Consider the following 144,179-nt stretch of genomic DNA (forward strand, 5'->3'; position numbering starts at 1 on the left):
GTGCTTATCAAAGAGATATATACAAACTGTATGCAAAGATAGAAAATGCAACGATCTCACTATAGGTCCCAGTGGTGTCCTATTAAATTGGTCCAGGTTGGATGATCCCTTGTGTGAGATAGAGATATGAGGGGGGTGCCATCACAGGGAAGCCACACATTTCCCCACGGTATCCTCCCTGGGATCAAATATATAGGTGGCTTGATGTACACCCGACGCGTTTCATCTATGAATCTTCTGGGGAGATAGACACCAAATGGGGATAAACGTCAACCGTGATGGTTGAAATGTACAGTACCCACAGCAAAGTGTTGGGAAAAGTGTCTGACATAAAATATGGCACCAGTGTCTGTTTAAATGACATTCTGGCTGTTGGAAAAATGTAATTTCCATTCGTGACTTATTGGAGCACATGGTTTGAAAGCATGCATCACTTCCGGCGTGCCGCTTGCTGGAGCGCACAGATGAGATGCAAAAGTCATCAAAATGCAGATTGCGCATAAGGAGAAAAACAGACTGTGTGTGAAGTGCACAGATGACCAGCACATGTCAATCCCGGTGCCTGCGAGGAGCACTCCATAAAATGGTGTCTTGCGAGGAGCACTCCATAAAATGGTGTCTAAGAGTGTCCATGTATGCAGAGGGGGTCGTATCTGCATGATAAATGCATCAAAATGAGCCAAAAATCCCCATGCAAATAAAAAGACAAAGGGGACACAGAGGTTACTCCAACCCTCCCAGAATATTAGAAATAATTATTCCAACAGCGTTTAGCTACAAAGCGGGGGCAGAATGAGAAATAATAAATATGGCATTGGAGGCAAAGAATGGAAATTGGCGTCACACAAAGTCTTCAAAGGAAGATAAGCAGAAAGGAAATTGTGTGAAAAATAAAACAAAAGAACGGATGGCCACAGTGGGAGATGGTTGGGGAGGGGAGGACATAACAGGGATTGTTTGCTATAAATTACTATTCCACCCTTATTACTGCTAATGCTGTATGTCACCTGTCTGTGGGGGTTGGCACCATAAAATAGCTATGTGGCTCCCCCACTCTATGTTGACTCTCCCTGGGAGACCATGAACGTCCCTGGTAAGTAGAAAGCAACCACAGGAGAGGGTCTCATTAACACCAAGGGGTGCTTATGTCATGAGATGAAAAGTCCATTTGGTCTCGCACTGTAGATAGCTGTTGGTCCCATTTTCCTACCCACTTAAGAGTATTCATTTTATCAATCCCCATAAAACTCGAACGTGCGATAATGCCACTGTGAAGAATCTTCATGTGTCTTGCCAGGGGTGTATCTTTTTTGCTGTTGATGACCCTAAGGTGTTCCCCAATCCTCCTTCTCAATTCACAAGTTTTCTTCCCAATATATTCCAGACCACAATGACATGTGACCTTGAATATAACTCCTTTGGTGAGACAATTGATGAAAGAACAGATTTGATATTCTTTGTTGCTAGTTTAGGCAGTGAAGTAACCCCCGTACCTAGAGTCAGGTCTAAAGGGTAATGTTGGAGTCTCAATCTGACGTATTTCGGGAGCTAGTGGCTTCCTTCCTCAGGTTCTCTTGGTACGGGGGTGATGTCACTACCTAAATGAGCAGTGGTGTTCACCACGTAGGTCAACCGGCAGTGATTCTTGTATGCTTGCCACCTGCCGGGGCAGCGTTCATTCATATCCCTGGATTTCACATACTGTGCTTTTCATCTTGGACCAACATGAAGCATGTTAGTGGATAGTATCCTCTAACCTTACACCCACTTCAATACATCCTCAGCTGCTCAGATATCCCACATACAGACCGCTTTCTCCATCCGCAGTGTGGCTTCGCTGACCTCCACCGCCTGTCCTCTCCCAAGTCTGACGGCTCCTGCTTGCATGCCGACACACGAGACACGCTTGTCTGAGCCACGTGTATCCTGGCTGCATGCGCTGATGGCTGGTTCAGTTGCCCACTTGAACCAGCAGCACAGTCAGATAGCTATCATCGTACCCTGCTTTCCCTAGTAGTCATCACCATGCGGCTCTCCTAACAGCCTGTGCACCCAGCTTTCCTAACACTGATCGTTATCCAACTTCTTTCTACAAGCAACGCACCATGCCAGGAACCACTCACAGCATCTAAGGTAATACTTGTATTACAATCAATTGCTTGGCACAATTTATGCATTAATGTTTATAGTATTGGTACATATGATACTGGATCATTGATAAGACTCACTGGGGTATTGTAGGGACTTTCGCTTATTATCCAAGTGATTTATGTAAAAAATATTTGTTTGCATTCACACTGTATTCCTGAATTTAGTAAGTACACCCCCTTACAGTGTCCACGCACTTCATATTACACCGGACTCTTGGTAATACTATTGGAACACTTCTGCCATAACTGATATTTTCTCCATAGCAGCATATTTTGTGGAGTCACTCATTTCCACATTTCCGGTGATATTAATTGTACCTTCTCACAGCGTGGCTCCAGGAGCAACATTTTCTTGTATGCTGGCCCCTGGGAAAACTTCTATGTGAGGACATACGTTCTTTCTTCTTGCGGTCTTGTTTTTACCACCAATGGTACAGTTATTGGCTTCTGAGTGCTGTTTTGAGCTTTTACCAACTTTACTTTTTTTAGTAATGGAGTAATGATAGAGTGTTTGAAGGAGGAGGGGAAGATACCAGAGGAGAGGGAACAATTGAAGATTTCAGTTAGGTGAGTTGTGATGACTGGAAAGAAAGACTGAAGTTGGTGTGAGGGAATGGGGTCAGAAGTGCATGTAGTAGGATGAGAAGAAGGGAGAAGCCTGGAAACGTCTTATTCTGTAACGGGGTCAAATGTGGATAGTGAGCAGGAGGAGATGTGGGGAGGGATGGGAGTCATGGCATATGTTTTGTGAATTCCGTTCTGGAGCTCCCTCCTGTGGTTGCTAATGGTATTTTTGTGAGTTCTGCCCTTGGGCTCCCTCTGGTGGTTTCGAGTGGAACTGCTGCTCGTTTAGGTAGCTGTGGCAGCTGCCTTCACTAATCGCCTTGCCTGGGTTTGTTATTTAAACCTGCTCTGGGCTTTAGTTCATGCCAGCTGTCAATGTTCTTGGTTGGATTTGGTTCTCTCCTTGGATTTCTCATATGGCCTGTCCTTGTCAGCAAAATATATGTTTTTGCTAGTTTTTGTTTGTCCATTTGCTTGGACTCTATTGCTCTGCAAATATGTCTCTTTTTGTCCAGCTTGTCACTATGTCATATTCAGGCTAGCTGGAAGCTCTGGGAAAGCAGATTTGCCCCTCCACACCATGAGTCGGTGTGGAGTTCATTTTTGTAAACTCTGCGTGGATTTTGTAGTTTTTAATACTGACCGCACAGTATCCTTTTCTCTCTGTCTATCAAGTTTAGTATTGGCCTCCTTTGCTGAAATCTGATTTCATTTCTGTGTACGTCATTTCCCTCTTCATTCACAGTCAATATTTGTGGGGGGCTGTCTTTCCTTTTGGGGTTTTCTCTGAGGCAAGATAGCTTTCTATTTCCTTCTTTAGGGGTAGTTAGTTCTTAGGCTGTGAAGAGGTTTCTAGGGAGAGTCAGGAACATCCCACGGCTATTACTAGTGTTGTTGTTAGGATTAGGGACTGCAGTCAGTAGAGATACCACCTTCTCAGAGCTCGTCCCATGTTGCGTTTTAGCCACCAGGTCATATCAGTGTGGCCTCTTAACCACCAGGTCATAACACATATGGTGGCTGGGAGCTGATTTCCAGACGAATATTTTCTCTGTAAAGTGGGAGGCCAGGTCATCAGCACAAATGTCTGTGATAGGGGCTTGTGCAGTTGAGCTGTTCTTATTTTTTGTCTCATTGTATGCCTTCCTCAATATTCCTTTGGGATATACCCTCTCAAGGAAACATTTGCTGAGATCCTTAGCCTGCTGTTTCAAATCTGTATCCAAAGAGCTGTTGCACGGACACTAAAATATTGGCCCTTTGGGATTTCTTTCCTTAAAGCTGTAGAGAGATGGCTATCCCAGCGTAACAGGGCATTAGAGGAGGTAGGCTTTCTAGAAATTTTTGTTTGTTGGGTACCTTCAGATGTTTTCCATATGGAGATATCAAAAAATGAAATTCAGAATGATGACATTCAGATGTAAATGACAATCCCAGGGAGTTATAGCTTAGCTTTTTAGTTACAAAATTCAAAAAACTTTGTGACCACATAATAATTCTGTGGGTGTCCTCAATGCAATTCTCATAAAAACCACAGTCTCCTGACACTAGCCCAGGAGAAAATTAGCATATGGTGGCGCATAGAGGCTGCTCATGGCTGTGCCCCTGAGCTGGTTGTAACAGGAACCATTAAAGGGAAAGACATTTTTGGTGAGACAGAATTCTTGTAGCATCATGAGAAACTCATTGTGTCCAGTACACTGTCGGCCCCTACTCTGTAGAAAATACTTCACTGTCTCCAGATCGTTTGAATGTATGATGGAAAAATACAATGCCTCAACATCAATGCTCCCTAGTTTTATGTCTGGTTCCAGGGTGATTCCTTCCAGTTTTCTCAATAGATTGATAGAGGAATAGGAATTGAAAGTTTGAATGGTTTCAAAAACTCATTGAGATAGATATCCACATTGTGGCAAAGACTGCCCACTCCTGAGACAATTGGTCTTCCTTTCAATTGTGATATCCCTTTATGAATTTCATGAAAGTGACGCATGCGTTCCAACCGTGCGCTCCAATTAGTCACTCTCCGGAAGTGCATTTCTCATAGAGCCAGAATGTAATTGAAACAGATGCCAGTGCCACAGTTTATACCAGCCATTTTTCCTAACACTTTGCTGTGAGAACTGTACATTTCAGCCATCACAACTGACACGTTATTCCCCTTCCGGTCTCTGTCTCCCTTGAAGATTCATAGATGAAATGCTTCGGGAGTACAGCGGGGCACCTATATATTTGATCCCTGGGAGAATAATGTGGGGAAATGTGCGCCTTCCCTGGGTTGGCGCACCCCCCCATCGCTATCCCACACAAGGGATCATCCAAGCTGGACCAATTTAATAGAACACTACCGGGACCTATGGTGAGATCATGTCATTTTCTAATTTTGCATACAGTTTGTATATATCACCTCAACAGGCACCTCATTGGACATGAGGATTCATTAACTAGTTAGGTGATAACTATGAGTTTTTTTGTATGTATTTTTTAGTACTTCTAACCCTGCTGAATCTGAATTTGCACTCAGTATAGGTCTGCTCTCCTTGGACTATGACAACATTCTGTCTGACTCGTGTGGACGTGCTAGGTGTTACGGTTGGTGAGGTGATGCGTATATCATGTGGAAAAATGCTATATCAAAACTGAAACCAATATACTCTAACTAAATGTAGGTAAATTAGAAGAATATCATCAGAGGGGGACATCTAATAAATGTTCAGAAATAAGTGCTAGAGGCCAAAGTCTTGAATGGGGAAAGTTGAGAGTGAGAGCAATTATTGCAAACCTCTAGCACTAAAATACAAATACAATATGTATCTCTAGAGATGGAGGTATAGATGCACTTCCAGGCTAAGAGCTTTGTGTATTGCTTCTACAATAATACCTGTGAGAATAAGTGTAGTGACTTCATGATTAATCTCTTCAGTGGCAAAAAAATAATATGTGAAGTCATCAGTTACTCTACTTGACTCAGACTATCTAATGGACTTTCTTCCTCTTTGTACTTTGTGTAATGTATTATTTTTGTAATTTGAGAAGTAGAATTGCAAATTTGTATATTTAGCTAAATGTAAAATAATATGAGACGATAATAAGACGTGTTATTTGCACCAATATCTACATTATTTTCATGTGTTTTTTAGGTTTTTTCCAATGCAATAATTTATTCCTTAAAGTTATTAAGCCATCAATTAGTTACAGCATGCGGGGAATAGATTAATCCATAATGGGGACTCTGTTTAGTATCAGTCAACAGTTTCCAGTCTCTTTCCAGAGTTTATTTTGTGCTATCAGAATTAATTGAGTTCAAAGTTTCCATTAATACCATATGGGCATTTTTCTCAAATGAAATAGACAATTAAAATAGAACACTTTGTAGTAAAATGTTGACAGCAAATATATTTTATCCTATGTGTAATTTTTTCTTTCTCAAAGCAGAATGCCAAATGCAGACTGAGCCTGGCATGCCAATTTCAGTAAATCCAACATAAACATACACTGTGACATATAATCTTTATGAAAGTTTGTTTAGTCAAAAATGAAAGTTTATAAATGTAAACTCGGTGGAGCAGAAATGTTTTATATTATGTAACTGCTTTCTAATATTGGAAGGAATCAAATGTCCTCAATTAAATATCTCCTTAATTTGCACTGGCAGTAGTTTTTGGGTCTATATTACTCAGTAGCCAGCTTTATCCCTTACAGTATTGGCCATTATTTTCTATGCATAAAATTTGGAAAATTTAAAGCTGATTGTAATAACATTCTAGAAACCCAACCCTTAGTTTGCTAATGATCTAGAACAGTGGTCCCAAAGAAATAACAAAGCAGTACAGTACTTTAAAACTTCCAAATCTGGGTTGTACTTAGTGCCAAGCAGATTTTATATCTAGATGTCAATATTTTCTTTATCAAATATATAATCTCTGGTCCCAGCAGTTGCCAGCAGGTTCCCACTGTGTAAAACACTCACCGCCCTCTGTGTATTGAAAGTGCTTACCTTCTGCCCTATTATCGCTGTGATCGTACTGACCAGAAGAATAAAGCTGCCTTACCAGTTTTACCACACACGGAAAGGCATAAAAAACAAAAACAAAGTAATTCCTGAATTGCTGGTTTTTGTTCATTCTGTCTCCCAAAAATTAGAATAGAAGCGATCAAAAAATGTCATGTGTCTAAAAATGGTACAAATAAAAACGTCAGCTCATCCAGCAAAAAACAAGCCTCCACATAACTCTGTTGGCTGAAATATGAAAAAATTATAGCTCTCAAAATATGGTGATGCAAAAACTAGTTTTCGCAAAAAAAGCATCTTTTAGTGTGTGACAGCTGCCAAATATAAAAACCCAATATAAATCTGGTGTCACTGTAATCGCACTGACTTGAAGAATAAAGTCACCTAATCACTTCTACCGCATGAGAAACGGCGTAAACAAAATAAAACCAATTCTTCACATGCTTTTGATTTTTTCTTTCTTCCTCTCAAAGATCGCAGTAAGGTTCAGCGCACATTTATCCTGCCAAAAGAAATTCAGCAGATTCTCCACTCCCAAATCCAAATTCCCCCCTTCCTTCTGAGCCCCAGTGTGCCTAAACCACATTTAGCGCCCACATGTTTGGCATTTCTGTAGTGATGAGAGCCCACCTAACTTACGGGTGCGTGTCTCCAGAAGCATGAGCTGGGCATAATGTACTGGTGACTACAGCGTACTGGTCACTACAACGGCAGTTTACAATTTTCACTCAGCAACATCCACTGCTGTTAGTTTCTGGAAAACTTCCATGGAGTCAAAATCGTCTCTACATCTGTAGATAAATTCCCAAAGGGTTATAATTACCAAAATGAGGTCACTTGAGGGGAGATTCTGCTTTTCTAGCACTTAGGGGCTCTTTATATGGAATCCGTAAACTTGTCTAGGAAAATCTGTGCTCCAGGAGGCAAGTAGCGCTCTGTCCCTCCCGAATCACTCCGTATGGCAAAGCAGTACTGTACATCTACATATGGGGTATTTCCACATTCAGCAGAAATTGTGGGACAAATATTAGAGCCATTTTTACCAATATCCCATTGTGAAAATATAAAACTTGGGGCTAGCACACAATCTTTGTGGTAAAATGTAAATTATATTTTCTTCGCTGCCCAGTAGTATAAAAGTTTGTGATACACCTGTAGTGTCAACATAATCACTGCACCCCTAGACAAATTCATTGAGAGGTTTAATTGGTAAAACAGAGTTATTTATGGGGTGTCTGCTGTTCTGGCACCTCAGGGGCTCTGCCAATGTAACATGGCACCCTCACACAAGTGAAGCAAAATCTGCACTGTAATATGGCGCTACTTTCCTTCTGAGCTTTGCACTGTGCCTCAAAAGTAGTTTTCGACCAGATATGAGGTATCAGTGAACTCAGGAGAAATTGCACAACACACTTTGGGGTCCATATTCTCCTGTTACCCTTGTGAAAATACAAAATTTATAGCTAAAAAAGATTTTTGTGGGAATAATGTGATTTTTTTAATTTTCATGGCTTAACGTTATAAACTTCTCTGACATACCTAGGGGTTCAAGGTGCTCAATACACATCTAGATAAGGTCCCAAAGGGCTCTAGTTTCCAAAATGGTGTCATTTTGGGGGGCTTCAACTGTCTAGGCACATCAGGGGCTCTTCAGACTCGAAATTTTGAATTTAAAAAGTCAAATAGCACTCCTTCCCTTCCAAGCCCTCCCATGCGCCCAAACATTATATTATTCCCACATATGTGGAATCAGCGTACTCAGGAGAAATTGCACAACACATTGTACTGAGCAAATTCTCCTGTTACCTTAATGAAAATGCAAAACATGGAGTAAAAAATATTTTTCTAGGAAAACTGTGATTTTTTTATTTCCACGGCTCTATGTTATAAACTTCTGTGAAGCACCTGTGGGTTCAAGGTGCTCAATACACAACTATAGAAATCACTAAGGGGTCTACTTTCCAAAATGGTGTCACTTGTTGGGGGTTTCCACTGTTTAGGTGTATCAGGAACTCTCCAGAAATGACATGGCAGCCGCTAATTATGCCAACAAATTTTACATTCAAAAAGTGAAATGGCGCTCCTTCCCTTCTGAGCCTTTCCATGTGCCCAAACAGTAGATTTGCCCCACATATGGGATATCCGCATGCTCAGGAGAAATTGCAAAACAAAATATGTTGTCCATTTTCTCCTGTTACCCTTGCAAAAGTAAAAAAATAGGTCTAAAGGAAAATTTTTGTGAAAGAAAAGTGAATGTGTATTTTTTCTTTCCACATTCCAAAAATTCCTGTAAAGCACCTGAAGGGTTAATAAACTTCTTGAATGTTGTTTTGAGTACCTTGAGGTGTGCAGTTCTTAGAATGGTGTCACTTTTGGGTATTTTGTGTCATATAGGCCCCTCAAAGTCACTTCAAATGTGAGGTGGTCCCTAAAAAAATGCTTTTGCAAATTGTGTTGTAAAAATTAGAAATCGCTGGTCAACTTTTAACCCTTATAACTTGCTAGCAAAAAACAGTTTCCAAATTGTGCTGATGTAAAGGAGATATGTGCGAAATGGTATTTATTAACTATTTTGTGCGATATGAGTCTCTGATTTAAGGGCATAAAAATAAAAATTTTGAAAATTGCTACATTTTCAAAATTCTCACCAAGTTTCTGTTTTTTTAACAAAAAAAAGCAAGTCGTATCAAAGAAATTTTACCACTATCATGAAGTACAATATGTCATGAGAAAATAGTCTCAGAATCACCGGGATCCGTTGAAGCATTCCAGAGTTATTACCTACAAAGTGACAGTGGTCAGAATTGTAAAAATTGACCTTGTCAGGAAGGTGAAAACAGGCTTCGGGGTGAAGGGGTTAAAGCGGATGGAAATTTTTTTTCTTACAATATATAGTTTTTTATGTAGGTTTGGTAAAAAAATTATGTTCCTAGCACATCTATTAAATTAAAGATAAAGGGGATAATTCATTAAGACGACACTTATTGACGTAGGCACATGCAGAGATGTACATTTCTGGAGTAAATTACGCCACTAAAGTAGCATCACTTTTCATGAATTTGATGGGAACGTGTGGTCACGTGATATACGCTTGGCTAGACAACCATAAATATGATATTGCCAAATAAATGCTATACCAAGGAGTATGTCACCTGAATATACTGCTCTTTGTAAAGGCAACATATTCTCCTATTCTCCATTCTCCTATTAGCCTAAATGCCATATTGGCTAATCGGAGCAAGGATTTTGGGGGGACTCGTAGCTATGAATCCAATGAATTCATAATAGAAGCACTTTTCCTGTCCCCAGCTTCTGTGACTGACAGGCTGGATTGTTATCATATGCATAGACTCCTGTCAGTCACAGTAGATAGGTGTTGGGAAAGTCTACAATATTTTTGTGACATTTGGGCTGATAGATTAGTTGACTAGCCCTGAAATATACTGCCATTATTCTGTTGCATGAAAAGATCTAAAACAGATAGGGCATGCTAAAAACTCCATGCATCTACACTTTCAGCATAGTCACTGATAATCTTGGTCTCCTGAGCCTCTAAAAAAATCTATGACATACAAAACAGAGGTCCATACAACAATACCCCAAATAGATATATATTATACTTCTGCTTAACTTGTCTCCCTTTCTCCCATTACACTAGAGTAACACAGCGACATTTATCTTATGACAGCAATTCTCAGATAAGTCAAAAACATTTCTGCAACTTTCTGTTTCGAAATTATTTTAGAGCCTGATTTTGCTGTAAAATAAAGCAGCCAAGTTGCGACAGGTGACAAGAGGAATGTGACTTGTATTGAAGACTATGGCAAGTGAGTTGCTTACAACAGGCAATCCCACTGATTTGGAAATATTTGTGACATGTTAAGGGGGCTACACAGTGACGTGTGTTGTGCGACACTGAAATCACATTGTTGCACTATAACATTGCATTTAATGATTTCCTATTGTGTCCCATTGTGACCTGTAACATCCTGCAACTGAGATACAGAGTCACAAATATTTCCAAATAACCTGGATTTTCTGTTACAAGTTTCAAACGACTCATTTGCCACAGGCTTCAATGTTGCATGTTGCTTGCATCTTGTCAAATCTTGGCTGTTTTAATTTACAAAAATAACTGAAAAGTGAAAAATGTGTGCCAGGACAGAATATAATGATCCAAGTTACCGAAGAATTAATAAACTTTATTGAAAAATGAAAAGCCTTAAACAGTGAAATGCAAGAAGTTCCAGCATTACAGACAAAGACTAAAATTGAGCCCCGATGAAGCAATAGTGAAACACTTGTTGGGTGTTTGGTGGGTGAGGCCCCTCCACTATTGAATCTTTATAACTATTACTATTACTAAACTATTACTAAATATTTATTTATTTTACTTTTCTTATAGAGTGCTATCATATTCCACAGCGCTTTAAATACATTATCATCGCTGTCCCCATTGGAGTTCACAATCTACATTCCCTATTGGTATGTCTTTGTAGTGTGGGAGGAAGGCAGAGAACCCAGAGGAAACCCACACAAACACAGGGAAAATACACAAACTTCTTGCAGATGTTGTCCTTGGTGGGATATGAACCCAGGACCCCAGTGCTGCAATGCTAACCACTGAGCCACTGTGCCGCCCATATATAAATACTATATATAGTATACTACTAAACACTATATAACATAGAATTATGTGATCTATGCTTTTTACTTTGGAGTTTCTACTGTTGCTTACCCATCAATTTTAGCCTGTGTCTGTATTGATGGAATTACTTGCATTATACTGTTTTCAAGGTTTTTTGTGTTTCAAAAAGTTTATTCATTCTTGGGTATTTTGTTTCATTATATTTTGTCCTGACACATATATTTCTCTTTTCTATAATTTGTACTACATTAGTGCCTTGTGGAGACATATTTACATATTACTTTCTAAGATTACAAATTACCGTTTCTCTCATTTTACTTTAGAGCAAAATCAGAGCTGTAAAATAATACACCATAGCAAGTCGCAGACAAGTAGCATAGATGCTTTTATTACGCGACTTTTATTAGAATTGCTGTCATGCGACAAATGTCACCATGTAGTCGGAACAAATGCTGAAACTATCATTACGTATCTGTTAAATGTATCCTACCCTGCTTGTTTGTAGTTTCCAACAATATTCTTTTTATTTGGGGGGGATTGTTTAACAATTTCTGGGAAGGGGATTATAGTTATAGTCAATAAGGTGATTAATGAAACATAATAGAGTGATCTAAAACTTGTTCTATTAATCATGTAAATAAGAAGATATATATATATATATATATATATATATATATATATATATATATATACACAGTGCCTACAAGTAGTATTCAACCCCCTGCAGATTTAGCAGGTTTAATAAGATGCAAATAAGTTAGAGCCTTCAAACTTCAAACAAGAGCAGGATTTATTAACAGATGCATAAATCTTACAAACCAAAAAGTTTTGTTGCTCAGTTAAATTTTTATAAATTTTAAACATAAAAGTGTGGGTCAATTATTATTCAACCCCTAGGTTTAATATTTTGTGGAATAACCTTTGTTTGCAATTACAGCTAATAATCGTCTTTTATAAGACCTGATCAGGCCGGCACAGGTCTCTGGAGTTATCTTGGCCCACTCCTCCATGCAGATCTTCTCCAAGTTATCTAGGTTCTTTGGGTGTCTCATGTGGACTTTAATCTTGAGCTCCTTCCACAAGTTTTCAATTGGGTTAAGGTCAGGAGACTGACTAGGCCACTGCAACACCTTGATTTTTTGCCTCTTGAACCAGGCCTTGGTTTTCTTGGCTGTGTGCTTTGGGTTGTTGTCTTGTTGGAAGATGAAATGACGACCCATCTTAAGATCCTGGATGGAGGAGCGGAGGTTCTTGGCCAAAATCTCCAGGTAGGCCGTGCTATCCATCTTCCCATGGATGCGGACGAGATGGCCAGGCCCCTTGGCTGAGAAACAGCCCCACAGCATGATGCTGCCACCACCATGCTTGACTGTAGGGATGGTATTCTTGGGGTCGTATGCAGTGCCATCCAGTCTCCAAACGTCACGTGTGTGGTTGGCACCAAAGATCTCGATCTTGGTCTCATCAGACCAGAGAACCTTGAACCAGTCAGTCTCAGAGTCCTCCAAGTGATCATGAGCAAACTGTAGACGAGCCTTGACATGACGCTTTGAAAGTAAAGGTACCTTACGGGCTCATCTGGAACGGAGACCATTGCGGTGGAGTATGTTACTTATGGTATTGACTGAAACCAATGTCCCCACTGCAATGAGATCTTCCCGGAGCTCCTTCCTTGTTGTCCTTGGTTAGCCTTGACTCTTCGGACAAGCCTGGCCTCGGCACGGGAGGAAACTTTCAAAGGCTGTCCAGGCCGTGGAAGGCTAACAGTAGTTCCATAAGCCTTCCACTTCCGGATGATGCTCCCAACAGTGGAGACAGGTAGGCCCAACTCCTTGGAAAGGGTTTTGTACCCCTTGCCAGCCTTGTGACCCTCCATGATCTTGTCTCTGATGGCCTTGGAATGCTCCTTTGTCTTTCCCATGTTGACCATGTATGAGTGCTGTTCACAAGTTTGGGGAGGGTCTTAAATAGTCAGAAAAGGCTGGAAAAAGAGATAATTAATCCAAACATGTGAAGCTCATTGTTCTTTGTGCCTGAACTACTTCTTAATACTTTAGGGGAACCAAACAGAATTCTGGTGGGTTGAGGGGTTGAATAATAAATGACCCTCTGAAAAGACTTTTCACAATTTAAAAAAAAAATAAACAAAGAAATAACATTCTTTTTTGCTGCAGTGCATTTCACACTCCCAGGCTGATCTACAGTCCAAATGTCACAATGCCAAGTTAATTCCAAATGTGTAAACCTGCTAAATCTGCAGGGGGTTGAATACTACTTGTAGGCACTGTATATATATATATATATATACTAATACTAGATGGTAGCCCAATTCTAACGCATTGGGTATTCTAGAATATGTATGTAGTTTATTTATGAAGATTTTAAAATAATACATTGAATACACAGGATTCGGCCAACTGCGACGAATTAGCGAAGCGTGGTTAAAATCCCACGCCAATTTGTGGCCGGACTGCGCCTATCGCTGATTGTTCGTAGTTCAGCCATGTAGTATATAGCACAGCCACGTAGTATATAACAGCCCACGTAGTATATAGCACAGCCACGTAGTACATAGCACAGCCACGTAGTATATTGCACAGCCACGTAGTATACAGCACAGCCACGTAGTATATAGCACAGCCCACAGAGTATATAGCACAGCCCACAGAGTATATAGCACAGCCACGTAGTATATAACACAGCCCACGGAGAATATATAGCACAGCCCATGGAGTGTATAACAGCCCACATAGCATATAACACAGCCACGTAGTTTATAACAGCCCACATAGCATATAACACAGCTCACTTAGTATATAACAGCCCACGCACACAGTGTATAACACAGCCCACAAAGTGTATAACACAGCCCACGTAGTGTATAACAGCCCACGTAGTGTATAGTACAGCCCATGTAGTATATAACAGCCCATGTAGTGTATAACACAGCCCACTTAGTATATAGCACAGCCCACATAGTATATAGCACAGCCCATGTAGTATATAACAGTCCATGTAGTGTATAACACAGCCACGTAGTATATAGCACAGCCCACGTAGTATATAGCACAGCCACGTAGTGTATTGCAGAGCCACATAGTATATTGCACAGCCACATAGTATATTGAACACCCACATAGTATATTGCACAGCCCACGGAGTATATAGCACAGCCCACATAGTATAAAGCACAGCCACATAGTATATTGCACAGCCACATTGTATATTGCACAGCACATGTAGTATATTGCACAGCCCACATAGTATATAGCACAGACCACATAGTATATAGCACAGCCACGTAGTACATTTCACAGCCCACGTAGTACATTGCACAGCCCACATAGTATATTGCACAGCCCATGTAGTATACAGCAATGTGGGCATCATATCCCTGTTAAAAAAATAATTAAAATAAAAAATAATGATATACTCACCTTCCGTTGGCCCCCGGATCCAGGCGAAGTGTTTACCGATGCTCCTCACGCGCTTCGGTCCCAAGAGTGCATTGCGGTCTCGCGAGATGATGATGTAGCGGTCTCGCGAGACCGCTACATCATCATCTCGCGAGATCTCAATGCATGGAGCGGTCATCGGGGCGTCGTGAGGAGCTGGAATGGCCTGTTCTGGATCCGATAGGCTGACGGACGGTGAGTATATAACTATTTTTTATTTTTTTTATTATTTTTAACATTAGATCTTGTCACTATTGATGCTGCATAGGCAGCATCAATAGTAAAAAGTTGGTCACACAGGGTTAATAGCAGCGTTAACAGAGTGTGTTACAGCGCGGCATAACGCGGTCCATTAACGCTGCCATTAACCCTGTGTGAGTGCTGACTGGAGGGGAGTATGGAGCGGGCACCGGGCACTGACTGCGGGGAGTAAGGAGCGGCCATTTTGCCACTGGACTGTGCCCATCGCTGATTGGTCGTGGCTGTTTTGCCGCGACCAATCAGTGACTTGGGATTTCCGTGACAGACAGACAGAAGGACAGACAGAAAGACGGAAGTGACCCTTAGACAATTATATAGTGGATAGCTTGTTTGTAGTTTCCAGAAAGATTTTTAACTGTGACAGTTGGACACGGAATTGGTAAATTATGAAGCATTAAGAATTGCTAGATTTACGATTTTTATAAAAAACGGCAAATCAGCTGAAGTGCAGAAAAATCATGGATTGGTCAATGTATTGATTCATATCAGTATTTTTAAATACTGAAATAAAAAAAAATCCTGGTATAATATAACTAATGAGTGGCATTTATACCCAGTGGTGTAGAGTTGGAGAATGCACCAGCATGACCTCATCCTCGGAGCACCTGTCCGGTGAGTGGAGTTCCTGGAGTTCCTGTAGCAGAACATGTGGAGCTGGAGTTCGTAGCAGACAACGTAAATGTCTTAGGTAACATTAATATATTTGCATTATTCATCTCTTCACTTATTGCAATGTTTTATATATGTATATATATATATATATATATATATATATATATATATATATATATATATATATATATATATATAATCCCTGGATTCCTATATCTTTTTATATACAAATAGTAAATTTTTTCTCTTGTAGTCAAAGCACTGAAGGTCAGCAATGCAACGATCCAAAAATACAATATAAAATATGTGAGAATCCACGTTGTCCTCCTGGAGTGCCTGATTTCAGAAATTGGCAGTGTCAGACCTTTAGCTTCCGTTCTTCCTACCTCAAGCAAAAGCACCGCTGGCATGCTGTCATTAATGAAGGTACTTGTAGAAAATGTTAGTCTGAAAATCATACTTGGAAATGGTTCTAAAATGCTTTACATTTCTTTAATCCAGTTATATTAGATGTTTATAGGGGCCAGATAATTATAGCTAAATAACTGTATATTTTATTCCTTTCTGCACAAACAATGGCTGCACATTATAGGTCGATGGAATTTTGCAACATGTTACCCACATGCTGAAGTGAAAATCCACAGCTTAAATTGACATGTCAGTTGACACAATTGACCTCTTGAAGCTCATCAAGAGAATGCAAAGAGTGTGCAAAGCAGTCATCAATGCAAAAACTGGCTACTTTGAAGAACCTAGAATATAAAGACATAATTTCAGTTGTTTCACACTTTTTGGTAAATACATTGGACACACCTTCTCATTTAAAGATTTTTCTGTATTTTCATGACTATGAAAATTGTACATTCACACTGAAGGCATCAAAACTATGAATTAACACATGTGGAATTATATACTTAACAAAAAAGTGTGAAACAACTGAAAATATGTCTTATGTTCTAAGTTCTTCAAAGTAGCCACCTTTTGCTTTGATGACTGCTTTGCATACTCTTGGCATTCTCTTCATGAGCTTCAAGAGGTAGTCACCGGAAATGGTTTTCACTTCACAGGTGTGCCCTGTCAGGTTTAATAAGTGGGATTTCTTGCCTCATAAATGGGGTTGGGACCATCAGTTGTGTTGTACAGAAGTCTGGTGGATACACATCTGATAGTCCTACTGAATAGACTGTTAGAATTTGTATTATGGCAAGAAAAAAGCAGCTAAGTAAAGAAAAACGAGTGGCCATCATTACTTTAAGAAATGAAGGTCAGTCAGTCCAAAAATTGGGAAAACTTTGAAAGTGTCCCCAGGTGCAGTTGCAAAAACCATCAAGTGCTACAAAGAAACTGGCTCACATGAGGACCACCCCAGGAAAGGAAGACCAAGAGTCACCTCTGCTTCTGAGGATAAGTTTATCCGAGTCACCAGCTTCAGAAATCACAGGTTAACAGCAGCTCAGATTAGAGACCAGGTCAATGCCACACAGAGTTCTAGCAGCAGACACATCTCTACAACAACTGTTAAGAGGAGACTTTGTGCAGTAGGCCTTCATGGTAAAATAGCTGCTAGGAAACCACTGCTAAGGACAGGCAACAAGCAGAAGAGACTTGTTTGGGCTAAAGAACACAAGGAATGGACATTAGACCAGTGTAAATCTGTGCTTTAGTTTGATGAGTCCAAATTTGAGATCTTTGGTTCCAACCACCGTGTCTTTGTGCGATGCAGAAAAGGTGAACGGATGGACTCTACATGCCTGGTTCCCACCGTGAAGCATGGAGGAGGAGGTGTGATGATGTGGGTGTGCTTTGCTGGTGACACTGTTGGGGATTTATTCAAAATTGAAGGCATACTGAACCAGCAAGTCTACAACAGCATCTTGCAGTGGCATGCTATTCCATCCGGTTTGCGTTTAGTTGGACCATCATTTATTTTTCAACAGGACAATGACCCCAAACACACCTCCACGCTGTGTAAGGGCTATTTGACCAAGAAGGAGAGTGATGGGGTGCTACGCCAGATGACCTGGCCTCCACAGCCACCAGACCTGAACCCAATCGAGATGGTTTGGGGTGAGCTGGACCGCAGAGTGAAGGCAAAAGGGCCAACAAGTGCTAAGCATCTTTGGGAACTCCTTCAAGATTGTTGGAAGACCATTTCCGGTGACTACCTCTTGAAGCTCATCAAGAGAATGCCAAGAGTGTGCAAAGCAGTCATCAAAGCAAAAGGTGGCTACTTTGAAGAACCTAGAATATAAGACATATTTTCAGTTGTTTCACATTTTTTTGTTAAGTATATAATTCTACATGTGTTAATTCATAGTTGTGATGCCTTCAGTGTTAATTTATAATTTTTATAGTCATGAAACTACAGAAAAATCTTTAAATGAGAAGGTGTGTCCAAACTTTTGGTCTGTACTGTATATAATTCCACATGTGTTAATTCATAGTTTTGATGCCTTCAGTGTGAACGAACAATTTTCATAGTCATGAAAATAGAGAAAAATCTTTAAATGAGAAGGTTTGTCCAAACTTTTGGTCTGTACTGTATATGTCACAAAAAGTAATCTGTTTAGCCAAAAATATACATATATTAGAGCCATTAACCAACCACATGCATATATCCACTAATAGGAATTTGGTTACTGAGGACCCAGACATTCCGAACATTGTCAGGTTAGTCCACAAAATATTAAGCACCAGTTGCAAAAAGTGGACATGTTCGCCAATGCTGCAACTTATTTATTTTTCCCCATTTCTCTGACATACAGTGGGTAAGGAAAGTAATCAGACCCCTTTAAATTTTTCACTCTTTGTTTCATTGCAGCCATTTGGTAAATTCAAAAAAGTTCATTTTTTTTCTCATTAATGTACACTCTGCACCCCATCTTGACTGAGAAAAACAGAAATGTAGTAATTTTTGCAAATTTATTAAAAAAGAAAAACTGAAATATCACATGGTCATAAGTAATCAGACCCTTTGCTCAGACACTCATATTTAAGTCACATGCTGTCCATTTCCTTGTGATCCTCCTTTAGATGGTTCTATTCCTTCATTGCAGTCCAGCTGTGTTTAATTAAACTGATAGGACTTGATTTGGAAAGACACACCTGTCTATAAGACCTGCAATGAAACAAAGAGTGAACAATTTAAAGGGTTCTGAATACTTTCCATACCCACTGTAAGCTACCATCGTTAATTCATGATTTCATTCATTTTTATAAATTGATTTTTATCATGCATCCTTTTATCAATACTTTTTTTAAATTCTGGAAATTCAAATTTGTGAAAATAGATACAGTCAACATGATCTGAGCTAATCTATCTATTACCAAGAAGTGTTAGGTGAAGCTCTTAGGCCGGCGTCACACTTGCGAGTGTGATGCGAGAAACTCGAGCGAGTCTCTCACATCAATACCCGGTGCTGCCGCTGGCACTCGGGATCGGAGTGTGTGGCTGCATAGAAATACATGCAGCCGCTCGCTCCCATCCCGAGTGCCGGTGGCAGCATCGGATATTGATGATTTTTTTCATGCAGTGTATTTTTGCTGTACAAAAAAATGCACCATCTTAAAGGGAACCTGTCACCCCCCTAGGCGTTTGTAACTAAAAGAGTCATCTTGTGCAGCACTAATGCTGCATTCTGACAAGGTGGCTCTTTTAGTTATTGTTCGCTGCACTGCGGAAACAATCACTTTTGAATTTGGTCCCTCATACCTGTGAAATCGCCAGGGAGGCAGGTCTTTCCCCCCTGATCCAAACACCTCCCTGCCGTCACTCTCCGAGAAGGGCGCCGCCTCCTCGGCGTTATTCAGTTGTCCAGGCGCCTGCGCAGTCATATTCTGCCTTGGGCATGCGCAGTTTGCGCTGCCAGACAACTGACATCACTTGATGTGTTGTTTACTGCGCCTGCATGCACCCGTGGCATCAGAGATGCTTTATGGGTAACCATAGTAATCCACTGCAGACTAGCAGACATGGAGCTGCCATAAGGGATCAAAGCAAGGCCTGGAGCTGGAGCCAGGACAGATGAGTAAGAAAAAGAGTTATTAACTTGACCATTTTTAATTCACTTCTCAAAAATAAGGAATTTCGCAAACCAGATTTCACCTTTAAAATTTTATACAAACCATTAAACACCAGAGCTAAACGTTACAGCTCTGCTTGCTATAAAATTGTGCAGAATTAGCATACATACCTATGCAAACACATAGAATAAAATCTCATTTTAAAAAATGAACAGTTATACTGTTGATCCCTTCTGCTCTCCCACTAAATAGCTTGTAAGTGTTTACTACCTCTGTCTGGTAATTTAGTGCCATCTATTAAAACATTTCCATGTATCAAGCAAAATTCCCTTTACATGATATTAAGCAGACCTAGATGAATTACTGGGAGTAATAAACTAAGTAATGGAGCATAGTAGAGATTTTCAGCTCAGCAGTCTGGTTCAGACTGTTTGCCTATCTGTGTAATGAATGGTACATGTTGTATTTACCCAGATCTGACTGATTAAAGAAAAGAAAATCATCTGGAAAATGTGCAACACAAGTTGAAATTACATCCATGTGCATTATCGCCATTTACCATTGTAAAGACAATAGTAGTTACAAAGTCTCCAGTATTTTAGTAGCACTTATTCAATTTGCTAAACCCTTTATGAGCTTAATAGCACAGAGGTCTTTTATTCATCTTACTATACAGTTTTTGTATCTATGAAAATAGTTATAAAGGAACTTGCAATTAAAATAGAGATTTTGTATTGTGTAAGACAGTTTTATACTGTTAAACAAAAAAATCTAAATTGTGGCCCACGTACATAGGGATGCTCAGTGTATGGGCCTCGACTAAGTAAAATATAGATGCTGATTTATAAAGACTGGCATAGCACATGCTTGCAGTACACCAGTCTTGATGGAGTAGAAGAGTCACTAAATTAATTAAGAGGTGTAAAACTCTGTCACTTATGACCATGCCTGCCCTGCCTTGGCACCTTAATACCTCCCCAATGCCACCCATTTTGCTGGAGCTGATCCAAAGTGGTGAGAAAATGCCAAAAGTCGCAGTTGCGACTTTTCAAAGTTTTTACACCTCTTTTGTGTTAATGAATCTTGAACCTTGCACTCTACCAAGCCCCCTCATCAAGACCATCATGTCACAATGAAAGGGGCCTTTTATGGAGCAATGAAGCTCTTACTAGTTGCATAATCAGTTATGCAATGATTTTGTGTCTCAGTATAAAGATAATGGCACACAGAGGTATAGGATGGGCACATAGCGAATCATATAGGCATCCATAACAAGCAGAACTTGTACATTTATTCCCTAATGATTACTCTAAATCAATATTGGGCTCTATCAAAAAGTCCTTAATGTGCAGTTAATTTTAGTCTATGGTCTCCTCTACACATCTTTATACATTTTTTTATTGTTGTACATAGTCCACATAGGATGCTAAACGCACATACTTTACATGATTTCAAACTTTTTTTTAATGAAAAACATAGTTAAATCAATGAAAAGCTACACAGAATGCATACATACGGAAGGCATATGTTTCATAACTGTGCTGGATAAAATGATTACAGCGATGACCAATATAAAGTCATGGATGAAAGTGTTGGCACACTTTGAATTTTTCCAGTAAATGAAGTATTTCTCCCAGAAAATTATTGCACTTACACAAGTTTTGTTATACACATGCTTATTTCCTTTGTGTGTTTTGGAACAATAAAGGCAGAAACAAAGGTAAATTGGACATAATTTTACACAAACCCCAAAAATGGTCCTGACAAAATTTCTCTCAACTTAGTATTTGGTTGCACACCCTTTGGAATAAATAACTGCAATCAATCACTTCCTAAAACCATCAAGAATCTTCTTACACCTCTCAACTGAAATTTTGGACCACTCTTATTTTGCAAATTGCTCAATGTCTCTCATAGTTGAAGAGTGCCTTCTCTCAACAGCAATTTAAGATGTTTCCACAGGTGTTCAATTGGATTTAGATGTGAACTCTTTGCTGGCCACTTCATAACTGTCCAGCTCTTTGTTTCCATCCATTTTTGGGTGCTTCATGAACTATGCTTGAGGTCATTCTCCAGCTGGAAGACTCATAACCTAGGATCCAAACCCAGCTTTCTGACAATGGGCACTACACTGTGATCCAAAATCTTTTGGTAATCTTCAGATTTTATGATGCCTTGCACACCGTCAAGACACCCAGTGCCAGAGGCCGCAAAACAACCTCAAAACATCTTTGAAGTTCCACCATATTAGACTGTAGAAACTGTACTCTTTACTTTGTAGGTCTCATTCTGTCTTCAGTACAAAATAGAATGATGTGATTTACCAAAAATCTCTATCTTTGTCTCATTTGTAGACAAGATGCTTTCACATATGGTTTTTGGCTTACTCACATGCATTTTGGCAAACTGCAGTGTCTGTGTCAGTAGCGGGTTCTTCCTGGATCTCCTGCCATAGCATTTAATTTAATTCAAATACCAATGAATAATTTCCACTGACACTGATGCACCCTGAGCCTAGAGTACAGCTTGAATTTGTTTGGAACTTGATTGGAGCTGCTTATCCATTTTTCCAGACTATCCTGCATTGCAACCTTTCATCAATTTTTCTCTGCCGTTCACATCCTGCAATGCCATGGGTTGCAAATGTTTTGATTATGTTACACACCGTGGACAAAGAAATATCGAGATCTCTGGAGATGGACTTGTAACCTTGAGATTGTTGTTATTCTTCAACAATTTTGGTTCTCAAGTCCTCTGACAATTCTCTTCTCCTCTTACTGTTCTTCATGCTTAGTGTGGCGCACACCGACACACAATGCAGATATTGAGTCAACTTTTCCCTTTTTAGCTGGTTTCAGGTGTGATTTTCATATTGCCTACACATGTTACATGCCACAGGTGAGTTTGAACGACCATCACATGCCTGAAACCAAGTTGTTTACCTACAATTTTGGAAAGGTGCCAACAATTTGTCTGGCCCATTTTGAGAGCTTTGTGTGAAATTATTTCCAATTTGCCTTTTTTTTTCTCAGTTTTTTTTGTGTTGTTGCAATACGTACAAAGGAAATGGACATGTGTATAACAAAATATTTGCAAATGGAATAACATACTGAGAAAAATATTTCATTTTCAGGAACAATATCAAGGGTGCCAACACTTTTGGCCATGAATATATAGTCTATTTATGTTTAACTAATTAAAGAAAAAAAAGAAAAAACTGCAGCTGGAAAAAAAGTATTCAGATTTAGGCTAGTGCTACCTATCAGTCATTACATGGTTGTAGAACGCATTATGGCAACATCTCCACGTATCTCATAGCAGCACCCGCACACAAGTTGTACCAATAAATAACAAATGTCCATAAAAAATCAATTGACTAATGAACAATAGGTCTGGTAAATGGTCTAGGCTTATTAGGTTCAGGCATAATAGCCTAAGGCAGGGCATGAAAGATCAGGTGGTACAGAAAAATATTGAAAACATGAGTGTCTCAAAGAAAAAAATATTTTAAATAAAAACACAATGCAATAGGGCGTTACCTTGAGACATGGTATAAGCAGGATTTGGGGGTGCAGAGGAGGCACACAAGAGCCTCGACGCATGTTTCACCGCCTTTGCTTCGTCAGGAGGCATGGTTAGTTAAAAAGGCAGGTTATATTTATATACCACAGGGTGGACCCCTAGAGAATCAGCATGCAATCCAGCATAGTACCCCTCCTCTGTGCTGGGGCGGGCCGGCGCGTGCCTTGAATGAGGGGAAGGAGGCCTTGCGTCATCACCTCCCATCACCACGGAAACGCTCTGGCCCGCGACGACACAGTGGCGGTGCAGTGTATGCGTGGAGCACATCTGCGCAGAGATTGTTGTTCCCCTTTGTCAGGACGGGCCAGCGTGCTCCATGGACGATGGGGAGGAAGACAACATCCTCTCCCCCATTAACACGGGCAGGTCCATGATGACACAGAGGAGATACGGCGAATGCGTGGAACAAATCAATATGGAGGCAATCATTTAAACCATCATTCAAGGATAATCATTCTGTTCTCTGTCATATAGAAGGCAGATGTGTGTAAAAATATAAGTACAATATTATGATGGATATAGAAACCCCTAAGCAGCAGGAAACATCACATAAAATATATGATGCCAACTGCTGCCACAGGGGTAAGCTGATTATGTGCTGTACAAGGTGGTACAGAATTAGTCACCCTAAGGCCTCTTTTACACTTGCATCGTGTGACGTAAGTCACAATCCGTCGTTTTGGGAAAAAAACGGATCCTGCAAATGTGCCCGCTGGATGCGTTTTTCCCCATTGACTTGTATTGCCTACGGATCACGACGTATGGCCACACGTCGTGTCCGTCGTGCGCTGGATGCATCGGTATTTGGCGGACCGTCTTGGCGAAAAAACATTCAAGTGAATGTTTTCTACCATTTTCTACCGCGAATGCGTGGCCGAAACTCTGCCCCCTCCTCCCCGGACTTTAGACTGGGCAGTGGATGCGTTGAAAAACTGCATCCGCTGCCCTGTTCGTGCATAAATTTCACAACGTGCGTTGGTACATCGGCCCGATGCATAGCGTCGGACCCGTACAGACACTAGTGTGAAAGTAGCCTAAGGCCTCCTTCACACTTCCGTCTTTCTTTTTCCTTCACAATCCATCTTTTGTGAAAAAAGCAGATCCAGCAAATGTTTTTTTCTCATAGACTTGTATTAGACTTGTATTAGCAAAATTGCTGTATGTCGGGCGGAGACAACTCACAGAGAAAAGTTTTTTCTGTGCGTCGGAAAATCACACAGCGATGGATCCTGCGCTGTCCGTAGTTGGCTATAATGGAAGCCTATGGGCGCAGGATCCGTCGCTGACTGTGAAAAGCAGAAATCCAGTGACAGATGCCGTCTTTTCAAACTGAGCATACGCTGAAGAATTTCCCATCAGGGAAATTCTCTCTTGCTCTCTCTCTCTTTTTACTATTGATGCTGCCTAGGCAGCATCAATAGTAAAAAGATATAATGTTAAAAATAATAAAAAAAATAAAAAATCGTGATATTCTTACATTCCGGAGTTCCCTGCAGCCTTCCCGTGGTCCCCCCGATGCTCATGATGCTGCCGGAAGCTCCGGTTCCCAGTGATGCATAGAGAAATCACCCGATGACGTAGCGGTATCTTTGTGTGGAAACTTCCTGAAGAAGAAGCCGTGTGCTTCGAAACGCGTTGAATAAACCACCTGAACACCTTACAACTATATCTGGATTCAGTATTTGTCACAGCAGCGCAGATTTTATCCACATTCATCTATTATAACGAGACCGCTACGTAATCACAGGTCTTTGTCTCGCTATGCATCACTGGGAACGGAGCATCGCAAGCATCGGCAAGGCTGCGGGGGCTGCGCGGGATGCTGGAAGGTAAGAATATCACGATTTTTTATTTTTTTATATTATTTTTATCATGGGTTGTGTTGTGTATGCATTTTTGCAGCAAAAAACCGAGGTGAAGACGCATACACAACGTGGGCACATAGCCTTCTAGGATGCACTGGAACCATCAAAATAACGGCTCCAGTGCATCTGTTTTTTACAATCAGCACAGGATCCGTCTTTTCAACATTTTGATGGATTGTGACTGATTGTAAAAAAACGGAAATGTGAAAGACGCTTAATGTGGGAGAGAAAAGGTACATATCACCTAGCATTCAATAATGCATTTACAGTAAAAGCATACCGTGTAAGCTTTCAAAAAGTCTAGAAAGCTATTTATGAACATATGAGAGACAAATTTATGATGATACTTGGTAAATGCCCTAAGTCAGGGTAAGATTATAAACAGCAGTCAAACATAATAAAAGATTAAAGTCATGGATAGCCAATAAAGAGTACTAAGATTTGCCGTATAGGACAATTTAGATATCCACAGAGATCCTGTTTGATGTGAGAAAACTTGATGTCCACTGTAAAAAAAGGGGGCACAACGAGACGAGACAATTTGACAGAAGTTGGTGTGAGCACACAAAGTGAAATGTGGAATAATGAAAAAAGTTATTAGTGAAGAACAATTAAAAACATATTAATCCCATACCCAATAAAAGAAAGCCAATTAAAGAAAAGAATTGAAACTGATGGCCTCATTGAGACCCCTTGGTGTTAACATATCCAAAGTGACCATCCAGTGTTCCAGGTTCCTTTTTGTAATAACTTTTGTTTAAGATTACCACTACGGATACCCTATAACAATAGGTTCTCCTTAAAAATGGTTGACATAAAATATCATTCACAATGTTGTTAGTGTGTAATAATCAGTCCATCCTGGGGATTTTATCTAACAGCTTTGAAGACCTTAACATTTAGAACATCTACAGTTTATGGCAAACTAATTGTTTTCCATTTTCAGCTTTAAGGTGGAAAGCATTAACATGTGAGCTACAGTACCTTTGACTGAACAAAGAGCATATTCGGCGCTGGGATTCTCCTGCTGCACAGGGTAGATCCCAAGCCTTGTCTGCATCTGCGGTCTCCCATTCAGCTTCGGCTGCTGCGGGTGCTGCTGAGCATAGACGTCGGCCCAGCATCTTGCTCAGGCTTGTGCTGTTCGCTGGTTACTACTGGCTCTTCAGCCAACTCTATGGTAACCAGCGGTAGGCAGCGACGAACGGACTCTTTGGAGGCTAAGTCCAGAAATCACCCTACTGAGCATGTGCGTGACGTGGCAGTGTCTCATTGGTGGTTGGTCGTCAGCTGCTCTGGTGATGTGGCTGCTCCAGATTGGTCTGCGAGCAAGGTCCTGTCTGACTGGACATGAGCAGAACATAGAAAAGGGTCTCAGAGGCAATAGCGGGCCCGCTAGTATCATTCTTGTTACAAGTATGTATGGGACATTGCACCAGTGTGGTCTTTACCAGCCTGTGTTCAGGGTCGGCGGTAAGCCGTTAGAATTCCGGTTCTCCAGAGAGGAGATTGTCTGTGTGAATTCAGGGCTGGCGTCTAACCATTAGAATTCCGGCACCTCCGGAGAGTAGTTGGTTGAGTGCATTGCGGATTGTGTGGCCACTGTTTGCTTTTTACCCCATCAGTGGGGTACATCCCCATGTGAGGTCAACAGGGGTCGTATCTAGCGCCATACCTCTTTTGTTTCTGTGTCCGTCATTGTTCACACTAGAAGCAGTTTAACATCCCTGTACGGTGGACTCCGGGTTGTGATTGCACTTTGCTATTAAATTTATTCAGTGCAATCCGCCAACCCTAACAGAGCATTTGAAAGAAACATTAAATTTAGTGTTTGCTACATTTCCCTTTTACTATCCAAACTGCCCTTTTAAAGCTAAAATCAGATAGATGCCCATACATGTCCTTCAGTAAATAAGTGTAAGCCCCATAAAATAACAATTATATTTTATTTCCCCAAGTGGTAACATTTATCTGCTTTTTATCCTGGAAATGTATGAATGTTTTACAACTGAGTGTTAACATCCCCTTTGTCAATGGCATATATTCATTACATAGTCTGGCACTGTCATCGTTGATTGGCCAGTTTTACAGTGCTTGGGGGCCTATTCCATCAACAAGCGGAATGGTAACACTCAATTGTCAATTTATTCATTGACATTGACATCAACATAATGAAGAAATGGCACAAAACAGAATTTAAGTGAAAAAAATGTTACAGCATAGCTACTCAGCTTGGAATGCAAATATTTACTAAAGCAGACTTGTCAGAAAAAAAGATATTCTTTTTAAAGGGAACCTGCCAACGGTTGTTTCCTACCTTATCTTAGGTAGGAAAAGAGACCCTGATTCCAATGATGTATCACTTAGATTACTGGGTGAAGTAAATCAGAGTTTTTAGATTTAGCATGCAGCAGAGCTGAGAAAGCTTTCCCTACCCATGCCAGGCATTCTATGCACATTCTCTATAGACAGTGGACTGGTTATCAGAGGAGGAGGTGGAGTTGGATGAGTGCCCACATGCCAGATAGTCATATCAATGATAATTAACGGGTGAAAAAACCTTTAGTGTAAATAAACAGTAACACACAGCCTGACATGTGACACATCATTGAATTCAATATTTTAACTCCTACCTCATGCTGTCCTCAGATTACATAATGAAGACCTGCTGACAGATTTCTCTTAAAGGGGATCTGCCAGTGAGATCAAACCCCACGTTACATATTTGGGCATGCAGGTCTTAGAAACATAAATCCATTAACACATCTAAATCTTTTATCTGTTGCTGTGTTTCAGAGGAATTATCATTTGTATTCATATGCAAATTATGCATTAAGTGCTCTGGCTGTAACAGAGCACTTGCCAAGCTTCTGCCTCCTGAAGTTGTTTCCCTGCCTAGCTTCATTGATAGCTCACTGTCTTTGTGACACCAGGTGAATCAGGTAGTGAGTTATCAATCAAGCTAAAAAGGCTGGTTGTGGGCTGGGAAGCAAACTCTGGAGGCAAAAGCTTGTTAAGTACTCTGTCATGCCCAGAGCATTAAATGCCCCGTTTGCATATGCATTAACCCCTTTCCGACATTTCGCATAATAGTATGCCCAAGTCGGACTGCCTCCCTTTAATGTGGGCTCCGGCAGTGAGCCCACATCTTTCCCAGAGCATGTCAGCTGTTTTGAACAGTAAAACTCATCTCGCAAAAAACAAGACCTCACATGGCCATGTTGACAGAAAAATAAAAAAAGTTATGGCTCTGGGAAGTAGGTGGTCAAAAACCGAAAACACAAAAATGAAAATACCTTCAGTCATGAAGGGGTTAAAATGCAAATTTTTCACTAATTCAGTAATTGATTGAAAATATAAAGATGTTGATGGATTTACTTTTTAAAATGCCCTTATGTACAGGTATATACCGTATATACTCGAGTATAAGCCGAGATTTTCAGCCCATTTTTGGGGCTGAAAGTCCCCCTCTCGGCTTATACTCGAGTCATACCCAAAGGTCGGCAGGGGAGGGGGAGCGGGGGCTGTCTAATTATACTCACCTGCTCCTGGCACGGTCCCTGCAGGTCCCTGGCTCCCCGGTGCTGCCTCTTCTTCCTGTACTGAGCGGTCACATGGTACCGCTCATTACAGTAATGAATATGCTGCTCCACCTCCCATAGGGGTGGAGCCGCATATTCATTACTGTAATGAGCAGTACCATGTGACCGCTCACTACAGGAAGAAGCTGCGGCGCCGGGGAATCAGTGACTGCACAGTGCCAGGAGCAGGTGAGTATAACGGGGAGGGGAGCGCTGCGCTGCATGATATTCACCTTTCCTCATTCCAGCGCTGCTCTGTCTTCAGCGTCTTCTGCAGTGACGCTCAGGTCAGAGGGCGCGGTGACGTGGTTAGTGCGTGCCCTCTGCCTGAACGTCAGTGCAGAAGACGCTGAAGATGGAGCGGCGCTGGAATGAAGTCAGGTGAATATTGAAAGTGCCAGGGGCCTGAGCGACGGAGAGGTGAGTATGTGTTTTTTTTATCACAGCAACAGCAAATGGGGCAGGTGTCTGTATGGAGCATCTTATGGGGCCATAACGTTTGTGCAGCACTATATGGGGCAAGTGTCTGTATGGGGCCATAATCAATGTTTGTGCAGCACTTTATGGGGCAAATATCTTTATGGAACATCTTTTGGGGCCATAATTAACATTTGTGCAGCATTATATGGGGCAAATGTCTGTATGGAGCATCTTATGGGGCCATAACGTTTGTGCAGCACTATATGGGTCAAATATCTTTAGGGAGCATCTTATGGGGCCATAATTAACGTTTGTGGAGCATTATATGGGGCAAGTGTCTGTATGGAACATCGTATGGGGCCATAATAAAGGTTTGTGCAGCACTATATGGGGCAAATATCTTTATGGAGCATCTTATGAGGCCATGATCAACATTTGTGCAGCATTATATTGGGTAAATGTGTCTATGGAGCATCTTATGGGGCCATTATTAACCTTTATGCAGGATTATATGGGGCATATTTTAATATGGAGCATCTTATGGGCCATCATAAACTTTATGGAGCATTATATGGGGCTCCTGATTCAATATGGATATTCAAAAACACTTAACCTAGTGATGTCTCAATTAATTTAACTTTTATTGGTATCTATTTTTACTTTTGACATTTACCCGTAGCTGCTTCATTTCCCACCCTAGGCTTATACTCGAGTCATTAAGTTTTCCCAGGTTTTTGTGGCAAAATTAGGGGGTCGGCTTATACTCGAGTATATACAGTATATATATATATATATATATATATATATATATATATATATATATATATATATATACACTCACCGGCCACTTTATTAGGTACACCATGCTAGTAACGGGTTGGACCCCCTTTTGCCTTCAGAACTGCCTCAATTCTTCGTGGCATAGATTCAACAAGGTGCTGGAAGCATTCCTCAGAGATTTTGGTCCATATTGACATGATGGCATCACACAGTTGCCGCAGATTTGTCGGCTGCACATCCCAAAGATGCTCCATACAAGGCAGGATGGATCCATGCTTTCATGTTGTTTACGCCAAATTCTGACCCTACCATCCGAATGTCGCAGAAGAAATCGAGACTCATCAGACCAAGCAACGTTTTTCCAATCTTCTACTGTCCAATTTCGATGAGCTTGTACAAATTGTAGCCTCAGTTTCCTGTTCTTAGCTGAAAGGAGTGGTACCCGGTGTGGTCTTCTGCTGCTGTAGCCCATCTGCCTCAAAGTTCGACGCACTGTGCGTTCAGAGATGCTCTTAGGCCTACCTTGGTTGTAACGGGTGGCGATTTGAGTCACTGTTGCCTTTCTATCAGCTCGAACCAGTCTGCCCATTCTCCTCTGACCTCTGGCATCAACAAGGCATTTCCGCCCACAGAACTGCCGCTCACTGGATTTTTTTTCTTTTTCGGACCATTCTCTGTAAACCCTAGAGATGGTTGTGCGTGAAAATCCCAGTAGATCAGCAGTTTCTGAAATACTCAGACCAGCCCTTCTGGCACCAACAACCATGCCACGTTCAAAGGCACTCAAATCACCTTTCTTCCCCATACTGATGCTCGGTTTGAACTGCAGGAGATTGTCTTGACCATGTCTACATGCCTAAATGCACTGAGTTGCCGCCATGTGATTGGCTGATTAGAAATTAAGTGTTAACAAGAAGTTGGACAGGTGTACCTAATAAAGTGGCCAGTGAGTGTATATATATATATATATATATATATATATATATATATACACATATATATATATTTCCTGCTGACAGATTCCCTTTATGGTTAAACCGTAAACATGAGGTCTGATACACCAACATTTCATTCTGCAGGAAGTGCAGAACAGTATGACATACAGATTGCAAGAAAATATTCATTACATCTCATTCTGAATTTAGGTGGTCCAGTGGGTTTTCCTAATTAATTGAATGACAATGATCAGCATGCACACTGATATGAGGTAACCTACCAATCACTAACTTCAAAATCCAGAATGAGCAGAGATATTAAGGAATAAAATTAAGCTATGAAACATCTTTTTCCACAAAGCTACAAGTGCTTCTCACAAAATTTGAATATCATCAAAAAGTTAATTTATTTCAGTTCTTCAATAGAAAAAGTGAAACTCATATATTATATAGAGTCATTACAGAGTGATCTATTTCAAGTGTTTATTTCTGTTAATGTTGATTATGGCTTACATCCAATGAAAACCCAAAAGTCATTATCTCAGCAAATTAGAATAATTTAAAAAAACACTGCAGAGGCTTCCTAAGTGTTTAAAAAGGTCCCTTACTCTGTTTTAGTAGGTTCCACAATAATGGGGAAGACTGCTGACTTGACAATGTCCAGAAGGCAGTCATTGACACACTCCACAAGGAGGGTAAGCCACAAAAGGTCATTGCTAAAGAAGCTGGCTGTTCACAGAGTGCTGTATCCAAGCATGTTAATGGAAAGTTGAGTGGAAGAAAAAAGTGTGGTAGAAAAAGATGCACAAGCAACCGGGATAACCGCGGCCTTGAAAGGATTGTTAAGTAAAGGCCATTCCAAAATTTGGGTGAGATTCACAAGGAGTGGACTGCTGCTGGAGTCATTTCTTCAAGAGCCACAACACATAGACGTATCCAGGACATGGGCTACAAGTGTCACATTCCTTGTGTCAAGCCACTCATGACCATCAGACAACGCCAGAAGCATCTTTCTGTGGTCAAGGAGAAAAAAAACTGGACTGTTGCTTAGTGGTCCAAGATGTTGTTTTCAGACAAAAGTAAATTTTGCATTCATTTGGAAATCAAGGTCCCAGAGTCCGGAGGAAGAGTGGAGACAGAGGCCACAATCCAATCTGCTTGAGGTCTAGTGTGAAGTTTCCACAATCAGTGATGGTTTGGGGAGCCATGTTATCTGCTGGTGTAGGTCCTCTGTGTTTTTTCAAGACCAAAGTAAGCACAGCCGTCTACCAGGAAATTTTAGAACACTTCATGCCTCCCTCTGCCGACAAGCTTTTTGGAGATGGAAATTTCATTCTCCAGCAGGACTTGGCACCTGTCCACACTGCCAAAAGTACCAGTACCTGGATTAAAAACAACAGTATCACTGTGCTTGATTGGCCAGCAAACTTGCCTGACCTTAACCCCATAGAAAATCTATGAGGTATTGTCAATTAGAAGATGAAAGACACCAGACCCAACAACGCAGATGAGTTACCAAAGCAACCTGGGCTTCCATAGCACCTCAGCAGTGCCACAGGCTGATCGCTCCCATGCCACACCGCATTGATGCAGTAATTGATGCAAAAGGAGCCCCAACCATGTATTGAGTGGATTTATTGAACATACATTTCAGTAGGCCAACATTTCGGAATCATTTTTCAAGCTGGTGTTATAAAGTATTATAATTTACTGGCTGTGCTCATAATTATCAACATTAACAGAAATAAACACTTGAAATAGATCACTGTGTTCGTAATGACTCTATATAATATATGAGTTTCACTTTCTGTACTGAAGAACTGAAATATATTAACTTTTTGATTATATTCTAATTTTGTGAGAAGCACCTGTAAGCCTATTCATCTTCTCCTTCATGATATGTTATAATTTCCAAGCTGGTAGCCTTTCAGTGTCATTTTAGTAGATCACATTTTGCTAAGATGTACGGCTCATCATATTTGCATGTAATTACATTATCTCTTTCTTATTTTAGAAAAACCTTGTGCACTTTTCTGCTCTGCCCTTGGAAAGGACCAGCCTGTTCTAGTTGCAGAAAAAGCCCTTGACGGCACACCGTGTGGACCTGATAGCTTGGACATGTGCTCAAATGGTAGATGCCAGGTAAATTAAGTATAAAATGGTAGTGATTATTCTGTAAACAGTGTGCTTTAGTCTCATCTACTTTTTTAAGCCGGGATCATATATTCTCTCTGCAAGAGAATCAGATCTATTATGTTAACGACACTCAGCTCAAACTCTGCTCTGAGTTTGAGCCAAGTGTCAGTTTACTGTGATCTGATTTTCTTGCACGATAGATTCGCAGCACAGGTGCACAGAAGATGGAGAACTTAATTTCTCCATCTTCTCTATTGTCTGTGTCCGCATAAATCGGACTGTACTCGGATGACATCCGAGTGCAGTCTGATGTTTTACTTGCACCCATAGAGTTTTTGAGTGCATGTGATCTGAATTGTGGAGCCACTCGCATTATGCTGCGATTTTTGTCTCATGCCGAGTTGGTCTAAGAAAATAATAGCAGTTCTACACTGCACTATAGTATAATATTGGTCCAAGTGCTATCGGATAAAACACCAGATAGCACTCTGAAAAATACAGCTCTTAAAGTTAATCTAAATTAGTAATTTATCTTAAAGGGGTTGTCCACTATTAGCACAATCACTTCTTGATCTGAAGATTTTGCACCGATAAAACAAAAAAGCTTATAGTGACCTCACCTGCCGGTGCCATTCCAGCGGTGTCGTCACTTGCGTTCCTAGTGCTCTTACATATAATTAACCTATGTGGGATGCCACCGCAGCAGCCCCAACGCACGTTTCGCCTTGGCACCCCGTGCACATGTGATAATCAGATACTGTAGGTTTATATTTTGTTACATTTTGAACTATCAACTTACTCTATCTCATATTGATAAATCCACCTGTGTGTCTTCAAAGCAGTACATACAGAGCATTGCAGGCATAGAGAGGAATGTTCTCACCATGAGAGCTCATCCACATGTGTGTATGAAAATGTTACTCATATAGGAGTGTGCAACATTGAATGTGTTTTTATTTTAGTTTGTTCCATTTTGGTTTCTGTACTTGTTTTTCCTCCATAATATTTTTTGAGTTGTCAATTTCTTTATTTGTATTTTTTTCATTTTTTTTAAGTTTTGTCCTTAAATACACATTACAATAAATTTTACAAATACACTCGTGAACTAAATCACAATTTTAATGTGTGCTTTTTAATTCAGTCTATTGACATCTATAGTCTAACATTGGCCAAGTTTACCATACAAAGTAAAATCTCTCAATAATACTATCAGTCCAGCTCAGGTCACTTCTCAGGAGACAGTGCTGGCAATGCATTATTCTATCTCTGCTTCTCCATAATAATAATAATAAAAATAATCATTTTTATATAGCACTATCATATTCGCCAGCACTTTACAGTTTGCACACATTATCATAATAAAAAGGTCAATATTATATATATATTTATAACAAATTGTTACCAAAGTGCACATTAACACCCTATCTGCTCAGTAATTGATCTATTAGTCACACATATTGAAGTATGAATTTAGCCCTTCATACACACTCAAATTATAGTGAATATTTCATATTGCCGGCTTGTATACATCATATAAAGTAAAGATTTAGTAAAATGTTGTGTTTTTTTCTTCTTTGTCCAAAAGAAAGTTGGCTGTGATGGAGTGTTGGGTTCCTTATCTAGGGAAGATCACTGTGGTGTTTGCAATGGAAACGGCAAATCATGCAAGGTTATTAAAGGGGACTTCAATCACACAAAAGGAGCAGGTAATGATTTTATTTTACTGTCATAATGTAAAAGCATTATTATTATTATTATTATTATGATTGATGTGTGACATGCAGAATACTGTGGTGTAACAAACTAGAAGCTTCCTAAATTTAAAACATCACATTATCATTTTATTTATGGAAAAGATTTACATATATAATAAATGGATTTCGGTTTTGGCTTTTATCCTAAGTCGTGTGGCAAGGCTCATTGGAGACTTGCTATTGACTTTTAGGATTGCTACTCCCAATAGGTGGCACTAAAATTCTAGTCCTCTCCTCCCTGACAAGACAATTTGCATATTTTCCAGAGGAGCATTGCATCTTAAAAGTCTCCTCACCTCGGCATGCTTGACAGGTCACTCTCCGCAAGAAGAAACGTTACCTCTTGGATACATATATAATTGCCATTAGTCTTTAGTAGCAGCATTTCTTGTAATGTTAAAAGGCATTTTTTATTTTGAAAAACCACCATTAGTGTATGTGCACTCGACATATTTTACACATATTTATGTGTATGTGTGTATATATGTATACACATGTATATAACAGCCTGCAGTCTTTTTGAGGGATTTACAACTGTTGAACTGAACTAGGAAAACTAATTAATGCAGGTGTTGTTTTTTAGAATTTGTTTTCAAATGTTAAACACTGTTCTTCCCCCTCTGGTTAAAATGCCATAGCTAAGAATGGTATGTTGGTAGGTAGGTTCATACATGGAAAAGAAGATGCACTGTATGTACTACTGTGGTGCATAATATTTTTAATTTGGAATGTTAATGCAGCATGGTGGCTCAGTGAATAGTACTGCAGCCTTGCAGCGCTGGGGTCCTGGGTTCAAATCCTACCAAGGACAACATCTGCAATGAGTTTGTATGTTCTCCCCGTGTTTGTGTGGGTTTCCACCCACATTCCAAAGACATACTGATAGGGATTCTAGATTGTGAGCCCCATCGGAGACAGCGGTGATAATGTGTGCAAACTGTAAAGCGCTGCGGAATATGTTAGCGCTATATAAAAATGAAGATTATTATTATGTTAAACTTATTTTTTCTTTATTGTTTAATACCTCCTTCTGGGAGCCCTTATAAAGCAGCAGAAACACAAGCACTTTTGGTACCAATTATCCCGGCAGTAGTAGTAACAAGAGCATGTCACAAATGACAGAAGTCCCAATGAAATATATATCACATCACTCTTCTATGTCACACGAGGATGATGTTACCTGTTGTGAATTTGGATTCTGGGCTCCCCCGGTGGCTACTGGTGGAATTGAACTTGTGTCATCATCTTCCCTGTTCACCTGTTCTCATCAGATCTGGGTGTCGCTATATAACCTGGCTTCTCTGTTAGTTGCTTGCCGGTCAACAATGTTATCAGAAGCCTCTCTGTGCTTGTTCCTGCTCCCAGACATCTACTAGATAAGTTGGACTTTCGTCCTTGTTTGTTTTTGTTTTTTGGTTCCAGTTCACAGCTGCAGTTTCGTTACTGTGTCTGGAAAGCTCTTGTTGATCAGGAATTGCCACTCTGGTATTATGAGTTAATGCCAGAGTCCTAAAGTAATTTCTGGATGGTGTTTTGTTAGGGTTTTCTACTGACCATGAAAGTGTGCTTTCTGTCTTCTGCTATCTAGAAAGCGGACCTCAAATTTGCTAAAACTATTTTCCTGCTGCGTTTGTTATTTCATCTAAAATCACCGCCAATATATGTGGGGGGCCTCTGTCTCCTTTTTGGGCATTTCTCTAGAGGTGAGTCAGGTCTTATATTTCCCTCTGCTAGCATTATTTAGTTCTCCGGCCGGCGCTGGGCATATAGGGATAAAAAGTAGGACATGCTACCTGGCTACTTCTAGTTGTGCGGTAGGTTTAGTTCATGGTCAGTACAGTTACCATCTTCCAAGAGCTTGTTCCTATATAGGCTTATGCTAGTTCTCTGGCCATGGAGATCATGACAGTTTGACCGGCCAATAAAGGGTTAAAATCCTTGGCTGAGAAAGGAGAGAAATAAGAAGTCTGCTGAGAGTTTTTTTTTTTTTTTTTTTTTGTGCTCTTAATTGGATCACTTGCCAGTCTGTCTATGCTGCAGTCTTTCTTTTTTTTTCTCTCTCCTTCTAATCTTTGAATGGCTCTGTGTTCACCTGTCTATAATGGATCTTCAGAGTGTAACTGCAGGTTTGAATAATCTCGCCACGAAAGTACAAAGTTTGCAAGATTTTGTTGTTCATGCTCCGGTATCAGAGCCGAGAATTCCTTTGCCGGAATTCTTCTCAGGGAATAGATCTGGCTTTCAGAATTTTAGAAATAATTGCAAGTTATTTTTGTCCCTGAAATCTCGTTCTGCTGGAGACCCTGCACAGCAGGTTGGGATTGTGATTTCCTTGCTCCGCGGCGACCCTCAAGACTGGGCTTTTTCATTGGCACCAGGGGATCCTGCGTTGCGCAATGTGGATGCGTTTTTTCTGGCCTTGGGGTTGCTCTATGAGGAACCTCATTTGGAACTTCAGGCAGAAAAAACTTTGATGTCCCTATCGCAGGGGCAAGATGAAGCTGAAATTTACTGCCAAAGATTCCGTAAATGGTCTGTGCTTACTCAGTGGAATGAGTGTGCCTTGGCGGCTACTTTCAGAGAGGGTCTCTCTGATGCCATTAAGGATGTTATGGTGGGGTTCCCTGTGCCTGCGGGTCTGAATGAGTCCATGACAATGGCCATTCAGATCGATAGGCGTCTGCGGGAGCGCAAACCAGTGCACCATCTGGCGGTGTCCACTGAGAAGACGCCAGAAAGCATGCAGTGTGATAGAATTCTGTCCAGAAGCGAGCGGCAGAATTTTAGACGGAAAAATGGGTTGTGTTTCTATTGTGGGGATTCTACTCATGTTATATCAGCATGCTCTAAGCGTACTAAAAAGCTTGATAAATCCGTTTCCATTGGCACTTTACAGTCTAAATTTATTTTGTCTGTGACCCTGATTTGCTCTTTGTCATCTATTACCACGGACGCCTATATCGACTCTGGCGCCGCTTTGAGTCTTATGGATTGGTCCTTTGCCAATCGTTGTGGGTATGATTTAGAGCCTTTGGAGACTCTTATTCCTCTGAAGGGGATTGACTCCACCCCATTGGCTAATAATAAACCACAATACTGGACACAAGTAACTATGCGTATTAATCCGGATCACCAGGAGACTATTCGTTTTCTGGTGCTGTATAATCTACATGATGATTTGGTGCTAGGATTGCCATGGCTGCAGTCTCACAACCCAGTCCTTGACTGGAGAGCTATGTCTGTGTTGAGCTGGGGATGTAGGGGGACTCATGGGGACGTACCTTTGGTTTCTATTTCATCATCTATTCCCTCTGAAATCCCTGAGTTCCTGTCTGATTATCGTGACGTCTTTGAAGAACCCAAGCTGGGTTCACTACCTCCGCACCGTGAGTGCGATTGTGCTATAGATTTAATTCCGGGTAGTAAATACCCAAAGGGTCGTTTATTTAATCTGTCTGTGCCTGAACATGCTGCTATGCGAGAATATATAAAGGAGTCCTTGGAAAAGGGACATATTCGTCCATCGTCATCTCCCTTAGGAGCCGGTTTTTTCTTTGTGTCAAAAAAAGACGGCTCTTTGAGACCATGTATTGATTATCGGCTTTTGAATAAAATCACGGTTAAATATCAATACCCATTGCCGTTGCTGACTGATTTGTTTGCTCGCATAAAGGGGGCCAAGTGGTTCTCTAAGATTGATCTCCGTGGGGCGTATAATTTGGTGCGGATCAGGCAGGGGGATGAGTGGAAAACCGCATTTAATACGCCCGAGGGCCACTTTGAGTATTTGGTGATGCCTTTTGGTCTTTCTAATGCCCCTTCAGTCTTCCAGTCCTTTATGCATGATATTTTCCGCGATTTTTTGGATAAATTTATGATAGTGTATCTGGATGATATTCTGATTTTTTCGGATGACTGGGACTCTCATGTCCAGCAAGTTAAGAGGGTTTTTCAGGTTTTGCGGTCTAATTCTCTGTGTGTCAAGGGTTCTAAGTGCGTATTTGGGGTTCAGAGAATTTCCTTTTTGGGATATATTTTTTCTCCCTCTTCCATTGAGATGGATCCTGTCAAGGTTCAAGCTATTTGTGATTGGACGCAGCCCTCTTCTCTTAAAAGTCTTCAGAAATTTTTGGGCTTTGCCAACTTTTATCGTCGATTTATTTCTGGTTTTTCGGATGTCGTTAAGCCATTGACCGATTTGACTAGACAGGGTGCTGATGTTGCTAATTGGTCCCCTGATGCTGTGGAGGCCTTTCAGGAGCTTAAGCGCCGTTTTTCTTCTGCCCCTGTGTTGCGTCAGCCTGATGTGGCTCTTCCTTTTCAGGTTGAGGTCGACGCTTCTGAGATCGGAGCTGGGGCAGTGTTGTCGCAGAAAAGTTCTGACTGCTCCGTGATGAGGCCTTGTGCCTTCTTTTCCCGTAAATTTTCGCCCGCTGAGCGGAATTATGATGTTGGGAATCGGGAGCTTTTGGCCATGAAGTGGGCGTTTGAGGAGTGGCGCCATTGGCTTGAGGGGGCCAGACATCAGGTGGTGGTATTGACTGACCACAAAAATTTGATTTATCTTGAGACCGCCAGGCGCCTGAATCCTAGACAGGCGCGCTGGTCATTATTTTTTTCTCGGTTTAATTTTGTGGTGTCATACCTACCGGGTTCTAAGAATGTTAAGGCGGATGCCCTTTCTAGGAGTTTTGAGCCTGATTCACCCGGCAACTCTGAGCCCACAGGTATCCTTAAGGATGGAGTTATTTTGTCAGCCGTTTCTCCAGACCTACGGCGGGCCTTGCAGGAGTTTCAGGCGGATAGACCGGATCGTTGTCCGCCTGATAGGCTGTTTGTTCCTGATGATTGGACCAGTAGAGTCATCTCTGAGGTGCATTCTTCTGCATTGGCAGGTCATCCTGGAATTTTTGGTACCAGGGATTTGGTGGCAAGATCCTTCTGGTGGCCTTCCCTGTCACGAGATGTGCGAGGCTTTGTGCAGTCTTGTGACGTTTGTGCTCGGGCCAAGCCTTGTTGTTCTCGGGCTAGTGGATTATTGTTGCCCTTGCCTATTCCTAAGAGGCCTTGGACGCACATCTCGATGGATTTTATTTCAGATCTGCCTGTTTCCCAGAAGATGTCTGTCATCTGGGTGGTGTGTGACCGTTTTTCTAAGATGGTCCATTTGGTTCCCCTGCCCAAATTGCCTTCTTCTTCCGAGTTGGTTCCCCTGTTTTTTCAAAATGTTGTTCGTTTGCATGGTATTCCTGAGAATATCGTTTCTGACAGAGGAGCCCAATTTGTGTCTAGATTTTGGCGGGCATTCTGTGCTAGGATGGGCATAGATTTGTCTTTTTCGTCTGCTTTTCACCCTCAGACTAATGGCCAGACCGAGCGGACTAATCAGACCCTGGAGACATATCTGAGGTGTTTTGTGTCTGCTGACCAGGATGATTGGGTTGCTTTTTTGCCATTGGCGGAGTTCGCCCTCAATAATCGGGCCAGCTCTGCCACCTTGGTGTCCCCGTTTTTCTGTAATTCGGGGTTCCATCCTCGATTTTCCTCCGGTCAGGTGGAATCCTCGGATTGTCCTGGAGTGGATGCGGTGGTGGAGAGATTGCATCATATCTGGGGGCAGGTGATGGACAATTTGAAGTTGTCCCAGGAGAAGACTCAGCTTTTTGCCAACCGTCACCGTCGTGTTGGTCCTCGGCTTTGTGTTGGAGATTTGGTGTGGTTGTCTTCTCATTTTGTCCCTATGAGGGTCTCATCTCCTAAGTTTAAGCCTCGGTTCATCGGTCCGTATAAAATATTGGAGATTCTTAACCCTGTTTCCTTCCGTTTAGACCTCCCTGCATCCTTTTCTATTCATAACGTTTTTCATCGGTCGTTATTGCGCAGGTATGAGGCACCGGTTGTGCCTTCCGTTGAGCCTCCTGCTCCGGTGTTGGTTGAGGGTGAGTTGGAGTACGTTGTGGAGAAAATCCTAGACTCCCGTGTTTCCAGACGGAGACTCCAGTATCTGGTCAAGTGGAAGGGATACGGCCAGGAGGATAATTCTTGGGTCACTGCATCTGATGTTCATGCCTCCGATCTGGTTCGTGCCTTTCATAGGGCCCATCCTGATCGCCCTGGTGGTTCTGGTGAGGGTTCGGTGCCCCCTCCTTGAGGGGGGGGTACTGTTGTGAATTTGGATTCTGGGCTCCCCCGGTGGCTACTGGTGGAATTGAACTTGTGTCATCATCTTCCCTGTTCACCTGTTCTCATCAGATCTGGGTGTCGCTATATAACCTGGCTTCTCTGTTAGTTGCTTGCCGGTCAACAATGTTATCAGAAGCCTCTCTGTGCTTGTTCCTGCTCCCAGACATCTACTAGATAAGTTGGACTTTCGTCCTTGTTTGTTTTTGTTTTTTGGTTCCAGTTCACAGCTGCAGTTTCGTTACTGTGTCTGGAAAGCTCTTGTTGATCAGGAATTGCCACTCTGGTATTATGAGTTAATGCCAGAGTCCTAAAGTAATTTCTGGATGGTGTTTTGTTAGGGTTTTCTACTGACCATGAAAGTGTGCTTTCTGTCTTCTGCTATCTAGAAAGCGGACCTCAAATTTGCTAAAACTATTTTCCTGCTGCGTTTGTTATTTCATCTAAAATCACCGCCAATATATGTGGGGGGCCTCTGTCTCCTTTTTGGGCATTTCTCTAGAGGTGAGTCAGGTCTTATATTTCCCTCTGCTAGCATTATTTAGTTCTCCGGCCGGCGCTGGGCATATAGGGATAAAAAGTAGGACATGCTACCTGGCTACTTCTAGTTGTGCGGTAGGTTTAGTTCATGGTCAGTACAGTTACCATCTTCCAAGAGCTTGTTCCTATATAGGCTTATGCTAGTTCTCTGGCCATGGAGATCATGACAGTTACCTCTGAAAACAGCACTGTCAGCTTGAGTAAGTTTTTGCTCATTTCACCTCCTCCACCAGATTTAATGTTTTACATAGTGGAGTTTCAGTTCCATCAATGTCACCTGTCTTTGTTCTACCACTTAGTAGCTAAATCCTCAACACTCAAAAAGCTAAGGAAGCAAGTGCGCTAGAACAACTTCTTCCAATTGATTTATTGGAAGATATGAACAGTCAGTCTTTGTACTCAGATGACAGGGGCATAAGAGATTGAGGAGACAATTAAAAACCTATTGGTGTTGTTGGCTCCATCAACCATTGTAGTCGTTGGGGCAATCACAATGGTAGTGGCACTCTGGGTCAGGGCAAATGTAGAGGTAGGAAACAGGCCTGGTGACAGGGAGCTTAGGACATTTACCACACTGAGACATCTGTGAGCTGACTCCTAGATAATGCTGCTCATGATGTGAACCAAAGAATCAGGAGGTAATATCATTAAAAGGGGAAGGTAGTTGACATGGCATTAAAGGATGGAGTCCATGTCCTGCCAAAAAATCTGAGCAAATTTATTCTTCTTCTGTGATCAGCTGAGGAGCAATTGATGTTGCAACTAATATTAGTAAAGATTGCTAAACAGTGTCTGAAAGGTCTGTTGACAGTTTTGGTGGCAGTGAATCCTATTTGTAGGCATCTCAGGTATGGGAATGTATTTCTATGTTGTCGGAGGACCATTCTACCGCAATGTGCAGGCACTGCTATTGGAAAATAGGCCAATGGCATGATGGCACACATTGACTAGGAAATCCTTTTTCCCATTAGCACATGAACAGGCATTATCTACTTATATGAAGAAAGCAAACTGACCAGCAAGCATCAAGCTTAATGATTGTCTTTCTGGCAGCCAGTCCAAATCCACAAGTAATGCCTAGTCATTGTCATCACCACCATTATGATTCTCATCTACTGATTTCCATACTCTTCATGTTCTCCTCTTTTGCATTGTCTGCTGTGCACCATTGACAGGGTCCTCTCTCCTCTTGTAACTATCGGTGACTCATTTTGTTCAAGATTATTGTACTTGGTTTTTTTCATGTATACCCCTTTTCACATGTAAAGCACTATGGAATAAATGGCGCCATAATAAATAATATTAATAATAATAATAATAATAATAATAAATAAAAAGCATGTTCAGTCAAGTTTGATGAATCGTACAATCCACTTACCCATAGCCATGTATGTTAACATCGCCTACAGTAGACATTACTAAGGCTGTGATTGTGTAAAAGAGCTTGAAAGGAGTCCGAAATAGTCCTAGGAGAGTTCAGACTGTTACATTTGTCTTTGCCAGGTAATTATAGGCTTTGCAGTATTATGATTTGTAGCAAATCGAATCACTGCAAATCAAATTTTGGGGGAAAATTTGTCAAACCTGGCGAACTTAAAGTGAAAAGATTTGATCATCTCTAATTAGCAGCATTTATTATGAACTGTAATGTGATCAACATTATAATTACTGCACCAGCTTAAAGGAAAATCATAAACACTGTAACAAAATATTATTTTTCCTGTCAAGTAATTTATGGACAGTTGGAAAATCCTGTTCCTAATCTTCTCACAAAGTATTCCCCTGACTCACAGACCCCATAGTATGCTGATGTCCCCGATCTCGAGTGGGCCCCACCGTTTGTCCAGTGCCTTCGAGACTTGTCCGAATGCATCAGGTGGTGGCTCTGGCCCTAGGGTGTGGGGTCACTCATATCTTGACAAATTTACTACAATTTTCACTATAAAGTCAAATAAATTATTGTGCATAGATTTGATTTTCTGGTGCATGCAAAGCAAGCTAGGCATCCAATGTATTCTTACATCTTACTCCAACATGTAGAAGATAAGTGATCTTAATAAATTCCATCCAGTACTGGATTGGTTAAAAAATATTTTCCATGTCATCCATAACCCTTATCATCACAACCCTTTTTACTACTATGAAGGCCAATCCTAGGGGAAATGTAGAATTACATGACAGACATTTGAGATAACTGCAGTAAATCTTTTGAACCTCGAATTCACTAACTTTGTTGAATTTTTCCAGTTAGTTTCAGAGCAACTGGTACGCACTTTAATTGCCCTGAAAAGACTAGTATGGCATGCTGAGATCTCTGAAGACTGTATTCAACTCATTTCAAGTTCTTTAACACAAACACAGCCTTAGTAATGAAAGTGACCTTAAAATATGTGGTTATTGGTGAATGGATGGTAACTGTTCTTCACTGCTGTGCAGTCACATGCTTTTTGTAGTATTTATTAGCTGTTTTATGGCTTTCTATTCCTATGTGTATGGCTAAACAGTGAGCTCTGGAATCATCTCTATCCAGATTAATCACAAAATAGCTGCTGCATTCCCTGCCTCTACTTTTAACAGGCTATGATGGTCCCCCGTAATTGTCTGTGCTGCACCATGTGATGCCACAAGGCATTCTTGGATAGCTCTCGCCACCATACCCAGGGTAATGTGAGTGCTCTTAGTCTGATGCAATCTGCTCCAATGTGTAAAATGGGGAAACTATTTTAGGCAATTCACAAAAATCAAATCACAAATTGGTCATATTGCCATGTTGGATAAAAAAATAAATAAATAACACAAATTTGATTTGCAACGAAACAATTTGCTCATCTCTGCTACTCATTTAATGCATTTAAAACCAGTTTGCCTGATTTCAGGCATTGTTTTTATTGAAAAAAAAATTTTTGTAGCATTTTCTAAAGAGTTTTCAACAACATTTTCTTAACATGAAAATATCGTGGCAATATTAAACTTAATATTAAAATATAAAATGCCCTAGATACAATGTATTTTGGTGGCATAACCAATCCTACAATCAAGCGGAATCAAATGCCAAATATATAGAAAACTTTACATACTTTATTGAACATATACAATACAATTCACATTAAAAGATACAGTTTTTTGTACTTGTATTTCCTATATTTTAATGCGAATTGTACTGTAAACAGCTCTGGCAAAAATTAAGAGACCACTGCAAAAATGTTCAGTTTGTCTGATTTTTCTCTTTATAAGTATATTTTTGAGTAAAATGTAAATTGTTCTTTTATTCTATAAATTTATGACAACATGTCTCCGAATTTCCAAGCAATACATTTTGTATTTTATTTCTGACAAAGAAAAATGGTCAAAATTAAAAAAAAACCAATGCTTTCAGACCTCAAATAATGCAAACAAAGCAAGTTCATAATCATTTAGAAACAATAATACTAATGTTTTAACTCAGGAAGAGTTCAGAAATCAATATTTTGTGGAATAACCATGATTTTTAATCACAGCTTTCATGCGTCTTGGCATGCTTTCCACCAGTCTCTCACACTGCTCCTGGTGCTAAAATGTAAGCAGTTCTTCTTTGTTTGATGGCTTGTGACTATCCATCATCCTCTTGATTACATTCCAAAGGTTTACAATGGGGTTCAGGTCTGGAGATTGGGCTGCCCATGACAGGGTTTTGATGTGGTACTGTTAGGGTTTGCGGAACGCACCGAATATATTGATTGATGTGATTGGTGCGTTCGCAACCCGGGATCCACCGTGCAGGAAATATCCTGCCGCTAAGTAAATGGTGGCACAATATGGCGGTATTAACCAGCTCTGTTAGCTTCACAGAGCGGCCGAGAAAGCAAAGCTCTGTGCCCTGTTATCTCTCACAGAGACGCAGGCTAACTACCCAGAAGAGAGCAGTCAGTGGTCATGCATGCACACTACACTCCTCGCCGGAGGTGCCAGCATTCTAGGGGCTTATTTCAGCCGGGTCCCTGAATACTCTCATACACATTCTCCTCGCCGGAGGTGCCAGCATTCTAGGGGCTTATTTCAGCCAGGTCCCTGAACACATTCACGCATATGACCACAGTGGCGCAAAGCATGTAACTTTAGAAGATACTAGCGCATGGCCGTGCAGCCATGCGAGCCTTAAATAGCTGCAGCACGTACAGGACCTTAAAAAAGAGGACCAATGAGAGACTGCTACTGAGTCTGTGTACCTACAGGACCTTCCAAGAAAGACCAATAGACTTGGCTGCAGTACCTGAACATGTGACCCTTGATCTCCACTGAGAGATCTTACCCTGGGCATGCTCAGTGTGTGCAAAGCGGGACCTAGTCCCAGAAAAGCCTGTTCGCCGTAGATCAGTGCAGGGTACAATAGCAGAGCCTGGAGAGGCAGCAAAAACCCTTTGCACTGAATCAGACTCAGTGAGACGCTGGGACCGATGTCTCCGCTGAGCAGGCTCCACTGCGGCCTATGGAGAATGGGAGACCGCAGCAGACACGGATCGAGATTCCCCCTGTGCAGCAGAGGAAACCCGACTTCTAACAGGTGGTCTCTTAATTTTTGCCAGAGCTTATGTTCAATAAAGTACGTAAAATTTTCTATATATTTGGCATTTGCTTCCGCTTGATTGTAGGATTGGTTATGATGACATTGGAAATGCCATTAATCTAGCCCCAGTAATTGTATTTTGGTGGCATGTTTGAGGTCAGTGGCTCTGGGTAAGGTGCTCCATCTGGAATTACTTCCACAGGTTTCAGTACAGGAATTAAAAAATGCCAGGAAAACTATATTTTCAAGATGCCAATAAATAAAAAATACCAAAAAATATATTTGCAAAAAATGCTGAAAAATGCATGGGTAAAGGAGGCTATAGAGAAATCTGTCTACTTAGTTACTCAGGAGCACAGGTGTTTTGCATTAGAACCTCAATAAGCATGGACTCTGCATTGAAGCACTGATGAAATATGTAGCCCACCTAATACATTTTCTGCCTTATAGGCTGAGCATATTGTTTGTATTTTTTCAACAATATGTCAGATCTTGTTCTGAAGCTTGTGCTGTAAAGTACTAAAATGTTTTATCCTTTGTTTTAAGGTTTATTTTACTGAGCTATTTTTATACACCGAGATTGAGACATTCTTTTTTCTTTTATGTAATTTAGTCTACCTAAATATTTCCATTATGTAACAGACTCTCTAAGTAATGTGAAACTTGAACACTTGATGTTCTACCCTTTACATGCCAAAGATGCTTGGCAAAGACATGACATATTCAGTAAAAAAAAAAAATCACGACTTTTAATTAAAAAAATATAACTTGAGATAATATATTTATTTACTTATTCATTTATACACTCCTCAACTTTGAAATTGCAACATTAAGAGTGAAAATTCGCAGAAGGATGAAAATCATAGACACATTAATAATATGCAAATGATGAAAAATTGGAAACAAAATTTTGAAACATCTCATTTTATTTAGTTTTGAGTAAGGGCACCACTCCCAGAAATGCACGCACCTACACAACTCTGCATGCTATTAATTAAGTTATTATTGGTTGTCTGCTGAGAAATGTTCCACCAAGCTGAATGCACTTGGCTGTGCAAATTATCAAGATTCGATGCTGGCAGCTGCCTTTAAATTTTGCAACCAGTGGTGTCCCAGAGGTGCTCAACGGGAGACAATTACACAAGTCTGGAGGAGCTGGAGTTTATGGTAGCACGGTCAGCCCAAGCTGCAAATAGTAGTATAAGCAACATGCAGGCTGGCATTTTTTCCTGTGAAGATCTCATCATGGTATTGCCCATCTGGTCTCCAAATCAATTATATCATCACATCCAAAACAAAAGCAGGACTTATCATTGAAGAGGATAAATCTCCTTTCCAGCCTCGACTGCAGTCTTGCTCTGCATCATTATAGCATTTGACAGCAGTGGCATTAGGTCAATGGAACACCTGTAGGTGGACCTCTGGCTCGTAGCTGAATATCATATAAACATCTTCTGCTGGTTTTTATAGACACTAGAACCAATAATCAGAAAAGTGCATTGCAGAAATAGTAAGACTAAATAAAATATAACTCTTACTGAATATAAATAAAAAAACAGGTATATATGTTTCAACACAATAGACACAAAAAAGCATGTGTTTGTGGGTGAACCAATAGGGAAAAGCCCCCAAAAAGTGTTCAAAGAGTAATCCTATTACATCATACAGTAGGGGAAATAAGTATTTGATCCCTTGCTGATTTTGTAAGTTTACCCACTGACAAATATATCAACGTCTATAATTTTACGGGTAGGTTAATTTCAACATTAAGAGATAGAATATCAAAAATAAAATCCAGAAAATCACATTGTATAAGTTACCATATATACTCGAGTATAAGCCCACCCGAGTATAAGCCGAGACCCCTAATTTTGCCACAAAAAACTGGGAAGACTTAATGACTCGATTATAAGCCTAGGGTGGAAAATGGAGCAGCTACCAGTAAATGTCAAAAATAAAAATAGATACCAATAAAAGTAAAATTAATAATCAGTAGGTTAAATGTTTTTTAATATCCATATTGAATAAGGAGCCCCATATAATGCTCCATACAGTTCATGATGGGCTCCATATAATTCTCCATACAAAATATGCCCCATATAATGCTCCATACAGTTTATGATGGGCCCCATAAGATGCTCCATATTAAAATATGCCCCATATAATGCTGCACAAATGTTGATTATGACCCCATAAGATGCTCCATAGAGACATTTGCCCCATACAATGCTGCACAAATGCTGATTATGGCCCCATAAGATGCTCCATAGAAATATTTGCCCCATATATTACTGCACATGGCCCCATAAGATGCTCCATAGAGATATTTGCCCCCATATAATGCTGCACATGGCCCCATAAGATGCTCCATAGAGATATTTGCCCCATATAATGCTGCACATGACCCCATATGATGCTCCATAGAGATATTTGCCCCATATGCTGTTGCTGCGATTTAAAAAAAATGACATACTCGTCTCTCGTCGCTCAGGCCCCCAGCACTTGCTATATTCACCTCTCCTCCGTTCCACCGCCGAGCATCGCTGCATCTTCCCCGTCCTCCGCACTGACGCTCAGGCAGAGGGCGGTGCACACTAATCGCATCATCGCGCCCTCTGACCTGAGCGTCAGTGCGGAGGACGCAAAAGACACAGCGGCGCCGACGGGGGAACGAGGAACAGGTGAATATATCACACTGCCCCCCCGCCATACTCACCTGCTCCCGGCGCGGTCCCTGGACATCACTGGTTCTCTGGGTGCCAACAGCTTCTTCCTGTATTGAGCGGTCACATGGTACCGCTCATTACAGTAATGAATATGCGGCTCCACCCCTATGGGAGTGGAGTCGGGTCCATATTCATTACTGTAATGAGCGTACCATGTGACCGCTCAATACAGGAAGAAGCTGTCAGCGCCCGAGGAACGAGGGACGTCCAGAGACTGCACCAGGAGCAGATGAGTATTATTATACAGCTCCCCCTCCCCTGCAGACCCCTGGGAATGACTCGAGTATAAGCTGAGAAGGGCAATTTCAGCCTAAAAAAAGGGCTGAAATTCTCGGCTTATACTCGAGTATATACGGTATATAAATGTATCTGTATTTTGCAGTGAGAAATAAGTATTTGATCCCTCTGCCAAACAAAACTTGGTGGCAAAACAAACAATGCATCAGACATTTTTGTAGTTGATGCTGAGGTTTGTGCACATGTCAGGAAGAATTTTGGTCCACTCCTCTTTGCAGATCATCTCTAAATCATTAAGATTTTGTGGATGTCACTTGGCAACTTGAAGCTTCAACTCCCTCCATAAGTTTTCTATGGGATTAAGGTATGGAGACTGGCTAGGCCACTCCATAACCTTAATGTGCTTGCTTTTATGCCTCTCCTTTCTTGCCTTGGCTGTATGTTTTGGGTCATTGTCTTGCTGGAAGACCCAGCCACAACCCATTTTTAATGTCCTGGTAGAGGGAAGGAGGTTGTCACTCAGGATTTTATGGTATATGGTTCCATCCATTCTCCCATTGATGCGGTGAAGTAGTCCTATGCTCTTAGCAGAGAAACACCCCCAAAACATAATGTTGCCACCTCCATGCTTGACAGTGGGGATGGTGTTCTTTGGATCATAGGCAGAAGATCTCTTCCTCCAAACACGGCAAGTTGAATTAATGCCAAAGACCTAAATTTTTTTCTCATCTGACCACAGCACCTTCTCCCAATCACTCATAGAATCATCCAGGTGTTCATTAGCAAACTTCAGACGGGCCTACTCATGTGCCTTCTTGAGCAGGGGGACCTTGCGGGCACTGCAGGATTTTAAACCTTCACGGCGTAATGTGTTACCAATGGTTTTCTTGGTGACTGTGGTCCCAGCTGTCTTGAGATCATTAACAAGTTCCCACCATGTAGTTTTAGGGTGATCTCTCACCTTTCTCATGATCAAGGATACCCCACGAGGTGAGATTTTGCATGGTGCCCCAGATCGATGTCGATTGACAGTCATTTTGTATTTTCTTCCATTTTCTTACTATTGCACTAACAGTTGTCTCCTCACCCAGCATCTTACTTATGGTTTTGTAGCCCATTTCAGCTTTGTGCAGGTCTATCTTGTCTGAGATCCTTATAAAACTCTTTGGTCTAGCCCATGTTGTAGAGGTTAGAGTCTGACTGATTAATTGAGTCAGTGGAAAGGAGTCTTTTATAAAGGTGACTATGTAAGACAGCTGTCATTAATGCAGGTAACGAGTTGATTAGGAGTGTCTAACTGGTCTGTAGGAGCCAGAACTCTTAATGGTTGTTAGGGGATCAAATACTTATTTCTCACTGCAAAATGCAAAAAAATTATATCATTTATACAATGTGATTGTTTGGATTTGATTTTTGATATTCTATCTCTCAATGTTAAAATTATAGACTGCTCATGTCTTTGTCAGTGGGCAAATTTACAAACTCAGCGAGGGATAAAATTTTCCCCCACTGTACATTGCAATGATTAATAAATGATATGTTCATAATAAAAACACAATGGCATACCAGATAAAAAAGTAAGTAGTTCTCTGTTGATAAAATAAAATGGTATGTATACTACAGTAGCCAAAATATGGAAGCCTACCCACCAAACACACTTGACATGCGTTTCATTCCCTGACAAAACATTTGTGAAATGAGCATTGGGTGTGTCTGGTGGGCGAGTGTGTAGGTGTGTGTATTTATTGGAGTAGCTCTCTTACTCAATGCTGAATAAATTGGGATGTTTTCAAAATTTTGTTTTCAGTTTTTCAAATATCATTAACTTGTCTGTGATTTCCATAATTCTATGACTTTTCCTTTTTGGTGTTGAAACTTCAATGCTGAGGAGTGAGAAGTTTATATATACTGGATAAACAATATAAAATACATAATAATTATGAATATAGTATGAGTAAATCTATCTGTTCTCCTGTAATGTTCAGGTTATGTGGAAGCACTGGTGATACCAGCAGGAGCGAGAAGAATTAAAGTGGTAGAGGAAACTCCAGCACACAGTTATCTAGGTAAGAAAACTATATCCATGGCAAATGCATTCACACTTATTCCTGATCACTGATTGTGTAACCATGTCTTCGAACAGTCAATTTGCTAGTTCGTTGTCTAATTGGATTGTTTACGCGGGACACTAAATCTTCATTATCGGCAGCACAACTCGTTGTGTAAACAGAGGATGTGATGATGATAGTATACTTGCTGTTTGGATACAAATTAGAGATGAACGAATTTATTCGCTGGACTAAAACAAAATGGTGATTATCTGCCATTTTCCTTGATTCTTTTTAGGGACAGGGTTAAAAAAAATTATACTCATCAAGTCCATTGCTGGTTCGTTCCATCCTTCCATCTGTTATCTTCTCTTCTGTCTTCAATCTTCCGTGCCTCCAGCACTGAGAAAGCCTTAAGCAGTGTCAAGACGTTAGAGCTGCCCCTTGATGGCATGATGGCATGAGTAGTCTACTTAACACCGAAGGTGCCAAACATTGAAGACAGAAGAGGTAAATACGGAACTAGAGTGAGCAAGGCAGAGCAAAAGGCAGGGAGCTGCAGCACCCAAACAAGTGAGGGACAAAGTGAGTATACTGGGGGGGAATTAAGTGTTTTTTTTCTCCTCCATTTACTATGCTTTGGTGTCTGAAGAGAACTCAGAACATAACAAGTGTTTTTTTTACCAACAATTCAATTTGAATTGAAGAAATTTGATGCAATCAAATTTCCCTGCTGATTTGAGCAAATTTGGCAAATTCAAATTTTGGCAGATGGACTAATTTCTAGTTCAAAATAGTAATGTTAACAATCATCCTGTCCTTCTATGGTTTGTGTGATTCATACATAAGTAGCTTAAAAAGAGCACTGATTGACATGGATATAGTCCATGAAAGCTCATTTATGGGCAGAAATCTGCCCATGGAAATGTACTGAATGTTGACACATTTTTGCAACACGCCCCACTTTTCAGTTTTTGAATTTCCACAAAAATGTAAATTAACCAATAAATTTCATTCAACTTCACAATTGTGTTCCACTTGTTGTTGATACTTAACCAAAAATGTACATTTGGTATCTTTATGTTTGAAGCATGATATGTGGGAAAAGGTTGAAAAGATCCAGGGGGCCAAATACTTTTGCAATGCACTGTATATGGTAGTGATATCACCATACTGATCATTAACCAAAACTACTGTACCAAGACTACCAAGATATTACCACTATACATTGAACATTTAATGGTAGACATCAGTGACTTACTGTTGATGCTCTCACTGATAATCAATCTTACATCAGTCAACCACTTATTTCATCCCTCACTAGTTTCTGTAGATTGTAATTTAGACATCTTTGGCTTACTGATTTTTCCAGCACCCTCCTCACATTCCCCATATTTATGCAAAAACATATTGTGCTACAACAAGTGCCCTAAACAGTAATAATGCCGCCTATCAATAACAAAATGACCCTCCTTTTGTGCTCTACAGAGCAGCAGTGCCCAAGACAGTATTAATTTTCCTGTTACCTACTTATAGGAATAATGTCCTCTGTGCCTCCTCATAATAATAATACTGTCCCCCGTGCCTTCTTCTATAATTTGCTCCTGTATTGTTCCTCTTGTTAATAATTACCCCTATTGTACTTCTTTTCAATAATGACCCCCATTGTCTCCCCTTTTAATAATTATCCCAGTGTGCCCCCTTTTGATAATGACCCCCCCAGTGTGCCTCTATGGTAATGACACCCCTCATGCGCCTCCTTTTGATCTTAGTGATTGCCTGCCACTGAACTGATAAATATGAGCCAAATGTATGCATAAAAGAAAGACATCAGACCCAGGGTCAGATGTGCACTCATCTCTCGGCAGGAAAAAATAGTTAAGAAACCTTGGCTACATAATGACTTAATGCAAATATTATATATATTTTAACCCCTTTCTGACCTCGGACGGGATAGTACGTCCGAGGTCAGATCCCCTGCTTTGACGTGGGCTCCAGGGGTGAGCCCACATCAAAGCTGCAACATGTCAGCTGTTTTGAACAGCTGACATGTGCGCACAATATCGGCGAGTGGATTCGCGATTCACCCACTGCTATTAACTAGTTAAATGCCACTGTCAAACGCTGACAGCGGCATTTAACTACCGCTTCCGGCCTTGCGGCCGGAAATGCGCTCATCACCGACCCCGTCACATGATCGGGGGTCAGCCATGCGTCGGCATAGTAAACAGAAGTCTCCTTGAGACCTCTATGGTAACTGATGCCGGCTTGCTGTGAGCGCTACCCTGTGGTCGGCGCTCATAGCAACCCTGTAATTAAGCTACATAGGAGCGATTTGATGATCACTGCTATGTAGCAGAGCCGATCAGGCTATGCCAGATTCTAGCCTCCCATGAAGGCTATTGAAGCATGGCAAAAGTAAAAAAAATGGGTTTTTTTAACTCAAGTAAATTTTTATTAAGAATATCAGCACAATTTACATTTTATATTCATGTTTTCAATACAAACTTTCCCCCCTAACCAAACCCCATCATTCCCAACTTTTCCCACCCCCGCCCAAGAAGACAGCCCATCTCTCCCAATATCACCACCCACAATAATACTGAATGGATATCATACCATGTAGGACCGCAGACCTCTTAGTTTGTTCTTGCCAAGTCAGGCCTTAGACTCTCCCATCCCACATGTCTACCTATCCCAAAGAAATGAAATAAATAAAAGAATATAAAAGTTTAAATCACCTCCCTTTCGCCCCATTCAAAATAAAACAATAAAAATAAAATCAAATATACACATATTTGGTATTGCCGCGTTCAAAATAGCCCGATCTATCAATAAAAAAAAGGTTAACCTGATCGCTAAACGTTGTAGCGAGAAAAAAATTAGAAACGCCAAAATTACGAGTTTTTTTGGTCGCCACGACATTGCATTAAAATGCAATAACGGGCGATCAAAAGAACGTATCTGCACCAAAATGGTATCAATAAAAACGTCAGCTCGGCACGCAAAAAATAAGCCCTCAACCGACCCCAGATCACAAAAAATGGAGACGCTACGGTTATCGGAAAATGGCGCCATTTTTTTTTTGCAAAGTTTGGAATTTTTTTCACCACTTAAATAAAAAATAACCTAGACATATTTGGTGTCTATGAACTCGTAATGACCTGGAGAATCATAGTGGCCAGTCAGTTTTAGCATTTAGTAAACCTAGCAAAAAAGCCAAACAAAAAAACATGCATGGGATTGCACTTTTTTTAGAATTTCACGGCATTTGCATTTTTTTCCCATGTTCTCGTACACGTCATGGTAAAACCAATGATGTCGTTCAAAAGTACAACTCTTCCCACAAAAATAGGCCCTCACTTGGCCATATTGATGGAAAAATAAAAAAGTTATGACTCTGGGAAGGAGGGGAGCGAAAAACGAACACGGAAAAATGGAAAATCCCAAGGTCATGAAGGGGTTAAGTAAACCAAAATTTTAATTTTTATAAAAAAAATTGGAAATTTCAGTGTAATTTTTGAAGGTAGCAAAAACTGCCAAAATTAGATGGAAGAGGGACTCAGATGCACCCTGTATTAGACATAAAGAAGGGCCTCATACACATTCTGTTCAAATTGTCATGTCATGTAGTGGTTCTCCCAGACTCATTAAAGCTATGCACTACGTAAAAAACCTGCCAAAAATTAAAAACAGGATCATCCATACACCCTTGAAGGCACCAACTGTTGTGCTTCATTCAAATAATGTGAACAAAGAGTAGTTGTGATACTTCTACACTCATAAAAGCTCTGCACACAGTGCAAAGCCTACCGATAATTACAAGCACGATCATCTATACAACATTGAAGGCACCAACTGTACAGCCTCATTCAAATATTGTGAACAAAGTGTAGTTGTGGTACTCCTACGCTCATAAAAGCTCTGCATACAGTGCAAAGCCTGCCAAAAATTACAAGCAGGGTCATGAATACACTCTTCAAGGCACCAACTGGAGTGCCTCATTCAAATATTGTGACTAAAGGTACACTACACTCATAAAGGTTCTGCACACAGTGCAAGGCCAAAAAAAAATTATAAGAATCATCATCCATACACCTTTGAAGGCAACAACTGGAGGGCATTATTCAAATACTGAAGAGAAAAAACACTTATGTGCTGCTGTCATCTGGTGGTGTGGAAAAGTAGGGGCTAATCGGAGCTTTGCTTATTTTTTATCAGAGTGAGCCTGTCAGCATTTTTTGTTGACAAGCAAAAGTGCCTATATGTTATAACCCCCTCACCGGCAGCACTAAAACCCACTCAGACAAGATGCTAGCAGTAGAGCAGCATAACACCTCCAAAGCATAGAGGGATAGCTCATGTCAGGTGTCCAGCTTTAAGACCCAATAGTTGAAGGTTGCAGAGGAATTAGGTAGTGTGATGGTTCTGTCAGCCAGGTATTTCTTGAAGATCTTTAAAAACCAATTCATCAGGGAATTTAAGCTGGGAGGGTGTAATGAAATTGACTGAGGCGTTTGACAGTGTACCCCTGCCTCTGCTCTACCTGGCTGGCATTTGTCTCCCTTTGGTTCTTTTCCCTGGTTGGGCAAGGAAGCTTGCCCCCTGCCACTAGCGTCACATGATGGGAATTTTTTCAATATATTTTCCACAATAGAGATGCAAGGTTCTCCATGTATCATCGGTCTAGAATGGTGAACAATCAGTACTCTTTTTTGACCAATATGAATATAACGTGAGGGTCACAGGAAAGGCAGCGGTACATAAAGTCAGACATATGTACCAAGCTCTGTACAGCCAACATTTCCTTGTCTCCACCATGATGATTACTCTTCATCTCCTCCTCCTCCCTCTCCTCCTCCTCATTCCCCTCCTCAGCCCATCCACATAGCAGATACGGGACAAAGCTTGTGTGGATAAAGCCTCTGTTGCGCTAGCAACCACCTCCTGTTCCTCCTCCTCCTCAGCCTCAACCCCCTCAATGTTAGCCAAAGTCTTGGAGAAGTAAACAAACGTCAGACATCCATGCCCACTCTTCAGTTGTTATGTGTGGAGGCTGACCAGATTACCGACGGGTATGTTGGAGCTGGTACTTCACAACTTGCCTCTGCTGCTCACAAAGCCTTGCCAGAATGTGCAGTATGAAGTTCCTGTGCTTGGTCACATCATACATGTCAGTGAGCTGGCACTTCCATGCGCTGCGGCAGCACCGCTACAGCGGCGGCAGCTGTAGCTGAATTGCGGAAATGGGCGATGAGAAGTCGTACATTGACCTGAAACTGGCAAATTTGGGTAGATTTTCAGAAACCACTGAACTATCAAGTTGAGCTTGTGGCCCAAGCATGGTACATGTGTGAGTTTGCAAAGCTTCACAGCCGCCACCAGGTTACGCTATTATCACACCCGACCATGTCTAGTTGTAGGTTCAGCGGCAAGAGCCAAAGATCTGTTTGGTCTGTTATACCTTTCAATAACTCAGCCATGGTATGCAGTTTTTCTCCTAGACAAATTAGCTTTAGCAGAACCTGTTGCCGCTTCTCTGAAGCAATGCTGCAGAGCTTCAACCTTCTGACTGATGTGGATAACATGCTCTGAGATAACACATCAGAGATTGAGAATGAGGAGAAGCAGGAGGGGGTGCAGGAACTGGTGTAGGAGGTGTAGGAAACTCTGTTAGAAGTAGGCCCAGCAATCCTCGGTGTTGGTAGCAAACTTGGCCCCGGTGTCCACAATGTTCACCCAGTGTGCCATCAGTTTAATGTAGTGTCCTTGGCCACAATCACTTGTCCACATGTTGGCCGTTAATTGGACAATCCCAAAAAGTGTTCTGGTACAAGGAAGGGACGCCACACTGGGAGAAATAGTGGTGGCTGGGGACCGAGTAACAATGGATGACTGCTGCCATGAGTCGGAAAAAACCTCTGTGTCTACAAGCTTACGCGACAACATTTTCAAGTCAAGCAGCCTGGAAATGTGTCAATTTAGCATTTGATCCTGTGAGCAGGTGGCTGGGAACTTTCTTTTTTGCTACAAGGCCTGGGCTAAGGATAGCTGAACGCTGTCCTGGGATAAAGATTTGTAAGTGCCTGATGATGGTGCCTCAGAATGTGTAAAGACAGGTGCATGGTGGGAGGCATCTGCGCCAGTGTCATGGACAGGAGATTGGCAAGGATGTAGCACAGGGGAAGAGGCAGTGGTGTCACCTGATGTCACCAATTGTGGACCCAGGTGTTTGTCTCACCGAATCTGACACTAATAACCTTTTTTTGTCTTAGAACTCTCTTTAAAAAGTCTCAGAGTGAGGAACTCCTAACTCTGTGACAGCAATTCACGAGTGTCAATACTGTGCGGAACAGTTGCCTGCCTTTTTCCTCTTGTTACCCCACTGCTTCTTCCTGCCTATTTCAGTGCTGCCAATACCTCCCCATCAGTGCTATTGATCTTGCTCTACATGCCAGCTTTCCAGGCTGAGCCAGTGACTTCATCATCCACCACCTCGCCTTCCACTGCCGCACCCTGGTCCTCCTGACTTGGTGACTTATCAACCTGACTTATCGGAACTGTGTCTCATCATCATCTACCTCCTTGGACAAAATTTTATGTTCCCCAGTCATCTTCTTGTAACGGTGGCTGCTCTAAGTTTTTGTGCATCACTACACTGCATGTCCTCCTGTCCCTCTTGGAACATGTAGGGTGAGAGGCCACAATCAAGAAATAATGAGGTAAAGAGCTCCCCTGAGTGTCTTAGTGTGGGATCACTTGTATCCTGGGACTCTACATGGTGGGAGGAAGGAGATCAGGTTGAGGATTATGCGATCCAGATTCTTGGATGGTGAGACTGGACCATGTGGAAGACTGGGTGGTACTGGCAAGCATGCTGGCATCATTATCTACTATTCAACTGACCACCTGTTTGCACTGTTGTGGCTTCAGAAGTGGTGTGACTGTCCCAGGCCTCCCTGGAAAGTGGAACAAGAAGCTATGTGTCGTGGATGGGAGTGTTTCTTGTGCTCCAGCAACAGGCGCAATCACACCTTTCCCACTTCCTCACCATCTGCGTGCATCATCATCAGCACTTCCAATTCCCCATCCCTTACCACACGCCTTACGCATTTTGTAATTGCTAGGTCACTGGAAACCAATTTTCCTTGATTAATTAAAACATTTTTAATTTAAAAAAATTGAGTGACCTCTAGCAGCTCAAGTGATTTTAAAATTTTTTAACACAAAGTATGTTAAACTGTATGCATGACAATGCAGTCAATTTTTTCATGAAAAAAAAATGTGAACTGCAGCAGCTATATATTCAGCAATGGACTGCAAAGCCTTGCCGAGAGGCTGTATTCAGCCACTCTCCCTGCTCCAGCTGTCGCTAAGCTAAATGCAGAATGTATTCCATACAAACAGCAAAACACAAGATTAGCCCTAAGAAGGACTTTTAGAACGATGGTTCAGAAAAGTGTCACCACTAGATTACTCTGATTCCTAAAACTGTGCACACAGGCCTAGACAACTACGCTTTCCCTCCAATAAGAACTGTCCCAGAGCTGTACAGTGACGTCAATGTGCCAAGTGTGGTGGTGCCAGTCCCCTTACAAACTCTGATGAGGTCAAGTGCCAGCCAATCACAGTAATGCCACTACAAAGATGGCTACCACATTACGGTGACTGGCAGGCAATCTCCGCATGTTTTTTGGCTGATTTGAGCATTCAATCTGAGCACCGGCTAATGCTCAACGAGTACCAAGCATATCCAAGCACCCAGATACTCGACTAATATCCGAGTTTCATCGAACCTGTTAGCTCATCACTAATAATATTGTCAACCTGACGACCCCTGATTGATGCCAAATTCCTATAAGCCACAGGCCAGAAGCAGCCTGCAGCCTGCCTGAGTAAGCAACAGTTGTCTGTTATGACCCCAATGGCAGAGGGTCTCAGAAATAATTACTGTCTGCAAACACAAAAAACCAGCTCATAGGGCAGTGGTAACTGAGCTGACCATATATCTAATCCTAGCACCACAAATAGCAGCAGCCGAGGAACGTGCCTACGTTGGTTCTAGACGTCTCGCGCCAGCCGGAGAACTAACTAACCCTAGAAGGGAAAAGAAAGACCTTTCTTGCCTCCAGAGAAAAGACCCCAAAAGTTGGATACAAGCCCCCAACAAATAATAACGGTGAGGTAAGAGGAAAAGACAAACGTAAGAATGAGCTAGGTATTTAGCAAAGAGAGGCCCACTAGCTAATAGCAGAATATAGTAAGATGACTTATATGGTCAGCAAAAACCCTATCAAAATATCCACGCTGGATATTCAAGAACCCCCGAACCGTCTAACGGCCCGGGGGGAGAACACCAGCCCCCTAGAGCTTCCAGCAAGGTCAGGAATCACATTTAGTACAAGCTGGACAAAAATGAAAGCAAGCAAATAACCAAAAAAACAAAGAAGCAGGACTTAGCTTAATTTTGCACGAACCAGGATCAGCAGACAGGAGCAAACAGAAAGGATCTGATTACAACGATGCCAGGCACTGGACTAAGGATCCAGGAAGCTTATATAGCAACACCCCTGGACTAACGACCCAGGTGGGTGCCAAACTGAGGAAAGACAATCCCAGAGTCATATCACTAGTAACCACAAGAGGGAGCCAAAAAGTCTAATTCACAACAGTTGTCTCTCTGTTCTGCTACAGTATTGGTGATCAGAGGTTGCAATACTGTTCAAAGTGTCATGGCCAATGTGGTCCTCTGCTGTGAGGACCCATCTGGCGGTTACCAGAATCATCAAATGTCCAGTCTGGTCCTACTCTTATTTTTACAGAACCAGAGACTTGTATGGCTATAAATTTTAATGATTACACGTTCTACCTGTGAAAACCATGGATAGAACACATGCATAAAAAAAATGTGTAAAAATATGTGAATGAGGCCATAGTATGTTTTATTTGCCATTTTTTGGCATTTTATTAGTTAAAAAAATATATAATTTTTTACATTTTCTGCTCATATATTTACAACATAGACCTTTTTCTTAGCTGACTTCCACTGACATTTAGCTGTATGTTTCTGTATGTAGTAAGGAAATGAGACAACAAATTCCAATGGGACAATCATTTAAATTACATCACAGATGGAAGCAAGTAAAGTTATTATATTATGTATATGAATATGTAGTCAGGGAGCCAACACCCAAGACATGATCACACTGAAAACCAAGTTTAAACGTCAATACATTCTCTGACCATGATGTTATCTCCCATTACATGAACATTAACTATGCAAATTGCCTTTACAGAGAGCAAGAGGACTTGAACTCTAGTGCCACCCGTTGGATGTAGCAATCCTAAAAGTCAATATCGACACTATAATAAGCCTTGCCACATGACTTAGGATAAAGGCCAAACTTTTAGGATTTGACATTTAGGATTGCTACTTTCAATAGGTGGCACTAGAGTTCAAATCTTCTTCCTCTCTGAAGAAGCAATTTGCATATTTAATTTCTCAGAGGAGCATGCATGGCATATAAGTCTCCTCACTTTGACACACCAGGCCTAGCTTATCACTCTCCACAAAAAGAAGCTCTACCCCTACATTAACATTAGAATGTACTGTGTATATATATATATATATATATATATATATATATATATATATATATATACACTCACCGGCCACTTTATTAGGTACACCATGCTAGTAACGGGTTGGACCCCCTTTTGCCTTCAGAACTGCCTCAATTCTTCGTGGCATAGATTCAACAAGGTGCTGGAAGCATTCCTCAGAGATTTTGGTCCATATTGACATGATGGCATCACACAGTTGCCGCAGATTTGTCGGCTGCACATCCCAAAGATGCTCCATACAAGGCAGGATGGATCCATGCTTTCATGTTGTTTACGCCAAATTCTGACCCTACCATCCGAATGTCGCAGCAGAAATCGAGACTCATCAGACCAAGCAACGTTTTTCCAATCTTCTACTGTCCAATTTCGATGAGCTTGTACAAATTGTAGCCTCAGTTTCCTGTTCTTAGCTGAAAGGAGTGGTACCCGGTGTGGTCTTCTGCTGCTGTAGCCCATCTGCCTCAAAGTTCGACGCACTGTGCGTTCAGAGATGCTCTTAGGCCTACCTTGGTTGTAACGGGTGGCGATTTGAGTCACTGTTGCCTTTCTATCAGCTCGAACCAGTCTGCCCATTCTCCTCTGACCTCTGGCATCAACAAGGCATTTCCGCCCACAGAACTGCCGCTCACTGGATTTTTTTTCTTTTTCGGACCATTCTCTGTAAACCCTAGAGATGGTTGTGCGTGAAAATCCCAGTAGATCAGCAGTTTCTGAAATACTCAGACCAGCCCTTCTGGCACCAACAACCATGCCACGTTCAAAGGCACTCAAATCACCTTTCTTCCCCATACTGATGCTCGGTTTGAACTGCAGGAGATTGTCTTGACCATGTCTACATGCCTAAATGCACTGAGTTGCCGCCATGTGATTGGCTGATTAGAAATTAAGTGTTAACAAGAAGTTGGACAGGTGTACCTAATAAAGTGGCCGGTGAGTGTATATATATATGCTATACTTGCACCCCCATCTCGTGTGCATAAGTAAAAAATGTTCAATATAAAGTAAACATGAACTTAATTAATTGTGCTCTAAAATTGTGCCAAATATACTCATCTTGCAAGAAAATAAGGCTCTATACAACTCTATTACTATAGAAATGAAAAAATAAGATTTTGTTGACATGATTCAAGGAGGCAAAATAAACAGTCAATGGCCCCAATTCATCATTGCTTGTAAGCCTTTTTCCTTGAGCAAAAAAAGTCTTATAGTGACTTTTTTATTTGCCCCCATTTAATCATTTGTGAGTCTTTTTTCGAAGTTAAATTTGCATGGTCTTTTACATTTTTTTTTGTTTGATGGTGTTGGTATTGTTTTTGTCATTCAGATGTTTTGATGTTTTAGACTAATTCATCATTTGCAACTTTTTGACATCTCACCAAAAAAACTGTGCAGTAAAAGTCTAATTTTATTTCGGTGCAGTTAAACACTAAAAGGCAACATTTTAATGCATGACATTTGCTCTAAAAAACATAACAAAAGGAAGAAAAATACAAACCTCATGTGCCATTTTGAGGAATTTGGCACAGAAATGGCAACAATTACAGCAAGACAAAACAGTAGAGTCACTTAAAAACACAAATGAATCGGGGCCAAAGTCTGAGGCTGCACAACTGAGAGATAATCTGTTCCAGGAGCGGTTATGTCATTGACATCTTATATTGTTCAAAATTACCTTAGACATATAATGTTCACTATTCGAGCCCCATAGGATGTAAATATTGAAATAATTTGTGATTTCAATTCATACTGATTAATGTTATGTTGACACTGATGATAGAATGCTATGATCAGACTTGCAGTTTTTTTCGTCTGAGAAGGGTTTTCGTTTGATGATTTTGTCACCTTAAACAAAGCAGGCAGCACTATTACTGTTGTCATAATGCCTGAAACCTTAACCTTTGATGACCTCTTAACTCCATAACAATGAAGCGAACTAACTTTTACAGCTCTAGGTTTTGAGCATTATCCCGCTGTATAGTAAATTTATGCCATGGGATTACAGTAATCGTAGTAGTAAAGTAATAGAGATCTAGCAGTAGCTGGACTCATCCCTGGCTGTCCCACACAAGACCCTCAGGAGAAGATACAAGGGGGTTTATTACTATTACAATTTCACCGCCTCTAATGGCTCAATGTGCACTATGTAGTGTGCAGAAGTATTGGCATCTCTGATGCTTCTGTAGGAATGGGGCAATCACTGTCTACCATCATAAAAGAACAGCCCCCTGTCTTTTCCCCACCCAACTCCATCTTTCCCAATTTAGCTGATAGCTTGCTGGTGGTGGTCAAGCTGGTGATTGACAGTCAAGCAGAGGAAGGTGGGACTGCTCAGGGGATGGAGGTAGAGGCTTGATTGCAGGAGCTTTAATGTAGTGCTAAAAATGTTCAATATCACAGGGTTAATGCCCTATTTCAGCTGTTCTAAATCAGGTACAGACTGGGGCTGAAATTCAGTCCTGGCATTTGAAATTACACGGGACCATGTTGTCCCTGTCCCCATGAACCAGATGGGATATATTACTATTACCCTGGATGGAGGAAAGGAAGATTTTCTATTTCTAATGATACCCGTGGCCTGCTGGAGTAAGTAACGGAGACAGCAACTTTGTGCTCCATCACAACTCTCAACAGTATGGGTATCTTGAGAACATCGATTCTGATAACAACGTAGCAGACAAGGCAGCCCATAACCAGACCGGCCCTTCTGGCATTTGCCAGAATTGCCAGATGGCCAGTCCGGCCCTGCTGTAAATTAACAGCACTTGGTTATTGTGAGGTTAATAGAAACCCAACATACACCATAGAAGGTCTTTGGGGGTGCATCGAGATACAAGAGGCTTGTTACCATTGGTTTCTCCATGCCCTGCCCCCTTGACTATCAATTTTCACTCAAATGAAGTAAATAGGGAGAGCTCTGTCTGTGTAGGTGAATGGGGCTGGGAGAAGCCAACAGGGTCATGATTCTTATACCAGTCATTCTAGTCACCTCCATCCAGACAGAATTTTGAAGTTTGCTTCTTCAAAATGCCGCAGTGTTTCAGAGTTAAACTTATACGGCTGCAATAATATAGCTGTATGAATAAGCTGACAGCCTCCTCTTAAAACCACACAGGGACATGCCAGATCTATTGGGCACCATTAGATGGATACGGCAATTAACTTTTGTGATTTCAACTGTAAATGGAAACCTGGACATGAATATGAACACAGCCTAACAGAAGAACGTTTACGAAAAAGTGTCAGCACTCTTCTACACTCTTGTTGCCTGTACTCTGCAACTCATATAGGTTTTAAAAGATTGCTGCAGCTTTTCAAATGGACCGAAAAAGAATTGCTAAGTATATTACAAAAGTACTCATAAATGGAACAATGGAAATCCTAAGGAATGGACTATAACCATTGCAACTTTATAACTGCAATACAACTTACCTTGCTAAAGTGAGTCTGTAAGCACATGACTGATCAAACTAAGCACAGGCACTCAGTGCACCCTTGGTGTGCCCATCAGTTTGGTGCACCTTCCGATCTATCCATCTTCCAATCTCCCATTGTTTTCCATGTCCCACTCTTCCTTAATTGATAGCTGTGGCTTTACAAGTACCAGAAAAGGGTAGATATAGATGGAAAACAAGAAGGTGGGAAGATTCACTGAACTTTGGCCACACCAAGGGTGCAGCGAGCACGTGCTTGGTTTGAATAGTCATTTTGTGCTGACAGACTCCCTTTTACAGCTGTATAGTGCAGATGGAATAGAGCTGCTATATTTTGGCTGTGGTCAAAACTTCTTTGTATTGAAAAGCGGAGATTACAGAAGGGCTAATGTGACGCACTGGTGATATAATACTCTACATTTCTAAGCACAGATGTTTATTAAGTGACCCGCTTGGATAAAATGAAGCCCATTAAGATTTTTCCCACTGTACTCGCAAAGAGAAGATGTTTGGATTTAGCACAGGAAATAGCAATTGTTTCGTATAGTATATCATATAGCAATTCTTTGGACAAAGCAGAGTATTGTTTATTCATATTGTACTACTCCTGAGATTTGTGGCTTTTAGAGAAAATTGTGCTTAGACTTGTAATACATGTTATAGTACTTTTAAACCAAGGTAATGACTATCATTGTATATAATTGGCAAAATAGCAGTAGAAGTAGATATTGCTTTAAAGCTTGGTTCAGACATTAATTTTTAAAATTAGGCCCCAAATTGCAGGAGGTCAGACCTGTCCTTCAGCCTCCACCAAATAAGAACCCTGCCCTTGGGAAAGCATGTTGGTAGGATGGAGGGTGCATTCACAATAAGGTGGAGGAGCTTCATGACAACGAACATCGGCTCTTAACCTGTAATCTAGAAATATTAGTATGTGCCACAAAATCATTTTTGCCTTCAGAAATAATGGAATTCCAACAAACATCAGTAAAATCAGCAGTAAACTGAAGTGTACATGGTGTCTGTTCCAGAACACACACTGCATAGCTCCATTTTAGATGGAAGCCATTAACCTGTATGTAATAAAAGTAAACTAAATAGAAAAAACATCATATATTATTCCGTCAGCTTTAAGAGACACCGGCAAACAGTCCATTAATGATGACTGGAAGATTGAAGAGCCTGGGACCTTCTATATGGCTGGAACTACAGTCAACTACATTCGGAGAGGACTCTGGGAGAAGATATCTGCAAAAGGACCAACTACAACACCCCTTCATCTACTGGTAAGAAGCAATGAATGTACTACATAGCTGACACTGCCTAATAGCCTGAGCTGATGAAAGCCAATTAATTATTTTATTATGCTATATTTGTATAAGAGTACAATATTTGCAGAGCTTTATATTTCTTCACATACTGGGGTGACATGCCTTTGAGGCTCTAAGGAAAAAAGAGTCATTCTACTATACATTCACAAAAAAACAGTGGTAGCTATTATTAATTGATAATTGATTTTATTAATTACGGTACTCATTTATTTTATTGTTAGTTTATTTTATTGTTAATTTCTGATTTATTTATACTATGTGAAGATACTTTTCTTTAATTGATTTATATTAATATTTCCCTTTAATTGTACAGTTTTTCTATATTAAACTTGTTTCCCACGAATGTAAAGGGGACACCCGTCCTATACTACTACTATACTATGCATTTAGGCGGCTGTAGTACTATGCCCCCGACATGTCTTCTGTCTCCTATGCAGATCTTGATGCAGATTTGCATCAGCATTGCTTTGGATTTTGTCTGCAATATGTCCATACCATTTCAGCAGCAAATCCACATGTAAGAAATACAAACTTTGAGGCAGAATTGTCAGGAGCTTCCTATTATTGCCTGTGTGAAATCAACCATAAAGGGATTATCATCTTTCAGAAAATCTTGGTCCCTGGCTGCAGATTGTTATAGACAAACAAAGCATTGCATCCTCATCGTCCCTGTGTCGAGCACTAAGTCTCTGGTGCTGCTCCTGGTGTCTGGTGCTGCCTGTGGTGCTGACATAATGTCCACAGCATAGCAGTCAATCAGTGAGCCTCCTGGAGTCCAGTCCTGGCTGTGGCGCTGTCATTAAGGGGTTAAAGGCAATCTGTCACTGGGTTTTTGCGCATCATAATGTAGAGACCCCGATTCCAGTGATGTCAGTTACTGGGCTGCCTGTTGCAGTTTTGATAAAATAAGTTTTCTTTGCTTTAGGTCAGGCAGTTCTCTGGATGCTGTGCTCTGTATAACCCCACCCACACCACTGATTGGCAATATTCTATTGGCGGTTCATATTGTGCATAGGCAGAAAGCTACCAATCACTGGTGAGGCATGGTTATACAGAGCTCATGAATGTAAAAGACTTCATGGCAGCGGGTTTCTCCTGCTAATAAAATAGTGATTTTATCAGAACTACAGTAAGCAACCCTTTAATTGACACATCCTTGGAATCGGGGTCACTGCCTCCCTACATTATGCTGCTCTCTTATTAGGTGGCAAAAATTTGGTGACAGATTAACTTTGATGACAACACTTAGCGAAATTAAGATGTGTGGTAGATCGGCTCACTCGGCTGCACACGGAGGTAGACACAGGAACACTGTTGCTTTAGGAATGCACTTAGTTTATTAGAAATGGCATAAACCAAGCTGAAGCACCAAAATAAACAAGGCCCTCTGGGCAAAACAGTAAAACAAAAAGGTAGCACTAGGCACAGTCCTTGCAAGAGCGGGGATCAGTCCACTCAGGGTTAGCAAGACCAATGGTTCAGGCATAGACAAAGCACAAAACACTTCTCTGAAGTGTTCCTATCCAGACACTGAACACTGCTGCTTTCGGAGGCCAGCTACTTAAGCCCCAGAGTACACCCTGAAGTGGAGAAAAGACGGACATCCTCCCACCCACTCTATGGATGTCCACATAAAAGCCAGCCCTTTATGTAAATTAGATTTACCCCTTACCACACTTACTGTGCTGGAAGAAAAACTCTGGGTTTTATATCACTGATGCCATTAAGTGTAGTGAAACATATCTCCCCTCCAGCACTTTACCATTGACTTTGTCACAGGTGATAAAGCAACCATTAATATAGTAACTAACTGCACTGCACATTTTTGTGCTACTGATTGTGATAAACTATGCAAAAAGTTGAAGAATACGTTAACGCTGGAGTAGAACGCTCTTCAGCTTTCAGAGAATTTCTTGATAAAATTCTGTTCGTATATTTACTGTAATCCATTCCAGTCTATAATAAAGAAAAACACCTGCATTAAATTTAACTCACATGTTCATCATACATATCATGTAGACAATATTATTTTCTAGACAGTGAAGCTTAAAATGAATTATGTCCGGGAAAATAGACTGAAGCAAAAAATGAAAAGCATTTCATACTCATTGCTTTCTGCAAATTGGACTTTTCCAAGTTTCGTATAGCCTAAAAAATCTGCAGCACATATGGAAAAATACTGTTGACAGTAAAAGTGACAGCCTATTTTTAATGGTGTATGTTTGAGGATGGTTGTTTGCAAATTCCACTCTTTAGTATCCACCAAACTTGCAAATGAGTAACAAAAAAAAAAAAGTAACAAGTAGAAATGACTGAGATTTTATGATCCAGATTACACACCGACTTAATAAAAATATCCACTTCCCAATAAAATGCTCTCAGATACACACAGTAGTCTCAAAGCCTTTCCTGAAAGAATAAAATGACATCTGCAGTTGCCAGCATATTTTCCACACATCAGGACACTGTACTTTGCAGTATGTGCCAATGTTCCATATCCTTTACTAATTTTTCTTTTTTTGTATTGACTTAATTCTGGATTTTTTGCAGGTGCTACTATTTCATGACCAGAATTATGGTCTCCATTATGAATATACAATACCACTGAACCCAGTTCCAGAGAACCAGAGTGCAAAAGTGAATGAACCTTTGTACATGTGGACACATTCAGGCTGGGAAGACTGTGATGCTGTTTGTGGTGGAGGTAAACAACAACATGAGCACTAAAATGCACTATTTGAAGTTGCATATAAAGAAACTGAAAAGAGGCAGCATTTCCCAATGCGAGAACTGCCACTATGAATGATAAAATAGTATATATACTAGGATTTTTCGATCAAGTATTGGACAAAGTGATAGCTAGCTGATAGCTAGGTGTTTGACTGCTCAAGCTATCACTTGTTCTGAGAACAGATTTTGAATAACACCCAGTAGAACGAAGTGCTGGCCACAGCATCCTCCATTAATTGTCTTGCTTATTAAAGAGTTTATCCAGTACTCATTTTTAAGCCCATAGTTAAAGAAAAACACACAAAAAACAGGAAGGTAGTTGCTATCTACCTGCCTATTCTACCCAACACTGGCACAGAGCAGTATTTGACCACTTCTGTCGGCGATTCAGCTGCTAAGCATCAACAGAGCAGCTCTTTTTCCCGGCTGCTCTGTTGAAAGGGCATGACTGCCAATGTCATGCTGATTGAAAGCCTGCTTCTTGCAGTTAGGCAGTAGGGATTAGGGTGTCAAGTAGCATGACGTCGGCAGTCACACCCCATCAACAGAGCAGAGTGGAAAAACAGCCACTGCTCTATAGATGTTACATCAACGGAAGCCAATAAATCACTGGCAGAAGTGATATGTGACCACTCTGTGCCAGCAGAGATTGGCAAAAGGCACAACACGCACCTACCTGCCTGTTAGTTTTAAGGCCCTCAGTAAAAAAAATAGTCTTGGTTGAACCCTTTTACATAGATGTTAAGCTTTTTCCCAAATTACAGTTTTGGTCTTTACGCTTGAATCAAGGTTTGGGATTCCCAGTGGGGAAGGATCAAGTTGTGTTTGTCCCTTGTACACAAGCTTCAGATATATCAGACAGGTTGGTCAACTTCTGCACTAGTGCAAGGTTTGTGGCACTAGAGCTACTACATTATCAATGGATATTAGGTTTCATACTTTTTGCTTTCTTCTAAAATAGAGATACCCATTAAGCATGTCTTCTAAGTTGAAAATGGACACTCTCTTTTTACATTAATCCTGAAGAAGACCAGAAGTGACAAATATCACCAAATACTGCCACAAGTTTTGCAGTTCACCTTATGCCATTACCACTTCTAGTCCTCAACTTTGGCTGGCTTTAATATACCAACCTTTCATGAGTATGTTTCTAGGCTTTATTCCTTTTATCTTCTACTACGTCCTTTATGTAACAGTAATTTTTTATCTCCTGGTATGGAGAATTCCTTTGTCTTGTCAACATAGCCTGTGGAAAGTTTAACTATGGCCCTCTAGTGATGATCAAAAATTCTGGATGATACTCAGATACCACACGAGTATCTGGGTGCTCGGATGTGCGTGGCACTCGACGAGCATTGGCTGGTGCCCAGATTATACAGCTGATACACATGCAGGGATTGCCTTCAAGTCACTGTACTGTACTTACCATCTTGGTAAAGGCATTACTATGAATCGCTGGCCGCATTACCTCATCAGAGGTTATAAACGGACAGGTGTTTTTAATCTTCAATATTTGAATGAGGTCCACCAGGTATTGCCTTCAAGGGTCTGTATTACTCTCTTTATCAATTTTTCCTGTATTTTGTGAGTTGAGTTTAGGAGTACATCATCTACACTTTCAAAACATTTTAATGAGGCCCGCAAGTTGTTGCCTTCAAGGGCCTATGGATGACTGTATTACCCTCCTTATCATTTTTCCTGGCTTTGCATTTTTTGCAAAGCCTTTATGAGTAATTGAGTACAACAACTACTCTTTCAAAATATTTGAATGAGGCCCTGTCACACACAGTATGGGAAGACTAAGTGCAACATGAAAGGAAGAGGGGAAGGAAGCCCAAATGCTAGGGAAAAGGGGAGTGGAGACCCCTAGGCAGATCTAATAGCACACTGCCTCCCCTACCATCCCTATTTTGGTTCCACACCAATCGCCGAGCAGGAACCTAAGCCCTATATATCCCTAGAGCTAGGCCCTGAATAGGGAAGAGGGGATGAGCACTGGTCAGTCCCCCACTGAATGCTAAAGAGAAGAAGGGAGACAAATGGGGGAAGCAATTTATTTTAAGCAGACTCAAAGAGGTAACACCAAACATCCTCCAACAGCGTCAGAGAGGAAGTAAGCTAACTGCTATAGCTCCAAGCCTTCACAAAAGGAAAATGTGAATGTCAACGGCAGATTCTTGAAGCAGACTGGGAGTCTATAAACACCCAGGTCCAGGTGTGTCAATTAGAGCCAGAGGGTGGTTACCACTTGGTCCAAAATTCAGAAGGATTAAGAAGGCATCTGTAGTGCCAAATGCAGAGACCTTCTGCAGCCAGATGCAGAGCGACTGTTAGTAGCATCTGACATACCCGTAATAGGCCCATCAGTTGTAGTCTACAAGGGTCTATGCATGACTGGGTGACCATCCTTATAGTGTTTTCCTGGCTTTGCACTGTTTTAGCAATTCTTGCTTCCTACATAAATTACACTAAAATTTCCAATGTTTTAATAAAAATTACAATTTGGTTTACTTAACCCCTTAATCCCATATGACGTACTATCCCGTCAAGGTGACCTGGGACTTAATTCCCAGTGACGGGATAGTACGTCATATGTGATCGGCCGCGCTCACTGGGGGAGCTGTTGTGAATTTGCTTTTTGCTCCCTCTAGTGGTTACTAGTTTTTTGACTCTGGTTTTTCTGTCATTCCTTTTATCCGCACCTGGGTCGTTAGTTAGGGGTGTTGCTATATAAGCTCCCTGGACCTTCAGTTCAATGCCTGGCAACGTAGTTATCAGAGCTAGTCTGCTGTGCTCTTGTCTACTGATCCTGGTTCCAGTTATATCAGCTAAGTCTGCCTTTTGCTTTTTGCTATTTGTTTTGGTTTTGTATTTTTGTCCAGCTTGTTCCATATCTACATCCTGACCTTTGCTGGAAGCTCTAGGGGGCTGGTGTTCTCCCCCCGGACCGTTAGACGGTTCGGGGGTTCTTGAATTTCCAGTGTGGATTTTGATAGGGTTTTTGTTGACCATATAAGTTACCTTTCTTTATTCTGCTATCAGTAAGCGGGCCTCTCTGTGCTAAACCTGGTTCATTTCTGTGTTTGTCATTTCCTCTTACCTCACCGTCATTATTTGTGGGGGGCTTCTATCCAGCTTTGGGGTCCCCTTCTCTGGAGGCAAGAAAGGTCTTTGTTTTCCTCTACTAGGGGTAGCTAGATTCTCCGGCTGGCGCGTGTCATCTAGAATCAACGTAGGAATGATCCCCGGCTACTTCTAGTGTTGGCGTTAGGAGTAGATATATGGTCAACCCAGTTACCACTGCCCTATGAGCTGGATTTTTGTATTCTGCAGACTTCCACGTTCCTCTGAGACCCTCGCCATTGGGGTCATAACAGTTTGCCAGGCCAGTATTAAATGTTTAATGCATTGCAGAAGAGGGATTATAAGAAAGAAGATTCTGAGTTTTTTTTTTTTTTTTCTTCTTCCCCTTTACCTCAGAGTGGCTATGCTTGCTGCAGACATGAATGTCCAGACCTTGATTAAAAGTGTGGACCAGCTGGCTACTCGTGTGCAGGGCATACAAGACTATGTTATCAGAAATCCTATGTCAGAACCTAAAATACCGATTCCTGAACTGTTTTCCGGAGACAGGTTTAAGTTTAGGAATTTCGTGAATAATTGTAAATTGTTTTTGTCCCTGAGACCCTGTTCATCTGGAGATTCTGCTCAGCAAGTAAAAATTGTTATTTCGTTCTTACGGGGCGACCCTCAGGATTGGGCTTTTTCGCTGGCACCAGGAGATCCGGCATTGGCTGATCTTGATGCGTTTTTTCTGGCGCTCGGTTTACTTTATGAGGAACCCAATCTTGAGATTCAGGCAGAAAAGGCCTTGCTGGCTATGTCTCAGGGGCAGGACGAGGCTGAAGTGTATTGCCAAAAATTTCGGAAATGGTCCGTGCTGACACATTGGAACGAGTGTGCACTGGCCGCTAATTTTAGAAATGGTCTTTCTGAAGCCATTAAGAATGTTATGGTGGGTTTTCCCATTCCCACAGGTCTGAATGATACTATGGCACTGGCTATTCAAATTGACCGGCGGTTGCGGGAGCGCAAAACCGCAAATTCCCTCATGGTGTTGTCTGAACAGACACCTAATTCGGTGCAATGTGATAGAAAAACCGCAAATTCCCTCATGGTGTTGTCTGAACAGACACCTGATTTAATGCAATGTGATAGAATCCTGACTAGAAATGAGCGGAAAATTCATAGACGCCGGAATGGCTTGTGCTACTACTGTGGTGATTCTACACATGTTATCTCAGCATGCTCTAAACGTATAGCTAAGGTTGTTAGTCCTGTCACCGTTGGTAATTTGCAACCTAAATTTATTCTGTCTGTAACTTTGATTTGCTCACTGTCATCTTATCCTGTCATGGCGTTTGTAGATTCAGGTGCTGCCCTGAGTCTCATGGATCTCTCATTTGCTAAGCGCTGTGGTTTTACTCTTGAACCATTAGAAAATCCTATTCCTCTTAGGGGTATTGATGCTACACCATTGGCAGCAAATAAACCGCAGTATTGGACACAGGTTACCATGTGCATGACTCCTGAACACCGCGAGGTGATACGTTTCCTGGTTTTACATAAAATGCATGATTTGGTTGTTTTAGGGCTGCCATGGTTACAGACCCATAATCCAGTCCTGGACTGGAAGGCTATGTCAGTCTCAAGTTGGGGCTGTCGTGGTATTCATGGGGATTCCCTGCCTGTGTCTATTGCTTCTTCTACGCCTTCGGAAGTTCCTGAGTACTTGTCTGATTATCAGGATGTCTTCAGTGAGTCTGAGTCCAGTGCACTGCCTCCTCATAGGGACTGTGACTGTGCTATAGATTTGATCCCAGGCAGTAAATTTCCTAAGGGAAGACTGTTTAATCTGTCGGTACCTGAACATACCGCTATGCGTTCATATATCAAGGAGTCTCTGGAGAAAGGACATATTCGTCCGTCTTCTTCCCCTCTTGGTGCGGGATTCTTTTTTGTGGCAAAAAAGGACGGATCTTTGAGACCTTGTATTGATTATCGGCTTTTAAATAAGATCACTGTCAAATTTCAGTATCCTTTACCGTTGTTGTCTGACTTGTTTGCCCGGATTAAGGGTGCCAAGTGGTTCACCAAGATAGACCTTCGTGGTGCGTACAACCTTGTGCGCATTAAGCAAGGTGATGAATGGAAAACCGCATTCAATACGCCCGAAGGTCATTTTGAGTACTTGGTGATGCCTTTTGGGCTCTCCAATGCGCCTTCAGTTTTTCAGTCCTTTATGCATGACATTTTCCGGAAGTATCTGGATAAATTTTTGATTGTTTATCTGGATGATATTTTGGTTTTTTCTGATGATTGGGATTCGCATGTGGAGCAGGTCAGGTTGGTCTTTAAAATTTTGCGTGAAAATTCTTTGTTTGTCAAGGGCTCAAAGTGTCTCTTTGGTGTACAGAAGGTTCCCTTTTTGGGGTTCATTTTTTCCCCTTCTGCTGTGGAGATGGACCCAGTCAAGGTCCGAGCTATTCTTGATTGGACTCAGCCCTCGTCAGTTAAGAGTCTTCAGAAGTTCTTGGGCTTCGCTAACTTCTACCGTCGTTTTATCGCTAATTTTTCTAGCATTGTGAAACCTTTGACGGATATGACCAAGAAGGGCTCCGATGTAGCTAACTGGGCTCCTGCTGCCGTGGAGGCTTTCCAGGAGTTGAAACGGCGGTTTACTTCGGCGCCTGTTTTGTGCCAGCCTGACGTCTCACTTCCCTTTCAGGTTGAGGTGGATGCTTCGGAGATTGGGGCAGGGGCCGTTTTGTCGCAGAGAGGCCCTGGTTGCTCTGTTATGAAACCTTGTGCCTTTTTCTCTAGGAAGTTTTCGCCTGCCTAGCGAAATTATGATGTGGGCAATCGGGAGTTGTTGGCCATGAAATGGGCATTTGAGGAGTGGCGTCATTGGCTTGAGGGTGCTAAGCATCGTGTGGTGGTCTTGACTGATCACAAAAATCTGATGTATCTCGAGTCTGCTAGACGCCTTAATCCGAGACAGGCCCGCTGGTCATTGTTTTTCTCCCGCTTTGATTTTGTTGTCTCGTATTTACCAGGTTCAAAGAATGTGAAGGCCGATGCTCTTTCTAGGAGCTTTGTGCCTGATGCTCCTGGAGTCGCTGATCCTGTTGGTATTCTTAAAGATGGAGTTATCTTGTCAGCTATTTCTCCGGATCTGCGACGTGTGTTGCAGAGATTTCAGGCTGATAGGCCTGAGTCTTGTCCACCTGACAGACTGTTTGTCCCGGATAAGTGGACCAGCAGAGTCATTTCCGAGGTTCATTCCTCGGTGTTGGCAGGTCACCCGGGAATTTTTGGCACCAGAGATCTGGTGGCCAGGTCCTTTTGGTGGCCTTCCTTGTCAAGGGATGTGCGGTCATTTGTGCAGTCCTGTGGGACTTGTGCTCGAGCTAAGCCTTGCTGTTCTCGTGCCAGCGGTTTGCTCTTGCCCTTGCCTGTCCCGAAGAGACCTTGGACTCATATCTCCATGGATTTCATTTCTGATCTTCCGCTATCTCAGGGCATGTCCGTTATCTGGGTGATATGTGATCGCTTCTCCAAGATGGTCCATTTGGTTCCTTTGCCTAAGCTGCCTTCCTCTTCCGATCTGGTTCCTGTGTTTTTCCAGAACGTGGTTCGTTTGCACGGCATCCCTGAGAATATTGTGTCAGACAGAGGATCCCAGTTCGTTTCCAGGTTCTGGCGATCCTTTTGTAGTAGGATGGGCATTGATTTGTCGTTTTCGTCTGCTTTCCATCCTCAGACTAATGGACAGACGGAGCGAACCAATCAGACTTTGGAGGCTTATTTGAGGTGTTTTGTCTCTGCTGATCAGGACGATTGGGTGACATTCTTGCCGTTGGCTGAGTTTGCCCTTAATAATCGGGCTAGTTCCGCCACCTTGGTTTCGCCTTTTTTCTGCAACTCTGGTTTTCATCCTCGCTTTTCTTCGGGTCATGTGGAGCCTTCTGACTGTCCTGGGGTGGATTCTGTGGTGGATAGGTTGCAGCAGATCTGGAATCATGTGGTGGACAACTTGAAGTTGTCACAGGAGAAGGCTCAGCGCTTTGCCAACCGCCGCCGCGGTGTGGGTCCCCGACTACGCGTTGGGGATTTGGTATGGCTTTCTTCCCGCTTTGTTCCTATGAAGGTCTCCTCTCCCAAATTTAAACCTCGTTTTATTGGGCCTTACAAGATATTGGAAATCCTTAATCCTGTATCTTTTCGTCTGGATCTTCCTGTGTCGTTTGCTATTCACAATGTATTTCATAGGTCCTTGTTGCGGCGGTACATTGTGCCTGTAGTTCCTTCTGCTGAGCCTCCTGCTCCGGTGTTGGTTGAGGGCGAGTTGGAGTACGTGGTGGAGAAGATCTTGGATTCTCGCCTCTCCAGGCGGAGGCTTCAGTACCTGGTCAAGTGGAAGGGCTATGGTCAGGAGGATAATTCCTGGGTGGTCGCCTCTGATGTTCATGCGGCCGATTTAGTTCGTGCCTTTCATGCCGCTCATCCTGATCGCCCTGGTGGTCGTGGTGAGGGTTCGGTGACCCCTCACTAAGGGGGGGGTACTGTTGTGAATTTGCTTTTTGCTCCCTCTAGTGGTTACTAGTTTTTTGACTCTGGTTTTTCTGTCATTCCTTTTATCCGCACCTGGGTCGTTAGTTAGGGGTGTTGCTATATAAGCTCCCTGGACCTTCAGTTCAATGCCTGGCAACGTAGTTATCAGAGCTAGTCTGCTGTGCTCTTGTCTACTGATCCTGGTTCCAGTTATATCAGCTAAGTCTGCCTTTTGCTTTTTGCTATTTGTTTTGGTTTTGTATTTTTGTCCAGCTTGTTCCATATCTACATCCTGACCTTTGCTGGAAGCTCTAGGGGGCTGGTGTTCTCCCCCCGGACCGTTAGACGGTTCGGGGGTTCTTGAATTTCCAGTGTGGATTTTGATAGGGTTTTTGTTGACCATATAAGTTACCTTTCTTTATTCTGCTATCAGTAAGCGGGCCTCTCTGTGCTAAACCTGGTTCATTTCTGTGTTTGTCATTTCCTCTTACCTCACCGTCATTATTTGTGGGGGGCTTCTATCCAGCTTTGGGGTCCCCTTCTCTGGAGGCAAGAAAGGTCTTTGTTTTCCTCTACTAGGGGTAGCTAGATTCTCCGGCTGGCGCGTGTCATCTAGAATCAACGTAGGAATGATCCCCGGCTACTTCTAGTGTTGGCGTTAGGAGTAGATATATGGTCAACCCAGTTACCACTGCCCTATGAGCTGGATTTTTGTATTCTGCAGACTTCCACGTTCCTCTGAGACCCTCGCCATTGGGGTCATAACAGGGAGCGCGGCCAATCGCGGCCGGGTGTCAGCTGCCTATCGCAGCTGACATCTGGCACCATGTGCCAGGAATGGTCATGGACCGCCCCTGGCACATTAACCCCCGGCACACTGCGATCAAACATGATCGCGGTGTGCCGGCGGTATAGGGAAGCATCGCGCAGGGAGAAGGCTCCCTGCGGGCTTCCCTGAGACCCCAAGAGCAACGCGATGAGATCACATTGCTCCGAGGGTCTCTTACCTCTCCTCCCTGCAGCAGGCCTGGATCCAAAATGGCCACGGCATCCGGGTCCTGCAGGGAGGGAGGTGGCTTACCAAGTGCCTGCTCAGAGCAAGCTCTTGGTAAGCCTGCAGCACTGTAAGTCAGATCGCCGATCTGACAGAGTGCTGTGCAAACTATCAGATCAACGATCTTTGATGTCCCCCCCTGGGACAAAGTAAAAATGTAAAAAAAAAAAAATTCCACATGTGTAAAAAAAAAAAATAAAAAAAAATTCCTAAATAAAGAAAAAAATATATTATTCCCATAAATACATTTCTTTATCTAAATAAAAAAAAATAAAATAAAAGTGCACATATTTAGTATCACCGCGTCCGTAACGACCCAACCTATAAAACTGTCCCACTAGATAACCCCTTCAGTGAACACCGTAGGAAAAAAAAAAAATGAGGCAAAAAACAACACTTTATTATCCCACTGCCGAACAAAAAATGGAATAACACGCGATCAAAAAGACAGATATAAATAACCATGGTACCGCTGAAAACATCATCTTGTCCCGCAAAAAAGAAGCCGCTACACAGCATCATCAAAGAAAATATAAAAAAGTTATAGTCCTCAGAATAAAGCGATGCCAACATAATTATTTATTCTATAAAATAGTTTTTATCGTATAAAAGCGCCAAAACATAAAAAATGATATAAATGAGGTATCGCTGTAATCGTACTGACCCTAAGAATAAAACTGCTTTATCAATTTTACCAAACGTGGAACGGTATAAACGCCTCCCCAAAAGAAATTAATGAATAGCTGTTTTTTTGTCATTCTGCCTCACAAAAATCGGAATAAAAAGCGATAAAAAAAGTCTCATGCTCGGACATGTTACCAATAAAAACGTCAACTTGTCCCACAAAAAACAAGACCTCACATGACTCTGTAGACCAAAATATGGAAAAATTATAGGTCTCAAAATGTGGAGACGCAAAAACTTTTTGGCTATAAAAAGCGTCTTTTAGTGTGTGACGGCAGCCAATCATAAAAATCCACTATAAAAAATGCTATAAAAGTAAATCAAACCCCCCTTCATCACCCCCTTAGTTAGGGAAAAATAATAAAATTTAAAAAATGTATTTATTTCCATTTTCCCATTAGGGTTAGGGCTAGGGTTAGGGTTAGGGCTAGGGTTAGAGCTAGGGTTAGGGCTAGGGTTAGGGCTAGGGTTAGGGCTAGGGTTAGAGTTAGGGTTAGGGCTAGGGTTAGGGTTAGGGCTACGGTTAGGGCTAGGGTTAGGGCTAGGGTTAGGGCTAGGGTTAGGGTTGGGGCTAGGGTTGGAGCTAAAGTTAGGGTTAGGGTTGGGGCTAAAGTTAGAGTTGGGGTTGGGGCTAAAGTTAGGGTTAGGTATTGGATTACATTTACGGTTGGGATTAGAGTTAGGGGTGTGTCAGGGTTAGGGGTGTGGTTAGGGTTACCGTTGGGATTAGAGTTAGGGATGTGTTTGGATTAGGGTTTCAGTTAGAATTGGGGAGTTTCCACTGTTTAGGCACATCAGGGGCTCTCCAAATGCGACATGGCGTCCGATCTCAATTCCAGCCAATTCTGCTTTGAAAAACAGTGCTCCTTCCCTACCGAGCTTTCCCGTGCACCCAAATAGGGGTTTACCCCCAACATATGGGGCATCAGCGTACTCGGGACAAACTGACAACAACTTTTGGGGTCCAAGTTCTCTTGTTACCCTTGGGAAAATATACATTTGGGGGGCTAAAAATCATTTTTGAGGGAAAAAAAAAGATTTTTTATTTTCATGGCTCTGCGTTGTAAACTGTAGTGAAACACTTGGGGGTTCAAAGTTCTCACAACACATCTAGATAAGTTCCTTGGGAGGTCTAGTTTCCAATATGGGGTCACTTTTGGGGGTTTCTACTGTTTGGGTACATCAGGGGCTCTGCAAATGCAACGTGACTCCTGCAGACCAATCCATCTAAGTCTGCATTCCAAATGGCGCTCCTTCCCTTCCGAGCTCTGCCATACGCCCAAACAGTGGTTCCCCCCACATATGGGGTATCAGCATACTCAGGACAAATTGGACAACAACTTTTGGGGTCCAATTTCTCCTGTTACCCTTGGGAAAATACAAAACTGGGGCTAAAAAATAATTTTTGTGGAAAAAAAATATTTTTTATTTTCGCGGCTCTGCATTTTAAACTGTAGTGAAACACTTGGGGGTTCAAAATTCTCACAACACATCTAGATAAGTTCCATGGGAGGTCTAGTTTCCAATATGGGGTCATGTGGGGGATTTCTACTGTTTGGGTACATCATGGGCTCTGCAAATGCAACGTGACTCCTGCAGACCAATCCATCTAAGTCTGCATTCCAAATGGCCCTCCTTCCTTTCCGAGCTCTGCCATGCGCCCAAACAGTGGTTCCCTTCCACATATGGGGTAACAGCGTACTCAGGACCAATTGGACAACAACTTTTGGGGTCCAATTTATCCTGTTACCCTTGTGAAAATACAAAACTGGGGGCTAAAAAATCATTTTTGTGAAAAAAAAAAAATTATTTTCTTGGCTCTGCGTTATAAACTGTAGTGAAACACTTGGGGGTTCAAATCTCTCAAAACACATCTAGATAATTTCCTTAGGGGCTCTACTTTCCAAAATGGTGTCACCTGTGGGGGTTTTAATGGTTAGGCACATCAGGGGCTCTCCAAACACGACATGGTGTCCCATCTCAATTCCAGTCAATTTTGCATTGAAAAGTCAAACGGCGCTCCTTCCCTTCCGAGCTCTGCCATGTGCCCAAACAGTCGTTTACCCCCACATATGGGGTATCGGCGTACGCAGGATAAACTGCTCAACAACTTTTGGGGTCTAATTTCTTCTCTTAACCTTGGGAAAATAAAAAATTGGGGGCGAAAAGATAATTTTTGTGAAAAAATATGATTTTTTTATTTTTATGGCTCTGCATTATAAACTTCTGTGAAGCACTTGGTGGGTCAAAGTGCTCACCACACATCTAGATAAATTCCTTAGGGGGTCTACTTTCCAAAATGGTGTCACTTGTGGGGGGTTTCAATGTTTAGGCACATCAGGGGCTCTCCAAACGCAACTTGGCGTCCCATCTCAATTCCAGTCAATTTTGCATTGAAAAGTGAAATGGCGCTCCTTCCCTTCTGAGCTCTGCCATGCGCCCAAACAGTGGTTTACCCCCACATATGGGGTATCACCGTACTCAGCACAAATTGTCCAACAACTTTTGGGGTCCATTTTCTCCTGTTACCCTTGGTAAAAGAAAACAAATTGGAGCTGAAATAAATTTTGAGTAAAAAAAAGTTAAATGTTAATTTTTATTTAAACATTCCAAAAATTCCTGTGAAACACCTGAAGGGTTAATAAACTTCTTGATTTTGGTTTTGAGCACCTTGAGGGGTGCAGTTTTTAGAATGGTGTCATACTTTGGTATTTTCTATCATATAGATCCCTCAAAATGACTTCAAATGAGATGTGGTCCCTAAAAAAAAATGGTGTTGTAAAAATGAGAAATTGCTGGTCAACTTTTAACCCTTATAACTCCCTAACAAAAAAAAAGTTGGTTCCAAAATTGTGCTGATGTAAAGTAGACATGTGGTAAATGTTACCTATTAAGTATTTTGTGTGACATATCTCTGTGATTTAAAGGCATAAAAATTAAAATTTGGAAAAATGCAAAATTTTCTAAATTTTTGCCAAATTTCCATTTTTTTCACAAATAAACACAAGTTATATCGAATAAATTTTACCACTATCATGAAGTACAATGTGTCACGAGAAAACAATGTCAGAATCGCCAAGATCCGTTGAAGCGTTCCAGAGTTATAACCTCATAAAGGGACAGTGGTCAGAATTGTAAAAATTGGCTCAGTCATTAACATTCAAACCACCCTCGGGGCTTAAGGGGTTAAATTACATTTTTTTTATTTGTTTTAACATTTTTTTGCCTCATTATACAGGAAAGAATGTTTGTCAATTTTGAATGTTTTATTGTTCTTCCTTAAAGTGGAGTAAAAGTGTGACACTATTATTCTCAGCAGTGATCTGGGAGTCAGAGATGCATCCAGGGGACTTCCCCATGCTGTTCTCCTTGGAATCAGCACTTTTTCCATCCATTTCAACATTTTCACTGCCCCCCAGACCTCCTTATATGGTCTGTTGAAAAAATGCTTGGATTTTCTATTGACTCCCATTATACTCAATACTCAAAATGAGCATGAAAGCATTAGGAATTGCTCAGTTCAAGTAACGACCATCCAGCATTTTAGTGTTCGCTCATCCCTATGGTCTGCCAACACCATCTGATGAAAAATGATAATAAAACTTTCACTGTTTTATGGGAGCATTTGAGCTCAGTGTCATTTGAAATTTTTATATAACTGAAGAACCTTTTCCCTTACTACTCAACCCCTAAACCTCTTAGGGTGTGTGCACACGCTGCGGATTTTGCTGCGGATCTGCAGCGGATTGGCCGCTGCGGATTCGCAGCAGTTTTCCATGAGTTTACAGTACCATGTAAACCTACGGAAAACAAAATCCGCAGGGCATATGCAGCGGAAAAAAACGAGCGGAAATGCAGCGGTTTACATTCCGCAGCATGACAATTCTTTGTGCGGATTCCGCAGCGTTTTACACTATGCATTACTTATACACTATACTTTACCTTATCACACTATATTGCAATTCACATTATATCACATAACTACATAATATATAGTGTGAAAAAATTAAATTAGTATCCTTAGCGGATGCACACAAGATGGTAGAAGGTCATTTCATAAGATAAACATAGAAAAATACCCGCATCCAAAATACAGGACTAAATATATAAATATATATATATATATATAGTTCTACATAATTGAATAGCAGCATATAAACAAAAAAACGTATGTTGAACAAAGTAGAAAATTTTATTGGTAACAAAAACAAAACCAAATAATACACACATTAATGAATTAAAATTTAGCCAATGGTGCCTGAAAGGAGCCAAACAGATCTGGGTGGCATCACCCTGGGTAAACAGGTAGAACGATAGCAACTAAGTGGCATAAAATGGCGATGTTACATTAAGTGTCCATATCAAAGACACGTGCATAGACCAAGAGGTTACTAGTCCATAGCATTAAGTTCTGCAATTTGATTCATGTGACATATAGAGATCCAAATAAGAATAGTAAGAAAACGCCAGAACTGCCAAAAGAAAGGTTTAAAGAAACCCCTAACAACACATGTGGAAACAGCTTACCTAAATCCAGATGGTGGTGCCACTTCCCCTTTGCGTGTTTCGGTGGCGTGCCTTCGTCGGGGGGAGTGGCATCACAATCTAAACATGCCCCTTTTAAACCTGGAGTGACCAATAGCAGTATAACAAGCCCCAAGTCATGTGACCGCAAACAACAGGAAGTTAATGCAAAGGATGCCGGTATTTGTAGTTTCTGTATGAGGCTCTTGGTCGCATGTATATAGTCTAATCATGTGATCATAATCGGCAGAGAATGCAAAGTGCCGATAATTTTTAAAGAATTGCAATCTAAAAAAGAGACCTCGAGCCAAGTACAGTGGCCGATAACCGGCGCATGCGAGTACCGACAGCACCAGATCAGATGAGGCAGATGAGGGCGGATGGAGGTGCACCAGGACCGCCCCAAAACCCACGCAGCAACATGGGCGGAGCGATGGCCCGGCGCACCGCTCATCGCCAGTGTGCGGCACCGTCGACGGCAACATGTCCAAAACATCAGCACGCATGCGCTCCAGCCAGAAGAGGCAAGTATGTACAGCCTATCAACCATCACGTTTATCGCAGTTAGACAAAGATTATATATAATAATAAGGAGTCAGTATTGTCTGAGCCACGATAAGGATCCCAGAAGGTATAAAACGGACTTTAAAAATCCAAAGGGGGGAAGAATAAAAATAAAGACGTGCACAGGGAAACTGACAAAGGGTTCATGGGTGGTGAATGGTGAAAGAAAATCAGTGACTGAAATACATTTATGCCGCCCCTTAAGACAGCAGTAAGACAGAGATAAAGTGCACAAGTGCTAACTTATTAGACAAACAGTCAAAAAGTATGAAACATACTAATATTGAAATGTGAATAAAGTGCAGTGCATACTATATAACTAGATCCCTAAATTGGCATACCAAAGATAGATAATAGTGTCAGATAACTAATTCACCCAAACAATGTAAAAGGGGTGAGAAAAACAGAAAAAAATAAGAGTGGTGGAATAAAGACACTAAAATACAGTGATAGAGATTCGCACCTCAACAAAAATTAAAAAATCTTATGTGAAGATTAAAACAACACATAATGAGAAGTCCATCACTTGAAATCAGGTCAGCAAACATCTGACCGGACAACACGATAAATATATTACAGTCCAAAAAAGGATAGAACGTGTCCCAAAAAAAGGGAGAACCAGAGCCACTCAGACTCATCTTCCTTGATATCCAAAGATGTCATCATATTGGGGTAGACCAAAGTTCTATAAGAAGTGGTGGGGAAACAAAGTTCACATGTACTCAACAGATGAAACCGGTCATCCAGATTTCATCTAGGGTCTCCAAAGATCCTCCTGTATAGATTATGAACACTTTTTTGCACATAAGCCTTCGTGATATATCATTACTATTGTCACAGGAAATATAGGGCCACGAAATCAGTCAACCAAAGTAGTCGTACTAAAGGGCATGGAGAAAAGATAAATTAGTACAGAGAATAAAAACACAATAAAACAGAATAAAAACAATATAAAAACAAAACAAACATAACAAAAAAAAATGCCGAATGGAGACCCAGAGCACGGGGTCAGGGTATCAGATGAAGGGAGCAAAACTTAGTGATTCATTAAGTCCATCGGGCTGTAGAGTGCGGAGAGTCCAAATGCACCTGGCCTCTTTCTGAGCCAGGAGACGGCGAAGGCCACCCCCTCGGAGGCTGGATTGAATACTATCAATACCCTTGACCCGAAGGCCTGATGGATCACATGAATGGTACTGTTTAAGTGTCTTGGAATTGTTTTCATATGTTCCAAATCAACCTCTTTAGCCGCTGCCATAATATCACACACATGCTCCCGCACCCCAACCTTCAAGGGTCATGTCGTGAGTCCTATATAAATAAGGGAACAGGGGCATGTTGCGTGGTATATAACCACCTGTGTAGAGCAGTTAATAGTGTGAGTAATGAGAAACTTCTTACCATTAGAATTCCTTAGACTTCTCGATGTTTGGATGGGGCAACACATTTACCGCATGGGGCTCATCCCCAGTTATTAATTAGTCCTCCATACACATTGATGAGGACATGCTCCTTGTGACATGTGATGTGGAGTACCTCTATGCAAGTATTCGGCACCATGATGGATTGAAAGCTACTAAACATTATCTTTCCATGACTAAGTTCTCTCAGGAAGAGATCGAGTTTCTTCTCCAGTTGTTGGATTTTTTATTAACTTATAATTTTTTTACTTTTAATGGCTCCTTCTTCCTACAGCTCCAGGGAACAGCCATGGGAGCGGCCTGTGCACCTTCCTATGCCAATCTGTTCCTGGGGCTGTGGGCAAGGGAGCTTTTTTCAACAGATCGTTGTTCGTTGATGGACTGGGTCATACTCTGGACCCGGTACATCGACGACATATTCTTAATTTGGCGAGGATCATCAGAGGATTTAGATAATTTTTCAGGGAGCTGAATAATAATTACTTGAATCTAAAGTTAATAGTCTAAGGCGAACTGAAGACCGCGCACACGAGGTAGATTTAAGGTGGTTTATTGAAGCCTACGCGTTTCGAGAGCTATCTTGCTCTCTTCTTCAGGGCATATGCCCTGAAGAAGAGAGCAAGATAGCTCTCGAAACGCGTAGGCTTCAATAAACCACCTTAAATCTACCTCGTGTGCGCGGTCTTCAGTTCGCCTTAGACTATTACCTCCAGCATCCTTTTGGATTTTTGTGGAGACCTGCTGCTACGATTATGCCTTCTTGGGAGTTGTGACCCAGGTTCACAACACCAATAGGTGAGCACATTCCCTACAAAGGACTGTATGTGTGTTTTTTAAACAGTGTGACACATTGGGGGCGCCTTGTCTTTTTTCTTGAATCTAAAGTTAACATATAAACATCATGGTGACCATATTGAATTTCTTGACATTTTGGTAAAAAAAGATATCTCTGGTCTCTTACAGACAGATATCTTCCACAAAGAAACAGCTGTTAATGCCATTCTACATGCAAGTTCATCTCATCCAACACATGTCATCAGATCTATCCCTACCAGTCAGTTTTTACGAATTAGACGTTTATGTTCAACGGACCAAGATTTTGAGATTTGTGCTACCGAGATGAAGAAAAGATTTTATGACCGTGGCTACAGTAAGCAATCTTTCAATCATGCTTACAATCGAGCAAGGAATACCAACCGCCATGAGTTAATGTATTCACAAAAAACTAAACCAACAGTCGGTTCTTCAAGGATGGTGACACAATATCACTCCCATTGGCAATGTATGCACAAAATTTTGCAGAAACATTGGCCTATTCTTCTAGCAGATAAAACACTTAAGCAATATCTACCGCTCAGACCTGTAGTGACAGCCCGACGTTACAATAACCTACGTGATCACCTTGTGAGGAGTTACTATACACCAACGAATCAACCAGAGGTGTTTTCAACCATTGGCAACAAAGTGATTGATAACTGGGGATGTGCCCCGTGCGGTAAATGTGTTGCCTGTCCAAACATAGAGAAGTCTAAGGAATTTGATTCGTCTAATGGTAAGAAGTTTGTCATTACTCTAGTAACTGCTCTATGACACACGACAGGACCCTTGAAGGTTAGGGTGCCAGAGCATGTGCGTGATATTATGGCAGCGGCTAAAGAGGTTGATTTGGAAACTATGAAAACAATTCCAAGACACATTAAACAATACCATTCATGTGATCCATCAGGCCTTCGGGTCAAGGGTATTGGTCGTATTCAATCCAGCCTCCGAGGGGGTAGCCTTGGCCGCCTCCTGGCCCAGAAAGAGGCCAGGTGGCTTTGGACCCTCCGCACTCTACAGCCAGATGGACTTAATGAATCACTAAGTTTTGCTCCCTTCATCTGATACCCTGACCCTGTGCTCTGGGTCTTCTTTTGGCATCTTTTTGTTATGTTTGTTTTGTTTTTATATTGTTTTTATTCTGTTTTATTGTGTTTTTATTCTCTGTACTAATTTATCTTTTCTCCATGCCCTTTAGTACGACTACTTTGGTTGACTGATTTCGCGGCCCTATATTTCCGTGTCAATAGTAATGATATATCACGAATGCTTATGTGCAAAAAAGGTGTTCATAATCTATACAGGAGGATCTTTGGAGACCCTAGATGACATCTGGATGACCGGTTTCATCTGTTGAGTACATGTGAACTTTGTTTCTCCACCACTTCTTATAGAACTTTGGTCTACCCCAATATGATGGCATCTTTGGATATCAAGGAAGATGAGTTTGAGTGGCTCTCGTTCTCCCTTTTTTGGGACATGTTCTATCCCTTTTTTTGGACTGTAATATATTTCTCGTGTTTTCCGGTCAGATGTTTGCTGACCTGATTTCAAGTGATGGACTTCTCATTATGTGTTGTTTTAATCTTCACATAAGATTTTTTAATTTTTGTCGAGGTGCGACTCTCTATCACTGTATTTTAGTGTCTTTATTCCACCACTCTTAATCTTTTCTATTTTTCTCACCCCTTTTACATTGTTTGGGTAACTTAGTTATCTGATACTTTTATCTATCTTTGGTATCCCAATTTAGGGATCTAGTTATATAGTATGCACTGCACTTTATTCAACTTTCAATATTAGTATGTTTCATACTTTTTGACTGTTTGTCTAATAAATTAGCACTTGTGCACTTTTTCTCTGTCTTACTGCTGTTTTAAGGGGCGGCATAAATGTATTTCAGTCACTGATTCTTTTTCACCATTCACCACCCATGAACCCTTTGTCGGTTTCCCTGTGCACGTTTTTATTTTTATTCTTCCCCCTTTGGATTTTATACCTTCTGGGATCCTTATCGTGGCTCAGACAATACTGACTCCTTATTATTATATATAATCTTTGTCTAACTGCGATAAACGTGATGGTTGATAGGCTGTACTTACTTACCTCTTCTGGCTGGAGGGCAAGCGTGCTAATGTTCTGGACATGTGGCTGACAACGGTGCCGCACACTGGCGATGGGCGGTGCATTAGTCCATCGCTCTGCCAATGTTGCTGCGTGGGTTTTGGGGCGGTCCTGGCGCACCTCCATCTGCCACGGCGCCCTCGTCCTCCTCATCTGATCTGGTGCTGTCGGTACTCGCATGCGCCGGTTGTCGGCCACTGTACTTGGCTCGAGGTCTCTTTTTTAGATTGTAATTCTTTAAAAATTATTGGCACTTTGCATTCTCTGCCTATTATGATCACATGATTAGACTATATACATGTGACCAAGAGCCTCATACGGAAACTACAAATACTGGCATCCTTTGCATTAACTTCCTGTTGTTTGCGGTCACATGACTTGGGGCTTGTTATACTGCTATTGGTCACTGCGGGTTTAAAAGGGACATGTTTAGATTGTGATGCCACTCCCCCGACGAAGGCACGCCACCGAAATGTGCGTAGGGGAAGTAGCACCACCATCTGGGTTTAGGAAGCTGCTTCCCCATGTGTTGTTAGGGGTTTCTTTAAACTTTTCTTTTGGCAGTTCTGGCGTTTTCTTACTTTTCTTATTTGCATCTCTATAATTCACATGACTCAAATTGCTGAGTTTAATGCTATGGACAAGTAACCTCTTGGTCTATGCACGTGTCTTTGATATGGACACTTAATATAACATCGCTATTTTATGCCACTTAGTTGCTATCTTTCTACCTGTTTACCAAGGGTGGTGCCACCCAGATCTGTTTGGCTCCTTTCAGGCACCATTGGCTACATTTTAATTCATTAATATGTGTATTTTTTAGTTTTGTTTTTGTTACCAATAAAATTTTCTACTTTGTTCAACGTACGTTTTTTTGTTTATATGTTTCTATAATATATAGTGTGGTGGATCGGCTCACTCAGCTGTACACAGAGGTAGACACGGGAACACTGTGTCTCTAAGATCGTCACTGATTTATTATGTATGTGGCATAAAACATGGTGAAGTAACAATAAACTTGGCCATTTGGCCAAAAGCAAGAAAAAAAAGCAAAGTGGGAACACAAAGCACATTCCTTGTGGTAGCGGGGATCTGCCCGCTCAGGGTTAGCAAAACACACAGTTCAGGTTGCAACAAACATAAACACTTCTCTGGAGCTAGCCTCTCCAGACACACTGATCACTGAGGGCATCAGGAGGCCAGCTATTTAGACCTCAGACCACACTCTGGGGTGCAGATAAGGTGGACAACCTCCCATCTCTCTATGGTTGTCCGCAAATACCCAGCCCTTAAAATGGCCAATTAACCCCTTCTCAACACATAGTCTGCTTGAGCAAACTTCTGGGTTTCAAATTACTGAAGCTAATGGCCTCAGTGAAGCATCAAGCATTTTGCCAGTGACTTTGTCAAGATAGAAAAAGTCGCATAACAGTATTCACATTACAATACAACTCGATTAGTGTCTACAGGGGCAGGAACACGACAACACATTCCTCCCCTCTTTATCGATGGTCATCCTCGACCATTCAGAAACCTGAAAAACACCAATGCAACACCAAATACATAAAACACACATAGATAGCAGTCTCTACTTCCAAGGGTATATATTGTCTATTTTACTGGTCAGCACTGATGCCAGTCAGACTAGGTTGGGACCGTGGAACATAGAGTTCTAGTTCTTTTAGAATAACAACCCCCAGGCCAACATAACAACAGCCCATCCATGGATACAGTCCAATTTCTTCAACCCAGTTGGGACATCCCCCTGTCTCCAAACATTCATCCTTGAAGGAAGGACAGCCCTTAAAGTCCTGACCCGGTCTGAACATCGGTTTGCCCATTTATTCCCCTCCCCTTTTGTGAACAACAGTCCCTTTATTCGCACAATGCCACCTACGTGGCAAGCTCACAAACCCTTGGGGCAAAGTTTATAGAAGACATAGGGCAATGGCCAGGGGGAAATGGGCAGAGTCCATGGAGCAATGTAAGCAGTCTATAGGGACAAAAAAAGGTTTGGGACTCATTAACACTTAACAGTACCTTAATCCAGCAGAGGGATGCGCAAACGTGCATAAAACAAAACAGCAAGGGAAAACAAAACATCTGTCATTCTCGGCCAACACCATAAGTCCCGGTACTGGATGATTTTTTTTACCCCAAACCCCCAGGAATGCATTACAGTTTATATTTCTTCCTTCCACTTGCAACAAGCACAACTGGGACTTTATGGGGCAGATTGTTTAAATCTGGCAACTATGTGGTATACAGGTGGCTGCTTTCAGACCCTATGAACACACCCAAACAGGAACCTTAAGTCACATATATCATGGCCGGAGCACCTATAGCAGAGAAAGTCGTGCTGGAGGCATTTTCTCCACTGTTCTCCACTGTTCTTTCGGGTGCATTCTGTAGGGCTTGGGTGTGTAAGGCTTGAGGTTGTGTGTTCGGGTGGAGATCCCCACTTTCTGGCTGCATTAATGTCAACACCACCGCATACCATACCTACAGCTCATCTTCCTTCATAAATCACACCTAGTCACCCCCTTGCAAAGTGGGTCCATGATGCAAGGAGCCAGCATTGACATACACCCGGTTGCCAGTCTTTGTTTCTTGGGTGAAGCCTTACCCCCTCTTGCCGTCGATCTAGCTGGGCTTGCACCTACTTTTCCTTCCTCTTCTCCTGGATCACTCCCACCACCCACTTAGCCTTTGCATGGTTCAGGGCCAGGGGTTCCTCCTCCATGTACATTTACGGCCATGTTATCATGGCGGCTTCCTGGACAGGTACAGTACCTCTTTAGGGGCTGTGAGGTACTCACTGGCCATTGCGCGATCAGGTATTCAAACTTTTAGCCTGGCCTCACAAAAGCAGTCACTTTTGCTTCACAGTTGGTCTTTGCACTTTGTACCTCTTATGAGACCTCCGGTTTTGCCAGTCCACTTGGCCATACCTCTTCCGATTGCCAATCCAGCCATCACATTCACTCTGACCCTCCTTGTCATCCATGGAGTGCTACGTCATACCACCGATCATCTCTTTCCAATGGAAATCTGTACTTCTCTATGCTCAGTTGCATACTCTCCACTCTCCTCACCAACAATGGCACCTACCCGCTCTGTTGTAGGCGTATTTCTCTTCCTGGGTGTAAGCACTTCTGGCTCCTCTGCATGTTTTTCACAAGTTCCTGCCCATTCTCCATTGACTTGTTGCAACAGGCTGGGTTTCTTTCTCTTCCATCACACCCACTATCGGGCGGGTGCCGCTCACTATAAGCTGACCTCTCCAGACAGAATTCCTCCCAGGACAGAAAAATCTTTGCACCCTTGTGGTCTCCCAATACCCATGACAGGTAGAGCCTATTCTCCCTTGTGTGCCATTGACCACATTTTGGGGCCAAACTGCAGTCACCATCTTTCTTTTCACAGGAACCTTCTCCATATCTGTCAATTCTTCTTAATGCAAGGCTCCATCCTGCCAATCACGCCACTTGTAAGATGCCGGAGGATGGTAGTTATGAGCAAGCTGCTGCTCCATGTTGCCATGGCACTTTACAGAAAAATGGTGTCCCAGTTCAAATCTGCTGTCATGTGTAGGGTGCATTACACTCACATGGTTGTAGTCCGCAGGCCTCAGGTGTCTCCTGCTCTTCAACTTCAAAAGCTGCCGAACATAGAACAGGGGACAACCTGATCATTTCAGCACACAGGAGTTTACACTCAACAGTTCAAGTGCATCAGATTGTAACAGGCACAAGATTTTCCATTTCTTATTTCCATAGTACAGTACATTTCCAGCATTTCTTTACATTCTAAGTTTCTAAGTGGACTATCCCTATGTTCACTGATCCTGTCATCCCCAGGGATTCCCAGTCCAGTTCTGCAGTATTCCTGACATCCGTTACCTTTCCCATATGCAGTTCTATGTCTATCTTCCTCTGTGCGGAAGGGGTTGAGGTGCTCACTATAGCATCTTAATCAGGCTTTGAGCTCCAAACATTGCAGGAAACTATGTCTCATCCTGTGCTTTCCTATATTGTACACTATGCATTACTTATACACCATAATTTACCATATCACAGTATATTGCAAATCACATTATATCACATAACTACACAGTAAATAGAAAAAGACACATAACAGTATTCAAATTACAATACAACGCAATTAGTGTCTTGAAGGGCAGAATTGCGACAATACAGTCCACACACTCTTACATTTCAACAAAGTACAGTGGATTGCTAACACAGAAGGGCTGCTGTCTGTAAGTCAAAATCAGAGGCAGAAATTAAGGCCAAAAAGGGTCAAAGCCGGAGTCGCATCAAGGACAAACTCAGGAGGCAATCGGGTAGTCAGAATTCAAGCCAGAGTCTGAACACAGGAAAACAAAACAAATCACATGAGCCATGTCAGAGTAAGGTCAGACAGTCTACTACAGAGGTGTCAAACTGCATTCCTCGAGGGCCGCCAACAGGTCATGTTTTCAGGATTTCCTTGTATTGCACAGGTGATAATTTACTCACCTGCACAGAATGATTCCAGCACCTTGTGGAATGCTAAGGAAATCCTGAAAACATGACCTGTTGGCGGCCCTCAAGGAATGCAGTTTGACACCTCTGGTCTACTACTACTTAAATACACTAATTAATAACTGCTAGCTAGAGTCAGTCTGCTAGAGTACATGTAGAAGGAAGCCCCGCATATGGCTTTACCAGCTCACTGCAGCAAAACACAAGTGAATAACAAAGGAGAAACAGTTTCAACAATATGAAACTTAAATACCAACACACTGCAGGCGTTAACTGTAGTATTATTGTGGTGCCGCCTAGCGACCAGGGCAGGGGTTATAGTAGCATGTTCAGATACAGATATGACATATTTTCCTTGATTGACCAAAAATCCATAAGAATCAATCAGAGGCCCTGCATAGCAAACATATTGCTGGTATACCAAAACTATATCACTTTTTTATCTTTTTGTATTCTTGTCAGTTAAGAAACAATTGCTCACAGCTAGTCAAGTGATAAGCTTTCTTTAACTAAAGCTTCATTTTTCCAATAATTTTCACTTTTCTCCTATTTTATTGCCACTCTCCTCTCTGCTCTTCTTGCCTTTTTGCATCTTCCCTTCTTTCAGTTGTTGTGTTCATAGCACAAGTTAATTTATTATTTTTCACATAAATTTTATTGAATTTTTTTATGTTAACTTAGGGAGGAAAGGGAGGATAGGGAGAGGGAATAAAGAGGAAGGGAGGATAAGGGATAGAAGGTAGGGAAAGGGGTAAACAGAAAGGGGAAAGAAAAGGAAAGGAGGAAAAATGGAAAGACCCCTATAAAAATAGGGGAGAGACAAGCATACATGTACACATGCATCTCACAAAATTAGAATATCATCAAAAAGTTCATTTATTTCAGTTCTTCAATACAAAAAGTGAGACTCATATATAAAGTCATTACACACAGAATGATCTATTTCAAAAGTTTATTTCTGTTAGTGTTGAGGATTATGGCTTACAGCCAATAAAAACCCCAAAGTCATTACCTCAATATATTAGAATACTTTATAACACCAGCTTGAAAATATGATTTTAAAATCTAAAATGCTGGCCTACTGAAATGTGTATTCAGTAAATGCACTCAATACTTGGTCGGGGATCCTTTTGCATCAATAGCTGCATCAATGTGGCGTGGCATGGAGGCGATCCGCCTGTGGCACTGCTGTGGTGTTATGGAAGCCCAGGTTGCTTTGATAGCAGCCTCCAGCTTTTCTGCATTGTTGAGTCTGTTGTCTCTCATCTTCGTCTTGATAATTCCCCATAGATTCTTTATGGGGTTAAGGTCAGGTGAGTTTGCTGGCCAATCAAGCACAGTGATACTGTTGTTTGTAAACCAGGTATTGGTACTTTTGACAGTGTGGACAGGTGCCAAGTCCTGCTGGAGAATGAAATTTCCATCTCCAAAAAGCTTGTTGGCAGATGGAAGCATGAAGTGCTCTAAAATTTCCTGGTAGACTGCTGGGCTGACTTTTGTCTTGATAAAACACAGTGGACCTACACCAGCAGATGGCATGGCTCCCAAAACCATCACTGATTGTGGAAACTTCACACTATCCCTAAAGCAGCTTGGATTGAGTGCCTCTCCACTCTTCCTCTAGACTCTGGGACCTTGAGGGACCTTGATTTCCAAGGTCTAGTGTGAAGTATCCACTTTCACTGATGGTTTTGGGAGCCATGTCATCTGGTGGTGTAGGTCCACTGTGTTTTATCAAGACCAAAGTCAGCGCAGCTGACTACCAGGAAATTTTAGAGCACTTCATGCTTCTCTGTGCCGACAAACATTTGGCGATGGAAATTTCATTCTACAGTAGGACTTGGCACCAGTCCACACTGCCAAAAGTACCAATACTTGGTCTAAAAGCAACAGTATCACTGTTCTTGATTGGCCAGCAAACTCACCTGACCTTAAACTCGCCTGTCAAGAGGAAGATGAGAGACACCAGACCCAACAATGCAGATGAGCTGAAGGCTGCTATCAAAGCAACCTGGTCTTCCAAAACACCTCAGCAGTGCCACAGACTAATCGCCTCCATGCCACACTGCATTGATGCAGTAAGTGATGCAAAAGGAGCCCCGACCAAGTATTGAGTGAATTTACTGAACATACATTTCAGTAGGCCAGCATTTTGGATTTTAAAATCATATTTTCAAGCTGGTGTTATAAAGTATTCTAATGTATTGAGATAATGACTTTGGGGTTTTCATTGGCTGTAAGCCATAATCACTAACATAAATAAACACTTGAAATAGATCATTCTGTTTGTAATGACTTTATATAATATATGAGCTTCACTTTTTCTATTGAAGAACTGAAATAAATGAACTTTTTGATGATATTCTAATTGTGTGAGATGTACCTGTACTTAAGTAGCATTAGTCATACAAATAACTGTTACTTAATATAACAGCATCTGAAAATCAAAAATAACATTAGTCATACAAATACTTTAAGTAAAATATAAAATATATGAGAGCTTGTCACATCCGGGCACACTCTTGGGTGACCCTAAGACTATGTGGAGGGAAAGTTCAGTTCATTCAAAACAGTAGCAAGTGGAGTAAGACTTTACTAATTACTTAATAATAAGGCAAAACACTGAAGTCTGCTATTACATTGTAATCCAAAAAAGAGAAGACCTCGTGGGAAATTTAGCAAAATTAGCATCCCGTTCTGTCCGGTAGGACATATGTCATGAATCCCAATGGCTAGGGATAGCACAGGACAAGCAAAGTACAAATATATTACGGACGAGCTCTAGGGTGATGGAACCTGGGCTGACCGCTGCCCTATGCCTGACAAACGCAACTAGAGATAGCCAGGGAGCGTGCCTACGTTGGTTCTAGACGCCACGCACCAGCCTAAGAGCTAACTAGCACTGCAGAGAAAATAAAGACCTCACTTGCCTCCAGCGGAATGAACCCCAAAAGATATAGTTGCCCCCCACATGTATTGACGGTGAAATGAGAGGAAGGCACACACATAGAGATGATATATATAGTTTTAGCAAATTGAGGCCCGCTGTAAACTAGAAAGCAGAATGATACAAAAGGGGACTGAGCGGTCAGCAAAAAACCCTAATCAAAAAAACCATCCTGAGATTACAAGAACCCATGTGCCAACTCATGGCACATGGGGAGAACCTCAGTCCACTAGAGCTACCAGCTAGCATAGAGACATAATAAGCAAGCTGGACAAAAAACCAAACAACTGAAAATCAGCACTTAGCTTATCCTGAAAGATCTGGGAGCAGGTAGGCAGGAACCAAACAGAGCACATCTGAATACATTGATAGCCGGCAAGGGAAATGACAGAAAGGCCAGGTAAAATAGGAAACACCCAGCCACTGATGGACAGGTGGAAACCAAAGGCCGCAACCCACCAAAGTCACCCAGTACCAGCAGTAACCACCAGAGGGAGCCCACAAACAGAATCCACAACAGTACCCCCCCCTTGAGGAGGGGTCACCGAACCCTCACGAGAACCCCCAGGGCGATCAGGGTGAGCTCTATGGAAGGCGCGGACCAAATCAGTCGCATGAACATCGGAGGCGACCACCCAGGAATTATCCTCCTGACCATAACCCTTCCACTTAACCAAATACTGGAGTTTGCGTCTGGAAACACGAGAATCCAAGATCTTCTCAACAACATACTCCAATTCTCCCTCCACCAGCACCGGAGCAGGAGGCCCAACCGAAGGAACAACGGGCACCTCATACCTCCGCAACAATGACCGATGGAACACATTATGAATAGCAAACGATGCTGGGAGATCCAAACGAAAAGATACAGGGTTAAGAATCTCCGAGATCCTATAAGGACCGATGAACCGAGGCTTGAACTTAGGAGAAGAGACCTTCATAGGGACAAAACGAGAAGACAACCACACCAAATCCCCAACAAGAAGTCGGGGACCCACGCGGCGACGGCAATTAGCAAACTGCTGAGTCTTCTCCTGAGATAACTTCAAATTGTCCACCACCTGATTCCAAATCTGATGCAGCCTGTCCACCACCACGTGAAAAACGAGGATGAAACCCCGAATTACAAAAGAAAGGAGAGACCAACGTGGCCGAACTAGCCCGATTATTAAGAGCAAATTCGGCCAGTGGCAAAAAAGCAACCCAGTCATCTTGATCAGCAGAAACAAAACACCTCAAATAAGTTTCCAAGGTCTGATTAGTTCGCTCCGTCTGGCCATTCGTCTGAGGATGGAATGCAGACGAGAAAGACAAATCAATGCCCATCTTGGCACAAAACGTCCGCCAAAATCTAGACACAAACTGGGATCCCCTGTCAGAAACGATATTCTCCGGAATCCCATGCAAACGAACCACGTTCTGAAAAAATAAAGGGACCAACTCAGAGGAGGAAGGCAACTTAGGCAAGGGCACCAAATGAACCATCTTAGAAAAGCGGTCACACACAACCCAGATAACGGACATTTTCTGTGAAACCGGGAGATCAGAAATAAAATCCATGGAAATGTGCGTCCAAGGCCTCTTCGGGATGGGCAAGGATAACAACAACCCACTGGCCCGAGAACAGCAAGGCTTAGCTCGAGCACACACTTCACAAGACTGCACAAAGGTACGCACATCCCTAGACAAAGAAGGCCACCAAAAAGACCTGGCCACCAAGTCTCTAGTACCAAATATTCCAGGATGACCAGCCAACACAGAAGAATGGACCTCGGAGATGACTCTACTGGTCCAATCATCCGGAACAAACAGTCTTTCTGGTGGACAACGATCCGGTTTATCCACCTGAAACTCCTGCAATGCACGTCGCAAGTCTGGGGATACGGCGGACAATATTACCCCATCCCTAAGGATACCAGTAGGCCCAGAGTCTCCAGGAGAGTCAGGCACAAAACTCCTGGAAAGAGCATCTGCCTTCACATTCTTTGAACCTGGCAGGTATGAAACCACGAAATTGAAACGAGAAAAAAACAACGACCAACGAGCCTGTCTAGGATTCAAACGCCTGGCAGACTCAAGGTAAATGAGATTCTTGTGGTCAGTCAAGACCACCACACGATGTTTAGCACCCTCAAGCCAATGACGCCACTCCTCAAATGCCCACTTCATGGCCAAAAGCTCCCGATTACCCACATCATAATTGCGCTCGGCGGGCGAGAATTTTCTAGAGAAGAATGCACATGGCTTCATCACCGAGCCATTAGAACTTCTCTGTGACAAAACCGCCCCCGCTCCAATCTCGGAAGCATCAACCTCAACCTGAAAAGGAAGTGAAACATCTGGTTGACACAACACAGGAGCAGAAGAAAACCGGCGCTTAAGTTCCTGAAAGGCCTCCACGGCCGCAGGAGACCAATCAGCAACATCAGCACCCTTTTTAGTCAAATCAGTCAAAGGTTTAACAATACTGGAAAAATTAGCAATGAACCGACGATAAAAATTAGCAAACCCCAAGAACTTCTGAAGGCTCTTAACAGATGTAGGTTGTGTCCAGTCACAAATCGCCTGAACCTTGACGGGATCCATCTCAATAGTAGAAGGAGAAAAAATGTACCCCAAAAAAGAAATCTTCTGGACTCCGAAGAGACACTTTGAGCCCTTCACAAACAGAGAATTGGCCCGCAGAACCTGAAACACCTTCCTGACCTGTAGAACATGAGACTCCCAGTCATCAGAAAACACCAAAATATCATCCAAATACACAATCATAAACTTATCCAGATATTCACGGAAAATATTGTGCATAAAGGACTGAAAGACTGACGGAGCATTGGAGAGTCCAAAAGGCATTACCAAATACTCAAAATGGCCCTCAGGCGTATTAAATGCGGTTTTCCACTCATCACCCTGTTTTATCCGCACCAGATTATACGCACCGCGAAGATCTATCTTAGTGAACCACCTAGCCCCCTTAATGCGAGCAAACAAATCAGTCAATAATGGCAATGGATACTGATACTTGACTGTAATCTTATTCAGAAGGCGATAATCTATACAAGGCCTCAGGGAACTATCTTTTTTTGCCACAAAAAAAAAACCTGCTCCCAGAGGGGACGAAGATGGACGAATATGTCCCTTTTCCAAGGACTCCTTAATATAATTCCGCATAGCAGTATGCTCTGGCAGTGACAGATTAAATAAACGACCCTTAGGGAACTTACTGCCAGGAATCAATTCTATAGCACAGTCACAATCTCTATGCGGAGGGAGCGAATTGAGCTTAGGCTCCTCAAAAACATCCCTATAGTCAGACAAAAATGCAGGGATCTCAGAAGGAGTAGATGAAGCGATTGAAATCGGAGGTGCATCATCATGAACCCCCTGACATCCCCAGCTTAACACAGACATTGTTTTCCAGTCCAGGACAGGATTATGAGTTTGTAACCATGGCAGACCAAGCACTAGTACATCATGTAAATTATAAAGTACAAGGAAGCGAATCACCTCCTGATGAACGGGAGTCATGCGCATGGTCACTTGTGTCCAATACTGCGGTTTATTCATAGCCAATGGTGTAGAGTCAATTCCCTTCAGAGGAATAGGAACTTCCAGAGGTTCCAGACTAAAACCGCAGCGTTTAGCAAATGACCAATCCATAAGACTCAGGGCAGCGCCCGAATCCACATAGGCATCGACGGAAATGGAAGACAGTGAAAAAATCAGAGTCACAGACAAAATGAACTTACGCTGCAGAGTACCAATGGCAAAAGATTTATCAACCCTTTTTGTGCGTTTAGAGCATGCTGATATAACATGAGCTGAATCACCACAATAGAAACACAATCCATTTTTCCGCCTATAATTTTGCCGTTCACTTCCGGACTGAATTCTATCACATTGCATAGTCTCAGGTGCCTGTTCAGAAGACACCGCCAACTGGTGCACGGGTTTGCGCTCCCGTAAACGCCGATCAATCTAAATGGCCATAGCCATAGACTCATTCAGACCTGTAGGCGTAGGGAACCCCACCATAATATCCTTAATGGCCTCAGAAAGACCATTTCTGAAGTTTGCAGCCAGGGCGCACTCATTCAACTGAGTAAGCACCGACCATTTCCGAAACTTCTGACAATATATCTCCGCTTCATCATGCCCCTGAGAGAGGGCTAATAAAGCCTTTTCAGCCTGAATCTCCAGGTTAGGTTCTTCATAGAGCAATCCCAATGCCAGAAAAAACGCATCCACACTGAGCAATGCAGGATCCCCTGGTGCCAATGCAAATGCCCAATTCTGAGGGTCGCCCCGCAGGAAAGATATTACAATCTTGACCTGTTGAGCAGGGTCTCCAGAGGAGCGAGATTTTAAAGAAAGAAACAATTTACAATTGTTCCTGAAATTCAGGAAGGTAGATCTATCTCCAGAAAAGAACTCTGGAATAGGAATTCTAGGTTCAGACATGGGAGTGTGAACAACAAAATCCTGTATGTTTTGAACTTTTGCCGCGAGATTACTCAGGCTGGAAGCCAAACTCTGGACATCCATGTTAAACAGCTAAGATCAGAGCCATTCAAGGGTTAAGAGGAGGTAAGAAGCAGCTAGACAGCAATTAAGGGCTAGGCAGCAAAACTCTGAAGGGAAAAAAAAAAAAAATTTCCCTTAAACACTTCTCTTTCTCCTGCTTCAGCCCAAACAATTAACACTTTGTGGGCCGGCTATACTGTCATGAATCCCAATGGCTAGGGATAGCACAGGACAAGCAAAGTACAAATATATTACGGACGAGCTCTAGGGTGATGGAACCTGGGCTGACCGTTGCCCTACGCCTGACAAACGCAACTAGAGATAGCCAGGGAGCGTGCCTACGTTGGTTCTAGACGCCACGCACCAGCCTAAGAGCTAACTAGCACTGCAGAGAAAATAAAGACCTCACTTGCCTCCAGCGGAATGAACCCCAAAAGATATAGTTGCCCCCCACATGTATTGACGGTGAAATGAGAGGAAGGCACACACATAGAGATGATATATATAGTTTTAGCAAATTGAGGCCCGCTGTAAACTAGAAAGCAGAACGATACAAAAGGGGACTGAGCGGTCAGCAAAAAACCCTAATCAAAAAAACCATCCTGAGATTACAAGAACCCATGTGCCAACTCATGGCACATGGGGAGAACCTCAGTCCACTAGAGCTACCAGCTAGCATAGAGACATAAAAAGCAAGCTGGACAAAAAACCAAACAACTGAAAATCAGCACTTAGCTTATCCTGAAAGATCTGGGAGCAGGTAGGCAGGAACCAAACAGAGCACATCTGAATACATTGATAGCCGGCAAGGGAAATGACAGAAAGGCCAGGTAAAATAGGAAACACCCAGCCACTGATGGACAGGTGGAAACCAAAGGCCGCAACCCACCAAAGTCACCCAGTACCAGCAGTAACCACCAGAGGGAGCCCACAAACAGAATCCACAACAGACATAGGCCTGATGAGAATGAAGAAAGAGAGACCATGTGAAGCCAATGAAGACTTTATTCCGATTTTTTTCAAAAAGGCAAGTACTTGCTCCGGTGATGAGATATCTATTAGTTTTGATGCAAATTTTACTTGTATGGTGGAAGTCTGGGTCCAGTGATAGGGTATTTCTATGTGTAGGAGTTCTCGAGCCATATAGTGGAATGATTTTCTTTTTTGAATTGTGGCTCTAGACAAGTCTTTGAACAGAGTTATTTTGTCATACGGAGATGCAAGGATTTTTGAATTTCCTGTCAGGGCAAGAAGATCATTCTATACCCACCCCGGGTAGAAGGACACAATAATGTCTCTTGTTATATTTGGAGGGAGAGAGAGTGGTCTAGGGATTCTTAATGCCCTCTCAACCAGATTTTTAATTTTGGTATTAGGTAACAAATCACATATCATTGTAGAGATATAGTCTTTTAATTGAGAGGGCTGGACCGATTCCGGAATTCCTCTAATTTTCAAGTTATTTTTTCTTTTAAAATCTTCATAATTAGCCAAGCCATCTTTAAAAGAGAGAATATCTTTTTGAATCTTTTCCAGAGAATCCGAGATTAAAGAAATATTTTTGACGTCCTTTGAAAGTGGGGTTACGTAATTTTTGTTTGTCTTATCGATTATTTTTGAAAAGGGTAGAGGAATGTCAGGGGCCTTGATAACGTTTGGATTGAAGACTTTAACTATATATGATAGAGTGTCTATAAGAAGGTTTTTGATAAAGGTCTCAGAGGCCCTTGTTTCCTTTCTTTGTTGGGAGTCAAAAGTCTTTGTATTGGTCCCATATACAATTATCAAATTACCATCAGTACCTATACCGCTTCCTGTGATATCCGCTGATGCCAGAAAAGCATTACAGATTTTAATCATAAATCCTTCAGATGAAGAATATTCGTAAGCGGGAATATTGTCCACTAGAGATAAATTAAAAGGATGCACCTCAGACTTCATAGAAATTTGCTTCAGACTAGAGTCTTTTGTATTTAACTGCTTTGAGAAATTTTCCGGGATATCGGACTTCTCGGTACTATTAGAATCCTCTGAATAGGAATGTATAGATGAAGTGTCAACAAAATCTCCATCATAGAGAGAATCACTCCCCCCATAAAAAGAGGAGTCTGCCACGTCAGTAAAGTCTTCTGAGTGGACACTCTCTAGTTCCTCGTGAGAGATAGAAGAAACGTCTGTTTCAGAGTGTGAGACATGTTGGGAATCTGTTAGGTCTGAATGATCCTCTGTGTCACTATTATTTTTAATAATGGCTGGTTCTATCATGGAGGTAGATTTTGCATTTTTGTTTTGGAATGGTACAATAAAAAGTAAAAAAGTTTAGTAAGTTCTTTCAAAGATTCCAAGCAATCCTTTTGCAAATCTAATAAAGGTTTTAAGGTGTCAGGATCTTCTGTATGGTTTACAGTCATTTGGTCATTGCCGTGCAGCAGTGTAATATCATCATACCCCAGGGGATGACTACAGTCTTTTGTTCTAACTATGTGGTTGGAGATTGACCCATTATGGCAGGAGGAATTATTAAAGGAAGTTGCATTGTATTTATTAGTGAAGGGATTTGAGGATACAAAGGTGGCCCAGTCCCCTGATGTGTAATGTGTTTTATACTTCTCATAGAACTCTGCAGGAGGATCCACTGTACCATTCAGTTGTGTCCCGTTAGCAGAGCCTTCAACTGAAACATCGCAAAGTCCCTTTTTGAAACCGCTGTCCTGGGGCACCTTCCCTTTAACTATCAAACTTCTGTCTGGTGGCTCTGCATACTCTTTGTCACCCTGCATATGTCCCAAAGATTGTAAGTTTTTGTAAGGGGGTGGCACACCTCCTTGAACATGAGGGAGGCTGCAGACCATCGCGGTCTTGAAGTGGTGTTTCATTCACCGTATCAGATATCATCTGGCTGGCAGTGTATCCCCCATCCTCCTTCTTCCCCATCTTGAGCACTGTGGACCAGAGTGAAGTTCCTCCGGATCCCAGGCAGCCAGGCAGAGCTCTGGCGAGACCGGCCTCCGCCAGAGCAGGAGGAAGCTCCCTTTGATCTTCTATCAGCGGCACCAGTTTCACTTCCTTCTCCGTCGCCACGGTGATTCCCCAGCATCTAATTTCATTGCTGGCAGTTGGCGAGGAGAGTGATGAACTGTTCAGCTTCCTGCACCATGGGTCCCGGTGAGTCAGGGGAGACCCGTCATCTTTCTCCAAAGGTGCCGCGTCGCTCCTCTTCTTTATCCCAGGTGTCGCTGCTTTTTGCCGGCGGTCTGTCATTTCTTCAGCAGCTAAAGCCTGAGCTGCATGTAGGTTGGGTTTCTTCTTTCCCAGCACCAGATTAGCTGGCGTCCTCCCCATAGCTGATGAGGGAGATGAATCAGCAGTTTTCCCGGGGATATTTCTCTGTCCTGGAAATGACTTTTTCTTCAGTAAGTCCATGTTTTTCTTCGTAATTAACGATCCAGGCATGTTCCCAAAGGTCCTCAGTTTTTGATAGCACTGAAAAGTCTACTTAAAGTAAGATAATGTTGCATATTTTAGGCGATTCACAGGAGCTCCTGCAAAACAGGTCAGCTCCCTTCCCCTTGCAAACCACGCCCCCATGTGCTATAAATTCTATGATGGATCAGGGTTAAAGTAACTTCTTTGCATTATTCTTGATATGTAGATATCTGACTGTTTGTAATATAATCTTTTTTTCCTGTTATGCTACCAATTGAAGTTTGTTTTTTTTTTAAATGTATTAAAATCTATTATAAAACTATGTAATTAAATGCTATGTAAAATCAGTTGAACATTATGCATTATCAGTTGAACATTTCTGCATTTATTTTAAACATTAGGTGAAAGAAGAACAACTGTGTCCTGTACGAAAATTATGAATAAAAATATAACTACTGTAGATAATGTAAGCTGTAGAGATCTGATGAAGCCAGAAGCTCAAATAAGAAAATGTAACGAACAACCATGTCAAACAAGGTACCTAAATTAGTTCCTTTTGTAAGGTTCCTTTTTGGCTCAGTATAATTTTGAACATCTCAATACCAGTGATAAACATGACATGGTGATTGCTCCTACCTTCACACTATCTATACCACTACTTCAGCGGCCAGTGATGTAATGTTGTGAAAGTGGTGGACATGGAAGCAAAGAAGGCCATTATAGTTAAAAACAGAAAGTCTTTTACTGAGTTGTTTAAAGTTGAATAAACATAACAGATTTCAGGCAACAGACTTGATAATTCTAAAAAGGTCAATATTAGAGGCTTCACGCTGATGATTACATACAGTTGTGCTCAAAAGTTTACATACCCCAGCAGAAAGTTTGCTTTCTTTGCCTTTTTTCAGAAAATATAAATGATAACACCAAAACTTTTTCTTCACTCATGGTTAGTGGTGTGGTGAAGCCATTTATTGTCAAACTACTGTGTTTTTTTCTTTTTAAATCATAATGACAACCCAAAACATCCAAATGACCCTGATCAAAAAGTTCACATACCCCATTTTTTTAATACCCTGTATTGCCCCCTCTAACATCAATGACAGCTTAAAGTCTTTTGTGGTAGTTGTGGATGAGGTTCTTCATTTTCTCAGATGGTAAAGCTGCCCACTCTTCTTGGCAAAAAGACTCTAGTTCCTGTAAATTCCTGGGCCGTCTATCATGAACTGCACGCTAGAGATCTCCCCAGAGTGGCTCAATGATATTGAGGTCAGGAGACTGAGATGGCCACTCCAGAACCTTCACTTTGTTCTGCTGTAGCCAATGACAGGTCGGTGTGGGAAATAAGTATTTGATCCCTTGCTGATTTTGTAAGTTTGTCCACTGACAAAGACATGAACAGTCTAAAATTTTAAGGGTAGGTTAATTTTAACATTGAGAGATAGAATGTCAAAAATAAAATCCAGAAAATCACATTGTATATATTACTAGCTGTTTGCAGCCAGCTAACGCTCAGCATGCTCATTGCTATCTAATTAATGCTGCTGGTGATTAAACTAAAGTAAATAATGACAACATTCAATAGAGCTTGCGCAGGTGGTAAATTAACTTAAAATGAAGTTAATAACAATAATAATCATTAAAAATCTGATACTAAAAACCAATCCTACGATTTAGTCGATATTGTTGTTGTCGATCAGCTACTGCATCGTTGTCCGGATTTTCCTGCGGCCTGTGAGATGGACCTGGCGACTCTTCTGGGCTCATTTTGTTTGGGAGAATGCGGATGCAATTAAATGTACATTTACATTGGCTGAAGTGGTTGAATTACATAGAAAGGAAGTGCTGCGTGTGATAATGTGGGGGGGCGGAGCCTCGTGTGGTAATGTGGGGGGACGGAGCCTTGTGTGGTAATGTGGGGGAACGGAGCCTCGTATGTTAATGTGTGGGGACAGAGCCTCATGTGGTAATGTGTGGGGATGGAGCCTCATGTGGTAATGTGGGGGGACGGAGCCTTGTGTGGTAATGTGTGGGGACGGAGCCTCGTGTGGTAATGTGTGGGGATGGAGCCTCGTGTGGTAATGTGTGGGGACGGAGCCTATTGTGGTAATGTGGGGGACGGGATTATGTGTGGTAATGTGGTGGGGTGGTGGGATTATGTGTGATAATGTGGTGGGAGGCGGGATTATCTGTGCTAATGTGGTGTGGGGGCGGGATTGTGTGTGGTGATGTGGTGGGGGCGGGATTATTTGTGGTAAAGTGGTGGGGTGGGATTATCTTTGGTAATCTGGTGGGGGGTGGGATTATGTGTGGTAATGTGGTGGGGGGTGGGATTATGTGTGGTAATGTGGTGGGGGGTGGGATTATGTGTGGTGATATGGTGGGGTGGGATTATGTGTGGTGATGTGGTGGGGGGTGGGATTATGTGTGGTGATGTGGTGGGGGGCGGGATTATGTGTGGTAATGTGGTGGGGGGCGGGATTATGTGTGGTAATGTGGGGGGGTGGGATTATGTGTGGTGATGTGGTGGGGGGGTGGAATCATGTGTGGTAATGTGGTGGGGGGCGGGATTATGTGTGGTAATGTGGTGGGCGGGATTATGTGTGGTGATGTGGTGGGGGGCAGGATTATGTGTGGTAATGTGGTTGGCGGGATTATGTGTGGTAATGTGGGGGGTGGGATTATGTGTGGTGATGTGGTGGGGGGTGGGATCATGTGTGGTAATGTGGTGGGGGGCGGGATTATGTGTGGTAATGTGGTGGGCAGGATTATGTGTGGTGATGTGGTGGGGGGTGGGATTATGTGTGGTGATATGGTGAGGGCGGGATTGTGTGTGGTAATGTGGTGGGGGCGGGATTATGTGTGGCAATGCTGTGGGGGGCGGGATTATGTGTGGTGATGTGGTGGGGGGCGGGATTATCTGTGGTAATGTGGTGGGGGGCGGGATTATGTGTAGTAATGTGGTGGGGGGCGGGATTATGTGTGGTGATGTGGTGGGGGGCGGGATTATGTGTGGTGTTGTGGTGGGGGGCGGGACTATGTGTGGTGATGTGGGGGGCGGGATTATGTGTGATAATGTGGTGGGGGGCGGGATTGTGTGTGGTGATGTGGTGGGGGGCGAGATTGTGTGGTGATGTGGTGGGGTGGGATTATGTGTGGTTATGTGGTGGGGGGCCGGATTATGTGTGGTGATGTGGTGGGGGGGTGGAATCATGTGTGGTAATGTGGTGGGGGGCGGGATTATGTGTGGTAATGTGGTGGGCGGGATTATGTGTGGTAATGTGGTGGGGGCGGGATTATGTGTGGCAATGCTGTGGGGGGCGGGATTATCTGTGGTAATGTGGTGGGGGGCGGGATTATGTGTAGTAATGTGGTGGGGGGCGGGATTATGTGTGGTGATGTGGTGGGGGGCGGGATTATGTGTGGTGTTGTGGTGGGGGGCGGGACTATGTGTGGTGATGTGGGGGGCGGGATTATGTGTGATAATGTGGTGGGGGGCGGGATTGTGTGTGGTGATGTGGTGGGGGGCGAGATTGTGTGGTGATGTGGTGGGGTGGGATTATGTGTGGTGATGTGGTGGGGGGCCGGATTATGTGTGGTGATGTGGTGTGAATTGTGTGTGGTAATGTGGGGGGGCGGAATTGTGTGTGGTGTTGTGGTGGGAGGGCGGGATTGTGTGTGGTGATGTGGTGGGGGGGCGGGATTGTGTGTGGTGATGTGGTGCGAATTGTGTGTGGTAATGTGGTGGGAGCAGGATTGTGTGTGGTAATGGGGTGGGGCGGGATTATGTGTGGTGATGTGGTGGGGAGGAGCTACTGTGCAGGGGGCGGGATTAGCGAGTAATCACGATGCCTCTTATATATATAGATATAAATTTATTTGCATTTTGCAGTGAGAAATAAGTATTTGATCCCTTTGCCAAACAAGATTTAATACTTAAATAGAATATAAAGGTAGGCGCAAAAAGGGCTAATGGCAAGGGGAGAATACAGCTGCAAACAGGACAAAAACCATAAATTTGTCAAAATACTGAACACATAAAATACTAGGTGGTTTGCGCTTTAAATACCCTCTCCACTGTATAGAAACAAAGGTAAATACATTTATTAGAAATAACAGTTAAAACATATAATAACCACCCTATTAAAACGGGATCACAAGATTGCTAATGACCGCATGTCCATAATTATATTGTCCCCCAGGTCCTGGGTATGTAACCCAAATACTTAATTATAATGTCCTCCAGGTACTGGGTATAGTGCAAACAATCCGAATGCTTATGAGTACGAAAGTTCCAAATACCGCAAAGTTAGAAGTCCAATAGTGATGAGCGAATATACTTGTTACTCGAGATTTCAGGTGTCCTCCGAGTATTTTTTAGTGCTCGGAGATTTAGTTTTCGTCGCCTCAGCTGAATGATTTACAGCTATTAGCCAGCATAAGTACATATGGGGGTTGCCTGGTTGCTAGGGAATCCCCACATGTAATCAAGCTGGCTATTAGCTGTAAATCATTCAGCTGCGGTGAAGAAAACTAAATCTCCGAGCACTAAAAAATACTCGGAGGACACCTGAGTGTGCTCGGGAAATCTTGAGTAACGAGTATATTCGCTCATCACTAAAGTCCAGTTTAAAAAAGTGCATAGTGCTAGCAGTTACCTTCCTATAGGTGATGTAAACAGTCACAGATGGGAAGTTTTCAGTTCTAATCCACCTCCAGGTGTATTGTTTTCACAGTCCGAAATAGAACAAAGATATCTTCAGGATTGTAGTTCCGGCCGGTGACATACACTCCCCCAGGCCTCCTTACCGATGCAGCGTGAGCGTGGCGAGCACGCGATCAAGACCTGTAGAGTAGCTGACACTGCACAGGACCTTTCATGACGTAGGTTGTCATGTGACCAGGTGAAGTAAGTAGCGCTGTAAGGACCAATTCCTACGCATTTCGAAGATGGCGGTCTTCTTCGTCAGGGATGGTCCAATACAGGTCAAGGCTTCATTATATACAGTCAGTTCATATGCTGCATGAGCAGGATTCAGAAAGGAAATGGGACAGGTCCTGATCGCGTGGCATCAGTATATATATATATATATATATATATATATATATATATATATATATACACTGCTCAAAAAAATAAAGGGAACACTTAAACAACAGAATATAACTCTAAGGAAATCAAACTTCTGTGAAATCAAACTGTCCACTTAGGAAGCAACACTGACAATAAATTTCACATGCTGCTGTGCATATGGAATAGATAACAGATGGAAATTATTGGCTATTATCAAGACACAGTCAATAAAGAAGTGGATCTGCAGGTGGGGACAACAGACCACATCTAAGTACCGATGCTTTCTGGCTGTTTTGGTCAATTTTTAATGTTGGTTGTGTTTTCACATTTGTGGTAGCATGAGATGGACTCTACAACTCACACAAGTGGCTCAGGTAGTGCAGCTCATCAAGGATGGCACGTCAGTGAGAGCTGTGACAATGTTTGCTGTGTCTGTCAGCGTAGTGTCCAGAGGCTGGAGGCACTACCAGGAGACAGGCCACTACACCAGGAGATGTGGAGGGGGCCGTAGGAGGGCAACAACCCAGCAGCAGGACCGCTAACTCAGCCTTTGTGCAAGGAGGAACAGTAGGAGCACTGCCAGAGCCCTGCAAAATGACCTCCAGCAGGCCAGAAATGTGCATGTGTTTGCACAAACGGTTGAGGATGGTCTGAGTGCCCGATGTCCACAGATGGGGGTTGTGCTTACAGCCCAACACCGTGCAGGATGCTTGGCATTTGCCACAGAACACCAGGCAAATTAGCCACTGGCGCCCCCTGTGCTGTTCATAGATGAAAACAGGTTCACACTGAGCACATGTGACAGATGTGACAGAGTCTGGAGACACCGTGGAGAGCTATCTGCTGCCTGCAACATCCTTCAGCATGACCGGTTTGGTAGTGGGTCAGTAATGGTGTGGGGTGGTATTTCTTTGGAGGGCCACACAGCCCTCCATGTGCTCGCCAGAGGTAGCCTGACTGCCATTATTTACTGAAATTAGATCCTCAGACCCCTTGCGAGACCATATGCTGGTGCGGTTGGCCCTGGGTTCCTCCTAATGCAGGACAATGCCAGACCTTATGTGGCTGGAGTGTGTCAGCAGTTCCTGCAACATGAAGGCATTGAAGCTATGGACTGGCCTGCCCGTTCTCCAGACCTGAATCCGATTGAACACATCTGGGACATCATGTCTCGCACCATCCACCAATGTCACGTTGCACCACAGACTGTCCAAGAGCTGTCAGATGCTTTAGTCCAGGTCTGGGAGGAGATCCCTCAGGAGACCATCCGCTGCCTCATCAGGAGCATGCCCAGGCATTGTAGGGAGGTCATACAGGCACATGGATGCCACACACACTACTGAGCATCATTTCCTTGTCTTGAGGCATTTCCACTGAAGTTGGATGAGCCTGTAACTTCATTTTCCACTTTGATTTTGAGCATCATTCCAAATCCAGACCTCCGTGGGATATTAGTTGTGACTTGTGATGATTTACGTTGATAATTTTTACTTTTTATTGTTCTCAACACATTCCACTATGTGAGGAATAAAGATTTACAACTGGAATATTTCATTCAGTGATATCCAGGCTGTGGGATTTTAGTGTTCCATTTATTTTATTGAGCAGTGTACGTACATATATATATATATATATATATATATATATATATATATATATATATATATATATATATATATAGTGTACAGACCAAAAGTTTGGACACACCTTCTCATTGACACCTTCTCATCCACAAAGAAATTCTGGAGTTAGTTTGCTGCACTGAAAGTAAAGGGGCCGAATAATATTGCACACCCCGCTTTTCAGTTTTTGAATTTCCACAAAAATTTAAAATAACCAATAAATTTCGTTCAACTTCACAATTGCGTTCCACTTGTTGTTGATTCTTCACCAAAAATTTACATTTGGTATCTTTATGTTTGAAGCATGATATGTGGGAAAAGGTTGAAAAGTTCCAGGGGGCCGAATATTTTCGCAAGGCACTGTATGATGTACTGTATGTATTTCCATGAAGCAGAGGATAATTGTATATTCAGAAATATTGTGCATTTCCATCTAAACAGCTATATAACAGTTTGAGATTATGATGTGAAAACTGAACAGAGATTTAGGAATTTCATCCAGAATTTGCTGCAACCTCAATGTGTTATGCAGCTGCTGCACTTAAGTTAGGATAAATAGCCACAGGGATCAGAACATAAGAGTTTGGTGTGGAAGGCAGGTGTCTGCGAGGCCTCCATTGTATAAGAGCAGGCACCTCCCTCCAGATGTGTTACTGCAGAACACTGCTCTAGATAGACATGACGGATGTTTTCAGAATGTAACTTAGTTCTGCTTGGCAGGAATAAACTGCGGGTTAGTATGTCAAACTATACTACATTTTAGGCCAAGACTGCTCAAGGATTTCTAGGATAAATACTGTAGAAAATAGGCATAGGTTCCTTAAATAAATTTGTACTCAATATATGAACACATTTTTGTTGTAAGTTTTCAAATCCTAACTAATAGGAACCCCAAAAGGCTGACACTATATCCTCTGCATGTGGACCTTTTCGATATATGGCCAAAAATGTTAAAGGTTTCTCCAAGAATGCAATAATAATGTGATTTAATTCAAACTGCAGGCTTCCTAGTCACAGGTCAGAACAGCTGGATACTGAAGAAACTGAGATGTATCTAAACTATCACAAGAGCTGCCGTCATAAGCACACATACCTCTCTCAGCTGTGAAGCAGCACCGATATGAGATGGAATAAATCTTTTCATGGGCTGAGCATAAGTGGGAGGGGAGGATTTCCTTGGCTTCAGTGCCATACAGAATGGGCATACATGCGCAGTCCGTGAAAAGATTTCTTGCTTCTCATGTTTTTGCTACTCATCAGCTGAAGAGAAGTACAGCATGTGTGCTTATGACAGCAGCTCCTCTTGACAGTTGAAAACTTCTCAAGCTCTGTTTCTCTTTAGCCTAATACAGGCTTATTAGCTACCTTTCCTTTGCACCAGTTTTTATGATTACGTTCCATTACATTCTACTAGAAACACAGTAAATGTGACAAAACATATATTTTAGAATTATTTGCACTGATAGTAATACTTTCAACAATGGTTAAAAAATATACAAAAAACCTATAAAGCGCTATATACTTTTTTGCATTATAGAATATACTGCATCTGTATGCAAAGCAACATTATTCTAATAATAAAAAGTTACAGAAAAATGCATTTCCTATTTAGATGGATGATGACTGATTGGAGTCCATGTTCCAGGACATGCGGTAAAGGAACTCAGACCCGGCAGACTGCATGTACACAACAACTCAGAAATGGATCACTGATCACAGTCCGTGAAAAAGACTGTCCTGGATACAAGCCTCCTTCAAGCCAGCGCTGTGAGGGACAGGACTGTATGACAGTGTGGGAGGCCGGAGTATGGTCTGAGGTGTAGTAATACACATGAAGAAGATCAATAGGGTGGATCAGAATCATTGTTATTATATTCAGTATAATTTTAACAAGATATCGTATTGTTTGGGTGAAACATAGGCAATGTCCTTGAATGTTACTTACAAAATGTCCTCACTCTAAAATGGTATCAGATATCTTAGAATTCAACCATGGTTATATTGTTTAGGATAAACTCACACTTTATCCTGATAAATAGGAAGAAATAATGGAGCATATGTAGATTTAGGGATGAATAAGAATTCAAATATAAATTTGAATAGAGTAAATTATAATGTAGATGGTACATCAATGTGATTTGCGTAAAAATGTTAGTGATTAAAATATATTTTTAGAGGATATATTCTTCAAATAGAAACCTTCGGCATAAATATTTTTACAATTTACTAAATTATCAGTTCAATAAGTATTTGCATGCTCCAAGGACCCATAAAAGGAAAATACAATCTCAACAGAAGAATAACATTTCATCAGCAAAAATGCTTGAATTACAGTACATTAAACGTAAAACTAAAATAATTCCTCTTTTTCAGTGCTCCTTGAAATGTGGTAAAGGTGTACGACATCGGACTGTGAGATGTACAAACCCTCGTAAGAAATGTTTAATGTCCACCAGACCCCGAGATATGGAAGATTGTGAAGATTACTCTAAATGCTACATATGGAGGACAGGAGATTGGTCTAAAGTAAGCCCATAATCCATAATGAATCAATCTTTTGCTTGATGAGAAAATAGCAAAGGTGGAAACAGTCATAAATCCACTGACAAGAGATGATCGATTCAATGCCAATTGAATTTAAGTCAACTTTTATAAGATTTTCAGGTTTAAGCAAATTTAAGCAATTTGTGATTTGATTGGTGCCAATTGAACGACCACCTTTTCACACATTGCAGATTATTGCATTGACTTGCCATTATAAAATCAATCAAAATAGTATATGTTCCCAAAATGGTGTCTGTAAAAATTTCAGCTCAGGGCACAATTGCAAGTACTATCAGAGCTCCGTCAATGAAAAAAGCTTACTGGTAGCAGAAAACAGCAACACAAACAAAATGATTTTCACCACTAAAATATGGGCAAATTTGGTATTGCCATAATAATGCTAACATGGAGAATCATGTTGCCAGGTCATTCTAACTGCAAAATGAGTTAAATTTTTTCTCCCCCAGTGTCACTGCACTTGGAATTTATTTCCCATATTATAGCACGTTGCATGGTTAAACAGTTAATTTGAATGGTGTCATTTAAAACAAACTCCTCTCATAATAAACATGCCCTCATAGGTCTACGTTGACAGAAAAATAAAAAAGGTAGGGCTCTTGGAACAAGAGGAGGAAAAAAAAAAAGAGTAAAAGCGAAAAATTCCAGGGTCATTAAGAGGTTACATTATAATTTAATAGAAATATAATACTTACAGTGGATTTCCAATAAATAACATTTGAACATGAATTTCTTCTAGCAACCATGCCTTATCTAAGTTATGCAAGAAGTATATGCACAGTTAAAAAGTAAGTATAGTCAGTTTAGCAGTACTGTGATAGTGATAGGTAAGAGCGGATTGATACAAGGAAAATCGAGTTTGAGTCAATTTCCTGAAATTCACAGTTTTCAAGCAAATTCGAACATTTTGAAGAAATTTAAAAAAAAAAAACTTGCCCTGCATCACTTCTGACACTGCTGAAGCATCAGAGCAGGCTAACAGTTTGTGTTGCTGCAAGGGCCTGATCATAATGCCCTGCAACTATGACATCTTCTGGATTATCATACCTTGTATAGTGGTCAGTACCTGGGCTACTTGAGACCAAATGATCTCAGTGGAGCACAGTATGCACGTTAGAGTTATTTCCCACCTCCAGAGTCCCTGGGTAGGTCTCTCTCTTCTGTAGTGTGTAAGCTCTTATGGTCAGTGGGGTCCCTTGTCTCTCCTTTGTAGTATGTAAGCTCTTATTGTCAACGGGGGTCTTTTCTTTTGAGTGTAAGAGTGTAAGCTCTTATGGTCAGCAGGGTCCTCTTTCTCTCATCTGTAAAGTATAAAGTCTCTTATGGTCAAACAGGGTTGTCTTTCTCACTCTCCTCTCCCCATGCGTGTTTTCTGAGCAACTACAAGCTTTCCAGATTTCAGATTTGTGAAAAAATTTTGGGATAGTTCAGCAAAGTTATCGAATTAGAATTTCAAAACATCCGTCCATCTCTAGTTGTAGGGCAATGGCACATGTTGTAAGGATTATCCAAAATACCACAATTTTTAGGTTCATCTAGTGAAGTAGACTCTTGAATTCGCAAGGCAGGGTGGGAATACAAACCTTAGGCATTGGTACAAAAGGTAGGAAGGCACATGGGAGTGAGGACTTGGCACACTTGAAACTACAGGAGGACAGTTGTAATAAAGATACAGCCATTCCTGAGCAACAAACAGAGTTAGGCAAATATATGTATATCATGGATGAGTGAACAGTATTAATAAAGTCCAAAATAGTCTATGACCGTATGCAGCTGGAATATAGTCCAGGAGATGGCATTCCACAGGCAACCAGCAAGGCCAAAATTGTGCAGCAACTCATAGGTCTTGCAGGGTTGAGAGCACAGACTGCACAGAGGAGGAAGCACTCCAAAAGCAGGATTAGAAGTCTTAATGCTAAAACACAGGTATGTGTCTTAGGCTACATTCACATTTGCATTGTGCGCCGCAGCGTCGGCGCCGCAACGCACAACGCAAACAAAAACGCAGCAAAACGCATGCACAACGCTGCGTTTTGCGCCGCATGCGTCCTTTTTTTGATTGATTTTGGACGCAGCAAAAATGCAACTTGCTGCGTCCTCTGCGCCCGGACACGTGCGTCGCAGTGACGCATGCGGCGCAAAACGCAAGTGCGACGCATGTCCATGCGCCCCATCTTAAATATAGGGGCGCATGACGCATGCGGCGACGCTGCGGCGCCCGACGCTGCGGCGCAGACCGCAAATGTGAACGTAGACTTAGTGGGGCTTAAATATGCCTAGGCAGATCACAGAGCCACACCGGGCATCTTAGAAAACCTGGCATAGAGCACAACATAGAGCAACAATTGTACACATAGATAACGGAGTCAGATATACCCGAAACAGATGCATAAAAACAATATTTATAATACAAATCCAGGTCACCCAGAAAATGAAAGAAATCTGTGCCTGTTTCTTACCAGTCATACATTTGTAGTAAATACATTGTTATATAGTTTAAAAAAAGACAAATATCCATCAAGTTCAACCGAGAGATGGGAAAGGACAAAGGGAAGGGGCTAGTGATGAGCGAGTGAGCTCGTTACTCGAGTTTTCTAAGTGTATTTGGGAGTGCGCGTAAATTTAATTTGTGTTGCTGTAGCTGCAAGATTTGCGGCCTGAATACATGCAGGGATTGCCCATTTGATAGGAAATCCTCTCATGTATTCAGGCTGTCTAGCAGCCACAAATCATGCAGCTGCGGTGACATAAACTAAATTTACGAGCACACCCAAATACTCGGAGAACACCCGAGCATGCTCGGGAAAACTCAAGTAATGAGCACACTCGCTCATCACTAGAAGGGGCACATTCACAACCACAATGCATAATCCAGTCCGCTCCAAAAGAGCTAAACTATCTTTCCTGATCCCAAATATTTATCTACTAGATTACACGTTCAGAAAAGACCTTTATACATTTACATAAGTATTCATGCTATTTCCTTCTAAAAAAGCATCCAAGCCTTTTTTTTAAAACTATCAACAGTTCCCAGTTGATCAGTTCTTGAGGTAGACTATTCCACAAATTCTCATGGTGAAATAGGCCCCATCTCCTCTGCAGATTGAACCTTTTGATTTTATGAGTAGGTTTTGCATAAGATAGCTTTTTACTATTCTTTTTAAATGGGCTATTTATGTACTGTATTTTTTGGACTTTAAGATGCACTTTTTTCCCAAAAGATTTCAGGGTAAAATGGGGGTATTGTCCAAATGTAGTTTATCGGGGGTGGCGGCAGGAGTCTGGCAATACTGTGGGTGATGCTGCGGGCACTGGGCTGGGAGGAGGAGCTGTTCAGAGGTGTGACAATGTGGAGTGGTGCTGCGAGGATGGTAGGAGGTGGTGTTCGGCAGTCCTTAGTGATTCAGAGGCTCCGCTGACATTTTGTGAAAGTCCCCACACTTTACTTTCATGGTTTCAATGTGGCAGACTCTGGAAAAATGGCCGCCAAAGGCGGCGCATGCACAAATTGAAATCTTATCACCAAGATCTCGTCTTCCGGGATTGAAATCTGCACATGCGCCATTCTCCTGGAGTCCACCACATTGTAACCATGGAAATAAGGGGGCTTTCCAAAAATATCAGAGAAGCTCCTGCACTGCCATGTACCGCTGAGCACCACCGAACACCCCCTTCCACCAGCTTGGGATGGGCTTTGCAGCATCACTCTGCAGGATCGTACATCTGAATACCTGCCGTGACCCCGTTCCACCCCATCATCGTCCCACCGCCGGTAAGCAGAATTCAGACTCTAAGAAGGACCCCATTTGATGCATTAACATTGTTTTGCATATTTTTCTCCTTAAAATTTGGGGTGCATCCAATAGTCCAAAAAATATGATACTTGTACTTGTTTTCTGATTTGATCACACTGCGGGGCGGGATCTCGGGTAGCGCAGCCACACAGGCGCAGTCAGCAAGACATCAAATGATTTCAGAAGACGGGCAGCGCTAACTGCGCATGCCCAAGGCATAAGATAACAGCGCAGGTGCTGGGACAGTTGAAAACAATGCTGAGGAGGTGGCGCCAGGTGCCAAGAGGGCATGATTGACGGCGGTGCTGCGTCTGCATTAGGGCGGAAAGACCTGCCCCCAGGACTGTTTCAAGGCATTTTGGACAAATTGCAAAATCGATTATTTCTGCAGTTACAGCACCAAGAACTAAAAGAGCCACCTTGTCAGAATGCAGCATTACTGCTGCACAAGGTAGCTCTTTTAGTTACAAATGCCTGGGGGGGGGGGTGACAGGTTCCCTTTAAAGAATTCAAAAGTAATACATAAACAATTATCAGTTTTCAAGGATAATTCTGGCACAGGAGACCTGCAAGTGCCTCGTTTCTGAGACAATATTTATAGAACATCTTACAGAACATTATAACAGTATATTATGGCTTTGCCTTGGTTTCTTTTAGCTGAAACAAAACATTATTTTATGAAGCTGGTATATAGCTGTTATACAAAAAGTAATATAACATATTGGCCAATTATGGTTTTCAACAGCTCTATTGATCATTTTCTTCATCAATGGTCACTATTAGTGATGAGCGAGTGTACTCATTGCTCGGGTTTTCCAGAGCATGCTCGCGTGACCTCCTAGTATTTGTTAGTGTTCGGAGATTTAGTTTTCATCACGGCAGCTGAATGATTTACAGCTATTAGCCAGGCTGAGTACATATGGGGGGTTGCCTGGTTTCTAGGTAATTCCCACATGTAATCATGCTGGCTAATAGATGTAAATCATGCTGCTGAGGTGATGAAAACTTAATCTCCGAGCAGTCATAAATAGTCGGAGACCACCTGAGCGTATTCGGGAAAACCCGAGCAACGAGTACACTCGCTCATCACTAGTCACTATGAATAAATTTGATGCATCAATGTCCAAAACAATGTTTGCAATGCACTAAAGCTAGGCAAAAAAAATAAATTGGCTTTATAATGAGGAATCTACAGAAATATCACTGGATGGTGGTGAATAATGATCGATTTGAGATGCCCTCTATTATTGACAAATTGTATGCTTGATATTGTTACCATGTCCTTGATAGTTCCTCTATTAATTTAGGAAATTCTCATTTTACTTCTTAGCCAGCTAGATTTTGCATTAACACCTTCTTCAGCTATTGGCTTGGAGATATTTCCCTACATCCATCCTATATGTTTGGCAGTGAATGGAAAGAATAAATATGAGTAATTACTTTGTATGCCAAGTTCAGGATCGGTTTCTTAAAAACATAGAAATTTATTGTTGCATTATAAAAACAGGTCAGTATTAGCACATGTTCTATGCTCATGTGTATGTAGCTTAACACGACTGGCATGGGAGCAATATGAGTTGTACACTCATATTGTCCGTTACATACTTCTTGACTTAATGCCTTTGATATTTTATTGGCAACTTACAATGATGTTCCAAACAAAAACAGGGATTGTTCACTTAATACTAGTGAAGTTGGTGACATATTACTTTTCTAGCAGCCTCTGTGGTTACGATTATTAATACATTTGTTATTTAATTTGTTAAATGGAATTTCAGTACATAAAATAGTATTGCAAATAATAATGCCAAAAGATAAACTAGATATTTGGTGGATCTACAGTGATTTATACAAAACTGAACAAATTATAGTTCCTCATAATAATCAATCTTTATACATTGATCAACCGTAACATTAAATAATGTTAACAAAGAAGGCTTATATTAACATTTTTTTAACATTCTGACTGATCAGTGTATCAGAACAATTGATACTAAAAGCCAACACTTGTGCAGTGGACTGTACAGAACTTCTGAAGATGGCAGCAGATGACACACAAACACCGCTTGCACTGGGCGCTGTAAGGATTCTTTGGTGTCAGGACCGATAACACCATAGTGTAGAATAATACACACGGTTATAAAGTAAAGGATACAGGAAATACCACAACAATACACATCAATATTTGATGCTTTCAAAATTTCGACTTCAACACTACTATTTATGAATCAGCAAATTAATTGATTATATTCTTATAGTATTTGTCATTTCATCCTTCCTTGATCTATGCCACTGAAACATTGATATCAGGCACGTTAACCCCAAATTTTTACCAAATAAAAGTGAAATGGAGTACAAATACAGTAACAAAAAACCTTTGGGGAAGGAAAAATGTTTAAGATTTAAAATTGTAGATGAATACAAATATGTGTCAGTCAACTTCAGACTTCTTGTTTGTCTCACAGTGAGCATGTATTAATTTATTATATTTATATTGCATTATATTGCAGATAACAAATAAAGCTCTAACTTGTATTTTTGTATTTTTTATTGTCTTCAGTGTTCCGTGACTTGTGGAAAAGGCATGCAGTCAAGAGTAATTCAATGCATGCACAGAATTACTGGAAGGCATGGAAATGAATGCTTTTCATCTGAAAAACCAGCAGCATATAGACCATGTCATCTACAAGCCTGTAATGAAAAAGTAAATGTTAACACAATAACCTCACCTCGTCTTGGTAAGCATACAACACAATTACCTGATAAATGCATCTTAGGTTCTTGTAACTCTATTCCAGGTCAGGATCCTTCTCTCCTATGTCTAGACAGTACATAGCATTTATGAAGTGATTTGTAACTTTTGGACCTGGAGTCAGTAATAAGAGAAGTGCCTGCTCTGCCTTGGTATTATCTCCTTTATGTAGTAGGTACATGATGTACGTATTCAGAATAGGGCTCACTTTAAAAGTCAAGCTTTCATTTTTGGCAAGTTTTCCTATGAAGTGCTATTTTATATAGACTGATTCATTGGGAAAGACTTTGTTATCCTTGGTAAACTGAAGGATTATGGCAGTGATATTTTGGTCTCTTAGGGTACTGTCACACAGTACCATTTTGATCGCTACGACGGTACGATTCGTGACGTTCTAGCGATATCGTTACGATATCGCAGTGTCTGACACGCAGCAGCGATCAGGGATCCTGCTGAGAATCGTACGTCGTAGCAGATCGTGTGGAACTTTCTTTCGTCGCTTGATCACCCGCTGACATCGCTGGATCGTTGTGTGTGACAGCGATCCAGCGATGTGTTCGCTTGTAACCAGGGTAAACATCGGGTAACTAAGCGCAGGGCCGCGCTTAGTAACCCGATGTTTACTGTGGTTACCAGCGTAAACGTAAAAAAACAAACAGTACATACTTACATTCCGGTGTCTGTCCTCCAGCGTCTCAGCTTCTCTCCACTGTGTGAGCGTCTGCCAGCCGGAAAGCAAGCACAGCGGTGACGTCTGACGTCACCGCTGTGCTTGCCGGCTATGGCGCTTACACAGTGGAGAGAAGCAGAACGCCGGGGACAGACACCTGAATGTAAGTATGTACTGTTTGTTTTTTTTACGTTAACCACGGTAAACATCGGGTTACTAAGCGCGGCCCTGCGCTTAGTTACCCGATGTTTACCCTGGTTACCGGGGACTTCGGCATCGCTCCAGCGCCGTGATTGCAACGTGTGACCGCAGTCTACGACGCTGGAGCGATAATCATACGATCGCTGCGACGTCACGGATCGTGCCGTCGTAGCGATCAAAATGGTACTGTGTGACAGTACCCTTAAAGGAAACCATTCGCAAACACTCAAGTGTTTGTTGACCAATCTGCATTGTCCGACATGTAGCTAAACAACACGGCCCAGCTCTAAAGTATTCTTTAACATTTTAATCAGATACCTTCAGACACCACTAGAGCTGAAAGTATATACCCCCAATTGAGCTCAATACTAGCTAAGCAAATCCAAAATCAGTGAGCTTCCCATATTGGTGGCTGCATGCAGCCAAAATTAGATAAATTTTCAAGCTATTATAACAACACACTATCTGTAGGGTAAAATTATCCTGTCTCAGAATGGGTTAAGCCAAGTTCACATTCTCTGTTACATTGTGAATTCTGCTTCACAATGATAGGAAGTACTGACATTGGAGGATCAAAAAGAGAGAAAAATAGGCAACACCCTTTTGCAGCTATATTATGAAATATAGGTTGGCGTTAGGATGGACAGGTGGGGCAATTGCCCTAGATCATTAATACTAAAGAGGCCTCCTGTTTCAGCACTGGATGTTCTACTTTTGTTCTGTTGTTCAGCTTTCAACCAAAGTAGTAAGCAAATGGCTGTTGAAAAGCGGCAAACAGTTAGAGAATAAGTCCCCGATTCTTCAGGACCAGCATTGCTCATGCCGGTCTTGAGGAAAAGGTCTATAGGAATGGGATGTGCCTCATTTTTTAGGAGGCGCACAGGTCTTAATGAATCAGGTGTGTCTTAAAAGTGATGTGCACTTCGCTACAAATCTTAATCCAGTCTTTGATTTATGGCATAAGCTAAGCCGCTCCTAGTCATGAATTACCGTAGATGTGTGGAGGTTGCCACACCACATTCGCTTATATTGCCATACCTGGCCAGAAGCAATATTTCTGAATTGTGCAAAAATATTTCAACTTATCAAGGTGTTTTACACCAGAATTCTGATATAAATACCTTGATTAATAGGCCCGTATATGTATAATGTAAAAGAAAAACAGTTTCTGATTCAAAAACGTTACCTAATTTATTCTTTAATTTTTAATTTCAGCTGCTTTAACTTTCAAATGTCTTCAAGATCAATGGCCAGTATATTGTAAAGTAATACGAGAGAAAAATCTCTGCCAAGACATGAGGTGGTACCAACGCTGCTGTGAAACATGCAGGGACTTTTATGCTCAGAAGATGCAGCACAGGAGTTGACCTTGGTTTTGCATGGATCACGCCCAATATTATATCTAAAACACACACACACATTTCTAGCATATTACAACCAAACTTTTACAGATTTGAAATTATTTAATCAATTTCTAATTTATTTGTATCCTGTCAGGCATCAGCATTCACCAATAATAGTGGCTTATATTTTTACAAGTCCGTAACATCCTTCTGTGTTTAGATTGTAGACCTCGTCACTGGTCTGCAGCTTCACGTAGACCATTATACACCTCTGTTTCAGCTCTGTACTTTTTATGTTTAGGTTTAAAATGAATGCCTATAACATTTCCTGTTCTCTTGTGGTCTAAGATCAATTATGACCCCACTGGGAAAATTTACACTCCCCAATTAACCTTTGCAAAAATGTTCCAAAACATTTAGGCACTGCTGCTATAATTGTTCAACGTTATTCTTCACATGGCCCACCCTATCATTTCACCAATTACTCTTTATTAGTTATGTTTCTATACCAATGGCTTTGAAATTAATCAACATTACACAAAAATCCATGCTGTTTATACTTCTAGATAACACAAACCGGACCTTTTTGAGAATGAAGGACTTCATCTTCATATTATTACACAATCTGCCAAAAGTGCTCCTTCAATTCCATTAAGACTTGTTTATAACAAATAATTGTAATCCACTAGCATTTCCTTGAATTTGATAAAACAAACCTGATCATGTAAAACACAAAGATTGTACTATCACCTTTCCATTTCTCTGTTTATTACTAAGAGCAGAAAAATGCAAATGAGCAGAGGAAGGATCTGTCTCATGATGGACACCATTGGCACCTGGTGAACCCAATTGACTATACTGGGATTTTTCAGGTTTCTGTTATAGTGTCCATCATTTTACTAGAAAGAATAGTGTCCGTTGTTTTCTCTTTTTTCCTGGTCATTTTATGGAATTACACCTTATAAGGTTAAAGGGAAGCATATGATCAGACCTGTCCATGGGCCTCCTCCAATGCAAAAACACTGCAATTGGGAAGGCAGTATTTCCATTGGAGGAGGCTGAATGGATCTGTTCACATGCTCACCCATCAGCAGCCATATTAGGATCAGGAAAGCAGTGCAGTATATCCATTCTCCAGCATGGTATATTTGTTAGAGCGGATTGCAGGACAAGGGAGTGTGAAAATATACATAGGGAAATATTAGAAAATAATTCCCTTTCCTTGTTTGTCCTAAATATATTTGACATTGTATATGTATTGTATATGTCCAATATCGATCGATTTATCTATCTAGCTATCTATCTTTAATAGATAGATATGTATCGGAGAGATACAGTAGGTAGATTAGATAGATCGATCGATCAGTCAATCGATCAATAAATACTGTAGGTCCTGAAATATTTGGACAGTGACTCAAGTTTAGGAATTTTAGCTGTTTATCAAAATATAGAAGATAGTTATATAATCAATGTGGGCTTAAAGTGCAGACTCTTTAATTTGAGGGTATTCACATCCTAATGGGAGTTAGGGTTTTGGAATTACTACTCTTTAATATATAGCTGCCTCTTTTTAAAGACATCAAATGTAATTGGAAAATGATCTCAAAAGCTCTTTAATGGGTTGCATGGTCTATTTTCTCATTAATCCATAATAATAATAATAATAATTTTATTTACATAGCGCCAACATATTCCGCAGCGCTTTACAATCCATCATCAAAGAAGCAGGCAAAAGGTCTGGAGATGATCTCAGGTGTGGCATTTGCATTTGGAAATTCATCAGAGAGATATCAGAAATGTTAGGAGTGGCCAAATGAACAGTTTGGTAAATTCTGAAAAAAAAGACTAAACTGATGAGCTTAGGAACCCAAAAAGACCTGAACGCCCACAGAAGACATCAGTGGTGGATGATCGCAGAATCTAAAGAAGCCAACCCAGTTCTGTAAAATTAGTCTTTGCACACATGAAACTAAGATCAACCTGTACCAGAATAATAGAAGAAAAAATATATGGAGAAGATTTGAAATGGCCAATGATCCAAAGCACATTGCATCCTTTGTAAAAGATGGTGATGACATGGACATTCATGGCTTCCACTGGTGCTGATTCACTAGTTTTTATTGATGATGTGACAGAAGACATACAGTGCCTTGCGAAAGTATTCGGCCCTCTTGAACTTTTCAACCTTTTCCCACATATCATGCTTCAAACATAAAGATACCAAATGTAAATTTTTGGTGAAGAATCAACAACAAGTGGAACACAGTTGTGAACTCGAATGAATATTTATTGGTTATTTTAAATTTTTGTGGAAATTCAAAAACTAAAAAGTGGGGCGTGCAATATTATGCGGCCCCTTTACTTTCAGAGCAGCAAACTAACTCCAGAAGTTCATTGTGGATCTCTGAACGATCCAATGCTGTCCTAAATGCCTAATGATGATAAATATAATCCACCTGTGTGTAATCAAGTGTCCGTATAAATGCACCTGCTCTGTGATAGTCTCAGGGTTCTGTTTGAAGCACAGAGATCATCATGAAGACCAAGGAACTCAGCAGGCAGGTCCGTGATACTGTTGTGGAAAAGTTTAAAGCCAGATTTGGATACAAAATGATTTCCAAACATTTTAAACATCCCAAGGAGCACTGTCACATATTGAAATGGAAGGAGTGTCATACCACTGTAAATCTACCAACACCCGGACGTCCCTCTAAACTTTCATCTCAAGGAGAAGACTGATCAGAGATTCAGCCAAGAGGCCCATGATCACTCTGGATGAACTGCAGAGATCTACAGCTGAGGTGAGACAGTCTGTCCATAGGACAACAATCAATCGCACAATGCACAAATCTGACCTTTATGGAACAGTGGCAAGAAGAAAGCCATTTCTTAAAGATGTCCATAAAAAGTGTCATTTAAAGTTTGCAACAAGCCACCTGGGAGACACACCAAACATGTGGAAGAAGGTGCTCTGGTCAGATGAAACCAAAATCGAACTTTTTGGCAACAATGCCAAATGATATGTTGGGCGTAAAGGCAATACAGTTCATCACCCTGAACACACCATCCCCACTGTCAACAATGGTGGTGGCAGAATCATGTTTTGGTCCTGTTTTTCTTCAGCAGGGACAGGGAAGATGGTTTAAATTGATGGGAAGATGGATGGGGCCAAATACAGGACCATTCTTGAAGAAAACCTGTTGGAGTCTGCAAAAGACCTGAGACTGGGACGGAGATTTGTCTTCCAACAAGACAATGATCCCAAACATAAAGCAAAATCTACAATGGAATGGTTCACAAATAAACATATATGTGTTAGAATGTCCAAGTCAAAGTCCAGACCTCAATCCAATCGAGAATCTATGGAAAGAGCTGAAAACTGCTGTTCACAAACAATCTCCATCAAACCTCACTAAGCTCGAGCTGTTTGCCAAGGAAGAATGGGCAAGAATTTCAGTCTCTCAATGTACAGAACTGATAGAGACATACCCCAAGAGACTTGCAGCTGTAATCGCAGCAAAAGGTGACGCAACAAAGTATTAAGTTAAAGGGGCCGATTAATATTGCACGCCCCACTTTTCAGTTTTTGAATTTCCACAAAAATTAAAAATAAACAATAAATTTCGTTCAACTTCACAATTGTGTTCCACTTGTTGTTGATTCTTCACCAAAAATTTACGTTTGGTATCTTTCTGTTTGAAGCATGATAATGTGGGAAAAGGTTGAAAAGTTCAAGGGGGCTGAATACTTTTGCAAGGCACTGTAAATAGCTGGATGAATTTTGAAGTGTACAGGGCTATACTCTCTGCTCAGATTGAACCAAATGCAACAAGGTTGATTGGCAGATGCTTCAGTCTACAGATGTACAATGACCCAAAACATACTGCAAGTGCAACTCAGGAGTTTTTTTTAAGGAAAAGAAATGAAATATGCTGCAATGGCCAAGTCAATCACCAGATCTCAATCCTGCATACATTTTGTATGCTAAAGGCAAACCTTAAGGCAGAAAGACTTACAAACAAGCATCTGAAGTCAGCTGCAGTAAAGGCCTGGCAAAGCATCACAAAAGAAGAAAACCCAGCATTTGGTGACATCCATGGCTTCCAAACTTGAAGCAGTCATTGCCTGCAAATAATTCTCTACAAAGTATTACAACATTTCATTTATGGTAAAGTTAATTCATCCAATTATTGAGCCCCTGAAATGAAGAAGCTTTGTAGAATAATGGTTGCATTTCCTAAATGTTTCACAGGATATTTTTGTTCAACCCCCTTAAAGGGAATCTGTCACCACATTTTATGTATCTAAACTATGAATACGGGAATACAGGTTATAGACTGCTGAAAAAAAGACCTACCTGTATGCTTAATATCAGATGCGTTATTCTTGAGAAATCACTTTATGTAAATGACCTCTTCTAGGCTCTGGGAAGGATGCTGCCTAAAGATAACTCCTCCAGAGCTTATTTTAAATAGAAGGAGGTGTAACCAGTGTGATGTGTAATGGCCTCTCTCTGCTCTGCTGATCTCACTGCAGAGCTGCGTGTGATTATAGCTTACACATCTGCAGATTCCTCTCATCTTCAGCTTACATCTCACAGGTAAATAGGGTTGCAATACTGTAGCAACACAGCAGAGCTCAGAGAGCTGCAAAAAAATGTGTTTGCAAGAAGACAAATTTCATTTCTCCTGCTCTGTGTTAGTTACTTGTCTCACACTGGTAACTCCTCCTTTTACTTAAAATGAGCTCTGGAGGCAGAGTTACCTTCCAGGCAACATCCTACCCATAGCCTGGAACAACTTATTTATAAATAAGAAAAAGTGGATTTCTGTAGCATAATACATCAGATCAGAGAAATCAAGGTATCATTTTATTCAGCTTATTATGACTACATACCCATATAGATAGCCTAGGAGGATTGATCCTACTGACAGATTCCCTTTAATTAAACCTGAAAGTCTACACTTCAATGGCATCACAGTTGTTTCATTTTAATTCCAAAATAATTGCATGCAGAGCCCAAATCACGAAGGTTTGGTATATGTCCAAATATTTCGGTACCTACCTGTATGCATACATCACTCATATAGTGTATATATAGTATATATCACACATCATAACCTAAATCATGCCAAACACTAATCTACTTAGCTTCTAGATGACTTCATACCTTGAGAGTCTCCTCAAACGATTGACTGCAAATAAAGGTAGTTTGTCAGAAAACAAATTTTGCCCCATTCATTTCATGCATCTCCTTCCCTTAAACTAAATTTGCTATTATATTTTAAACACAATATAAAATGTACACCATGAACTGTATGTTTCAGATCGTGAAACAGAACATGCTGCTCACATCATACGGTGCTATGCCTAAAACAAATTTGTCTTCATTTTTGTTTTATGGTTTTGACTTCCGAAGGTGCTAGCTCAACTGACTCTGGCCATAGCTAGAGCAGAGAGGGCATTATCTCTCTAAGGCCGGGGTCACACTAGCGTAGAATACGGATTAGTGCTATGTGAGAAAACATCACATAGCACTCGGACCAGTGTTAATCTATGGGGCAGCTCACATCACCGTATTTTTTCTCAGGCGTATTCGACGTGCGTGTAAATTCGCAGCATGCTGCGATTTTACGTGTATATCATCTGAGTCTCGCCAATGCAAGCGTATGGGTGAGACAAAAAATTGGACACCACACGGACCATCCATGTGACTTGCAAGAAATACACACACAGTTTCCTCATTTCAGCCCATTGAGCCATTAAATTCAATGGGGAAAACCAGTGAGAAATGTAAAGCCATATGCATGCCTTACAGATGCCATACGGATACATAGGTGCGAGAAAATTGTATTGCAAACGCATTACACATGGATGACAATACGGAGAACACCTGTGCGACTCTCAGCAGGGGACTCGGACTGATTTTCCATAGTTTAGTGAGACCCCGGCCTAATATCTAGGCTACTTCTACTCATCGGTTACTTTACATGGGGCACAAGGGCCCTGTGCCACCTCTGCAGTATGTCCAGACTTTAAACAGATGGAAATGGCTTGTAGCCTCTTATACAGTAACACTTGAGTCTTCACAAAGCACACTTGTGGATTTCTGGAAAGGATCACTACTGAAATCTAATAGAGGCATTATGTAAAGGAGATTGTGAAGCTCATCAATGAGTTAACTACTTAATGACCACATTCAAGGCCATTGGTGTGAGTGAATATGCTATTTTTACAAGACAACCTTAACTGGCGTGTTACGTGTGACATACTGTAGGTCATGTTAAAGTTAATTCCCTGGAAGATTTCAAAGTTTTATTGTTATCAGGGTAGTTTTAAGAAATGGTGAAAATTTCTGTCTGAACCTCATTATTACATCACTGGTGGCTGCAGACAATTAAGGTGCTGCCGTTTTTACATTTGCAATAAAGTCTATTGCATGTCACACAATACAAAATATATAAAGCGTGTACTGTAGCTTTGGAGTAATGACGCAGCAGAACATGCTGCTCACATAATATGGTGCTATACTAGAAACTCGTGTGTGTGCCTTTTTGTCTTCTGGTTTCATCTTTCAATCTATAATAAAAAGCTACCCATATATTAATGTCCTTGTGTGATCTTAGCATGACCTGATGTTATTTAGTTGGCATTAACTGCTTAGTTGTTCATGGTCTATTCCTAAAATAACAAGAGACTCAATCCCATAGAATGATTGCTTACAGGGGAGGTCTCATCTTGACAAATAGTTTCCACATGGTCTATTGGGGAATATGGCCATCCCTCCATGGAAAGGAGAGCCGATAGGCTTTAGTGGTTTAATTTTGACAGACCTGGTCCATTCATCCTTGTTTCAAGAGCTAGAACCGTGATTAGCAGTCGATCGTCATGGTGGTTTTGATATTAGAAGGGTGTCTGTTTTAAAGAGGTTGTCCACAACTAGGACAACTTCTTCTTAAACTAAATGTTTGACCCTGATAAAATAATAAAGCCTATATTCGCCTCTTGTGCCGCCACCGTACCCACTGTGTCAGCACATGCTCTACCTGTGGCTGTGATGTGGTGTTGTAACACATGACGCTGGTGGCCAATCAGCGCTGGCATCACAGTATTTGCTTTTGGACACACTTAACATGAAGTGGAAGCCAGACATCAGCTGCAGCCTGGACTTCCTCTTCATGTTCAGTTTGTCTGAAGACGGAGACAGTGACGCACACACTGATTGGGCACCTGGGCATCACATGTCATACCACCGCATCACAGCCCCGTGACCACGAGTGTTGACATCACTGGAAGTTTGCTGGCACGAAAGATGAGTACAGGCTTTATTATTTTATCGGGGCCGAACATTTTGTTCAAGAAGGGGTTGCCCTAGTAGTGGGGATTTTTAAAAAGTGGATAACCCCTGATGAGTGAAGCAAAATTCACTCTTTTTTTGTGTTTTTGTATAACAAACAACAAAACACTCACAGTTTGTTATACTTTTCCTGTACAGAGGAACATATTTCAAGATATAGATTATTTTTTTTTACAATGGGAGTCAATGGCCAACATATGCCTATATTTGCTTAACAGTGCTGTAGATTGGTGGAGGTATACGTTGGGGAACACTCCCACAGTATACCACTTACGACAGCATAAAAGAGATGTGAACAAAAATAATACCTGGCCCATAACTCTGCCGGCTGATTTGGCTACTTTATGGTATAACCACCAATGTGCTGATCAAATGTTAGTTTTCAGCCACACTGCAGTTGACATCACTAAGCTCTTCAGTTTCAGGAATCCTAACTGTTGTAATAACTGTTATTTTAGGTGCCTCCAATGTGTTTTAGAAGAAAATGCTTAATTTACACCAAAAAGTACCTTCAATGACAAAACAAAAAGCTTGATCTCTGCTCATATCCAATGCAAACTGCTTTTTTCTCAGGACAGTACAGATTGCTGCGCACAACAACTTGAATACAGACACTGTATATGTTTACACTGAATCACTATTGCACTGTTATAGCCAGGTCATTACAGATCACACCGGGACATTTGTTTCACTGAATTTCAACTTCTGTCAACATCTTACCCATCATGTACATGAAAGTGTTTTTAGCCACCAGTGATTAAAAAAAGTTTTTAAGCTTTCATTTGATCAATGCAAATTGTACAGTGCTTTGTTGTACTCCATACTCTCCTGCCATTGACACTGCCTTGTGTGTTTTGAATAAAAGGACATAAAAAAATCTATGTGAATTAATTGAAAAAATAAAGATTTAAAAAAAGAAAAATCTATATGCGCTTGATTTAACATTAGCTTGTTTGAAAACATTATATTGTTACTTAAAATTTTTACTGTTCGTTACAAATGGAATGTCTAAATCTCAACAGATAAAATGTTACTTTCATTAGGGTACCGTCTCACAGTGGCACTTTTGTCGCTACGACGGTACGATCCGTGACGCTCCAGGGATATCCATACGATATCGCTGTGTCTGACACGCAGCAGCGATCAGGGACCCTGCTGAGAATCGTACGTCGTAGCAGATCATTTGGAACTTTCTTTCGTCGTTGGATCTCCCGCTGTCATCGCTGGATCATTGTGTGACAGCGATCCAGCGATGCGTTTGCTTGTAACCAGGGTAAACATCAGGTTACTAAGTGCAGGGCCGCGCTTAGTAACCCGATGTTTACCGTGGTTACCAGCGTAAAAGTAAAAAAAAAACAAAACCGTACATACTCACATTCCGGTGTCCTTCAGGTCCCTTGCCGTCTGCTTCCCGCTCTGACTGACTGCTGGCCGGAAAGTGAGAGCAGATCACAGCGGCGACGTCACCGCTGTGATCTGCTTTCACTTTACGGCGGCACTCAGTCAGTGCGGGAAGCAGACGGCAAGGGACCTGAAGGACACCGGAATGTACGTTTTTTTTTTTTACTTTTACGCTGGTAACCAGGGTAAACATCGGGTTACTAAGCGCGGCCCTGCGCTTAGTAACCCGATGTTTACCCTGGTTACCCGGGACCTCGGCATCGTTGGTCGCTGGAGAGCGGTCTGTGTGACAGCTCTCCAGCGACCACACAATGACTTTCCAACGATCACGGCCAGGTCGTATCGCTGGTCGTGATCGTTGGAAAGTTGCACTGTGTGACAGTACCCTTAAGTAAGCAATTTTTTGCTACAGTAACCATTCTTTAAAAATCTGTAACTCAGACATGATTATCAAAAATCATCCGTACAGAAAACACGGACAATTGTTATCCATATTGCCATTTGTGTGTACATTTTTTATGTCTGGGTGATGTCCGTATGACGTAGGAGAATTTTGTACCTTCTTTCAAAGGCTTCAGTAAGTGACACATGGTCATCATTATCCACTGAACCAATGACAGATTAAAGGGTAAAAGAAGCTTCTATACTTCATAATATTATCCATCAATTCATCAAATTAAAAATGAAGGTATTTTTAAGTTACTGCAGTATGTCACATATCAAGCAATGCACTGACTATGCAGGTCTTGCACCTCCCTATCCCTTGAATCCATCTATTAATATTCATAGGCTGAGATTACCACTCCAATTTTCTATATTATTCTGCACTGCCATGGCACAGCACACTTTGATTTAGGCCATTTTTGTATTGAAGAACTTAAATAAATTAACTTTTTGCTATGATGTAATGATGAGCTGTGCGGCCTGATGTCCTATCCCTAGGCTGTAAAGCCCTAAAATAGCTCACATATTTTATAGTGGCTGTGATAGTGCCTCCCCCCACCCGATTGGCTGTCCTAGACCATGTAATGTGATATCTTCTAGGCATTATGGGGAAGCCCACATGGCCAAACCTGATGTCATATTGAACCCACTCTCCTCAGCAATGTGTGACATGGTTCCGGACTTGTTTTTTGCAATATAAGAGAGGAAAATCGCAAATTGTTTGAATTCGTCAGGATCTCCAGCTTTCAGAGGACTTGGTTTGCATCTCTACTCAGTCCCTATTTACACATACACTGTGAATAGCGTAGATTAACACTTTTGAACATTTCAATGTATCAGTCTCTAGACCCAATTTCTAGTTATGGACATGGTTTTCTTGTTCACGTTACAGTGCATAGATTATCCACTAACGTTTGCATGAAAATATCCTTATTGTAAAAAATTTAGAGCTAAGACCTAAAGTTATCCAGGGTGGAATCTAGACTAGCAATGTATTACGGTTTCAATAGCTGTGACACCTCATATGAATAATGGATGTAGACTGTATTCTCCAGCAGCTGTAGCCTTCTTATGTGGTTTACCTCATGCAATGAGCTGGAAACATGGATCTCTCTGTTTTGCCAAACAACAACCACCCAGATAAATTCCTTCGTTTGGATGTGAACAATTTACTCACAAATTCTGCTGCTTTACATGCAAGACAATGGCACAACAGGGTTTACCTACAGGTGAGTACAATAAGAAATTAACATAGTGTGGGTCATATATAAATGTGGCAGAGAAAAGAAAGGTCATCTTTTAGCCTAAGTATATATTTGTGCCACAGGCATGAAACCTGTCCAACACATTTGATATGCTCATATTTATATAGATTACATTTTTCCTTACAAAAGAGCAAGATATATATTATAGTAAATACTCTAGTAAATACTCTAGCTCCGGAGTAGTAAGACCTATATCTCATACATCACAAGACATTTTAATACATATGCTGCATTGTATTTCAAAGATGAAAAAATGATTCGCTCAAGGAAAAAATAAAGGTTACCATTATTGATAACAATATTGTCCCATACATTCAAATTAGAACTGTAAATCATGATGTAACAAGTACAATGTAATACTTAATACATTTATCAAAAGAAGTGCTAAATAGCAGTATTTATTGAATTATAAGCTACGTTCATGACTGTGTTGGGCTTATTGTTTTTCTGTTCTATCATAGGAAATATGGATTTCATAGTGGGACTCACTGGATTTTGACCTTGATATCCATAACGTAACCTAAAAAAAAGTTCATAACATGGATGTAAAGGAGTCATATTCCTTTTTTTTTAAGCTTTGTGCATATTTTGGTCCCGCGATAGTGCAAAACTCAACACAAAATCATTTTGAATATGTGAATCTTTGCACTTTTCAAGTTACTCACATGTTTAAAGCACAGCTCAGCATTTTTTTTATTGCAACGATGGAGTGGTGCCACTAATCTAAGTTCCCTGTCCCTAGTACATTTAAGAGCCGTCTTCATCTTTTATCAGCACCTAGTTTGGGTATAATATTACAGTCAGGGAATACAGATTAGATGAGTTTTAGAAGCCGATTCCATTGTTTTGCCAAACATACAGCACATCAGAGTAATGTGAATATATTTGGCCTGTTTTTGGGGGGATGAACATCAAACTAGAGTGAAAAATATAATTTTGAGAAAGAGGATAAAATATATCCAGATCTGATGTATTAATTGGCAGGGAGACAGATTTACACACAGCAATCCTTAGTTACCCATTGAGCAACACAAAAATATTCCTAATGTAAATTTAGGCATTTTTTTAACCTACAGTATGTAACTATGTAACTATAGTAACATAGTAACATGGTAACATGGATTTTAATGTTGAAGGAAGACTTTAAGTCCATCTAGTTCAACCCATATCCTAACCTAACATGCTCCAACATGTTGATCCAGAATATAATAAAATTCTAAGATGAAATTATAAATATTACCGTAATTGATGTAATGCATGATTGTATTACTGCAACATAGTCTTTTATGTTAAGGTATACATTCTTGAATATTTATTTTAAAACAGAAAGATACCGTCAATGTCAAAGAACCTCAACAGCCATCAACACTGGACAGCTCAACAGTACTTGACAAAACACTTGTCGATCACTTTACTCCAGAAATACTGAAATCTGCAATTAAAAGTAACCCACTATACAAGGATATACCGAAAGGACATAAAGTTGAAACAAAGAAGAAACAACCATCATGGACCGTTCAGGATTATGACAGTCAGTTACCAAATCCAAAGCTCTCTCTATATATGAAGGTATGCAAGGGTATTGTCTCCCCCAAAAAACATCTAGCGCTTTGAGGTGTGAGGAAGCATAAACAGGGATAACCACAAAGATGGGCAGAAAAACAAAGGTCATAGTTGTTAAAATTGGTACTGTAGTAAGGCATTGCAAAATACCACCAGTGATCATGCAGTGGTAGATACAAGTTCTACTCAAGGACTCTGCAGACCATATAACTGAATACAGTACAGTCAGGTGCAGTGACTCACAAGTGATTTATATTCTGCCGACATTTTCCTTCCTTTTCTCTTCCTTTTGGACCTGACCACCATGATGACTTCTGATTATTGCAGTTTGAGGCATTTTCGCCTTCTTGGTACCAAATGCTGCCAATATAGCAAAACAAATAAATTCAGACCTCAACACAGACTACAAAATTAAAATGACCTCAAATTAAACTCCAAAACAAATACAAACACCAAATCAAAACAAAAAGTACAAAATGCCAGACTCAAGATGAGACTAAGATATATTTAGACTCTTTTACTCAAGTTGTCTTAGAAGTCATTAGTTCTAGGGCTAAATAGAAACCAAAAGTAAAAGAGGGTAAGGTAAGGTAAGTATACTAACCAGTCCAAAAGGGGAGGAGAGAGTCAGAAGGTTGCACAGGCTATATTTGGAGAGGAAGGTGACATTAGGAGAGCAAAAGAGGTAGACCTGTAGCTTTTCTTATCTGAGACTCTCTCCTGCTGTCCAGACTCTTCTCACTTCTAGGGTGGGCTGCCAGGATTTACACTGTCAACCCACAGGCACTCAAGGCTCCTGGGATTGTGTCCCACCAGAAATAAAACTCTGCCTCTTCAGTAGATTTCATAAGTACATAACTTTATTGTGCTTTTTTGGTGTGTTGTCTTGGTCACATGACCATGACGCTATAATCACATGACCATGAAAATTTCCTTGGCAAATTTCCTGTTGGTGCTACAGGTCTTTGCCAGCCGCAGAAACCAACAGAGTTGTTTAAAATAAAAATAATGCAAAAACAAATATGGGTTGCCAGAAGTCTCTTTTTCAAGTACCCTACTGTGCCATATTTGTCAATAAAGCACCAGACATGTAGAGAAAAACAACAACACTTCATGATAAAGGAGGAATCAAATTCTAATGTTTACAGTGATTTCGGGGATCACAATATTGATGGACATTACTTAGGCCATCAGAATAATTTTATCCGGGTCCAACACTTGTGCACCCAAACTGATCATCTTTTTAACAGAAAAGGACAAATCTGCAATACCACTTCAAAAAGAACAAGAAAAGATAACTCTGCAATGTCTAGTGCTACTGCTAATAAGTCTGTGGCATTCAGGTAGATGGACCAGTGCACACATTGATGAGGTTACAGCACTTCCAAGAGTAATGCAGCCCCTCCGAACTGCTGATTGATTGGGGTGGCCAGACTTATAACTACCACTAATCCATTGCCTATCCTAAGGTTATAGATATATGATGTCTCCTCTCTTTAAAGAAAGGGTTTTCATTAGCTGAGATTTGGTATCCCTGTTGCTGAATATCACAATATAAGGGCTCGCTCACACTAGCATGTAAACAATCAGTACCATTCTCATCCAGGAGAGTGGGACAATTTTTTCTCAATTCTCATCCGTGCGCTGTCCGTATACAGTCTGTTTTTTTTTACTCAGCAGCTATTAATCTTCTACAGGACTATTTGCAGTTTCCTATGCACCAGAACTGTAATGTGTCCGCAAAAATCGGATGGCACTCTGATGGTCCGTATAGCATTCGATTTTTTTTCTAGCACTGTATTGATTTTTACTAGAATTCATCGTATGCTGCATTTTTTTTCTCATGCCGAATACAGCAGAGAGAAAATGATTTTTTATCGAATTACACTCGGCCAATTTATACACTAATGTGAGCGAGCCCTTAGATTCTTAGGCAGACTATTTATTTTGTAAATGATGAAGGTGTCTTGTATAAAAGCAGGGGCATTCAGAAAGCTCCCCCTTACTGCAGCAGCTAAGGTGGGCATTAAAAAAGGAATATTATGTTTGTTAAAACTGTAAAAAATATTACAAGTCATCTCTGACTTCTGTAAACTGTATAAAATAAACTCAGATGTGTGATTTTATAAAGTCATGGAACACTATAGTGACAAAGACTTATTGTACTGCCCCTGTTCCCAGGTTGGCTGCTTCTGTTCCAATGGGCAGAATTGATGGAATGGAATACAGAATGGAATTCAGCACTGGGCTCTACCTTTACTCCACTGGGAAGAGAGTGTACTCCCCTCCCTCTGGTTGGCTGGAATTTGTCCAACTATGAAAATGACCATAAGGGTCCTGCTCACAAGCCAATTGTTGTTGCCAACCATTGACAGCAACACAAATGGCCACACGATGCCCTATTATCGAATTGACAATTTTTTACTTTGATGTAAGTTTGTTGGTTGTTCATTCACTTGGTAGAGTTGAATGCCTGATTACCTTTCTGGATTTCATGCAAGACTGTTTATTTTTGCCAAAGCACACGACTAAACCGAATGGCTTATTGTAGCCTTTTTCATCTCACAGATACAGAATACAAGTCCATTTTTGTTATTCTGAATATTATACACTCCTCAACATTGAAATTGCAACACCAATCTGACTTTCCCTCATGAAGACCTAATAATGGTGTTGCCCATGTGCTTTCGTCAGATTCTAAGAATGGCGTTTAGTGATCCAATCTATACTGCAAGTGAAATTAGACATCCAGCTACAGGTCTTCAATTAACCTCACACCACTGCTCTCAAAGGCTATCACGGTGCAGAGCAAGATGTCATTAGTGGCTGAGATGGAAGACTATCCTATTCAGCGATTAGTTCAGCTGTTACCTATGAAGCAATAACAGCCAGAGATTGATGGGTGACAGGTGGGCAACACCATGGAAAAGCCTTCACAAAGGAACTTGAAGGTGTCTCAGAAGCTGTCTTACTATCTTAGGATTTAAAACTTGATTTATGATAAATGCAAAGATACTTAAAAGGAGTATTCCCATCTCCAAGATCCTATCCCAATATAATAGGTGTAATAATAATATTAGAAAATTCCTCCAATTAGAAATGTAGTATAGTTTTTCTGATTCGCTATGTCTCTTTCCTCGTGTGCAGGCATTACAGGACCTTAGGTATCCATGGTTACTACCACCGATATAGTGATTGTTAGTTAACTTAGTTAGCTAGTTGCCAGTGGTCATAGCCATGGATACCTGCAGTGTCTGCACATGAGGAAAGAGACATAGCGAGTTAGAAAAGCTATAATACATTTCTATTTGGAGGTATTAGCTAATATTATTACTACTACATATTGGGACAGGATCTTGGAGATGGGAATACCTCTTTAACTAAGATGTGACCAATACTATGAATTTAAGCCCGAACCAAAGACATTTCTTATTTTTTTTACAGGAGAACCCACATGATTTACATTATTGGCTAGAAGATATTTATACACCTGGGTATGACTCTTTGTTAAAGAAGAAAGAGAAGGAACAGAAGAATTCCAAATACTGTAAACTATTTGCATTGTTGGCACTCCTAGTTTGCATTCTTATTGCCATAGTGACGGTTACTGTTTTATTTACTTAAAAGTCATATGTTCATGGATATTTCACCACATTTTTCTAAAACTGTAAAAATATCACAAATTAATTTAACATACAGCAGGTACTGTTTTTACAATAATAAAATAAAATGTCAGCATCTGCCTGGGTGTGCTTTGTACATTTTGTGGAATAGCGTGTTCCACGCCAAAGTGTCAAACTGTTCATTCTTTGGAGCTTATGTGACTGTTATATACATAACATTTTCAATAAAACTGCAATTAAGTCAATTTTTTTCCACTTATAACTCATGGGCGGCACACTATATCATTTATTTAAGCACTAGCCATTTTAAGGTCCATTGGTACATTACTGTAAATCATGAACAAAAAATTAACATATCCTAATTCTAAAATAATAATAATAATATGCAGAAAAGAGGGGTCACAGTTTTTGCCATTTATTTTTTAACTTAATCTAAAATAGAATTTAAGAAAACCAAACAAAAAAACAGAATATTAATATCAGCACCCCATAAAATGTGGGTCTTCTAAACTTTTACGTTTTTTTAAATGTCTTCTTTATATTAATGGACCTTGAAAACTGCAATCACAAAAAAACACAAACTTTTTAATCTAGTATCCATGAGTGTAACTAATAGTATTCACAACTTCAACAAGCTAATGGTGGAGGCTCTTTGAACATGCAATTAAAATTATTTAACCCCAAAGCCTGTTTTCACCTTCCTGCAAAGGCCACTTTTTAAAATTCTGACCAGTGTTGATTTATAAGGTAATAACTCTAGAATGCTTCAACATAATCCAGTGTTGTCTTTTGTGACATGTTGTACTTCATGATAACGGTAAATTTTGGTAGATATGATTTACATTTATTTATGAAAATATTGAACAGTTACAAAAAATGAGAACATTTAGCAATTTTCAAACTTTGAATTTGTATGCCCCTAAACCAGATAACTATACAACACAAAATAGATACATAACATTTACAATATGTCTAAGTCTATTTTGCAAATGTATCAGCAATTTTTCATTTTTCCAACAAAATTTACAAAACCAATTATTTAGGAACCACATCGCATTTGAAGTGACTTTGAGGGTCCTATGTGATCGAAAATACCTAAAAGTCACACTATTTTAAAACTGCATGCCTTAAAGTCCTCAAAGCTACATTCAAGAAGTTTCTTAACTCTTTCAGTGCTTTATTGGAATAAAGCATTAACCCGTTCATGACCGGAGCTTTTTTTGGTTTGGCATTTTCGCTCCCCTTCTTTCCAGAGCCATAACTTTTTTTTATTTTTCTGTCAATATGGCAATATGAGGGCTCATTTTTTGCATGACGAGTTGTACTTGTGAATGACTCCATTGGTTTTACCATGTTGTGTACTCGAAAATGGGGAAAAAATTCCAAGTGCGTCGAAATTGAAAAAAAAGTACAATCCCACACTTGTTTTTTGTTTGGCTTTTTTGTTAGGTTCACTAAATACTAAAACTGATCTGCCATTATGATTCTCCAGGTCATTACGAGTTCATAGACACCAAACATGTCTAGGTTCTTTTTTATCTAAGTGGTGAAAAAAAATTAAAAATTTTAAAAAACAATTGCGCAATTTTCTGAAACCCATAGCGTCTCTATATTTCTTGATCTCGGGTTGGGTGGGGGATTATTTTTTGCACGCCAAGTTGACATTTTTAATGATACCACATTTTTGCAGATATGTTCTTTTGATCGCCCGTTATTGTATTTTAATGCAATGTTGCAGAGACCGAAAAAACATAATTCTGGCGTTTTGATTTTTTTCTCGCTACGCCGTTTAGCAATCAGGTTAATCCATTTTTTCTTTGATAGGGCGATTCTGAACGGGGTAATACCAAATATGTGTAGGTTTGATTTTATTTTTATTGTTTTCTTTTGAATGGGGTGAAAGGGGGGTGATTTGAACTTTCATGTTTTTTTTATTTTTTTCATATTTTTAAACACATTTTTTTTAACTTTTGCCATGCTTCAATAGCCTCCATGGGAGGCTAGAAGATGCCACAACTTGATCGCCTCTGCTACATAGAGTCGATGCTCAGATCGCTGCTATGTAGTAAAATTATAGCATTGCTATGAGCGCCGACCACAGGGTGGCGCTCATAGCAATCTGCCATCAACAACCATAGAGGTCTCAAGGAGGCCTCCAGCAGAGGGCGCATCACCGCAACTCAAGGTAACTACTGGTCATTCCCCTGCAATCCATTCATTCCCGGGGGTTTTACAGGCACGAGCACTGCTTTAGCAGAGCTCCTGGCTGTAAAATGATTTAACCCCTTCAGATGGATTTACTTCGTGGGACTTGATCTGAGCGACGGAAGGTATGATATATTGTTGTTTTTTTATTTTTCCTTTGTTACAGAACGAGGGTCTTCAGGTGGATTACCAGTATAATAAAATATTACAACACCCTGTGTCTTATTTCATTAAAATACTTTTAAATAATGTGTGTGTGTTTTATTAACCATTTCGTACTATTGGATTAATAATGGATAGGTGTCATAATTGATGCCTCTCCATTATTAATCTGGCTTAATGTCACCTTACAATAGCAAGATGACATTAACCCTTTATTACCCCATATCCCACCGCTACACGGGAGTGGGAAAAGAGTGGCCAAGTGCCAGAATAGGCGCATCTTCCAGATGTGCCTTTTCTGGGGTGGCTGGGGTCAGATATTTTTAGCCAGGGGGGCCAATAACCATGGACCCTCTCTAGGCTATTAATATCTGCCCTCAGTCACTGGCTTTACCACTCTGGCGGAGAAAATTGCGCAGGAGCCCATGCCAATTTTTTCCACGATTTAACCCTTTATTTTACAAGCTACAGAGCCCAAATTTTGCACATACACACTACTAACATTAGTAGTGTGGAATATGCAAAAAAAAAAAAGGGATATGAGATGGTTTACTGTATGTAAACCATGTCTCATCAATTGAATTACCGGCTTTTCACATATCTCGCACTGAATTAAATATAAATACAGTATATGTATATATATGTGTGTGTCTCAATGACATATATATATATATATATACATACTGTATATATGTTTTAACGAACATTTGAGCACATAAATCCATTAGATGTCGGTTTTGCAAGCTTGCGAGAAAATATCGCAGTACGGATGCCATACGGATTACATACGGAGGATGCCATGCGCAAAATACGCTGTCACACCCTGACTACGGATGACATACGGATCACTATTTTGGGAACATTTCTGCGTATTACGGCCGTAATAAACGGACCGTATTTACATACGCTGAGTGTGATGATGGCCAGAGTATGACAGTGGCATTTAACCCCTTCATGACCCAGCCTATTTTGGCCTTAATGACCTTGCCGTTTTTTGAAATTCTGACCAGTGTCCCTTTATGAGGTAATAACTCAGGAACGCTTCAACGGATCCTAGCGATTCTGAGATTGTTTTTTAGTGACATATTGGGCTTCATGTTAGTGGTAAATTTAGGTCGATAATTTCTGAGTTTATTTGTGAAAAAAACAGAAATTTGGCAAAAAATTTGAAAATTTCGCAATTTTCACATTTTGAATTTTTATTCTGTTAAACCAGAGAGTTATGTGACACAAAATAGTTAATAAATAACCTTTCCTCACATGTCTACTTTACATCAGCACAATTTTGGAAACAATTTTTTTTTTTGCTAGGAAGTTATAAGGGTTAAAATTTGACCAGTGATTTCTCATTTTTACAACAAAATTTACAAAACCATTTTTTTTAGGGACCACCTCACATTTGAAGTCATTTTGAGGGTTCTATATGGCTGAAAATACCCAAAAGTGACACCATTCTAAAAACTGCACCCCTCAAGGTGCTCAAAACCACATTCAAGAAGTTTATTAACCCTTCAGGTGTTTCACAGCAGCAGAAGCAACATGGAAGTAAAAAATGAACATTTAACTTTTTAGTCACAAAAATGATCTTTTAGCAACAATTTTTTTATTTTCCCAGCGGTAAAAGGAGAAACTGGACCATGGACGTTGTTGTCCAATTTGTCCTGAGTACGCTGATACCTCATATGTGGGGGTAAACCACTGTTTGGGCGCACGGCAGGGCTCGGAAGGGAAGGAGCGCCATTTGACTTTTTGAATGAAAAATTGGCTCCAATCTTTAGCGGACACCATGTCACGTTTGGAGAGCCCCCGTGTGCCTAAACATTGGAGCTCCCCCACAAGTGACCCCATTTTGGAAACTAGACCCCCCAAGGAACTTATCTAGAAGCATAGTGAGCACTTTAAACCCCCAGGTGCTTCACAAATTGATCCGTAAAAATGAAAAAGTACTTCTTTTTTCACAAAAAAATTATTTTAGCCTCAATTTTTTCATTTTCACATGGGCAACAGGATAAAATGGATCCTAAATTTTGTTCGGCAATTTCTCCTGAGTACACCAATACCTCACATGTGGGGGTAAACCACTGTTTGGGCACATGGTAAGGCTCGGAAGGGAAGGAGCGCCATTTGACTTTTTGAATGAAAAATTATCTCCATCGTTAGCAGACACCATGTCGCGTTTGGAAAGCCCCTGTGTGCCTAAACATTGGAGCTCCTCCACAAGTGACCCCATTTTGGAAACTAGACCCCCCAAGGAACTCATCTAGAGGCATAGTGAGCACTTTAAACCCCCAGGTGCTTCACAAATTGATCCGCAAAAATGAAAAAGTACTTTTTTTTCACACAAAATTTCTTTTAGCCTCAATTCTTTCATTTTCACATGGGCAACAGGATAAAATGGATCCTAAAATTTGTTGGGCAATTTCTCCTGAGTATGCCGATACCTCATATGTGGGGGTAAACCACTGTTTGGGTGCATGGCAAGGCTCGGAAGGGGAGGCGTGCCATTTGACTTTTTGAATGGAAAATTAGCTCCAATCGTTAGCGGACACCATGTCGCGTTTGGAGAGCCCCTGTGTGCCTAAACATTGGAGCTCCCCTACAAGTGACCCCATTTTGGAAACTAGACCCCCCAAGGAACTTATCTAGATGCATAGTGAGCACTTATAACCCCCAGGTGCTTCACAGAAGTTTATAACGCAGAGCCGTGAAAATAAAAAAATAATTTTTCTTTCCTCAAAAATGAATTTTAGCCCAGAATTTTTTATTTTCCCAAGGGTAATAGGAGAAATTGGACCCCAAATGTTATTGTCCAGTTTGTCCTGAGTACGATGATACCCGATATGTGGGGGTAAACCACTGTTTGGGCGCACGGCAAGGCTCGGAAGGGAAGGCACGCCATTTGGCTTTTTGAATGGAAAATTAGCTCCAATCATTAGCGGACACCATGTCGCGTTTGGAGAGCCCCTGTGTGCCTAAACATTGGAGCTCCCGCACAAGTGACCCCATTTTGGAAACTAGACCTCCCAAGGAACTAATCTAGATGTGTGGTGAGCACTTTGAACCCCCAAGTGCTTCACAGAAGTTTATAACGCAGAGCCGTGAAAATAAAAAATGTATTTCCTTTCCTCAAAAATATTTTTTTAGCCCAGAATTTTTTTATTTTTGCAAGAGTAACAGGAGAAATTGGACCCCAAAAGTTGTTGTCCAGTTTCTCCTGAGTACGCTGATACCCCATATGTGGGAGTAAACCACTGTTTTGGCACACGTCGGGGTTCGGAAGGGAAGTAGTGACATTTTGGAATGCAGACTTTGATGGAATGGTCTGCGGGCATCATGTTACGTTTGCAGAGCCCCTGATATGCCTAAACAGTAGAAACCCCCCACAAGTGACCCCATTTTGGAAACTAGACCCCCCAAGGAACTTATCTAGATGTGTGGTGAGCACGTTCAACCCCCAACTGCTTCACAGAAGTTTACAACGCAGAGCCGTGAAAATAAAAAATCATTTTTCTTTCCTCAAAAAAGATGTTTTAGCAAGCAATTTTTTATTTTCACAAGGGTAACAGGAGAATTTGGACCCCAATATTTGTTGCCCAGTTTGTTGTGACTATGCTGATACCCCATATGTGGGGGTAAACCACTGTTTGGGCGCACGTCAGGGCTCGGAAGGGAAGTAGTGACATTTGAAATGCAGACTTTGATGGAATGCTCTGCGGGCGTCACATTGCATTTGCAGAGCCCCTGTTGTGCCTAAACAGTAGAAACACCCCACAAGTGACCCCATTTTGGAAACTAGACCCCCGAAGGAACTTATCTAGATGTGTGGTGAGCACTTTCAACCCCCAAGTGCTTCACAGAAGTTTATAACGCAGAGCCGTAAAAATAAAAAATAATTGTTCTTTCCTCAAAAATTATGTTTTAGCAAGTAATTTTTTATTTTTGCAAGGGTAACAGGAGAAATTGGACCCCAACAGTTGTTGCCCAGTTTGTCCTGAGTACGCTGGTACCCCAAATGTGGGGGTAAACCACTGTTTGGGCGCACGTCGGGGCTTGCAAGGGCGGGAGCACCATTTGACTTTTTGAACGCAAGATTGGCTGGAATCAATGGTGGCGCCATGTTGCGTTTGGAGACCCCTGATGTGCCTAAACAGTGGAAACCCCTCAATTCTAACTTCAACACTAACCCCAACACACCCCTAATCCTAATCCCAACTGTAGCCATAACCCTAATCACAACCCTAACCCCAACACACCCCTAACCACAACCCTAACCCGCAACACACCCGTAACCCTAATTCCAACCCTAATCCTAACCCTAATCCCAACCGTAACCCTAATCCCAACCCTAACCACAACTGTAACCCCAACACACCCCTAACCCTATCCGTAACCCTAACCACAAGCCTAATCTTAACCCTATTTCAAACCCTAGCCCTAATTCCAAACCTAATTCTAATTCCAACCCTAACCCTAAGGCTATGTGCCCACGTTGCGGATTCGTGTGAGATTTTTCCGCATGATTTTTGAAAAATCTGCAGGTAAAAGGCACTGCGTTTTACCTGCGGATTTACAGCAGATTTCCAGTGTTTTTTTGTGCGGATTTCACCTGCGGATTCCTATTGAGGAACAGGTGTAAAACGCTGCGGAATCCGCACAAAGAATTGACATGCTGTGGAAAATACAACGCAGCGTTTCTGCACGGAATTTTCCGCACCATGGGCACAGCGGATTTGGTGTTCCTTAGGTGTACATGGTACTGTAAACCTGATGGAAAACTGCTTCGAATTCGCAGCGGCCAATCCGCTGCGGATCTGCGGCCAATCCGCTGCCGATCCGCTGCGGATCCGCGGCCAATCCGCTGCGGATCCGCGGCCAATCCGCTGCGGATCCGCTGCCAATCCGCTGCGGATCCGCTGTGGATCCGCGGCCGATCCGCTGCGGATCCGCTGCCGATCCGCTGCGGATCCGCGGCCGATCCGCTGCGGATCCGCTGCCAATCCGCTGCGGATCCGCTGCCGATCCGCTGCGGATCCGCTGCCGATCTGCTGCGGATCCGCTGCCGATCCGCTACGGATCCGCGGCTGATCCGCTGCGGATCCGCTGCCGATCCGCTGCGGATCCGTGGCCCATCCGCTGCGGATCCGCTGCCGATCCGCTGCGGATCCGCGGCCGATCCGCTGCGGATCCGCGGCTGATCCCCTGTGGATCCGCGGCCGATCCGCTCTGTGTGCACATGCCATAACCCTACCCCTAACCCTACCCGTAACCCTAACCCTACCCCTAACCCTACCCCTAGTTTTAACCCTAGTTCTAACCCTAACCCTAGTGAAAAAAAAAAAAAAATTCTTTATTTTATTATTGTCCCTATGGGGGTGATAAAGGGGGGGGGGTTATTTATTATTTTTTTTATTTTGATCACTGTGGTAGAACCTACCACAGCGATCAAAATGTACTTGTAAGGAATCTGCCGACTGGCAGATTCGGCGGGCGCACTGAGCATGCGCCCGCCATTTTGGAAGATGGCGGCGCCCAGCGAGCAGACGTACGGACACCGGGAGGATCGGTAAGTATGAAGGAGTGGTGGTGGGGTGGATCGGAGCACAGGGGGGGGGATCGGAGCACAGGGGGGGTGGATATGAGCAAGGAGGGAGCGGACAGGAGGACGGGGGAGCCGGCAGGCGGACGGAGGGGACCGGACCCCATAACGGAGGACTGGGGGGGCGATCGGTGGGTGTGGGGGGGGTCACTTTAG

At 41.5% G+C, this 144,179-nt stretch overlaps 2 protein-coding genes across 2 annotated transcripts; both read left to right on the forward strand.

Annotated features, from left to right (window-relative positions):
- The first annotated feature begins 15,561 nt into the window (after window positions 1-15,561).
- LOC143793920 (A disintegrin and metalloproteinase with thrombospondin motifs 19-like) lies at window positions 15,562-120,742 on the forward strand. Its single transcript, XM_077280857.1, has 12 exons — window positions 15,562-15,778; window positions 15,956-16,128; window positions 32,903-33,030; window positions 34,610-34,730; window positions 50,990-51,070; window positions 65,236-65,393; window positions 67,989-68,142; window positions 102,794-102,929; window positions 110,698-110,902; window positions 111,459-111,611; window positions 118,002-118,179; window positions 120,280-120,742. The coding sequence occupies exons 1-12, from the start codon at window positions 15,627-15,629 to the stop codon at window positions 120,429-120,431; spliced, it is 1,791 nt and encodes a 596-aa protein (XP_077136972.1). The 5' UTR covers window positions 15,562-15,626; the 3' UTR covers window positions 120,432-120,742.
- A 9,968-nt stretch (window positions 120,743-130,710) lies between these two features.
- Window positions 130,711-136,124, forward strand: MINAR2 (membrane integral NOTCH2 associated receptor 2). Its single transcript, XM_077280813.1, has 3 exons — window positions 130,711-130,838; window positions 132,201-132,443; window positions 135,882-136,124. The coding sequence occupies exons 1-3, from the start codon at window positions 130,713-130,715 to the stop codon at window positions 136,059-136,061; spliced, it is 549 nt and encodes a 182-aa protein (XP_077136928.1). The 5' UTR covers window positions 130,711-130,712; the 3' UTR covers window positions 136,062-136,124.
- The last annotated feature ends 8,055 nt before the right edge of the window (window positions 136,125-144,179 follow it).

The sequence above is a fragment of the Ranitomeya variabilis genome, chromosome 1, assembly GCF_051348905.1.
Source record: "Ranitomeya variabilis isolate aRanVar5 chromosome 1, aRanVar5.hap1, whole genome shotgun sequence".
Lineage (NCBI taxonomy): Eukaryota > Metazoa > Chordata > Amphibia > Anura > Dendrobatidae > Ranitomeya > Ranitomeya variabilis.

What these genes read in the sequence shown, in the direction of transcription:
- LOC143793920 (XM_077280857.1), top strand. Translation starts at nt 15,627, where the DNA reads ATGAGTGGCATTTATACCCAGTGGTGTAGAGTTGGAGAATGCACCAGC. An exon ending in AGACAACGTAAATGTCTTAG is followed by an intron (nt 15,779 to 15,955) that starts GTAACATTAATA and finishes TTTCTCTTGTAG; the next exon opens with TCAAAGCACTGAAGGTCAGC. An exon ending in CAATCACACAAAAGGAGCAG is followed by an intron (nt 34,731 to 50,989) that starts GTAATGATTTTA and finishes TGTAATGTTCAG; the next exon opens with GTTATGTGGAAGCACTGGTG.
- MINAR2 (XM_077280813.1), top strand. Translation starts at nt 130,713, where the DNA reads ATGGATCTCTCTGTTTTGCCAAACAACAACCACCCAGATAAATTCCTT. An exon ending in ACAACAGGGTTTACCTACAG is followed by an intron (nt 130,839 to 132,200) that starts GTGAGTACAATA and finishes ATTTTAAAACAG; the next exon opens with AAAGATACCGTCAATGTCAA. An exon ending in AGCTCTCTCTATATATGAAG is followed by an intron (nt 132,444 to 135,881) that starts GTATGCAAGGGT and finishes TTTTTTTTACAG; the next exon opens with GAGAACCCACATGATTTACA.